Source organism: Mesoplodon densirostris, chromosome 3 (assembly GCF_025265405.1).
Source record: "Mesoplodon densirostris isolate mMesDen1 chromosome 3, mMesDen1 primary haplotype, whole genome shotgun sequence".
Lineage (NCBI taxonomy): Eukaryota > Metazoa > Chordata > Mammalia > Artiodactyla > Ziphiidae > Mesoplodon > Mesoplodon densirostris.
In genome coordinates this window covers 4375863-4520041 of record NC_082663.1, presented here as the reverse complement: position 1 = coordinate 4520041, position 144179 = coordinate 4375863, and the positions used below count along the sequence as shown (strand labels likewise).

Genomic DNA, 144179 nt, shown 5'->3' with positions numbered 1-144179 from the left:
ACCTCCTGTTTTTGTAAATAAAGTTTTATTGGAACACAGCTACTCGCCTGTGTTTATATATTGTCTATGCTGCTTTCCCACTACAGCAGTGGTATCGAGTGGTTGTAACAGTCATATCTGAGCTTCAAGGAGGAAGGGGGTGTGCAATGGGGGCCAAGACTCTGCAGAGTTTCTAGGGCAGCTGGGGATATAAGAGGAGCAGCCCGGTGGTCCCACACAGTGTTTAAGGGATGACCGTCTCCATGCTAACTTCACAGACCATTAACAGAAAACACAATTAAGTTGGCAGGACATCCAAGTGCCATGAACATTTTAGAGCAAAGGGATTGCAGCACTGAGTAAAAGCTGTCATTTTGAACATGACCACAGCGGTGGAGAAGGAGATTGGTGAGAAAGGACCTCAGCTTGGTGGGTAGATTTAATTACTTTCTCACACGTTATGTGCAAAATTCCGGTGAAACAGATTTCTCTAATATATGGTGAAGATATCGCTATACAGATGAGTTCCAGCTCCACTGACACCAGATGAATCCTTCCCAAAGAAAACAACCAGAAGATCTGAGAAAATATTGTTGAAATGTATTTAAAGATGTCAGAAAACTAATACAGCAATAAAAAATTTACAGAACCAAGGTTTGAGAGAAAAATCAAAAAGTGAGCCTGGCATTTGGGACCATATTACCCTAGATGCTTTTCTTCAAGCTGAAATGAGCTGCAGAACGTGTAGAGATGGGCAGAGCCTTTGACAGATGCCTGGGGTGGGAACAGCATCTAGAATTCAGAACATCCCAGCCATGGAGGGCAGCTCTGCTAAATACCTCAGCATTGAGTCGGGATGTCAAAGGGGGTAAACCTAGGAATAAGGGTGAACCAGAAGTAGATGGAACCTTGGAAACACACTGCAGTCAAGCTCTGAACTATGCTCATCCCTGAGAGAGACAAGGTAATCCCAGCTTTCTAACTCCCCTGGTCTAGTTACCTTCCAGAAGTAGACAAACTCCCAGTGTAGGAAGAGAGGTCATCCAGAGCCTCAAATTATCGCTATGACTTTTCAAATACAATGCCTGAACCCAGTGAAAAATTACCATTTATAGGGAGTAAAGAAAACATTATTTAAAACAAAGAGAAACAGTCAACTCATAAAAGATTCAGACGCAGGCTTTAAAATGTCTTAATATGTTTAAGGAAATAAAGGCTAGACAGAGAATTTTTGTAAAGAGCTGGAAAATATTTTGGTACAGAATTTTATAGAGAACCAGAAACTGTTTTTAAAACCCAACTGGGCATTCTAGAGCTGAAAACCTACAATGACACCATGTTAATGTATTTAACACAAAATTATAAAAAGCTGAAGATGAAATTAGTAAACTGAAAGGTAAGTCAGAAAGAATTGTCCAGACAATGTAATAAAAACAATAGAAAGAACATAAGAGATACAGGGATGTGGTGAAATAGTCTAAACTACCTATAATTGAAGTCCCAGAAACACAAGAGAAATATAAAAAGGCAGAAGAAATAATGACAATATGGTAATTTTACCATGGTAATTTTCCAAAACTAATGAAATACACAAAGCAATATATTCAATAAGCTTTACAAACCCCAAACGAGATAAATGCAAAAACACTACACCTAGACCCAACATAGAAAAAATATTAAAAACAAAAGAGAAGGCAGGCAGAGAAAAAAGACAAATTACTTTCAAAGTGTTATCATAAGAGTTAAAGCTGACTGTTTGCTAGAAGTGATGGAATTCTGGAGAAAATAAAATTATATCTTCAAATAACAACAACAAAAACAAGAATTTAAATTCATGTTAATCCTAGAAAAATGTATCTCAAAAATGAAAGTGAAATGAAAACATCTTGAGACCAAAAAGGAGAGAATTTTCAACATGAGAACCACACTGATGGAAATGCTAAGAGCAGTTCTTCAAGTAGAAGAAAAAAGACTCCAGATGAAAACTGAAAGAAGAAACAAGAGTGCAAACTTAAACATGTGAATAAATCTAAGCAGAATCATCTGTACAAAATAATAATAATGTAGAATTCAAATCAAGGGCAACAGTAACACATGTGGTAGGAGGATGCTAAGTAGAGTGAAGGCATCCTCAATGTCCTGCATTGGGTGGAAATAAGTAAAAGGATTGATTTCTATTAGACCTTGTAAATCAAGGCTGCCTGTGGCATTCCCAAGGGTAATCATTGGTTTAAAAAGATTACTCTCCTATGAAGCTAATATGGGTGGGGAATGTAATTGATTAATAAAAACTTAACCAATCCAATAAAAAAGACAGTCTTGGGACTTTCCTCGTGGTCCAGTGGTTAAGAATCCAGCTTCCAATGCAGGAAATGCAGGTTGGATCCCTGGTCGGGGAACTAAAATCCCACATGCCACGGGGCAACTAACGCGTGCTGAAATGAAAAATCCCGCATGCCACAGCTAAGACCAGATGCAGCCAAATAAATAAATAAATATTTTTAAAAAGGAAAATAAAAAAGGCAATCTTAAGAAGAACAACAAGAAAGAAAATCTTCTCCTCCAGACGTCAAGACTTATTATAAAGTTATAATTAAGACACACTGGTAGTGACAGAAGGTTAAACAAAATGTTTAAAAAATGAAATAACATCTTTGGAAAACCGTTTTGCATTGGCAGATAATAGAGTCACTTGCTGGATAACAAAGTGGCACTGAGAGCAAGAGAGACACGCTGGGCTTTTCAATAAATGAGCCCATTGGACAGCCATATGGAAAAGGTGAATTTGAACCCCTACTTCTCACAATACAATAACATTAATTCCAGGTGGTTATAGATACACCTGCGAAATACAAGACAATAAAGATTCTGGACAATAACATCGAAGAATATCTTCCTGACTGAGGAATAGGAAAAGTTAAAATGAAAAGAGTGATAAAATGACATATGTTAAACTTAAGAAAGTGTATTCATCAAAGAGATATGACTAAAGAAGTAATATTATTGTATGAACTTATTAGTGTATTATATTAGGTATGTTATTTACATCCTATCTAACTGCTGAAGACCTTGCATCCAGCACCCCTAGAGAATAACAAGAAAAAGACAGACAATCCTATGAGAAAAAACCAGGCAAGAGATTTAAACAGGCAATTTCACAAAAGAATGTATCTAAATGGTTCATAAACACATGAAAATGTGTCTAAGCTTATTAGTCATCTACAGAAATACATATTAAGACTACAATGGAACAGCATGACACACCGTCCAAAATAGGTGTGTCATGGATTGACAGTAACAAGCATGTTGCTTGGAAATGTTTGGCACCTTTTGAACAAATGCCTGCCCTATGTCTCAACCATGGTACTCTTTGGTTTGTACCCAAAGACATGCATGAGAATACTTGTGGCAGCCTTGTTCACAATAGTCCCAAACTGGAAGCAACTCTAATATTCATCAATAGCGAATGTATAAATAAATGGTAGAATACTAATACTGATGAAACATCACAAAGCAACAAAACTGAACAAACTACAGCCACATATGACAACACGGCTGAATCTCACAAATATAAGTTGAATGAAAAACAAACAATAACAAAATAATTATACTACTGTATATGATCCCATGCAGATAAACTCAAAACCAGGCAAGACTGATCTAAGATGTTAAAGTCACATGGTGGTTATTTGTGATTGGGAGGCAGCATGAATGGCATTTTTGGGTGCCTGGTGATGTTCTATTTCTTGACCTAGACATTAGTACACAGGAGTATTCAACTGGTAACAATTTGTTGGCTGCACATTTATGATTTGTACCTTTTATGGACATGTGCTATATTTTATTTAAAAAGAGGAAATGTGTGCTTTCAAATGTCAAACTTGAAAGCACAAGAACTTTAAAATGTGATAGCTGAAGTTGGAAATAAGTTGCTTGGGAGCCTCTAACTTACCCTTTTGACCAGATTTTGATACGTAATTCAAAATAAGTTCTGTTTACAGTACCAGTATTTGGTACTCTAAAAGACACAAAAGTTTATGGAATAAATAAATAAATGGAACTTTGAACATTTAACAACAACAACAAAAGAATATAGCTATTCTTTGGGAGTAGAGAGCAGATCCACTCTGAAAAAAACAAGTCCTTTATTAAGTCATCCCCTAAGGACTGATACCGAGCAGGACCTTTCAGGGCTCTTGGTCACAAAAGCCTTTCTGTGTCCCGCCATTTCTTGATTATAGGAAATGGGCTTCATTTAGCCTCCTTGACCTTCCCTGAGTTCCAAAGAGCAGGTTCAAACAGTTGCTAATCAGAGAAGGGAGGGGATGCAGAGACAAGGGAGGAACAGTCAAAAGAAACGATAGTGTAGCCTTGGGGCAGGGTCCTGGTTCCCCCTCAAGGGATACACACAACAATATCTTTGAGCACTTCTGCAGGTACTGAAACCCTACCAGGTGGGAGAACTTAACTGTCTGCTGCCCACAAGCACGGAAACCCCAGACCAGTTGGAACCAGAAGGTTGATGATGCTGACTCCCAATTACCTCACCACCAGCCAATCAGAAGAATGTCCATGAGCTGATCACGCTCTGTTTGAACCATGACTATAAAACTCCTCACTACCCCCTCCAGGTCAGGACACACAGTCTTGGGGACATTAGTCCACTGTGGCCCCCTTTGCCTGGTAAAGCAACAAAGCTATTCTTTTCTGCTTAACCCAAAACTCTGTCTCTGAGATTTAATTCAGTGTCGAGGTACAGAGGTCAGATTTGGCTTCAGAACCTTGTAGATTGCAGAGCAGGTGTGTCTTTTGGCCCAGAGATCAGGGCCTGGTAAGAGGATCCCAGGTCCTTCATAAAGTTGGACTCTTTCTCTTGACGTCTGCCAGAGGAAGGTCATCTTGAACTATAATATGGATATATGTGAGAGAAAAGTACATGGAATTTGAAATCAAAACACCTACAGTTTAGACTCAATGCAGCCATTAAACTAGGTCATTTTTGTGGCATTTTAGCAAAGAAGATCTGGAAGATAAAATATAGATTATTTTATTATTCTGTAAAGTAAGCATGAAACATTACAGTTCCATGGCCTTTTTCATATAGATTTTAAATAAGATGTAGATGATTGTATAGTCATAACTCCCATTGGGGTTGGGAGTGAATGAACCACAGAAAACAAAGATCTGGTAAAGAATCAGGTGGGTCACACTCTCCCTGGGAAGTTGCCCCAGACTAGACATTTCTGAGATCTTGAGTGATTGAGGGGTCTTCAGAGAGAAAGCATAAGGAATCCCAGTACATCTTACAGCTCCAGCCTTCTCAGGACAAGTATGTAAAGCTGGTTCTGCTGGTATCTTCTGGAGAGTCAGTACCCTGAGCTTGGACATGTCTCTGTGGTCTGTCAGGAGAAGCTCTGTCCAGTTCAGGTAACATTAAAATCATCATCAGCAATGACTCTTACAGCAGTCCACATCCTCACTGTTAACTCTGAGAGAGCCCATCTAATCTTGGATGGCATAAAACACTGTGACATTCCTGGCAAAGGCTGGTATATTAAGCCCTTTTCATCTGCTCTCACCCTCCTCTAAACATTTTTGTCTTCAATCTCAACCTCTACACCTCATAGGGTCATGTGATGGATGACACCCTGACTTCAATATCACACGTGTGAGGATAGGTCCATGTGAAGGCCCTTCCGAGAATCCATAGCATAGCTTTTCCAAAAGAATTACCCCAAACAAGAAAAGTAAGACTCCATTATGAAGAGTTCCCAAGTTGACCAAATCAGGCTAATAATAGGAACTACCTCCTAGGGCTTTAGGCTTAAATTAGATTAAATTAGAGGTAGGCGATTGAAATAGAGTGTTCTCTATAAATGATAGGTGTCACCACCATTATCACTGTCCTCATCACCGTCAACACCATCATCACCACCACCATCATGATTGTCATCATCCTCATCACCATCATCATCCCCATCATTGTCCTCACCACCACCACCACCATCATCATCCTTGTTATTAGCATCATCACCAACCCCACCATCCTCATCACTGTCATTGTCACTGCTCTCATCACCAGCAACACCGTCATCAACACCATCACCATCATCAACATCATTCTGGAGCTAGTAGACTGCTTCTGTCTTCTTTTTTTCCCAACTCCCACACTCCTGAATGCTCCACTCCAGACCTGTGGACCTAAATGCACCTAACTGTGCCCATCACAAAGGCACTGGTAAAATGGTGTGTTCTCTCCCCCTGACCATATGAAAATGGCAGGGATACATGTCAACATCCAACTGAGCACTGCGTGAGTCAGATATACCACAGACAAGCCAGGATGCATGTCTTTGAGCTCAATGGACACAGAGCAGGAGGACTTCAGTCCCAGGAGATGGTATGACCAGATGGCTGAAAATAAAGATATTAAGAAACTGGCTGCCTGTGATCTTGAAAGTGCAATGACTCGTGGCCTCAGGGAGCATTTTTTTTTTTTTTGGTGGTACGCGGGCCTCTCACTGTTGTGGCCTCTCCCATTGTGGAGCACAGGCTCTGGACATGCAGGCTCAGCGGCCATGGCTCACGGGCCCAGCCGCTCCACGGTATGTGGGATCTTCCCAGACCGGGGCACGAACCCGTGTCCCCTGCATCGGCAGGCGGACTCTCAACCACTGCACCACCAAGGAAGCCCCTCAGGGAGGATTTTTGAGACGCTTTTGCCTTGCTGTTTTGAGTGAAGCTCATTTGATGCTTGCCTGTTCCACTGATTTATAGTGAGATGAAACCCAGGTGACTTATTTGGCAGCAGGGAATGCTGCTGTTTTTAATCACAGCAAAAAAAAAAGACAATCTCTTTATTGAAAAGATGTATCCTCAAGGCCTTTTACAGATGGCAGATGTGTGCACCTTAATCTTACATTCCTTTGAAAAAAGAACTCTCTTGAAAAGCAATCTATATGTTCTTCATTTCAAAATAAAACACTTGAATAGGTCGGTCTTTCTGAATCATGAAAAAAAAAATAAAAAGCATAAGTCCACTGTGACTCAGAAACCATCACACAACACAAGCCCCTGGAAGATGGCGATGCTGGAGTAGTACTGAGTTCAAGACCACCGAACCTTAGGCTGCTAAGAGGCAAATTTGATTTTATAACATAAACATGAAAAGTCAAGACAGTGAATAAAATGTAAAGACACAAAATGTTGCATAGAATAGCAGAGCCCAATGTGTCTGAGGAGGCTGTAAGTGTAGATTTACTTAATGTCTGAAAAGACTTCACACCCAAGATTAAAGGAGATGTTGCATGCCACCTGGTACTACCTTCCACACAGCAACAATGGAGAGTGGAAACAAGTGGATAATGATGCTTAAAAAACAATCAGAAACACATCAACTTCTATGGTTTCCCAGGGAGAAACCTGAGAAGGCAAATGTCCAGGAAATAACTCCTTCCCAGGCTGGAGCAGACAGGAGCAGCATGATTTTTCATACCAAGCAGTGGAGAGAGATGACTTGCTTCATGATGTTGCTAAGGAAAAAACATTTGAGTTCTTAAAATATTTGGGTCTCATGACTTCATAGAAGACAATGTATAGAAAACATACGTTACCTCTGGATTTCTAATATGATTTTTTCAGCCAACTAGATGAGGGAGAAGAAAATCATCTTTCCAAGTTACTCTTTATTTTTTTTTAAACTGGTTTGTATGAGGGCAGACATAACTTTGCCCTCTCTTCAGTTGTTCTACTATTCTCAAATGATTCGTACCATAAAACCCATTAATAGCTCAAGGAAGTCTTCATTATAAAAATAATATGTCAGTCAAGTGAGATGAACACAGCTGAGGGGCATCAGAGCTTGGGACCTGAGCTTGAGAAGATAAGTATTTACAAGGTCTGGACTGGCTAGGAAAGTGTCTCCCCAAGAGTCGAGTCTACCTTGAATCTCTTAATGTGACTTTATATGCAAAAAAAAAGGCCTCTGCAGATGTAATTAGTTAAGATGAAGTCATTGTGGATTAGGCTGGGTTCTAACCCAATGACTGTTGTCCTAATAAAAAGAAAATAGAGCCACACCCGGACGAAGGCCAAGTGACGACAGGGGCAGAGACTGGAGTGATGTGTCTGCAGGCCAAGAACTGCCATGGACCCATGGCAACCACCACAGGAGGAAGAGGTAAAGAAGTGTCCTTCCCTGGAGTCTTCAGAGGGAGGGAGGACCTGCTGACACCTTGATCTCAGACTTCCGGCTCCCACAGCTGTGAGGGAATAAACCTCTGTTGTTCTAAACCATCCAGTTTGTGGTGCTTTGTTGCAGCAGTCCTGGGAATCCAAGACCAGGTCCCTTAGTCTGGAGAATGGAGCCCACAGACCCAGAACCTTGCCAGGAATCCATAAATGCCAAGCATTTTAAACCAAGCAGGACCCTGTGGGGCTCCTGGGTACAAAAGTCTTTCTGTGTTCCCCCCCATTTCTTGATTACAGGCAATAAGCTTCATCCAGCCTCCGTGACCTTCCCTGAGTTCCAAAGGGCAGGTCCTAAAAATTACTAATTAGGGAAGGAAGGAGATTCTGCGACAAGGGAGGAACAATCAAAAGAAACAATAGTACAGCCTTGGGGTCTCAAGGCTGTGTGTTGGAGTTCAGGGGTCGGAACTGGCATCACACTCAAGTGTCCTCTGAAACCTGTGCAGGGCAGAAACTCCTAGAGTAGATTAAACAGTGCTGGCCTCAGGTTACCCACTAACTGACAGACACCGTTTCCTTCCGTGAGTTCTGTTCATCCTTTGAGTGGGATGTATTCCTTTTATTCTTGATCAGGCTTAGAGAAAACTCGCTTTTATCATCTGACTTGCATTTTCAAAGGCCTGGGATGTCTTTCAGTGGATAGTCAAAGGTTTTTAGTTGAGATTGTGGAATTTCTGCCAGGCGTTTCCGGCTGCCCGACCGTCCCTCCCCTGCACTGCATCCCCTCCCTCCCCTGGCCCTTCCTGCTCTGCCTGAGCTGCACCAAGGCTCCTCCCACTGTACGTAAGTCTTCCCGGTCCCGCGCCCCGCCCCTTCTATCTTGTATGCGTCTCCTTTGCCTCTTCAGAGCGCGGTGTGTCCGTTCTCTAGACTGCGTCACAAACTCAGTGGCTTAAATCAACAGAATTGTCTTCTCTCACAGCTCTGGAGGCCAGAAGTCTGAAACCAAGGAGTCAGCAGCTCCCCAGAGGCTCCAGAGAAGAATGTGATTCCTCCTCCTAGTTTCTGGGGTTGCGTCCGACCCGTGCCTGGCATTCCTTGGCTTGCAGCTGCATCCTGGTGACCTCTACCTGTCACCACATGGAGTCCTCCCAGTATGCCTCTCTGTCCCTGCCTGTCTCTCCTCATCAGGCAATGCATTAGGGTGGATCCTGTACCTATTTCTGGACCTCACTCTCTCACAGGTTCTGGGTTCCTGGCCTCCTCTCTTTCTGGTCCATCATTTATCTCTGCGTCTCCAACAGAGGGATCTCTCCAGACAGAGATCCACTCACTGCCTTCACCTGCTGGGTCTCCACCGACTCAACAGACACGGCAGAAAGCCCGAGCCTCTGAGCCTGGTTTGTACAGTTCTCCCAAGCCTGGGCCCTTCCTGCTGGCCCTCTCCCCTGTCTTGCTCAACACCCAAAATTTACGTCAGCAAAGCAGAACAGCTTGGAGACCGTGGCCCAGAGTGTCATGTTTCATTTGGGACATTTACTTTTCTTTTTTCTTCCCTTTGTGCTGAGGGTAGGACACTAGCATTCTTTTCTGCTTTTTTTCCTGGTTAATTGTCACCAGTCAAGACCATGTTCAAGGCCAGTCTGCAGGAAGGCCTCTCTCCCCTCCACCCCACTCTGACCCAGGCTGGCAGGGCAGCTGCCTCTGGGCCTCCAGAACCCAGCACACCCTGCATGGTCAGCTCTAAATGTGTGTCCTTCTGTCTGTCTCCTCCCTTCATCTGTGGGCTCCTTGTCTTTCCTGGGAGGACGGATGTAGCTCCTCACAGGGACTGAGCACCGGGCCTAAGGTGAGCTGAAGCACAGCCCATTTCTCCCCGGCCCCTCTGCCCGCATGCTGGCCCCAGGGCCTGTGCACGGCCTTCTCCTTTCGATGCTGTGAGTCTCACCAAAGAGTGTTCAGCTATTCGTGGTGGCATCTGTTTTTTTCTTTCCAAATGAGGATTTTGATTATTAGTTACTTCAGAACAGTCAAGAGAACACAGGCCATCCTCGCCGCACTCGGCTCTCAGCCCCTCTTCCCCTTAGAAGACACAGGTGTCTATCTCCACCCGAGGACCCACCAGAGTTCACCAGAGCCTTCGGCTTAAGGAGAAAGCAGTGGGCACAAGTGGGGCTTTAACGGGATCAGGCCACAGGCTAAACAGACCAAAATTCAGGGGAGCAACCATCTATATCCTGAAATGAAATAGTCATCTAGAATGCTGACAGCCGCCACGGCCCATCTGGGTGATGGCTGTCCCAGACCCCATGTGTCCCAGCCTGAGCCGGTGTGGCCAGGGCTGCTCAGGCCCAAACAGGGCCCAGCCAGTGTTGGGCTGGGTCAGCAGCCTGAGTGGGAGTCAAGCTGTTGAGACTCTTCCACACGCTCCACGAGGAGGGCGCCTCTGCCGTTGGTCATCCCTGGGTCTGTGTCTTCCAGAGTGCTTCCCATGTGCAGGGAATTCCCTGAAGAACAGAAAAGAGAAACAAGCCCTGGCACGTACTAATAAAAGATAAAAGTAGTCCCCGTTATTAAAGGCTCATGATGGCAGGGCAATGTCATAATGGCCTGAGTGCACGCCTGGGCTACGTTGTTAAAACCTCACAACAGAGGACTTCCCTGGTGGTCCAGTGGTTAAGAATCTGCCTTCCAATGCAGGGGATGCAGGTATGACCCCTGGTCAGGGAGCTAAGATCCCACATGCTGCAGGGCAACTAAGCCCTCGTGCCGCAAACTACAGAGCCCATGCACTCTGAAGCCTGCATATGCCACAACTAGAGAAAAGCCCACGTGCCACAATGAAGAGCCCACGTGCTGCAGTGAAGACCTAACACAGCCAAAAATAATTAAAAAAAAAAAAAAAAACTCACAACAGCCTCGCTGGGCTTGTCGGTGCCCATGAGGAAGCTGGGCCTGAGGAGGTGACGTGACCCAGGTGAGGATGCAGCAGAGCTGGGGTCGGAAGCCCGTCTGCTGACAGTCACGCGGCTGCACCTGTGCCCCAGGTTGGGGCCAGCTCCGGGGACGTCTACGTCTGCCTCATTTCCAACTTCTCTAAAAGAGCTTCCATTTCAGGGGCCAACCCCTTCCCTCTCCCGCTGCTTGGAGCACTCGCTGCAACAGCTGGAGCCATGAGAGTGGATGGAGTGGATCCAGGTGATGGCCTGAGTTCCGGAACTGCAGACCGAGGCTCCAGAACAAAGCTGAGAGCTTCTGGCTGAATGCTGACCCAGGTGCCAGGGGCCGCATTTCTCAAACTCTAAGACTCCAAACACCCGCTAGTTCAAGTGCATCTGGCCAGGAGGAACATGTCAAGAACATGGCCGGGCAACCAGCCAACTGGACAGCTCAGGTGGTTTTGCTTCTCACAGTGGAAGCAAACCTTCACGCTTCCCCATTGCCCCCCAGGGGTTGGGGCTCCAGGCGCCTCTCTGGACCTCAGCCTCCTTGTATGTGAAATGGAGGGACTGGATTGTGCAGCGTTGACAGAGCTTGTGGCTGTATTTGTCTCTTGACTATGAAATTTCCATCAAGACTAAAGCTGGCTTTGCCTCAAACAGCAGCAAACAAATAAAAATCGTGTGCACTGGGCCAAGCTTAGCGCCAGGCACAGCCTGAAGGACCCCATGCCTTGATCCTAACATGGGGATCACCCTCTCCAGTGGGGGCTCAGGCTGATACCCACGGCCCGTCAGGCCGGCTCCACTGGCTGACCACCGGATATCACAGACCTGGCCAGGCCTGGGGCAGCAAGCACCCACCACGCCGGGAAACAGGTGCCCAAGCTCAACAGCCCAGGGAATATGTCTCCTTTCTAAATTGTCAGCTTGACCATTAGAGGGCCAACTCGGCCCCTGACCTGGGGGAAAGACACTTCTGATAGCAAATCCGGCTGGATGCTGGTGCTCTGGGCACTTCCCACGAGGGTCGGGTGCAGAAGGACCTGAGAATCAGGGCCAGCCAATCCCCTTGGCCCATCACTCACCTCCTGCAGAGATGCTTTGAAGAGGAAGTGAAGGGACATGAAATTCATAGATGCCTTCTTCTCCTCAGGACCTTTATAATCATCCTTCGTTCACTCAACCAGCCTTCCTGGGCACCTACTCATGCCACACACAGAAGACCACTGGAGAGCCCGCCCTGAGCCAGCCAGTAAAGCACCCCCCATTGTGGACTTTCTCTTCTAGGGAGAGAGGGAAGACAGTAAGAACAGAGAGAAGTATATCGTGTGTTGGGGGGATGAAGATGGTCAGGGGAAAAGCAAAGCCAAGGAAGTTACCCTGAGGTCCAGAGAAGCATCCATAGGAGGGGAGGGCCTGGCAGAGCAGAGGGGCAGAGGCAGCCTGTGCTGCTGTCTGGGGGGAGCTCTGGTAGAGCAGCACAAGCAGGGGCCCAGGTGCGGGTGGAGACGGCAGGTCTGGAGGCCAGTGCGGGCAGAGTGCAGTGCAGGAGGCCCGTGTGCAGGAGGCTGACGTGCAGGACCTGAGTCACGCAGGGGATGGTGGTGGTGGTGACGTTGGGGAGGACACAGGCCCAGATGCTACAGAGCATTGCTGCTCAAGGTAAGAACTTTTGCTTTCTCCGCAAGTAATACAGGAACCCCTGAGCAGGATTAGGGCCAGCAGGAACACGACAAGGCTCGGCTTTAATAGACTCGCTCTGGGATGGAAACAGAGTGGGAGCAAGGGGAGTGGCAGGCAAGCAGGCAGGAGGCTTCTGCAAGAATCCAGACAAGGGTGACCTGGATCTGTGAGGGGAGGTAGAAGAGTGGCCGGAGTCGGGAGCCCCATGACGGGCCCAGCTCTCAAGATCTGCTGGGGGACTAGGAGGTGGAAGGGAGCAAAAGCAGCGGGAAAGGATGGAGCTGCCGTACATGCAATTAGGAGAGCAGAGGGCAGGGAGCAAGGACACCCACAGGAGCTCTACCTGGATGTGTCACGTCCCATGTGCCCGTTAGACTCACAAGACGCTGCGTAGCTAGTTAGATATGAAAGTCTGCAGTTCAGGATATTGGTCATGGCTGGAGATATAAATTGGGAACCAAGAGTGAATGTATATTTACCACCAGTAGACCCAAGTGTAGCTAGAGAGGGAAGAAGTCGAGGATAGAACCTGAGGCATACCAAGTCTTAGAGATCGGAAGAAAAAGTAAGTTCTGCAAAGTCCGCTTCCTGGATTCAGGAGGAGAGCCAGCTGTGTGTTCCGGAAGCTGAGTGAAGGCAGCCTTGCGGAAGGAGGCTGTGGTCCGCTGGGAGCATCTGCAGCATGAGGGCCAGGTGAGAGGGATGCCCAGAATTAACCGCTGCATGTAGCCCTGGGGTTGTCACCTGTGACCTTGACCAGAGACCACTGGAGAGGTGGGGGCAAAAGCCTGATTGAGTCATTTCAAGAGCAAACACTGGGGCAGCTCCTGGAGGGAACAGTGGACTGAAAGGAAGGTCGTTTCTTCACTGTTGGAAAGAAGAACACGTTCACTTGCTGGTGGAAGGACCCAGCAGGGGAGACGTTGATCATGAAGGAGAAAGGGGCAGAGACGCGATGGGATTTAGGGCACACGTTCATGCCAAACACAGGAGGGAGACAGAGGCATGGGCACAGCTAGCGGAAGGCAGTGGAAGAGACAGCTGGGGCTCGGAGCAGTTCTTTTCTGATCATCCCTGTTTTCTCCATGAAACTAAAGAAGCAAAGACATCAGTTAATGTCCAGGATGGAGGAAGAGGTGGTGTGTATTCAAGAGACAGGAGAAGGTATAAATGGTGATCAGGGAGCGTGGTATGAAGGCCAGGCAGCTTTCAGAGCCACTAGAGGTCAGTGTTCATGGGTTTAAGGATAGAAGCGTTTGGGCAATTGTGTTTTTGTCCAGACTCAATCTTCCGCCCAGGTGAAGGGGGACTATGGTGTCACCAAGCACATAAGATGCAGAAATAAAGGAGCAAGGCAGCCACTGTGTTAGTGACACCACCCTGTGAAGTGTAACTCCTTCTTTAAGAAAAGGAATTGAGTAACTTGCCCAAGATCACTGAGCTAGTGAGGTGATGATTTGGGATTGAAATCCAGGTCTAGCTGGCTTGAAAAACACTGATCTTTCCACCACTCTATTCACTCAGTACTTAATACAGAATTTAGCTTTATATATACCTACGTCTGCTCTGAGTTTTCTGTGCCATTGTACCATTAATGCCACGTTGATTTGCACTGTTTTTATTATTCAGCATTAGTTCTTTCTTTTTCCAAGTGTTTTAAATTTAATTAAGGTATGCCCTAAACACAGGAAAATCAGAATTCAGACATGTATGGTTTGATGAATATCACAAAGTGATAATTACCAATGAGTTTCTTATATCTGTGAATTGACATCTTCCATTGGATTTGGAAAATTCTCAGCCATTATCTCTTTCAGGATTGCCCCTGGTTCATTCTTGTTTTCTCAACAATTCTAGAAATGTCACTCAGTCTCTTCTTTCTTTGACATGTTTTTCATCATTTATTCTTTCTATGATTCAGTCTGGATGTTTTCTTTCAACTGTTCCTTAGTTCTTTGGTGAAATTCCTAACTTGGCTTTTAATTCTTGAACATATTAAGCACAGTTATTTTAAAGTCTGGGTCTGATCATTCCAATATCTGCATCTTCTGTGGTTTGGTTCTTAGTTTTTTCTATTTGTCTTTGGTCTGTTCTTATTTGTTTTCACCCCTGTTGTTTTAATCTGCATTTAGAACTTTAGGCATGAGAAATTAGAGCTCCTGTGAGGTGCTGGTTTGTGCTATCATTCTTCAGGGAAGGCTTATTATCCCTTCAGACAGGCAGTCGGGGGTCGAGGGGGCTCTAGGATTCATTCTTTGTGAGACCTCATCTATTTCTGTTTCACCCTTATTCTTAAGTGTGACCCTGCAAGATTCCCAGCTGAAGGCTTTCTCCCTTGTGTTGGGCTCTGAGATCCGATTTTTGCTGAAAGCTCTGCAGATACTCAGACTTTTAGCCGATACAAGGGCCTTGAGAGGAAAGTGGCACCTCCCTCAGGGTTTCTTCCATGCCTCTCCTTCCATCCAGCATCCTGGACCTCAAATCCTTGCTGTCTCGGGAGCTCTGCAGTGGCTATAAACAGATGGGCCTTTTCTCTTTACACTGTGTTCCATTTTTCCTGTTATTCTTTTTTTTTTTTTTCCTTTTTGCGGTATGCGGGCCTCTCACTGTTGTGGCCTCTCCCGTTGCGGAGCACAGGCTCCGGATGCGCAGGCCCAGCGGCCATGGCTCACGGGCCCAGCCGCTCCGCGGCATATGGGATCCTCCCAGATCGGGGCACGAACCCGTATCCCCTGCATCGGCAGGCGGACTCTCAACCACTGCGCCACCAGGGAGGCCCTTTCCTGTTATTCTTGGTGGAAAATTTGGTCTGCATTATCTCATCTTCCAATACTAGAAATGCAAGTCTCTTCTTAACTGTTTAAAACATTTCACACGGATTCTTTTATATCCTCCATAGCCCATCAGCAGGGCAGATTCCTAGAAAGACACATTTCACTGGGCAGTACCCACAGATATGAAGTCAAATGGTGTAGTGCATTCATTACATTCTTTAAAGTCATCTCCTTAACAAAGTTTTCTCTCTTTTTTTTTTCTTTTCCTGCCTCCTTTGGTTTCAGGAAGGGCCTAAAGAGTTAATTTTTTATGAAACTGGGAAATCTCTCTCAGGATTCATCATATTGTGTTCTTAGAAATTGTCCACCTCTCATTAAAGCATCCCAGGTTATTTAATTATAAGTTTCAAGTAGTGCTTGGGGCAGAATAAGGTATTTGGAACATGTACAACCCAACCTTAAACTTAATAATGTGTTCTCAGGAAAAAAAAAAAAAAACTTTAATTAAGAAAGCCAGATGACAGAACAGAGAAATGTAATCAAGCAACTCAGTCTTCAGTGGAAAGAAATGGGAGATTTATTATGCATTTCCTCTTGAGATCCAGCCTGGAGAGTGAGGGTCAGGGATGCATTTGAATGGAGGAGGTGCTCAGGGTTGACCAGTGCACAGCTCCAGGCCTGGTCACTCTTAGGACCCCATCAAGCAACCTGCTAGGGAGGGCAAAGAGGTGAAGAAGTGGGGTGGGTAGCCACCTCTGTAGGAATGAGCAGAGTTGTGCTCACAGACATGGAAAAGCTGCAAGCCCTGTGCCCAGTGAGTATTTCTGCTCACTCAAAAACCACACTCCCTAACACAAATTTATCTCAGGTGCCAAATTTAATCTGTCAGCACTGTGTTGAGAAAGATCCTGACGCTGAATCAAGATCAATGACAGAGGGCCCTATTACAGTGAATGGTACCAACCTGAGGCTTGGGGTGGGGAGAGCCGCAGTGCCGGTGTTGTGTATTTGCCACTTCTCTCATTGAAGTATTTGTACAATGACAATTATCCTGTACGTTCATTATTTTTTCACTTGTTCTTAAACAACCTCATGATGTAGGTAAGACAGGTATCTTAAATCCCGTTTTTCAGGTAAGAAAACAGCATTTTAGAATGTAACAGGGTTTGACCACATAATCCACAGCTTCCTACTGAGCTTCTATTCCTATTCAATTTTCCCATAGCTGCTAGGAAGACAGTCAGCACTTGGTGACCAAGGCATCAGGTAAAAACGTGGATGATGCAGTAATATTCATAGCATTGCTCTCAGAGAACACAATAAATACTCCCCAAAGAACAGAAAACTATTCTGTGCATTCATGTTAAAAAAATTTTAAAAACATAATTAAAAGGTAGAAGTTATGAATGATCATGAATTTAGACTTTTTATATTGCAAATGGAATAACATAAGTATAGAACAACATGTACTTGAATTTATGCACGGATTTTTTTTCAGTAAATACATTCTACAGTACTAAACAATCCATGGTTGGTTGAACCTGCAGGTGCAGAACTGCATATACAAAGGGCCAACTGCAAAGTTACACATGAATTTCCTATTGCACTGGGGGTCAACGCCCCTAACCCCCTCGTTGTTCAAAGGTCAACTGTAGTTGATGCCCCAAACGTATAAGGAAATACAAAAGGCGTTGATAACTTTCACTGCTAATTTTTGTGTATACCCAAAGATAAGGCAGGAAAAGAGCCATTTAACTAAATTAAAAATATATATTTGGACCACATGCTAAATGCATAAAATATACTAGAATATAATCTAGTATGGGTTAGATTATTGTATAAGTAACTATAATCCAAGACAGGATATGATAGTACTTGCCATTGGAGAGATACAAGAAAACAGAATGGGAGATCATTGAGTCAGGAGATTTGGATATAATCATTCAGCATGATTATTGAGTGAATTACATTTTTATAGCTATATAAAATTTACTGTCAAATTTAAGAAAGCAAAAAAGAGAGAGGGAGAGAAAGAGAGGAGTATTTCTTTCAACCTTATAGATTGACTCTGATCCTGTGTGTTCTTTTTCCTGGACCCCTCAGGTGGGTATGAACAAACCCAGTCTATAATGTATTCACATCTATTTTCTGGAAACTTTCTAGAATTGTATATAATGAGCATCTGATAATAAACCAATTTATCTCAGGACTTGTGGCATGGATTTTAATTTCTGCTTACAAATTTTCAAAGGTTAATAAAAGAGAAAATAGAGTTTCTACAAGTGAACATAGAAATCAAGAATTTGTTGTAATTCCTGCCACCTTTAAATAGAAATGTTTTTATACTATCCAACATGGACTACTATCCCTCTTATTACTTAGCTCTCCTGGAAACAAGATCCGAAAACCCCTCCGCATCAAGTGTTCCAGCTTCTCTGGAGGCTGAACAAGTCTGCTGTAGGCAGAGGGAGGGTCTTTAGTTGCATTATCAATTTCTAAAATCTCTGTCCATGGACACTCTTAGCAGTGACATCTCCTCCATCCACTTATACCTTGGTGCTTAGGTCCTTGTAGGCAAAAAAAAAAAAAAAAAAAAAAGGTCACAACTTCTTTGACACTCCTCTAGTTAACGGGCTGAGTCTGTGTCCCCTCCCCTTAAGTGAGAGCAGGCTTGTGATTGCTTCAGTCAAGCAGAATGGTGGAAGTGACCCTGTGTCTTCTGAAGCAAGGTCATAAAAGCTGTGCTGCCTCCACGTGGTCTCTTGAACCCAGCCCCATGCAGTGAGAAGCCCAAGCTGGGGGGGAGAGACCACGTGTGGTTGCCCCGCTTAACAGTCCCAGGTGAGCCTGGCCTTCAAGCCATCCCAACCCAGGCAACAGATGTCTAAGTGAGGAAGCATCCAGATGGATCCAGTCCCCAGCCTCTGGTCTGCCCAGTCATTCAAATATTTCCAGATGAGACCTCGAACCTCCCTCCTGTGCTCTATACAATTTCCTGACTGATAGGATTTGTGAACATAATAAAATGATTGCTGTCTTACTCCATGAAGCTTGGGATCATTTGTTATGCAGTACTCAACCAGAACGCCCACCATTACATATGCCCATTGTCACTCAAACTTGTCCTGAGTCCCACCTCTCAATCTATTTCTATCCTGATCTCAAATTCTCTGCCAGTCCTTATGCAAATTTTCCATCTTAACACTCACCCAGCTTTACACTAATATTCTTCTCATTGTACAATAATATTTTGTTGTATTTACTTCCATTTTTAAAACCATTTTACTAACACGGGATGTTTCCATTCTTTTCCACATGGGGTAATTAAGGATGATGCCATCATAAATATCTTTGTATGTGATTTTATGCTTGAGTTTCAGATTAGTTTTAAAGGGTACATTTTCAGAAGTTCAATTACCAGGTTAAAGAGGACTAATGACTTTAGTCTCTGGAGGCATATTGGCAAACTTATTTTCAGAGTTATAACAATTTAGAGTGACACCAATAATCTATGAGCGTACCTGTGCCTCTGTGCCCTCTCCAGCTAAATTAAGTTTTATAATTAAGAAAAATACTAATTTGAAGCATAAAATTCACAGTTTTGTTTATCTCACAAATTCATGTAGAGGTGAAATGACAAGGGCAGCTAGAATCATAAGCACATTAAAGCACGAGATACAAAAACAGACGGAATATGATTTAGAGGAAGAGAGAGAAAGCAAAAGGAATGATTGTCAAGTCTAAGTGGGAGAGAGAGAGAAAGACAGAGCAAAAAAGAGATGGAAGAAGGTAGCAGAAGGGACCCTCAGATCATGGCAAGGCCAGATACATAAAGAGAGAGAGAACCAAAAAGAGAGATTAATTCCAAGCAGCTGCATGGGTCACTGTATTGAGTAGGGCTCTGAGGCTCCACCAAAGCTCATGGAGGGGGTGGGGGGGCGGGGGGGAGGCTTCCCTGGTGGTGCAGTGGTTACGAACCCACCTGCCAATGCAGGGAACATGGGGTCGAGCCCTGGTCTGGGAAGATCGCACGTGCCGCGGAGCAGTGAAGCCTGTGCACCACAGCTACTGAGCCTGTGCTCTAGAGCCCGCGAACCACAACTACTGAGCCCGCGTGCTGCAACTACTGAAGCCTGCACACCTAGAGCCTGTGCTCTGCAACCAAAGAAGCCACCACAATGAGTACCCCCTGCTTGCTGCAACTAGAGAAAGCTGCACACAGCAACAAAGAACTAAAGCAGCCAAAAATAAATAAATAAAATAAATAATTTTATTAAAAAAAAAAAAAAAGCTCATGAGGGGTTGCTCTCCATGGGGTTTTCTGGACAGCTGTGTCCGAGAATCAGACTAAGGTATTGGAGAGACCCAAACCCAGAGTCGTTAAGAGAATGAGAAAAAAAAATAATCTTGATCAGGGGTGTCACTATGATAGAATGAACACCTTGTTTATCATCCCACAGTTTCCTCAGAGAGTAGCAGGAAGACAGAGCACAGGCTTTAGATAAACAGCATTAGGGGAAAAAAAAATATTTGGAAGGGGAGTGAATTTGGCCAAACAGATTCAAATACCCTTACTGTTATTTTCCACAACTAACAATTCATCTTCTCTCAGGTAAATGTAGCTCCTTGAACTAAGAAATGTATAAGAATATTCAAAACATCCTTTTCAAGAGTGTGCTCCTTGGGCTTCCCTGGTGGCGCAGTGGTTGAGAGTCCACCTGCCGATGCAGGGCACCACGGGTTCGTGCCCCGTTCCGGGAAGATCCCACATGCCGCAGAGAGGCTGGGCCCGTGAGCCATGGCCGCTGAGCCTGCGCGTCTGGAGCCAAAAAAAGAGTGTGCTCCTTGAAATCCCACTGTTTAATGGTCAGCTCGCTGTGCTGTTTTATTTTTTTTCACAGATACCAAGGGCTTACGATAAAAACATCTGGTCTGGGTGAGCTTGTTTTTAGAAGCAGCACATTATGTAAATAAATATCTGCTTAAAAATGCATCTCACAATTGCAACTGATATCGTCAGCTCCCCAGTTTTCCAAGAGCAATATGAGATAAACCACAATTAAGTCTTCTAAACAAGAAGAGAATGACAGATAAAATAATCATTTTCGCTTAAGCTCTGTTCTGGGCTGGCATCAAGGACCTTTGTAATTCAGGACACTGCAGGCTACTGGACTTGCAGAAAGAAACACCTCTTCCCTCAGACCACACTCAAGTGCTTGGCATATACATTTCACATATACAAGCAAATTAATATTTTATTTTCTGCTTAGCTGTAAAATAGGCAAACTAAACACTAGTTTATAGTATCAGTGATATTTACATGTCAGGTGTGACCACTTATATTGGTACACTGGCCTACGATATGCAAAGGTGATTTCCTTGTATTATCCCATGTCATTAGCACAACAATTCTGACAAAAAGCTATTAGTATCTCCATTTTTTTTCAAAAACTGGTCTTAAATAAATCCAACGGCTTGCCCACATGTGGGGAGCTCAATGCTGAGGGGAGAAATTATACAACTGCCATTTGATGCAATTTCAAACCTATGTTCTCCTACTGTACGTGGGCCCTCAGACCCCACCACACCTGGGCCCTCAGAACACACCACACCTGGGCCCTCAGAACCCACCGCACCTGGACCTTCAGACCTCCAACCCATGCCTACCTCACCTCCCACCTCAGCGAGGGGTTCTGTGCTGTGTCCAAGGGCTCACCAGGTGCCCACTGCCCTCACGTACTGCTCCACTACAATTATCAGGGCCACCCCATGAATTCCACCACCTGCATTTCTTAAAGTGAACCTAACACAGGCCAGTGAAGAAGAAAAGGCTCTGTAGTGTCTCAGGGAGCCCAAGGACAACCTTCAACTCCCCTCTTGTTTACACTGACATTACAAACTGAACAGAAAGGACTCTTTCTCATGTCCAGATGCTCTTTGAAGAGATTACTGGTGTCTTGTAACCTGCTTTCTTTCCATGTGGACTTCCACGCCATTTGGGAAACAGGGATTTATTTTCTGGGCCTTTGAAGAGAAAAGAAAGCAACACAGTGGCTCTTCACAAAGTTCGGCCAGAGCCTGCAGAGGTGCTTGTGGAGCAGGGACCCCAGGCCAGCCCCACAAGGGACAAGCAGTGGGTCCCATTCTCTGCAGCTCCGCAGATTTTCGCAGGTGAGGACCGGAAATGCGATTGGGCAGGGAAGGGCCGGCGGGACACAGGACAGCACGGCAGAGCAGGTCCAATCTCAGGGTCCTCCTCTGGGAGTTGGTGGCCTTTGGTGATGTTCATGGTCAGGTTCCTGAGAAGCAGACCTGAGACAAGGAACAGAGTGTGTGTGATGAGGAGGAGGTACAAGTGGGAAATGGTGTGAAGTCGAGGTTGGACCAGGAGGAAAAGCCAAGCCGGATACAGCCCCAGCCTGACCCTGGAGGGGCCGTGGGGTGTGAGTTATGCCTCAGCGCAGTTCCAGCCCGGAACAAGGATGCCGCGGTCACACTCCCACACCCAGGACCAGGTCACCAGCCACTCGGGTGGGGTGGCAGGACCTAAACTCTGGGCATTTCCTGTCTGTGCACGTGGAGGACGGGTCAAGGTCAGTGCCTCAAGGAAGAGCTACAGCTCCAGTGGGGAGGTGGGCGCAAAGGCAGGGAGGGATCTGAGGGGATCTGGGTAAAATACTGGCATCGTCCTCCACAGGTAATAACCGTTTTATTGTTTAATACTTACCACTGTGGTCCAGCCAGTGTTGTTGCACTGTATGTATGTGGAGTCACTTAGAAGGATCTAACAATCCTCATTGTCCTGGTTTTGCAGATGGGCAATTTGTGCACAGAGGTTGATTCAGCGGCCCGAGGCCCGATGCCCTGATGGTCATATTCCTACAGGTGGCAGAGCCCTGCCCCGGGGGCCATATTATAGACCAGTGTCTGCGCTGCCCTTGTGTAAGAGCCCGTTTCCTCCTCTGTGAAATGAAATAATGACTAGCTGGTAGGGTTATGAGAAGATCCTTCTTGATTATGACACGATGGTGAATTACCCTGACCAGGAGCAGGGAGAACCAGAAAGGGAGCCAGCTGGCCCAGACAGCCAGAGCCCTGGTCAGATCCAAGTAAAGTGAGCCTCTGGTACCCATGATCACTTTGATACTGGAGGGAACGACCACACACGTTTAACTCCACTCTCATAGGACCTCCGTACAAGGGGACCTACACCATCCTCTTTCATAGCTCATAACCAACTAGCTCGTATGTCGCATTTCGTCATTTTTAAAAACTGGCAGTTGTGTTTTCTCACCTAATGAGAATTCCAGAGGCAGGTGGTTGCTGGCCTTGGTTCAGTGGCTCAGTGATGTCAGGAGCACAGTGTCTGCTATTTTCTTGGCCTTCCTTGTGGTTACAAGATGGCTGTTGCAGTTCCAGCCATCACATCCAAATTCTAGGCAGCGAGAAGGATGAGCAGAAAGGGAAAGGGGAAGTGGTAAGTGCCAGCTGAGTCTTCTGTTTTTTAAAGCTTTCCCAGGAAGCCCACCCAAGGGCGTCTCATTTGTCAGGATAAAATCACATGGCTGAAACCAAGTTCCCCTAAAACTGAGTTCCTCTGCCGAGTTTATGATTAACCTCTCTATCAAAAATTGTATTCCCTTTCTTGTCCCAAACTTGTTTCCCTCAAGACTGAGGAGTATCAAAGTAAAGGGGGAATTAAAACCACATAGAAGCCCCTGTGTCCCTGTCCTTTGTAGTAAAAGGCTTTAGTCTCTCAGGTCTCCCCTGAGTCTCAAAAGGCTGGCTCAAGAGTTAATGATCAGGAAACGTGAAGGTGTCAAAACAAAGAGTAGCTTTTGGGCCAGGAGACAGGTAACAATTTAGACTATAGACCAGCCACATCCCAGAGTCACTGAACTCCCAGTTCCCTGAAAGATAGAGATAAGGGCCTGACACATCTTCCTAAGTTGTTTTTACAGGGAGCACCCACCAGGTGGAAACTGCTGCCGCAAGCACAGAGACCCCAGACCAGCTGAAACCAGAAGATCGGTGATGCTCAAAACTCAACCTTGATACCAACCCATCAGAGAACTGTGCACAAGCTGACCACACACCTGGCAGCTCCCTCCCTCACACTGCCTTTAAAAACCCCTTTCTGAAAGCCATCAGGGAGTTTGGGTCTTTTGAACATGAGCTGCCCATTCTCCTTGCCTGATGCCCTGCAATAAAAGCTGCACTTTCCTTCACCACAAGCCGGTGTCAGTAGACTGACTTTACTATGTGGGCAAGCGGACCCAAGTCCAGGTTCAGTAACATGGCCACCCCATGTTCAAAGGAGGCTAGAAAATATACTTCCTTAATTGGGCTCATTGCTGCTCCAAAATGAGAATCCTATGTGTGTATCAGTTTCCTATTGCTACTGTGAAAAAAGTTAACACAAACTTGTTGGCTCAAAACAATACCCATTCATTCTCTTTCTGTTCTAGAGGTCAGAAATCTGCAGTGTCTTAATGGGCTACAGACAAGGTGCAGGCAGGGCTGCAATCCTCCTCGAAGGCTAGGGGAGAAGGTTTCCTTGCCTTTCCCAGCTCCCACAGGCTGCTTGCATTCCTGGGTCTGTGGTTTCCTTCTATCTTGAAAGCCAGCAAAACCCAGTCAAGTCTCTTCTGAGTTTTTATCTGTCTGGTTCTCCCTCTTCTGCCTCCCTTTTCCACCGTTAAGGACCCTGAAATTACTTTGGTTCCATCTTGATCATTTAGTATCATCTCCCATCTCAAGATCAGTAAGGAATCAGAAACATTAATTTCCCTCCGCCATTTAAGGTAATGTACCCACATGTTCCAGGAATTAAGATATGGACATCGTTTTTGGAGGGAAGTAATTTTTCCACCTACCACAGTTGGAAGGGAAGAAAAAAATATATATATCAGGTAGGGGGCCACCAGAAGCATCTACCATGTGGGTGACTATACGCAATGCTGAAGTAAAAAGTTCAATTAAATAATGCCTTTTCACTCAGTATGACAATCTCTAGGTCTATCCATGTTGCTGCAACTGGCAATATTTCGTCCTTTTTTTGGCTGAGTAATACTCCATTGTATATGTGTACCACCTCTTCCTTATCTATTCATCTGTTGAGGGACATTTAGGTTGCTTCCATGTCTTGGCTATTGTGAATAGTGCTTCAAAGATAAGTCAGACAAATATCATACGATATCACTTATATGTGGAATCTAAAAAAAAAAAGGGTACAAATGAACTTATCTACAAAACAGAAATAGAGTCACAGATGTAGAAAATAAACTTATGGTTACCAGGGGGAAAGGAGGGAGGGGAGGGATAAACTGGGAGATTCGGACTGACATATACACACTACTATATATAAAATAGATAACTAATAAGGACCTACCGTGAAGCACAGGGAACTCTACTCAATGCTCTGTAATGACCTATATAGGAAAAGAATCTAAGAAAGAGTGGACATATGTATATGTATAACTGAACCACTTTGCTGTACACCTGAAACTAACACAACATTGTATATCAGCTATACCTCAATAAAATTTTTTTAAAAAACAAACACACACGCTTTTTCCCACTTTCAACAAGATTATAATATCAAGGAATTTAAGAAACAACACTTAAGTATCTGATTTTTAGAGTGGAATTAGGAAACTGAGGGTCAGGAAGGTTGAGCAGCCTGCCGTAGGCTGCTGCGCAGCAGAGCTGGGATTTGAAATCGGGGGTAAGGGGTCAGGGGCAAGTTGGAACCAGAGCCTGGGTCTAGGGTCTCCTTTACCAGGAAGCCACATCATGTGTGTATACAAGGTGGAGAGATTTTCTGTAAGGGACCAGATATTTAGGCTTTACGGCTGTTTGGTCTCTATCACACGACTCAAGTCTGCTGACAGCCACAGAGAGTAGTAAACAAACAGCCTGGTGGCTGAGTTCCAGCAAAACAAAAGCAGCAGGTGGACCCGGTTTGGCCCAAGGGCCTAGTTCACTGAGCCCTGGTCTAGGCAACGATATCATTGATGGTTTGTTTTATGAAACCCCCTTGAACCCTGAGTTAGTGCTGAGTCATGGCTCCTGTGGAAACATGGAGCCAGGCTCCTGCACGTCTCTGGCCACACATTTTTGTGAACCGCTCAATACAGAACCTGGTTTTATGTGTGTTTCTGTTTGAAGACACTTGTTTAATGTATAGTTGAGTTATTAACATTAAACTCATGCCAGCATCTCTGTAGCTCATGATTGAGTAAAGCTCATCTAGCACATGTATTTTCCCCAAAAGGCACATCACAGCCTTCTTGTCCTTAGGACCCTGGGCAGCATTTCAGCATGACGTTTGAGGGCAATTTTATTTTATTTTATTTTATTTTTTTATATCTGCCATTTTTTTTTTATTTTACAAATTTAATCAGTTATACATATACATATGTTCCCATATCCCCTCCCTTTTGCGTCTCCCTCCCACCCTCCCTATCCCACCCCTCCAGGCGGTCACAAAGAACCGAGCTGATCTCCCTGTGCTATGCGGCTGCTTCCTACTATCTATCTACCTTACGTTTGGTAGTGTATATATGGCCATGCCGCTCTTTCACTTTGTCACAGCTTACCCTTCCCTGAGGGCAATTTTAAACAGTAAAGTCATCAACGAGAAGCACAAGAATGAGAAAAATGTGTCACTAAATAGACTGTGAAAAGGACGCTTGTTTACAGGGTGAGGGCCGAGACCAGGAGGCCGAGTCCCTTGGTTCTCCCTCAGCTGGGACCGTGTGTGTCAGGAAGTCACATTTCCCACTGCTCTGGGCACATCGGCCAATGACCAGAAAAGCACCAAGAGTATTGATTTGGGGTTACAGATCAATGTTAGCAAGTGGGCGAATGCACAAATGTGGAATCCGCACATACTGAGGACCAGCTGTGCATGATGTGGGTAACCAGGTTACCTTCACAACGACAGGTGTCGTATTTGACATGCTTGGTGACCGTATGACGCTGACATCACCAATGAGAACGGACCCTGGTCTTGCAGAACTGATGCCCGCCTGACCCTGAACAGCTGTAGGGAACACCAGTACTTCTACCAGCTGAATGCCAGTTTCCCCACTAGAAAAGCATCAGTGGATGGCTGGTGCTGGCCAGGCCCCACCCACAGCGCCTGTCAGCATCACTGGTGGGAATCTACAGTTCTGCAGATCAGAGTATTATGACACGGTGCTCAGAGGAATAGCATGTAAGTAGCCATATTATCCACAGAACTGGGATACTAAAAGCCCTGCCCAGGCTGGAGCAGTGGCCCATGTCCCACACGATGCCTGTGAAGCCTGGTGCTAGCACAGGGCCCGAGGTGGGGATCGGGGGAACTTCATACATATCAACCAGACAAGTGACCAAGCTTGGGCCCCCAAGGCCTGGTGTCCTGGATAAGTGACCCACGGTTCTAGTGTGATGTGGCCTTGGGCAGGCTACTTAGCCTTCCTGTGCCTCGGTTTCCTGACCTAAGAGTAGCAACCTCACGGGAGCTTTGGGAGAACCAGAGTTGTCTTCTCTTCTCATCCTGTAAAATCCCGATAAGATGAGCTATGTCTGTGCCTCTGGATCTCTCTATCTTGTTCCATTTCACACTCAGAAGGCAAACCTGGAGCACTGCGTCCAGTTATGGATCCCACATAGTAGAAGACAAACTAAAGAGATGCCGTTCGTGACGATACAGATGGACCCGGAAGATATTAAGTGAAATAAGCCAGACACAGGAAAACAAATACTATATGACATCACCGATATTGAGAACTTCATAAAGTCAAAGTCATAGAAGCAGAGAGTAGGAAGGTGGTTGCCGAGGCCTGGAGGGGAGGGGCGAATGGGGAGACACTGATCAAAGGGTACAAAGTTCCAGTTATAAGATGAATAAGTCCTAGAGATCCACTGTACAGCATAACGGCTACAGTTAGTGGTACTGTATTGCATACTTAAAAATTTGCCAGGAGGGTAGATCTTACGTTAAGTGTTCTTATCACACACAAAAAAAATCATATTAGGAAGTAGGAGGAGGAAGAGGAAGAGGAGGAGAAAGAGAAGGGGAAGAAAAGAGGGAACTTTGGGAGGTGATGGATACCACCTATTACACTTAGGTGGTGATGATGGTTCCATGGGTGTTTATCTCCAAATTTATCAAGTCATGTCTGCTAAATATGTACAGCTGTTTCTATGTCAATCATACAGCAATAAAGTGCTTAAAGGTACCAACTGTCCAAAGCATAGATGAGAGTGGAAGCTCTATTCTATCTCGCTTGGTTTCAAGCTTCAGAATTCTAGCTGGTTCTGGTGGACAAGGAGATGTAATGGTTGTGTGAGGTATAAACTACAGCAAAGTCAGAAAACAGATTAGAAGAGCTGCTTCTTACAGTGGAATTTGACCCCAGAACAAAATGGCATACAACCATGCCGCATGGTTTGTGGTGAAATTCTCTCCCAAACAGGCAAGGTCCACGAGCCAGGCTCCAAGACAGTTGCTGAGAAGCTTGACGTTTGTCAAAACGAGACGTGCAGAGTTTTCTTGAGGACCTTTCAGAAAGTCCTCACCAAGTGCAAGGGGTCAACAGCTCAGTGACGGGCAGCAGGATGAGCCAGTCAGTTCTAAACCCCGCCGGCTGGGCCTTTGTGGCTTTCTGTGCATCAGGTGCTAATGCTGTGACCTTTCCCAAATGTGTGGAAATAGAACTTTGATTAACATATTTGTACTCCTCGTAGAGACCTTTATATATACAGGGCAATCTGTTTGTTGGGTGAATACTTTGTACTTATTTATTTATTTATTTATAATAAATTTATTTATTTGGGTTTTTTTTTTATTTTTGGCTGCATTGGGTCTTCGTTGCTGCACGGGCTTTCTCTAGTTGCGGCGAACGGGGGCTACTCTTCGTTGCGGTGTGCAGGTTTCTCATTGTCGTGGCTCTTCTTGTTGCAGAACAAGGGTGCACTGGCTTCAGTAGTTGCAGCACGCTGGCTCAGTGCTTGTGGCGCATGGGCTTAGTGCTCCACACGGCATGTGGGATCTTCCCGGGCCAAGGCTCGAGCCCATGTTCCCTGTGTTAGCAGGTGGATTCTTAACCACTGCACCACCAGGGTAGCACACTTTGTTCTTATTTGAAGACTATTCTGGATCCATTTCTCCCATATGTTGCAAAATAGTGAAAAGTATCTCCCTGGGAACAGCGGCAGGTCAGGCCCGGGTCAAGAGCAGCTGGAGTCAGTCCTTCCGGACCTGGACAGACCGGAGAAGGGGAGGATACCAGTGGCTCTTATCAGAAGGGCGCCTGCGGGGCCCCGTGGTGGAGGGGCTGGGCTCCCCTTGCTCAGATCCTGTGGCGTCTACACTGGGCAAGGCTCATGCAGAGTGCACGCTCCTCAGATTGCCGTGAGGCTGAGCATGAAGGTCTGGTGGGTTCCACAGAGGGTAGAGCCCAGCCTCCTGAAGTTGGTTCAGGTGAGGCGTTTGCTGTGGACCAAGCTCCCGTGCACACATCGCATCCATAGGATGCCTTCCTCAGAGCCTCTCTCTGCCACTGTCTCCAGGCCCCTCAGCCCTGGCTTTGCTTGAGCCACAAGGCATCTCCTGAGCCTCCTGGGGCCCTCAGCTGCCGGCCCAGAGGAAGCCCTGCTCCAGCACCATCAGCACTGGCCTGAGGCTGAGCGGCTCCCTGCCCTTGTCTCTGGCACTGGTACCACTTCTTGAACCTGTTAAAATGTCAAAGGCTTGGGACCTGGCTCCCGAGCCGCTGTCCCAGAAAAGTGCAGTCCCATTAACTTGGGGGAAAATTTGGTCAACAGGACACAGGAGCACACACTCCCCCCTTTTCCTTCTGCCTGGGGGCTGCTTTGCCTGGAGCCATCCTGCACAGCAGAGCAGCGTCACCTGCTGAGCACCTACCTGGCTGTGGCTCTCCCTGGCACTGCTTCCCTGCTGCTGTGGACTGAATGTGACCCCTGCCCCCCAAATTCATATGTGAGATGGTATTTGGAGATGGAGTCTTTTGGAGGTAATTAGGTTTTCATGAGGTCTTGTGGGTGGGGTCCTGTGATGGGATTAGTGTCCTTAAAAGAGGAGACACCAGACCTTACTTCCTCTCTCTCTCTCTCTCTCTGTCACATGAGGACCCAGCGAGAAGACCACCATCTGCAAACCAGGAAGGGCATGGCCCTTGCCAGATCTGCAGACACCTTGATCTCCAGAACTGTGAGAAATAAAGGTCTGTTGTTTAAGCCCGCCAGTCTGCATTCGTTAAGGAGCAAATGAAAATGGCAGCCCAGGTGTCTCATGCCCCAGTACAGCACCAGCACACAATCCTTTCCCCAGGCTCTGCTTTCTGGGGAGCGCAGGGTTGGTTTCAGTTATTCCGTTTTTAAGACAGAGATTAAGAGATCTCTCTCACAGGCTTGTTATGAACATGAAATCAAACATATGGAAGGTAACATGTATTGTGCATTAACTGTTGTTGGATATTGTGCTAAGACTTTCACATTCACAATCTCTCAAACAACCTATGGGGGTCGTCCTATTGTCACCTGTTTCCCAGATGTGGAAAGTGAAGGATTCGAAGAGATATGGCCAAGGTCAAATTGTGGTGAGGTCAGGGGCTGCACAGAACTTTGTACCCAGAGGTCTAGCACAGGGATGGCATCTCCTTACCCACCACCTGCATGATCTGTAATCTGTCCAGGAGGGCGGGCCAACACGTGGAAGGGGTTCACAGACAAGAGCTTCCCTTTCCCTCCATCTGTCTTTACAGTTATTATGGAACATGGGCTGTCTTTATTTCAAGATAGTTTTGTGACATGTGGTAATCCCCAAATGTGTGTTTCTAGCTGTGGGGAGAATCATTCCTGCAACATCCCTATAATCACTTGGACCGCATTGGGAATTGAGGTCCAGAAACAACAAAATGAGTGGACTGTAGAACATACACCATTAAATCATTCTGCAAGATCCTTAAAATGCATAAGCACCCATCCTGATATTTATTCTTGGAAGCTGGTGGTTGTTTCTGAAACTACTTGCAGCATTTTAATTTGTATTATAATACCAAAACGTTATTCAATTTTATTATATTGGGTTCTTTTTGACTTAACAATTTTACAAGCAACTTTCTGATCCCAGAAAAACAGATAAATTAAAAGTTGGCTGTGGGGACTGAGTCGCACTTGAGTTTGGAGCATGGTGTCCTGTCCACCAACTGCTTCCCTTTCGACCTTAGAGGGCATTATTATTGCTCATAGGAAGCCAGCCGTGGTGGGCTACTTGCAGATAATTTGGAACCATTATTGGAGAAATTCATAGTCTACATGGTTCCTGGGCAGTTCTTAGGCACACGCCTGGTGCACACAATCCAACTGATGCTACAGGAGAGAAGCAGGTGATGGGCCTTCAGGCCAGAGCTGAGGGGCCAAGTCCAGGGTCTGGGGGTGGGGGACAGTGGAGGGGCGTGGGCAGGAGGCAGCCTCTTCAGGGCAGGGCAAGAGGAAAGCTGCAAAGAGGGTGAGCTTTGGCTGTGTTGGGAAGATTGGTCCTTGTCCAAGAGACTGACGGGAAGGGAACCCCTGGATATGGAATATGGGGAACAAAGCCAGGGGGATGGAGCACACCCAGCAGCGTGTTCAGTGCAGATGAGTCGGGGTGGGAGTGGGAGGGGACGAGACTGGAGAAGCAACAGGCAAGTGATGGTAGTCTTCCCCTGGTCCCCCCAGACAGTCAACCACAGCGACAGGTAAAACTGAGCAGGTGATTGTAGAGGCAGTGAAGTAAACACACTAATGATGAGCGAGAAAGGACCCAAGGCTCCCTGTGCCTCAACTCTAAGGCGGGGGTGTCAGGCCCCACCTGGGTCCCGTCTGTCTGTGCCTTTGATGAGGAAGGAAGAAAGGAGAAGAGGTGGAGGGGGTAGAGAGGCAGGAGCACGGGCACCTCTGTCGGCGGTCGGTGTGGGGAAGCATCAGGGTCTACGGTGGAATAACGGAAGGTCCTGGTGAGGGCAGTTCCTCCTGGCTTCCTCCGCAAGCTGCCGCCTTACACTCCTGCTCTGGAGCCTGTGGCCTATCCCAGTTTGGATGCAACTGTCTTTTTAACTGTGTGTGCATGACAACCCCACAGCCTCTCATACCCTGAGGATCTCAGGTTGCAGCTGGGATTCATCGTGGGATCTTAGGGTCTGTACTGTGCACCACACACTAGATGGAGGATGCCATGGCTTTCAGAGGCAACCATGTGACCACAGAAAGGACCTTCTGATCTGGGGACACAGAAGCAAAGGGCTTAATATATCCTGAGGGGCAGGGTGGGGCGGGGCTGCCCCCTGCCTGCACTGTGTGGTTGTGTGGGTGTGGTCCAGGTGGGATGGACAAAGCTCCCTGTCCCCTTATCCCCTTCATTCTGGGTTTCCCGTCACACTCAAGCAGCTACTCCCACGACAACTATGAGATGCTGACCTTCACCCACCTGCTGAGTTCATGCTACAGCACTCAACAATGGAATGGCCCTCAGCAGAAAGAGGTACATTGTGATTAAAAAGCCCACAAACACCAGGAGAAAAGATTGTGGTTTAACAATTTTGCATCTGACCACTATTTTTCATGGGGAAATAATGAACAGGTACATCAGGATGAATTATGTGGTGAGCAGTGCAACACCCCATTCCAGGGATTCTGGATTCAGAAATATGAATGCCCCTGTCCCCAAACATGCCAGCTGGAAGACACCCTCATCAATCACTTCAAGAATGCTTCCTTCCAAATAAATGACCTTCCACATTGGGCCACCTGCTTCCTCTGACTCAGGATGCTGGGCTGGGGCGGAGGGAAATACAGCTGGTGTGTTAGTCTGGGTTCTCCGGAGACACACAGAATAGGACATATACGTCAGGGAATGTGGCTCGGTGTCTCTGGAGGACGGTGATATGATGAATGTATGGACAGGTAGACAGATAAGTATGATTATAATCTCTCTATACATATCTCTGGATATATAGATATATGTAGAGATAGCTATATAAAATATCTATATATTTACATATGTCTATACATAATCTATACCTCTAGCTATACATATATAGAGATAGAGAGAGGGATTTATTTTAAGGAATTGTCTCACGATTCTGCGGGCCAGAAAGTCTGAAGACCAGGGATCAGGCTGGGAATTCAGGTAAGATTTGCCACAGCAGTCTTGAGTCTGAACTCCCCAGGGCTGCAGGCTGGAATGTAAGGCAGGGTTTCTGTGTTGCCAGCTTGAGGCAGAATAGCTTCTTCTTTGGGAAACTTCAGTCTATGCTCTTGGGGCTTCAACTGATTGGATGAGGCCCACTCACACTATTGAGGGTAATCTCCTTTATTTAAAGTCAATTAACTGCAGATGTTAATCACATCTAGAAAGTACCTTCACAGCAAGAGGTATACCGGTGTTTGACCAAAGAAACAGCACAGCCTAGCTAAGCTGACACCTACAGTAAACAACGCCAGCTGGCGTCTAGTCTCTTCTTTCTGGAACTCCATCAGGATGAACAGTCATCTTTTCCCAGAGAGCAACCATGCTGCTGGGTCAGCTACCTCGCTGTCCATGGACCGGAGAGAGCCGCGGTGGTAGGAGATCACAGAGGGAGGAGCATGGTTTCTTTCTTTCCCTCTAGAAATGTCCTTGTGAAGGCAACTTCAGGTTTCAGGTCTGCTCTCTCAGCCAGGGGGTGGCAAAATGATCCAAATTCACACAAGGAGAACATTTTTTGAATATAACTTACACACATGGACATGCTCAGATATCAAGTAGACTATTCCATGAGGTTCTATGAACATTACGAAGGCACAGAGCGCTTTCACCAGCACACATCTGCTGCCTCGCCTTCCCAGTCCCTCCCTCCCACCCAGAAACCAAGGGTCTCTTGCTTCTTCTAGACATTTATACCTATTGAATTATACAGTATGTGCTTTTCTGTTTGGCTTATTCCAGTCATCCTATTATTCTGAGAGTTACGCCTGTTACATGCTTATCAGTCATCTATTACTTTTTATAAAATTTTCACTGAGTACTAATCAACTGTATGAACAAGCAGAGCTTATCCATTCTGTGGATCAACAGTCCAGGTTTGATGGTTATAAAAGTCTTATAAGAGGTTTTGCATGGACATACATACACATTTATTTTGCACACACACCAGGAGTGGAATTACTAGGTCATAGAAGTAGATTTAACACTTCGAGAAACTGACACTTTGACAAAATGGCTGTATGTTTCACAGTCCCACCAACATGTGCAGGGTCTGGCTGCCCCAGAGCTGTTTGCTGTGGTCAACCTTGTACATTTTACACATTCTAATGGAGCAGGTGGTAACACCTTATTGGGTTTTTAATGTACATTTTCTTGGTGATTAATGAAGTTGAACAGTTTTTCATGTGCTTATCGACCACTTATATACCTTCTTTTGTGAAGTGCCTGTGTGCCTTTGCCTCTTAAAATTGGGCTGTCGCCTTGTTATTGAATTTCAGGAGTTCTTTATATATTCTGGATACAAATACTTTGTTTTATGAACATATTCTCACAGTCTGTGACTTGCTTTCTTATTTTATTGATAATGTTTTATGATGAAGAATTTTTGTGTATTTGATGAAGTCTAATTTATCATTTTTGATTTTATGATCACACCTTTTTGTGAGAAGAAATGTTTTCTTACCTCAAGGTCACAAATATATTCTTCTATGTTTTTGTTTTGTTTTGTTTTAGGCTTTACATTTAGGTCTATAATTTGTCTCAAATAGGTTTTTGTTTGGAGTGAATTAGCGACTGATGTTGTTTTTTGGTTTTGTGTTTGTTTGTTTGTTCTATTGGACCTCACACAAGCACATTTCAGACTCTGATTTACAAGGTGTTAATATTAGCAACTATAAAATCTTTCCCCAATTTGGCTATTAACACAAGTTTTGACAAGTGGCTTTAATACACCTGGGAGCATTAGGTGACCTCACAAGAGCCAACTCCTCTTCTTGCATTTTTAAGCTTCTCTGAATGGGACCCCTCTGACTTACCAACCGTATTTATTTATCACTGTCAGACTCCTGCTGTCAAAAGAGCACTTTTCACTCCTCCTGTGTGTAGCATAGCATGTGTGACAGTCTCCAGATGGTATTACCTCCCTTGATTTTTTTCTCTACTTTTTTAAATTATGAAATTTACTATTCACAGATACATATGTACAATTCCAAGAATACACATTCACATTGATAAGGTCTTTTAAATTTATACAAATTTGTATATTTTTGGTGCTCTTCATTGCTTCCTACAGATTTGGGGTTGAATCTGATATAATTTTTCTTTAGCCTGAAGAAATTATTTTGGTATTTCTTGTAGAGAAATTCTGATGGGGAGAAATTCTTTTAACTTTCATCTCTAAAAATGGATTTATTTTGCCTCCATTTTTTTAAATTAATCTTTTCTTTTTGGGAAAATAGTAGATTCACATGCTATGGTAAGAAATACAGAGATATTTCATACACCCTTTACTCAGTTTCCTCCAATGATAGTATCTTACAAAACTGCAGTATAATATTATAACCAAGATATCAGCACTAATGTAATCAAGATACAGACTATTCCGTCACTATAAGGATCTCTCGTGTTGCTCTTTTTAGTAACTTCTCCTCTCTGCCTCCATCAGTGACCCTTGGTAACCCTTGGTTTATAATTTTGCCATTTCAAGAATGAAATTATTGGATGGAAAGTTTGAGATTGCTTAATCTTTATTTTTAAAGCTATTTTTGTAAGATATGGAATTCCAGGTTGACGTTTGTGTATGAGTGGAATGTGTGTGTGTGTGTGTGTGTGTGTGTGTGTGTGTGTGTGCTTTGTATTTTTCCAGATCGGTGTTTCCTGAGCTTTTTGGATTTGTGAGTTGATGTCTTCCATCAATTTTAGACCATTCTCAGCAAATATCTAATTAAATATTTCTTCTTGTTCTCTTTTTTCCTTCTTGGGCTCCAATTACAGATATGTTGGACAATTTGATATCGTCCCATAAATTAAGACACTCTTATCTATTCTGTTTTCTGGGTTTTTTTTGTTTACTTATTTTTGGTTTGCTTTTTTTCCCCCTTAATTCACCTGTCCTGAAGTTCACTCATTATTTCCTCTGCTGAGTCATTCTGTTATTAAAACCAATAAAATATTTATTTCTGATACTCTATTTCTCATTTCTAGAATTTCTACCTGATTCATTTTTGCAGTTTCTTTGTGTCTGCTGAAATTCACCCTCTCCTTATCCATACTGCACACTTTTTTTAATAGATCATTTAGCATATTTCTAGTTATTTTAAAGCTCCTGTCAAATAATTCCAACATCTGGGCCACTTACAGTTCTACTTCTATTAACTGTTTTCTTTCTTCATCATGAGATGTTAGAACAATAAAGTCTAAAGTAAATAATATTTCCCTTTAGAAAAGAGTTTTTTCTTGTGTCAGGTCACTGGTTTGGAGTGATGGAGTAAATTTGTTCTATAGTTAAACTGGGTCTGAGCTTTTGGGCAAGTTTAGTTTGTTTCAGTTCACTACTAGCTACAGATATTTTGAGAGTCGGCTCAGAATTTTCCCTTCTGCAATGCTCTAGGTGTGAACGCTACCAAGATTCCCCAAATTTATTCATGTTTTCCACCAGTTTTCCACGCCATGATGGATCTCTCTCTGATTTACAACTCAACTGACAGCTTTGTACATTGTTGGAGAGTTCCCTTTGCTTTCTGGTCCAGCCACAGGCTTTTAGACACTTGTGAAGACTCTGTTCTGCCTGGAATGCCTTGGAGGGATTCCTTTCAGCTTTCCTGTCCCACCTGTAGCTATTGTCAGTGGAAAACCTGAAGTGTTTTGGGGAGTGGAGGATCCTCTCAGGTGTCTTGCTTATGCCCAGACCTTGGCAGCTGAAAATCCAGGATGCCTTTGGCTGACTTATCTCAGTTCTCCCCTCCTTTTGTAGCTGCATCCTCAGCTCTCTGGCTGGTTTAGAAAGACTGTGACTTTGTGGCTTATACATCTTGTTTGGGTTATTGAGAACAACAGTCTCTTGTCATTTTCTACCTTCTAACCAAAGAGACATCTTCCACATCTCTTACCTTCTGTTTTCTCTCAGTTCGTCTCTCTGAGTTGTTTTCTGGGTAATTTTATTCAGAGCAATCTTATACCAATACCTCATCATTTGTAACTAATCTGCTTTTGTCCTGTCCTTTGGCTTTGTACTTGGAATACACGTGTGTGTACATATTTGTATCTCTTTGGTTTTAGAAGTTCTATTTTATTCAACAAATCTGCTGCCTCATACATTTTCATAATTTCTTTGTCTTTTGTCATACTTTCACATTCCCCTTATTTCTTTAAACATATTAAAAACAATAATTTTATGTATTCTAAACCTGATAAATAAAATATATACAAACTCCATAAATCTGACTTCAAACAGTTTGTGGTTTCTGGAAATTCTCACTCATGGAGTGGGTTTTTTTCTCATCTGTTTAATAATTTTGTTGGCATGAGTATGAACTCATGCTCCTTGGAACTTTGTCTGTGGGGAGTCTTCAAAAACGGGGTTTAAAAAGAACTCTTCTCTAATACAGATACGCCTTTGCCTTTTCCAGGTGCTGTAGTACTACTGAATTGGAAGCTCTGTCAACTAATTTGGAGGGATTGAGGCCACATTCCTGCCCAAGTTCCCATGAGTACAGGCCTTTGGATAGAAATTCTCATGCAAGAAAGTGTGTGTGTGTGTGTGTGTGTTTCTTCCTGTTCCTCCCATAGCTAGGATGGTGGAGGGGAGGGAGGGCAGGTTTCAATTCCTACCTTCTCCTTCTGTGGACTTTTCCTTGGCTTGACCCGAAGCTTCCTGGGTTGATGGGGTGGGGTTGTCAGTGATGTGACCATGTTATTCTGGCCCCAGGCCTTGTCTCCCTTTGACCTTCCTCATGGCCCATAAACCTCAATCTCATTTACCATCCGAGACTGGTTTCCTCCCACCAGGTGCCATCCAGGCTGATGCCCCAGTGATCCCTCCTCCCATGGATTTCTTCCCTGTCCTTTATGACCTTCAGGAGATTCCCTTATTTTCTGCTGGCTCAAATGGACATTATATCTTAAATATTTGATTCAACATTTTTAGTTGTGCTACTTGTCTGCAATTCTGCAGGATTCCCTCTTTATCTTCTATTTCAGCCCTGCTCTCCTGACAATGAATGGGTCTGCTTGCAGTTTCCAGGGGCCCTCAGGAGCCATATTTTGAAAGCACACTTCAGGATTTGGATAAGTGTGGGGAGATGTGTGTCCTTATCGGATAAGGTAGCTACACACTCATCTGGATATCCACCATGCAGACCTTCCAAAAGGGAAAGCCTGCTCCTCCCTCAAGCCACTGGCCCATTCTGACTTTAAAAATATCATGTGAAAGTGATTCTCATATTAGGCTTTATTTTGGTAACTGTAAATGTTGACATGAATGTAGATATTGCTAAGTTGAAAAGTAAATGTATCATTACTACAAACTTACTTTTACTGTTTTAAATCTCATACAAGCCCTTATGAGTTAAAGAACAGTGCTTAACACTTATTTCTAATTTTAAGTTAATTGTTTGGCAGAAATATATACTTTTAAATAATGACTAGACATTGTCTGGTGTTAACTGCTCTTGCAGACTTTTGTGAGTAAAAGGTTGAATAAGTCTGTGCAAGCTTAATAATTTAGAAGGGACGTGCATAATCAAAGCTGTAATTACACAGAAATGTTGTGAGATAGTCTGGGGTAAAATCTATCTGATAAAGTAGAAGTAACTGTGAAGTCTTAAAATGTGCTGTTTTCCCTTTCTGCAGAGAAGAAACCTCACATGTGGATACACACAATGGGGCAGTGAACCAGCGGCATGGACGTTGAAAACCAGGTGGGTTCTAGGCTAAAGCCAGAGACCTGGTTTGCATCCTACCTCTGCTGCTGCCAGCTCTGTCCCACCAGGGCCCTGGCACCATGGATCGGGTGAGATGGGTCGTGGTGAAGTCACTGCAGAGACCTCTGTGGGGACGATGCCTGTGTCCTGGGCTGGGGAGCAGGGGAGTGATAGTGCTTTTGCTGCTGGTCAGCTAACTGTCCTGCTCTACCGGCCAGGGTACACCAGCATCTTTCTTCTTCCAGGAGATGCCAAGATGAGGCAGGAGATACATGGGCCCCAGGCTGAGCCACTAGAGTTTGTCCCCTGGGGACAGATACTCCAAGATGAACATAACGTCAGGAGGATAATAGGAAGAGCTGAGCCCTGCCCAGATAAAAGATGAAGACCACATATTCCTCATTCTCGAAGTCAAGGGGACCTTCCCGACTAAACACGTGCAGAAAGACTCCTTGAAGGTCAAAAGGGAAGGGGCACCACCCCATAGTAGGTGACGTCAGCCTTCCCATAGGCCTCTGTGCTGGAATCCATCTTGGCTAAGAGAGCACAGGCACACAGGGGAGGACCCTGAGATAAACCACGTACGGACTCAGAACCAGGCAAAGCAAGATGATTGGCCAGAGTAAACCCGGAAGAAATGTCCCATAAACGTGATTCGAACTACCACGAGGGCACGACTCTCTGAGCCCACCCGTGTGAGTCTATTCACAGGTACTCTTTTCCTCCTAATAAACACTTCACTTGTTTCACTACTTTCCATCTCTTTGTGGAGATTCATTTCTACACAGCTGATGGGCCAGGGCCTTGTCACTGGCCACTGTCCCTGGTGGCCTAGTGGCTAGGATTCAGCACTCTCACTGCTGAGGCCTGACTTCAATCTCTGGCCGGGGAACTGAAATCCTGCTTCAAGCCGCTGCAGGCTGAGGCCACCCAAGATCAAAGAGACAACGAAGTGGCCTTAAACCAAGTCTGACCTTTCTGACATCTTTGTCATGTCTGCTCAGTCTAACATGGTGAAACACATGATCTGGGATGCAGGAAACATGCTTCATCCCTGGACATTGGAGACCTCACGGGATGCTAGAAGCAGCCTCAGGTTCCTACAATTCTACTTAGTGCTCTTTGCAAGCCCACATCCACAGATGCTGAGGTCACCATGCCTGCCTGAGCCTATGGAGATGGCAGTGCCTGACTTTCAAGCAGGCTCCCAGGAAGTCAGAGATACAGTATTCCTCTGTTTTAAAAAAATAGTAGTTTGTCTTGACAAACTACCAAGTAAAACTTTTAAAAAGTTAATCAAATAAAATTAGTGGCACATAATTGCTTCAATAGTTAACAAAGAATATTGTGATATCCATGTATGAACTTGAACAAAAAAAAAAAATGTCATGAAGAACCTAGGGGTAAAACGGGAATAAAGACACAGACCTACTTGAGAATGGACTTGAGGATATGGGGAGGGGGAAGGGTAAGCTGTGACAAAGCGAAAGAGAGGCATGGACATATATACACTACCAAACGTAGGGTAGATAGATAGTGGGAAGCAGCCGCAGAGCACAGGGAGATCAGCTCGGTGCTTTGTGACTGCCTGGAGGGGAGGGATGGGGAGGGTGGGAGGGAGGGAGATGCATGAGGGAGGGGATGTGGGAACAGATGTATATGTATGACTGATTCACTTTGTTATAAAGCAGAAACTAATAAAAACAATGGGAAAAAAAAAACTATCGAAAAAAAAAAAAAAAAAAAAAAAAAAAAAAAAAAAAAAGCAAATTCTCACTCCCCACCCCCCAGAAGAAACCACCCAGATACAACAACAAGAAAACAATAAAGGCAAATGCAAGTGATCAAAATAATGTCATTCCAATGGTGAGCAATTACTAATGGTGTCACCTAACAAACCATCAGGATCCTACTGGAATTACTGACTGAAACAAAGAGACGTCTCCAAGGCTGAATGTCTCCTAAGCTCAGATTCTCATTATCTGCATGGGCAATTTTAGGGACGTTGTCTGTATTTTCTATAGAAAAAAGTTTTGAGCCCCGCAAAATTTCTTGGGTGACTCATAAGAATATCATTTATGGTATACCTGGCTTGTTTCTGCGACACTGAGACAAAAGACAAGTCCCGGGGGTGCAAAGAGGCAAGTGAAGTCACAAAAGAATACAGACATTCCAGACTCAGCCTCCATCTGAGAATCCACGTCAGTAATCCCGGGTGAGTTGCACTGTGGTCAGGTTAAAAGGGAAGGGTGCAATTTCTCATTGTTTTCTCAAAACTTCTGTGCTGGAGGCCCCTTCCCAGGCCTCTCAGAAGCATTGCCACCACCAGCGGATGCAGCCTTTGCCTCCGTGGAAGTTTCCTCCTTACAAGACACCAGGAGCACATTTGGGTTCCTGTGAAATCTACCTTGATGTCCTTCTGTTTCTTTTCTCTCCTAAACCCGTGTTTCTCTGTCTGGTAGGAGGAGGTCCTTGGGATGGGTGGAGGGTCCTGTGCTCATGACCAAGAGCCCCCTTCCAGGAAGGTCAGGCAGCTGTCAGCCCCCAGCTTGGAGGGGAGCAAGGGAACCGATACGATCAATGTGTTTTCCATTGAAAACACTTTCATGGGATTAAAGAGAAAAAAATAAAAATAAAAATCAACTTGAGGAGCCAGCACAAGGGTTTTCTTCTTTTAAGATTTCTTTCTCCCTCTCCTTTCTCTCCACTTGGTCAGATTGTGGAATTTGAGTGGGAAGGACAAAATGCAAAGCTCAACCTGTGAATTAAAACAAATCGTTCATGGTAACATTTCCTTTTCCTTAAGTGCATTAAAAATGGATGCACCGCTAAAGAAAGGCAGAAAAAAAGAACGTGAACTTACAGTTTCTGAAATTGTATTTACCTTACTTTAGTTTTTCCACTGCCAGTAGTTCTATTTAGAAATTAAAGTTATGCATTGTAAAACTGCATCGAAATCCAGAAAACTCACTTCCCCATCACTAAACAAATAGGTTTATAAACAGAAAGACACATTAAAAATATTATTCCGGATGATTGCCAAGGTGATAGGAGCTAAATTTTAGTCCCTTTAAAAATACACATAGGAAAGGTCAAGAGTGAATGCTTTTAAAATTCTATTTTCAGCTCCACTGTTGATTTAACACACAGATTTTCAATATGCAAGTAAAGGCTGGTCCTCAGTTACAGACATTCCGAGAGGTTAGACCCTGAGTTGCCCTTTTCCTCCTCCCCTGAAGGTGGCTCTCCAGTTCAACTCAGGTTCCTGGAGTCTCAGGCAGGAAGAGCAGCTATAAGCTGACGGGCAGGAGGCGCTACTCACATTTCATAAAGCACGTCTTCAGCACTTTAAGGCGGGATAGGGGTTGTGTTTGGTTTTCTTGGGCTCTCCCTCGGCCGATGACACGGCTTCAGAGAAGATATCATGAGTCCGGAGAACGGCTGTCGCCACAACAGAACCCAAGTCTGCTTTTCTAGATGCTTCCACACTAACAAGGCTCCGGAGGAAGAAAGCACCCTACACTGGCAGGTTCTCCTCAATATCCCCAGGGTGATGGGAAAGCAGAAACTTGAGACAAGTCCTGCCAGCCTTTGGATCATGGGTGGGAGCGTCCCAAAATGACGGCGGCTCGGGATCAGAGGCCCCTTGACCTTCCTCTGCCTGGTCAGGGATGGGGGCTGGCAGGGGGATCCACGTAGGCAAAAAAATAACCCTGCAGGATAAATGCTTCTTTGTGAAAACTCTATCCTCTTTCTCTGGGAACTTATTCGTTTCCCCAAAGGTGAGGCAATGGTTGGAAAACATACAGGGATACAGGCCAGGAGACCTTTCTCCTGCAGAAAGACACCGACACTAACCCCCAGTCTTCCTATGAAGGATGTTTCTGGAGTCACGCATGAGTTGCCCAAACAAACGTGACTGTTGTCTTCTATGAAAAAGTCCTGATTACCCGCTGGTGGCTGATGGGCAGCCTAGGTGGGGCTTTGCCCAGCGCACGTGGGGCACATTCCCGGCTGCTGAGAGACTCGTTGGGCAAGGTGCCCTGGGCAGGGCAGAGGACCTGGCACTCGAGCTTTGGGCCTTGTCCGTTGCCTCCCACCCCCAGGCCCCTCCTGAGTCCACGTGACCAAGGTGCCTTCCGTACGGCGAGAGCAGAGCAGTAAAGGACAGACAGCACCTCAGGGTCCCTGGTGACACAAGGGCACCTTACCATGGACGCACTGATCGCCCTAAACCCCAGTCCCTGAAACATCACAAGGTGTTTCTTTCCTCAAGAACTGTCACAGAACTTTAAATGTGACCGTTACTTAAAACTCTGTATGGTTACCTCCTTTCAGGCTTTGCTGCGTTTTTATTAAGGATGGTTTTAAGAATCTAACTGATGCTGCTGGCTTGGACTTTGTTCAGGAAACAAACACCCACGGAGTTAGGAGCTGAGGTGTTCAGGCCGCCTGGGGTGACAGCTGGGTGGAGACCCGACAGCACTGCCTGCAGACCCTTCCCCCGGAGCTGCAGGCTCAGGAAAGGCAGCGGAGAGTAGAACCAAGCGGAGGGCATGTGGGGATCTTCTGGTGGGGGACAAGAGGACAGCAGCCCCGAAGCTCTCCCTTCCCCACGCCTTCCATACTTGGGGACAACTCCCCGAGTGGTAATGCACTCAGGAGACAGGGCAAGCACCTGAGTTTGTTGTTAACCTCGGGGGCCATCAGAAGGAGCAGAACAGGGGCTTCCCTGGTGGTGCAGTGGTTGAGAATCCGCCTGCCAGTGCAGGGGACACGGGTTTGAGCCCTGGCCCGGGGAGATGCCACATGCCGCGGAGCAACTAAGTCCATGCGCCACAGCTACTAAGCCTGAGCTCTAGAGCCCGTGAGCCACAGCTACTGAGCCTGCGTGCCACAACTACTGAAGCCCATGCACCTAGAGCCCGTGCTCCACAACAAGAGAAGCCACCGCAGTGAGAAGCTCGTGCACCACAACGAAGAGTAGCCCCCGCTCGCCGCAACTAGAGAAAGCCCGCGTGCGGCAACAAAGACCCAACACAGCCAAAAATATATTAATTAATTTAAAAAAAGAAAAAAAAAAAGAGGTGGGGGAAGAGCAGGTGTGGCCTGTGACGTTCCTGCTCCTCCAGCCAGAGCTGGGCCCGGGGTGTCTGGAAGGAAGCCCAGAGCCTGGTCAGAGCTGCCTGGGGAAGCAGGGCCAGCGGGATGGCACAGAGGGGGACGGACATTCCAGTGTGTGGACTGTTTTAATGTTTACTACATGCCTACAAAACTAGCATGAAAACATTAAATAAAATAAACATACTGGATTACAATTTAAGCTATTAAAGTGGATACTTAATAGTACAAATTCACATAAAAACATGGCAATCAAGAGGGGGCCTTCTGTGAATGCAAAGGGCAGGTGGGGTTGAGGTTCACTTCTCCTGCCCCCATTCTCCTCCTCTTTTGAGTTTCATCAGTTGAACACTCACAGTTTAGGGTGAGATTATCTCAGAGCAGCAATCAATGGCTATTTGTTAGGAAAAAACAATATTCTTAAAGATGACATAAAAAATGAAAAAGAAAAAATGGCGGGCACTAGATTCAGTTCCAGATGGCGGAAGGCAGTTAACATGCTCACCTCCTCTTCCTCCTAAATCTCCACTGAAATGGACCAGGAGGGGGACAACGGGGGAGGCTGCCTGGAGAGCGGACATCTGACCTGAAGGCAGTGCGGCTGGGAGAGCAGAGGTGGCAGGCGCCCAGGACAGGGCAGCCTCCCTGGCTGCAGGGAGCACGCCTCTCCCTAGAGGCTGGTACACACCCGACAACCCAGTTTGGCACCCAGTGGGTCCGGGGTGAGGCCGTGCCCTTTGAGAACCTCTGGTCTGGGGATCAGCCCGCCAGGCATCCCCTCTCCCGTCCCCCCAGGGCACAGTCCCGGACAGGTGCAAGGCAGCATCACCTTTCTCAGCAGGACAGCAGAGGTCCCTAAGGCAGGAAGCCCCGATCCTAAAGCCCTCCACAAATGCCCAAAGTCCCTCGTAAAAGCAAGCAGCTGCTTCCATTTTTATAAAACTGAATCAACCATCTCTCGCCACCACTCTTCACTCACAATTCTTTGTCTACATCGTTAGAACTGTTCAGCTGTGCTGAGCAAACTGATTGCAATACAGTGACGGCACTTTAATTCATAAAAATAATCCGAGCATACGAAGACAGAAATGTGACGCTATAAAAGTAGGTCTTCCTTAAAATTCTCTTTAGAGGCAAGAAAAGGAACCTCATGTTTGTTTCACAATCACAACAAGCACACTGAATTTCTCTGAGAAAGTGTCAGGCAAATTACGGAAAAAAGAGAGGGACGTGTTTAGGTTAATGGCTCTGCCTTAGTTTCCAAAGTCCCCTAAATTCCTAGAACACTCTTCAGGGAGACCTCTGTGGCATCCTTGGCCCTGGTCAGGCAGGTTGATTAGACTCCCATTCACGATCCTCTGTACTATGGTTCTAGGAATGCTATTTGTAAAGAACTGAGCACGTTCCAGGTGGGCACAGGCGACTTAATCAGGCCCGTGTCACAGAACCTCCCACCATCACTATCACCCACCTGCCACTTGTTTATTCATTTATTTATTTTTGGTCAAAGCATTTTGTTTTAGCATCGTTAGAAAATATCCAGGAAAGAATCTGACCAAACTGGAAAAGTATTTGCTTCTATTTTGGGGTGGGGGTGGGGTACTATTGTGCTCTTGAATTCCATCAGCTTTACAAGGCAGCCTTTCCACACATCTCGCACTTACTTCTGGAGATAAGGGGTCTGGGCAGTAAAACGAACTCCGTTCGAAGCCCTCCGCATGAATGGAGAGCTGTCCTCCCGAGTGCCGACTGCAGACAGGACGGCCTTTGCGTCCTGGACCTTGTTGCTCACGGTGGGACCACAGCGCCCTCTCACGGCGCCACGCTGCTCATTCCACTCCAGGCACGAACCCCTTCAGGTCTCCACCAACACCTTCAATTTGTGAGTTACGCTGTCACATCCTCTCTTACAAAACAAAGTAAGCAATGTGACCAAGTATTCTCGGGGGTGGGGGGGTTACAGCCTGAAGTGTCACCTCCAGGCTGACTTGTGCTCGGAAGGAGAAGCTGGGGCCTCCCAGGGAGGTGCAGGGGACAAGATGTCCGTTAAGGTCACTAGCCACGCTGCTCTACAATCTCCTCACGGCCACCGCCCGCTCCTCGGCCCCCCGAGTCATGTGAGCGGCTGCTGGAACAGAGGGCCAGGCCCGGGCCAGGCTGCCTGCCGCGTGCGGGACCCAGCCAGGATGCCAGGACCCCTGTGTCTCCTGGGTGCACAGGCTGACGCCAGACTAAAGCCCCACACAACTACAGGTTCAAATGTTTACCTACCTTTGTGCGTGCGTGTGTGTGTGTGTGTGTGTTTGATGTTCTGCCCGGGGACCAAAAACTAAATTTAACCACAGCTTAAAATTGTTTCACCCTCTGAGAGTGACGCAGCACGACAGGCAAGCTCAGGCCTGTGTGTTAAATTCAGGACCGGATGCTGCCATTAAGCTCCATGCATCCTCGTGGGCAAGGAACGGCAGCCGGCAGCCAATGTCAGGTGCCACCTACCCTCCACCAATTAAGAACACCTCAAACTGTTGAGGTTAAAAAAATGCTTTGAATCCTGTGACAAATCTATTCACTAGGCAAATGACCCCCAAACTGCGTCTGCTGACCTGCTCTCTCCCTTACCCCCTTTCACTCCGCAACCCTCCCCAAGCCCGTCGTTTGTGGGAAACGCTCACCAGTCTCACCACCACCCACAGGAAGCAGAATCCAACCACCGGCCTCGCCCTTCCTCACCGACCTCGCAGCCTCAAGCAGCTCAGGGGCCAGCTGCCTGCCTTCTTGCCTCCCTGACTCGGGCAAGATAGCAGGAGCCAAGGTGCTCGGCCACCACCTCCTGCCCTACCTGGCGTTTCTCCCTCCCCCTCCCCCAAGCAGCTTCAAATTACACGACCTGCCAAGTGAGGGAGGCCATCTTCCTCCCCAGGTGACCATGTGCTTTAACTAACCTCCAAACTCAATCAGCTTCCTAGCTTGTGTCCCCACCTTGCCTGAACTCGACTTCCGCCTGTAAAGGATCCCTGCCACCTCCACTTGGACGTCTCACGTCCCAGACACACGCCTAGGACGTGTGACTCCTACCACCAATCCCGGAGCTCCTGTCCCCAAGCCCAGGTGCCGTGGCAACCCTGATTCCTATCTGCCCATCACCCCCAGTTCACGAACACAGCACTGATCCCACCTCCACGACCCGTGTGGCATCCATCCACCCCGATGTCTGCACGGCCACCAGCGTCCACCCCCAGCCTCCTGACATGTCTGCTTCCCGCCCCGCCCTTCTCCTGCCCTCCGTCATAGAACAGCCCCCGTGAACCGTGACACCTGCTCCAATCTCCCTAGGAGCGTGACCGAGCCCAGGGCTGCGCAGGCCCCAGCGACTGGCAGTTACCTGTGTCACTGAACGAAGGACGCTGGCCCACTTACACAGCATGTTCTGGCCATAGCGGCCTCCTGCCCACACGCGGCAGGCTCCTCCCCACCCGGAGCTGGAGCACCTGTCTGGGAGGGACGCGTTCCAGGGTCCCCTCCTTTCAAGGTGAGCTCCCTTCTCTCGGGTCCAGGCTCACGTGTTGCTTCCTTGGAGGGACCCTCCTTGACTAACAGAGAGAGAGGCGTCTCCCTGCTACTCTTCCGCAGGCAGATCGCTACATCTCCCTCACCGCACTTAAATCCCAAATTTGGACTGTTGATTTATTGGGGTGACTGTGTAGGGTTCTCTCAACAGATCACAGGCCTTTGAGAACCTGGCCGTGACTTTCTTCACCAGCTCCTCCCAGCAAGGCCCTGGCACAGAGCACAGGCCCAAGAGACAGAGGTAGAAAGAGGGAACACACCACCAAAAAGCATCCAAAGGGCAAGGCAGAGTTGTTTACAAATCTGTTTGTTATAATTACTTAAAAAACAGGAGGAAGAAGTAACAAAATACTTGTCAAATGTGATTTTTAAAGGGTAGCAACTGTAGCTAAACAAAGACATCCAATATGGAGGGCCAACCAGCACCTATCTGGTATCTGCTCTCACTAAGAGCACCTGGGAGGACACCCGGGCAATCCAGCATGCCTCCGTCCGTCCAGGAGGGAGGTCCCTCTGGCAGGCCGCTCACCGCTGTCTTTGGTTGGCACCGACTATTTGCTTCATCTTCGGCTGGAACAGAAGTAAGACCAAGTGTCACTCTTTACTGACCAGGACAATCGTGTGCATGGCTTACTTTTATTTTTTATTATAAAAAACACATACAAGAGTTTTAAGAAATGATGAATATAAGACAAATCAGGACCACGGTGAGTTATTAAACCCAGTTTCTATGTACAAATACTAAAATTCCGAAAGTGGAATATCATCAAATGTGAGACACATTATAGGCTGTCCATATATACACGGCACATGCAGAGACCTGCCCGCACTCGGCTGCGTCTGTATGTACACGGTGAGGTACAAACACCCGTGGTGACCTCTATCCTCAGCTCTCCTTTTCCTGATACAGTTAAATATTTGCAAGGAACTTTAGAGACCTGAAGAAATGCACTAAAGTTCTCAAGGCTCTCCCTGTTTATCTACTCTGGTCAGCTGCGCTCCATACCTTGAGAGGAGCTCTGGAGCCTGTCTCCAGCTAAGACAGTGGCAGAGGCTTCCAGGAGCACTGTTTTAGCCTCCTCATCTTTTCCTAGTCAGTCATTTGGGCACAAAGTCCAAAATTGGCTCAGGAACCAAATCAATGCTTTTACATTATATTCATTACAAAATGCCACTCAATTTTTAAAAGCGACTAAAAGGACACTTTCTGCAGCAAAAAAGGGCTAAGTTCAAGTTTTTGTTGTTTGACCAAGACACAACAAATTACAATCCATGTCATGTGATCACAGCAGCCATAAGTGAAATGTGTGCGGTTTAGGGAAAGCAGCCACTGCTTCCTTCTCCGCCCCCAGCACTTGTATCTCCCTGACATCTCTCTCGGGAACCTCGGATGGCACCCTGGAAGCTGACTGATCTATCTGCACTCGGGCGACGGGAAGGCACTTCTCCGGGCACAGCATGGGGCAGTCAGCCACGCTCCTCCGTACACAGAGCGCTGACCTCCTCCAGGGAGCTAAGCACTGCGGAGGGGACACGCTGAGAGGTCTCTGTGCGCCAGGCTTCCAGGATCTTGGAGATCTCCGCTGGGTTACTGGGACTCAAGTCACACAGAGCGTACACGGCTGCCAGCTGGATACCCCACGGTATGTCTGAAAAGAATTTCCACATCAGTCATCACACAAGAAAATCTTCGTTATGCAAAATGTTAATGTTGTTGATCTAATAAAAGACTATTCAACAAATACTGTCTTCCAGCAATGAAAAGTAAATATTAAAAAAAAAAACAACACACAATGAAAAAGTTCATTTAAATCCCTTCTGCAAATGGAAAACAAAAACAAAAACAAAGCAAAACGCTGCACAGCTCTCTACAGGTTCCTGGCGCTGCCTGTACCCAGAGGATGGCAAGCCGGAGTAGGGGCACGGGACCTGAAGCGCCCGCCCTCTCACGATCAGTGCGAAGCTTTCCAAAGTGGTCCTGGAAGGATCACACCCTCATGTTTAAGTTTTAGTAAAATGTGGATCCCAAAGCATTTGTCAAATAAATGACTCCATTATACCCCCTGGAAGTGTTTATAAGTGGACTTTGGAAATGAAAAACATGATGACATGAGAGCAAGTGAAAAACTAATTTTTTGTATGTAGTAGAGCATATACTAGACTCTTACACACTAGATTATAGTATATGACTATGGATCACGGCATTTAATTGTAGACTATAGCTAGGTTAGAGACTACGGTGTACTAGAGTTCTCATTAAGTATACGTTTATTTAGGAGTTATTTAATTCAAATTTAATTTAGTTCAATTTTAGTTAAATTCACTTCAATCATTTAGTTAAAAAATTTAGGAGTTATCTCATTAAAACTTATTATTAACTATATACTGTTAGTGATGCAATGCCCAATAGGGCAAATTACTACTATTTAAAAATAAATATCACAAAACCCACACATTCAAACGTTAATGCTGTAGATGTAGATAGTACTACAGCAGCTTTAAAATTACATTCCCCGGGCTTCCCTGGTGGCGCAGTGGTTAACAATCCGCCTGCTCATGCAGGGGACACGGGTTCGATCCCTGGTCTGGGAAGATCCCACATCCTGCAGAGCCACTAAGCCCGTGAGCCACAACTACTGAGCCTGTGCTCTAGAGCCCGCGAGTCACAACTACTGAGCCCCCGAGACACAGCTACTGAAGCCTGCGCACCTAGAGCCCATGCTCCGCAACAAGAGAAGCCACCGCAATGAGAAGCGCACGCACCGCAACAAAGAGTAGCCCCCGCTCGCCGCAACCAGAGAAAGCCCGCGTGCAGCAATGAAGACCCAACACAGCCAAAAATAAAAAATTAAAGTTAAAAAAAATTTTTTTAAAATATGTTCCCTTTATCTACATGGTAATTAGAGAAACATAGAGAAGGGCACATAGTAAAGACTTAAAAAAAAGTCAAAGAGTAAGAGTTTTACACAGGGATTTAAAAATAATTATAAGAGCATGTGCACTGTGTAGGCTCTGGACTCGGGCAGCCTGGCTGTGACCTGGCGGAGCTAACCAGCGCCAGGCCTCCAGCAAAGTATGCTTCTTGCAGGGCGTTAGCTTCCTGTGCACAGAACGAAGTCAATGTTCAAGCCCTGGAGGGCCATCCCCAGAAGGCCACCTTGGGGACCCCGTGCTGCTCTGTGGGACAAGGCCTAACCCAGAGCAAGCTCAGCGCAAGGCCCTCTCGCTCCTCCCAGCAGGAGGGCCACGCTGTTGCTAAGAAATGCCCACCCGGCATCTGTGGCGAGAAAGCCCGTCGGCCATTCCCTGGCTACTCTCTGATGACAACACACAGTCTAGACGGTAAGAGTACATTTTCAGGGCCGTTACCTCAGCAGCTACTCTAAAATCAAAGACGACAAAGAAGTTCTCATTAGCTCAACCTGCCACGCCTCACCCTGAAAGCGGAGGACAACCTACATGTTAAGATCATCTCGGATGTAAATTTCAGATGTCATCGTGTGTTTCCGATGGAAACTGTATAACTGCATTACTCCTTTTCTTTAAATTTTTTTTTTATTGGAGTAAAATCGCTTTACAATGTTGTGTTAGTTTCTGCTGTACAATGAAGTGAGTCAGCTATATGTATACATGTATCCCCTCCCACCCCCTCATTATACCCATCTAGGTCATCACAGAGCACCGAGCTGAGCTTCCTATGCTTCACAGAATGTTCTCACTAGCTAATTTATACATGGTAGTGTATATATGTCATTCCTAATCTCCCAATTTGTCCCACCCTCTCCTTCCCATGTCCACATGTCCGTTCTCTACTTCTGCATCTCTATTCCTGCCCTGCAAATAGGTTCATCTGTACCATTTTTCTGGATTCCACATATATGCATTAATATATGACATTTGTTTTTCTCCTTCTGACTTACTTCACTCTGTATGACAGACTCTAGGTCCATCTACATCTCTACAAACAACCCATTTTCATTCGTTTTTATGGCTAATATTCCATTGTATACAAATACATGTACCACATCTTCTTTATCCATTCATCTGTCATTGGACATTTACGTTGTTCCATGTCCTGGCTATTGTAAATAGTGCTGCAGTGAACACTGTGGTGCATGTGTCTTTTTGAATTATGATTTTCTCTGGGTATATGCCCAATAGTGGGATTGCTGGGTCGTATGGTAGTTCTATTTTTAGTTTTTTAAGGAACCTCCATATTGTTTCTCCATAGTGGCTGTATCAATTTACATTCCCACCAACAGTGCAAGAGGGTTCCCTTTTCTCCACACCCTCTCCAGCATTTACTGTTTGTAGATTTTTTCTAAAATAAATTTATTTATTTATTTATTTTTGGCTGTGTTGGGTCTTCGTTTCTGTGCGAGGGCTTCTTCTAGTTGTGGCAAGTGGGGGCCACTCTTCATCGCGGTGCGTGGGCCTCTCACTGTCGCGGCCTCTCTTGTTGAGGAGCACAAGCTCCAGACGCGCAGGCTCAGTAGTTGTGGCTCACGGGCCTAGTTGCTCCACGGCATGTGGGATCTTCCCAGACCAGGGCTCAAACCCGTGTCCCCTGCATTGGCAGGCAGATTCTCAACCACTGCGCCACCAGGGAAGCCGTTTGTAGATTTTTTGATGATGGCCACTCTGATCAGTGTGAGGTGATACCTCATTGTAGTTTTGATTTGCATTTCTCTAATAATTAGTGATGTTGAGCATCCTTTCATGTGCTCCTTGGTCATCTGTATGTCCTCCTTGGAGAGATGTCTATTTAGGTCTTCTGCCTGTTTTTTGATTGGGTTGTTTTTTGATATTGAGCTGCATGAGCTGTTTGTAGATTAATCTTTTGTCTGCTGCTTCATTTGCAAATATTTTCTCCCATTCTGAGGGTTGTCTTTTTGTCTTATTTATGGTTTCCTTTGCTGTGCAAAAGTTTTTAAGTTTCATTACGTCCCATTCGTTTAGTTTTGTTTTTATTTTCATTTCTCTAGGAGGTGGGTCAAAAATGATCTTGCTGTGGTTTATGTTTATGTCAAAGAGTGTTTTTCCTACATTTTCCTCTAACAGTTTTATAGTGTCTGGTCTTACATTTAGAACAAAAAATTTTACAGTTTGTATAGAAACACAAAAGACCGTGAACAGCCAAAGCAATCTTGAGAAAAAAATGGAGCTGGAGGAATCAAGCTCCCCGACTTCAGACTATGCAACAAAGCTACAGTAATCAAGACAGTATGGTACTGGCACAAAAACAGAAATATAGATCAATGGAATAGGATAGAAAGCCCAGAGATAAATCCACATACATATGGTCACCTAATTTCTGAAAAAGGATGCATTACTCCTTGATTGCATAACATTCAAATAAAAATAAGACTCATCGCTTCAAAGGGTTACTTTTGAGTTTTAATCTCTTCCCACAAAGGAATAAGAATATGAAATTACATGCTCTGAGGTATACAAATGAAAAGGAAACCACTACTATGAAGACCGGATCACAAAAAGCCTCCAGTTTCCAAGTTCTCTGGGGATGCTAAGTACTCAGTGATACCCAGGCCACACTGGGGTCGCGGCTTCACACGTGTGACCGCACCTGGTCATCACGACACAACTTCAGCCGGGCCTCTGCAGGCAGCTGAGGTTGAGTCACTGGTCGGAGGTCACAGGGCAGCATGAAGATAGTACCGACAGTTTCTGAGACAGAACGTCAGCACCAGGACGATAAGAGAGTTTCCTCTTCCTTAGGGATGCGCTGCCCAACAGGGCGAGCGGCTACCACTGAAACAACAGGAAACCCACAAACGTTCAAATGCCAGTGCTGAGAACACAGGCAGAGTGTGGCTCCATGATCAAACTCCTCACCCCCAAGCACTGAGAGATGCACAGAGCATGGCACGTAGTAAGAACTCAAAACAGAATTAATAAGAGGAATGCAAATGATTTAAAAATAATTATAATAAAAGTTTTACCTTCATCCTGGGCATGCTGTATAAACATACCAATGACTGCACTAATATTTTTCACAGCTGATGGAAACCCTTCCTTCAAACCCAACTGGCCTAAACGACCTAGGGGAGAAAAACAAAAACAAAAACAAAATGTAAACAATCTGTGGTTAAATGTTAACTTTTCATAAGAATTTAAAACTTACGTTTTCTTTCGTTTAACATGTACATTAAGCTTCAGGATCCTGAACTGAAGTTAGATGGGTACCTATTCTTAAATGAAAACAAATTAAACAGTAAAGCATCAGGACTCAATACAGCACCATCTGTCCCGGGGTGGGGGGCTGTTTTGACTGAATGATTCGTCATCTCTTCTGTTACTCACACATACAGATGATACACAGATATACAATGTGTTGCTTTCCCAGTTTTCATATAATAAATGGAGTTTAGCAGAATGAATGGTTTTTAGCAGGCTCAGTGTGAAATGACTAACTTCTGTGGGTTAACGGACTAAATATAAGACAGAGTTTGCTGTTACAACGTAGTTGTCTAACACAACCTCCGTTCTCACGTAGAGCAGCAGCTCCCAAGTGTGCTCTACTAAACCCCCAGGGTCCTCAAGGTCAAAACTTTGCGTTCCCAATGACACTAAGAAGTGATGTGTTTTCCTTCCAGTGCTGAGATGTGGCCTGACAGTGCAAAGGCAGTGGCGATCAAACTAATGGACCCTCAGCACCAGTCAGGGCAGTGACATGGGGGTCACTCTCCATGGCCAGGAGCTCACAGTCAGAAAAGCTAACTCACTCAGAATGTCCTTCATGAAACGGTAACAATGATTCTTATGAAATCTAGACCCCTAAGCACACGGCTCTGCGATCTTCCGTGGATGGGACAGGAAGGGCACGTGAAGCACACCCCTGGCACCTCGGCAACCCGACTCTCTCCAGGAAAAGCACCTGTGCAGCTGCTTCAGCTGGGAGGGGAACTGGGTGCTTTCTCCACCCACTTTTCACTGAAAGAACCACTGACAAACTATGGCTATTTAGACTGAGACAGACATTTTCTCAAAAATCAGTAAAGTGAACCTGTCACTGCAAGGAAATTTATCATTGTTGTCAATGATAAAATTTGAGCTCTTAAGCAAAATTAGAATTTTGGAAAAACTTCCATCACCTACCCTAAGCTTGACAGCTTCAAGTACTTCAGATTTCTCTGATGAGATCAGTGATGATATTAATGTCTGTTTTCTTAATATTGTTGACATTTGGAAGATCTGTACAAATCAGTATTTTCCAAGTGAGCAGTACATGTTACAAAATCATGAATGGGCAAAAAAGATCCCTTCATCAAGTAAGGTGGACCAAGGGACTCTGGTGCAACAGAGAAGCAAAGTTCACTGATGAGGTTTCAGATTTCACACTGCAACTAGCCTTTAAGAAATCATCACTTGTTGAGTTCCACTGCAGTGTCAAAGAAGAATATCCACAATTACTTGAACGGGCTATTAAAATACTCCTTTAATCAACTACACATCTGTATGAGACTGGACTTTCTCCAAATACTTCAACCAAAACAACAAACAGCCAGAGACTGAATGCAGAGCAGCTATGGGAAACCCGCTCTTCTATGAATCTAGACAGTGAAGAGGTTTGCAGCAAGATAATGTTCCATTCTGCACACTCTTATTTTTGTTTGTTTTGGAAATAGTTATTTTTCATTAAAAATATTATTTATATTAACATTAGTTTATTACTATTAATCTTAAGTGAATAGTAAACATTTTTTTAAACTCCTAGTTTTAATTTCTAGTACAATAATTGACACATAAAACCTGGAGTGACAAAACTTCTTTGGGGGTCTCACTAGGGGACTAAACAGGACAACACTCCTCGCCTAGTCCCCACCCATCCGGACCCTCCTTTATTCCAATGGTCCTGTGGAAACCAGCTTGCTTCAAAGCGGAAGCCTCTGTGCCTCCCTCACGGCCAGGCCTCGTGTCCTTTTGCCCCTGCTGTTACACAGGAGGAGGATTCTGGGACATACCTTGGATGCCATCTTACCCTAGTCCTCTTCCTGTGCTCTTATGACAACATTATCCTGCATGCTCACTGTTCTGTGTCCATGTTCTCTCTCAATAGTACAAACAGCCCACAGGCTTAGATGTGACCCAGTCCATCAGCCTCATCTCTGTTGAATATGGAGAAACTGAGGCAAGGGACACTAAAGGGACTTTATTACTTTGTATCCCCTATAGGAACTAGCTTAGCGCTAGTTACACGCACCCTAAATGCTGTGACAACAGCAGACATTCAGTTAATTCCTACTGATCAATGACTCCCCGGTTAATTCCTAATCCAGGATGAAACTGTAAACATATGGATAATCCCTTAGGAAGTCTTTCACAGGTTGAAAAGTAATGTACTTCAGAGCTCAGAAATTTCAAAGTACTAAGCACTCTTAGACATCTTGTAATTAGATCAAAGTGCTAATAACTGCATGTCACCAGACCTGTCCTCTGAGACAATCTATTGGGAGCATTCAATGCATGACTATTAGCAGAGAAAGGGACAGTGTGCGTGCCTAGCACAGCTATGGGATCATCTGGCCATGGGATATGCATGTGTTTCCAGATAATACATGACTGCATTATAATGGGTCCCTTTCTTTTAATTAAAAATGCTTAGTGAAGTGCATTTTATAAAGCTTTATATAAGTTAACAGAACAAATCAGAGATAAAATAAGAGGAAATCATGAGTCTGAGGTATATGGTTTTGGGGAAAAGGCTTACATATATGATGACTTGACAAAGATGATGGACAAATTTGCTAAATAGACAGGAAGAAAAGTCCCTCTACAGAAGGAAGGTGAGTCCAGGGCAGTTCAGCCAACATATTAAAATTCAAGTAAGAAATGTGGAGTCGATCTCAGTGTCAAAGACAACACGCTCCCCACTCACGGGAGCCTGAGAAGGAGAGCTTGCTGGCCTTAGGGAACGTGAGACCCAGTCTACAGGGCAGGGATCAGAGCAAGATAGTTACCCAGGGCTTTCAGTCAAGATTTCAGATGCAGGTACGTTAAGGAAAGGATGAGTTAAGACAATTGCAAAGAAAAGCTGAAAGACAAGGTGAGACATTGGACAGAAATCAACCAAGTACTGGCTATTGCAGCCTGACGTGCAAAAACCTGACGTGAGAAACAGTGTTATCCTAACTTCTAGGCTCTGCTAAAACCAGGTGGGCCATTTCAGAATTTAAAGCTCTTTGGGGGGCAAAATGGGGTATTCTATGCCTTCATACTCCGCTGCGTCTCGTGGCAGGCAGACTTCCGTCCCCACTCTGCTCCCTTCCCACCCAGGGACCTCAGACAGGGGCTCACCACCCCCCTACCTCCTGCACCCCCAAAGAGGCCCCGACTCCGCCAGGACACGAGCCGCCTGGAGCAGGCTCTCCCCCAAGTCCTCCACGTCCTCAGGGGTCCAGAGAGATCCAAATGTTCCACAAAACACTCTTTAATCCATTATTGTTAAGGTAGGTTAGAGAAACCCCATTTAATAATCACATGTAAGCATTTCATGTGCTAACAGGGGTGTTCATACCCCAATCCAACATTAGATAACACTGAACCATTTTGCCAGATAGCCTGTTTTTATTTTCCGTGGGGTAAAAATCCAATTAGGATTTACAAATCTGGAGTTAAGAATACGGACAATTCCTTTATTTTATGAATGCCTACTGTGTGACTTCATTTATTATTAAGAAGTCACAGCCAACCAAGTTAATTATTTGCTAAATTCTTTAGTAAATGTCAGCTTCAGAAACTGCAAGAAGCTTCTCCAGCAGAGTTTCTTCTTAGAAACGGTTCAAACTCCAACTCAGACGGGTGTGCGGGAAGGAAAGCTCAACCCACCCCTAAAGCCGCCTCTCAGGATTCCGCCCTGCTTCCATCTTCCCCCTCGGCCCACCCCTGCTCGCCGGGATCCCAGCCCCTGCTTTGCTGGGGGGTGGGGGTGGGGGGAGCCTTCAGCGCCAACAGACTCCCAGCAAAACTCAGCCCCGGTTCTCCGGGAACAGCCCAGTGGCCCCTCTCGCCCTCCCCACACCAGGCTTTTCACTCACAGGAGCTCGATCTGCCCTGGTCCACCCGCGGACCTCAGCAGGGTTTGCCAGTCCTGAGTCTGCTCTCATTTTTGACATTACACTTCCTTTCTAATTAGCCATCCTCTCAACTAAATTTATTTACTTACACATTATAATTTTGTTATGCAGTATTGTCAATTATATATTAATTATACATTATTCCTATGACACACATCATTGTATTATACCACTCCCAATTATGTAAATATACATATATTACTCTAAATAATATATATTATCAAATGTTATAAATTATTTTCTCAAAAGCTATATTTTAAAGATTTAAAGAATAAATTAGTCTGAGTTCGACTAAAACTACCAGTCAGGTTTTCTCCCTACAATTATACATCCTTGTTTTTAGATAAACTATGACCATATTCTTCTTAATTCACAAATGAGTTACTTTTTAAGGTATGTATTCAAAAGTATTTCTATAATCTTGTGCAGGTTTGTCTGGAGCCTGAGAATTTGTAATTTTAAAAAGGCTTTTCAGGCAGTCTGGACAATCAATCAAAGCTGATAAAAGCTAACTGAGGAGGAGAATGACATGTGAGGCCCACCCTCCATCACAGATGCTTCTCAGAGCAGGATGGGGTCAACCACCAGAAACACATCCTCCCACTCTCTCTTCCCATCCTGTTACAATCAGTAAGTACACAAAGAAACAACCACTGCAATGATAACAGCAAAAATCACACCATATTTTATAAGTGTGACTTCAAAAGTATATTCTTCAGCAAATTCCACAGATTCTTCATCTAGGTCAACATGTAAGCATTTACAGACCTTTCCTCATTTCTTAAATTCTCAAAAAGCTTTCTCAATTTGGAATGAATTAGTTCAAAGTATGAACACATTCTTTCTTGAATCCATAAGAGAAGCTGCTACCAAAACCAGAATTTCCAGACACACACATGCCACCAGCTGACGGCTGAAAATGAGGTCACTGGCCCTTCTGTGTCCTTGCTGCTCCCACTTGGGACAGACAGTGGTCCTCAGGGCACTGGACCTGAGGCATTCAGGGAAGTCCCCCACTGGGCAGTTTAGTCATCTCCACTTCCACACTTTCATGCTTTCACGTTCTGTATTTTAACTCCAAGTGTATGCTAGGTTATTTCCAGTGAAAACTGTTAGATGTCCACCTTGAAAACCAGGTTTTTGTCAAGACCCAGTTTATATATTTATTTACTACAATGTTCCTATGCTTGCATGTAAAATGTGCACAGTGCAGGAATGCAGATACAGTAACAAAATTAGTCAGGGATATTGTATTTCTTACTGTGGTCTATTTATAAGACTGACTTACGTGATTTAAAAATTCTCAAACCTATTTCAAATGGTTTTATCTTGGAGTTTTAATTAATTAAACACCAAAGATATTTAAAAGTCATGATAACTATCTCCAAGGATCTAAAGGTCCCTGACACGGAAACAGGCTGAACCTTGTTTTGTCAGCCCCCAAGCAATCAACACATGGCAGACAGAGGAGCCACTTCAAAGTAAAGAGAGCCTCTTCTAAAAATGAACAGACCTCATCACTGATCATGACGCCTGGACTGGAGAGCAGTGTGTCAGAGATGGGGCAAGAAAAGAAAAAATCAGTAAAAATAAAAAATAAAGATGTGTGGGTGAAAGAGAGGGGCAGAACTAAATGGCAACTGAGGTCCTCTTTAGATGTGAGATTAAAAAGAATCTGTATTTCACTTAAAAGATTTTTAAACAATGATTTTAATTTGTTTATTCAGCTTACAATTTACAGAAACAAAATTAGTTTCTAATTATAGAAGTACATAGTTATCCTTATTGAGCGAGTATGAAAAAAAAACTGGGGTGCAAGCAGGGATTAAGTATTTACTTATTTTATAAAACAAATTAACTGTAATTTATAGCAATGTATCCAGCAATGTATCCTGGAGTGTATATGCAAGTGTGTGCATATTAAAATTAATATCTGAGAATCAAGAGTTCAATTATAAATAAAATGTACTAACATGAAAAATCTTAAATCTGAAAAAGGCGAATAAAATGTTAATTAACAAAGGAAGAGTATGAGTAATGAAAATTAATTTAGTGCAAAAGTACCTACTCTGGTGGCTGTAAAGTCAGTTATTATAGTGAAGTTTCAGTCAAAATATATTATTACACACTTATTCTCTCACCAAGATATCATCAATAACAAGAACACATTTAATACAACAGACAACTCACCAATGAGCCTCAGTATTGACGCTATGATAATATCAGGAATGTATGCAATGTTTGCATGTCCTTTTCTGTATTTTATCCACTTATCCATTACAGGCCACAGCTCCTTACTACAAAATAACAACAACAAATATATACATGTATGTATGTATATGAAAGTATGCTCACCCACCATCGTTCAAATATTAAGAAGAAATTATCTTAAAAATGGTCCACAGGAGACAATTAGTGAAGAGGAGGAACTTTTAAAGATGTAGCATTTTTGGCTAACATGAGAACAGACATTGAAAGCTCACATACTTTCCAACTATTCAGGATCTCTGTGCTTACAGTGGCTTTAAAAAGGCTGCCAACACCCATGCTTGCGTCTTTATTCTATTTAACCCTTTTCACAAGGCTTTAGTGTAGAGATGCTGAACAATGTCCCCAAGTCACAGAACTGGAAGCAGTAGAGTCTGGATTCTCACGTGGACCATCCAGATGTAAGGTGGCACCTGCGTTCTAGAAGCCTAGTTTCCCGGGGTGGAGCAAAGACAAACAGGCTATATTTTGTAAAAAGAACTAAACCAGAGGAAATGAACCACACTTTACATGGATTAAAGAAAGTAGATCTACTGATTGAAAACAGTGGCAATTTCTCTTTGCTCTCTCTTTTCAAAAATGTATTAACTTCTTACATAGTATTTATAATATTAGCAAAGTTAAATGCAAACACATGAAAGGAAAATGTACATTAAAAACACATTCTCAGATAACTATCACTCTTTTAATTTGGGGCTTTTCCTCCCAGACTTCTATGCTTTGCATGTATGTAAAAAACACAGTCAAAGTGACGGCAGTGCTTAGGAATCAGGGTCTGGAATCGCCCAGGCAGAGATCCCGATATCCAACACTCTGTCCGTACCGCCAGCGGGGGGACTGTGGACAAAGCACCTGTGACTGGCACCATCCCCGGTGGTCTCATCTGTCATTGGGGATACAAGGGCCCCTGCCCCCTGGGCTTCCAGGAAGATGAGGCCTAGGGTAGCCACTCACACATCATTACCCAGACAGCACTGAACAGACTGTCCTGGCACTTTCTTAGTAACAGACCGAAAAACACTTTCGTGTCAGTATATAAAAATCCATGTATAGCTATTTATTCTAATATGGCTGTATCTCATTATATAGACATTCCATAATTCTATTACCTATTATTTGACATTCAGATGTATCATCTTTCCCGAGTGTTAAGAAGGGAAAACAAGAGAACGGATTTCCACAGAATATATTCCTCAGGTGTCTCAAAGATACAGACTATTAATCCTTTGCTGAATCCTTTTCAATGTGATAAACCCCTTTAAACCAGCCTTTCTCAGTCAGGGTTGTAAGAAAATTAAGGGTTGTAATTAACTGCAGAACAGTTATTTGACTACTTTCCCCATTCTCCAAACACGCTGCATAGGTAGATGAACAGAGAAAAGTTAATTCATTACATAAAATGGACGCATGAGCGTTAACAGGCTCAGTTCTCTCCTGAAACCCCAGTGAGAAGAGCTGCTGTCCCAGAAGTTTGAATATTTCTGCTCCTGTGGGTTTTTCCATAGTATCTGTACATTAAGATAATGATCATTACATTTCAATCTACATGTATCCGCTGAGCACCTTGTGTGGGCGCTGCTCTGTCTAAATACATACCGGGGGAGGCCAGGGAAACCAAAGTCCCCCCTGCATGAGATTCATTTTCCTTTAGTAATAAGAGAATACAATGAAAAGTAGTGAAAGGTACCATAAAAAAATAAAGCGAGGGGATGTGGCAGTGACACTGGCATTTAAGAGTAGTTCTATTAACTGTTACCCAAATCAAAATGTGCTTTGTAAATGTTTCAGCTGCCTTAAACAGCAAAAATGATTCAAACCACAATTCAGCATTGAACAGACTACCTGACAATTCAAATAACCCAACTTCAGTGAGAATAGCCCTGTACCTTATAATGTTGTCATGTGTCCAAACCCACTTCTGATGGCAGCAGAGCAGATCGATGGCACATATGTACTCCCAAGTGGTATCACTTAGGTCTTCACCAAATCTTTCACTGGACTGAAATTCTGTTTTTGGACATAACTGTATGGTCAAAAGCAGCTTAGAAACCATGAAGCCAACGTCTGCAGGAGCATTCTAGCAAATAAGGTAAAAAAAAAAGAAAATGCACAGTTTCAAATATAACATATCTCATGTGGGTGAGCTCAAAGAGTACTAACAAGCATCAGATGAATAATCATTTAATTTTAAAGGACACCTTTTGAAAGTTATTTTGAATAAAGAACTATATTTATCTTAGTCATAACAACTGTCCTAAAATGATTATACAATGGTGGTTGACAGGCCAGATAAAAAAGCTCCAGGCAGAATGCAGAATCCAGTCAGGTAGGAAAGACACTGCAATTCAGATAGGAATGAAAATTTTCATTAACTGAAATCAGATAATTAAAATTTTATTAAAAAATAATTTTTAATCTTTAAAAAATTCTTCAATAAATTCATTCTGTCATCTTTCTGACCCTAGATATCAGTCTGCTTCTTCCAGAAATTCATAAAATTGAATCAGATTGTACTAGACTCTTCTGTCTGGTTTCTTTTACACCTATGCATGCTTTTTTTGATATTTTTCCACATTCTTGCACGTATAGGTAGCTTAAACACCCCTTTTTACTGCCAAGTAGGAATCCATTGTATGGATATACCACAGTTTGTCCATTCACCTATTGATAGAAATCTGGGTTACTTCCGGCTTTAGGCTGTAATTAATAATGCTGCTTTGGACATTCATGTGCAAGCCTTTTTGTGGACATAAATTAGACTTTCCTTGGGTACATACTCAGCAGTGTATTTATAATTTTTTTTCTTTTTTTATTGGGTTTTGTTATTAAAAATGAACAAGGGGCTTTCCATCTTCTCTTACACCTGAAAAAGACTGGAATTAGTTGGTTCTTTAAAGATTAGATAAAATTCAGATGAAATCTACACACGCTTCTTGTATACTAAATTTTTAATCACCTTTTCAACCTTTTAAAATGGAAAACAACTAGTTTATTCCAGTGTTTTACCCCTAAAGCCAATTCTTACCATTTTTATGTTGCTAAGGAACCATCCTCGGTTTCCGAACCTGTTACGAAGCTGTAGGCGGCAGTCTTCTCATTCTTCATCCTCCATCTCTACTCACACTGCCTCTCTCATTCTGAAATCTTGAACATTTTTGCTTTTCTCTTTTTACATTAATCTGAACTGAGTTATCTGTTTTATTAGTATTTTTTAAAGGCAACTTTTTTTTGTTCTCTACTTCATTACTATTACACCTTTTAAACTATATATTTTTTCTGGATTCCTTCTCAAATTTTTTTAATTTTTTTTTTTTAGTATTTATTTTTTTTATTTTTATTTATTTTTTTTATTAGTTTCTGCTTTACAACAAAGTGAATCAGTCATACATATACATCTGTTCCCACATCCCTTCCCTCTTGCGTCTCCCTCCCTCCCACCCTCCCTATCCCATCCCTCCAGGCGGTCACAAAGCACCGAGCTGATCTCCCTGTGCTATGCGGCTGCTTCCCACTATCTATCTACCTTACGTTTGGTAGTGTATATATGTCCATGCCTCTCTTTCGCTTTGTCACAGCTTACCCTTCCCCCTCCCCATATCCTCAAGTCCATTCTCAAGTAGGTCTGTGTCTTTATTCCCGTTTTACCCCTAGGTTCTTCATGACATTTTTTTTTAATTCCGTATATATGTGTTAGCATACGGTATTTGTCTTTCTCTTTCTGACTTACTTCACTCTGTATGACAGACTCTAGGTCTATCCACCTCATTACAAATAGCTCAGTTTCGTTTCTTTTTATGGCTGAGTAATATTCCATTGTATATATGTGCCACATCTTCTTTATCCATTCATCCGATGATGGACACTTAGGTTGTTTCCAGCTCCGGGCTATTGTGAATAGAGCTGCAATGAACATTTTGGTACATGTCTCTTTTTGAATTATGGTTTTCTCAGGGTATATGCCTAGTAGTGGGATTGCTGGGTCATATGGTAGTTCTATTTGTAGTTTTTTAAGGAACCTACATACTGTTCTCCATAGTGGCTGTACCAATTCACATTCCCACCAGCAGTGCAAGAGGGTTCCCTTTTCTCCACACCCTCTCCAGCATTTATTGTTTCTAGATTTCTTGATGATGGCCATTCTGACTGGTGTGAGATGATATCTCATTGTAGTTTTGATTTGCATTTCTCTAATGATTAATGATGTTGAGCATTCTTTCATGTGTTTGTTGGCAGTCTGTACATCTTCTTTGGGGAAATGCCTATTTAAGTCTTCTGCCCATTTTTGGATTGGGTTGTTTGTTTTTTTGCTGTTTATAAATTTTGGAGATTAATCCTTTGTCAGTTGCTTCATTTGCAAATATTTTCTCCCATTCTGAGGGTTGTCTTTTGGTCTTGTTTATGGTTTCCTTTGCTGTGCAAAAGCTTTGAAGTTTCATTAGGTCCCATTTGTTTATCTTTGTTTTTATTTCCATTTCTCTAGGAGGTGGGTCCAAAAGGATCTTGCTGTGATTTATATCATAGAGTGTTCTACCTATGTTTTCCTCTAAGAGTTTGATAGTTTCTGGCCTTACATTTAAGTCTTTAATCCATTTTGAGCTTATTTTTGTGTATGGTGTTAGGGAATGATCTAATCTCAAACTTTTACATGTCCCTGTCCAGTTTTCCCAGCACCACTTATTGAAGAGGCTGTCCTTTCTCCACTGTACATTCCTGCCTCCTTTATCAAAGATAAGTTGGCCATATGTGCGTGGGTTTATCTCTGGGCTTTCTATCCTGATCCACTGATCTATCTTTCTGTTTTTATGCCAGTACCACACTGTCTTAATTACTGTAGCTTTGTAGTATAGTCTGAAGCCAGGGAGCCTGATTCCTCCAGCTCCGTTTTTCGTTCTCAAGATTGCTTTGGCTATTCGGGGTCTTTTGTTTTTCCAAACAAATTTTGAAATTTTTTGTTCTAGTTCTGTGAAAAATGCCAGTGGTAGTTTGATAGGGATTGCATTGAATCTGTAGATTGCTTTGGGTAGTAGAGTCATTTTCACAATATTGATTCTTCCAATCCAGGAGCATGGTATATCTCTCCATCTATTTGTATCATCTTTAATTTCTTTCATCAGTGTCTTATAATTTTCTGCATACAGGTCTTTTGTCTCCTTAGGTAGGTTTATTCCTAGATATTTTATTCTTTTTGTTGCAATGGTAAATGGGAGTGTTTTCTTGATTTCATTTTCAGATTTTTCATCATTGGTGTACAGGAATGCCAGAGATTTCTATACATTAATTTTGTATCCTGCTACTTTACCAAATTCATTGATTAGCTCTAGTAGTTTTTCAGTAGCATCTTTAGGATTCTCTATGTATAGTATCATGTCATCTGCAAACAGTGACAGCTTTACTTCTTCTTTTCCAATTTGGATTCCTTTTATTTCCTTTTCTTCTCTGATTGCTGTGGCTAAAACTTCCAAAACTATGTTGAATAAGAGTGGTGAGAGTGGGCAGCCTTGTCTTGTTCCTGATCTTAGTGGAAATGGTTTCAGTTTTTCACCATTGAGGACAATGTTGGCTGTGTGTTTGTCATAAGTTTTTTTAATTTTTAAGATGATTATCAGGGAACTTTATTTATTACTTGTTTAATAATGAAAGCATTTAAACTATTTCAATGAGTGTAAGTTTTCCAAAAACGAGAGGTCTTCGGTATGAAGGATTTTCCTTTCATACCAAATACTGTAATTTTACTTCTGAGTTTCTATTTGTTCACAGATTGTCCAGGACTGTGTATCTTGATCTCCAGGGAACTTTTATAGAATCTTTTAATTCTCTGTCTAATTTTACTGAGTCATTGCCAGAGAATTGAGTGTAGACTCTTTACTTTTTAAAAATTAAGGTCAAATGCATGACTGGTTTTTGCAAATGTCACAGACATATGAAAGAAAAAATACAGTCTTCATTCAAGTTTACTTTTTATATTGTTGAATTCCACTAACTCTTTACTTATTTTTGTGCTTCACACCTATTGAATTCTGTAGGACAGAATTTGGAAGTCTTGGACTATAATGGTATTTCCCCCCGCTAAGTGTTCCTCTTTTTTTTTAAATAGCTTTGACTTTATATTTTTATTTGATATGATACAGGCTAAACACACTTAGTAAGATTCTACCTTCTTCATTAATCATGTTTTATCATCCAAACATATCTGGCTTCATCCTGAACAGGCCAAAGGAGAAGGCTCCAGTGCACAAGCAGGAGGACCAAGCAGGGACAGGAGTGGCCCTGCAGGTAACCACAGAGGGTGGAAATGCGTGTATGGATGCTCTTCTTACTGCTAAGGGACTGGAATCTGATGGTACCCCACACCAATACACTCTGGTTTGTCTAGGTGGATTGATGAAGAGATGATTACAGACTTGCTTTTTAAAATTCCCTAACTTTTTAACCACCAACAGCCCTTTCCTTTTCTTTTTATAAGAAAATAAAAGTCTAATGAAGAGTAACATCAAAAAGTACTAAAAAGGAAAGCAAAATGACATATAAAAGTCGACTACATGCATAAGCCAGAATTTTTTTAAAAGAGGACAGTAATACAGTCATTAAAAAGGGCAGAACAAAGTGAAAGTCAACCCCTCACTGACTTCAATACCTCTTCTTAAAGATTACCACTATCAATTCAGTGTCCAGCGATTCTCATTAGAGAAAATCTATGAAGAAAAGAACACCAACCTAGATACTATATTAACATATCAGTCACTAAAGAAAATAAGATAATGAAAGAAAACATGGAACACAATACTTAGAACAAACACAAATTCCATCAACTGGAAAGAAAAACAGAGAATATTAGATTCAGAAAAAATCGTAACAGGAAGGAACTGAGATACCAAATTTTTCACCTAAGTACCTTCTGTAGAAGCAAATGATGTGCATCTCTTCCGAGCCCTCACATATATATGCGCATGTACAGATTTCATCAGCCATAAATTAGTACACAAAAGAAACTTTGTTCAATTAACACAGCACACAGGTCTACAACTTCTTCCAAAGTGTCTCATGCACACTTAATGAACAAAATGCATAAGCTTAGACTAAAACGATATTTTAAAGGATCTAATATGAAGAATAATATCTCTGAAATGCTCACGAACTAATACAACCAAATAATAACATTTATATAAGACCTACAAGTACAGTATTACATAAAAAGTAACCTCACCTTCTCCCAATTGAGGAAAGCTCGCAAACAGTTCAAAACTTCTCCTTTAGCGCGTTGCCTGGCTACCAACTGCATTGCCTTATTAATCACCGACTGAGAGATAAATATATCATGCCACATGTTTGCAATGAACAAAGTCAGTTTTTCAGACTCTGGAAAATCTATGAGAAAAAAAACAAGGTAATAAACCTTTATGTCTGATTAAGTGAATAAATGACAAACTAAGAATATATTTGAATAATTTCCCCTTGTGCACAGCAGGGCCACCTAAAGCTAAAGGGAGGAAGCCTGACGAGGCCCCAGCCTCAGTTATTTCAACTCTGCTTCTCCATCTCTCCCGCCCATCCCTCCCCTCCCCCCGCCCCCCCCCCAGCCAACCTTTCTTTCCCTTTGGCAAACTTTCTTTAATCGAATTTGAAACACAGTGCATGAGTATATACCACTGTAGAAAAGAGCAATAAACTCCAAAACAAGAAGAGAAGGCAAACCTCCTCTCGTAGGTTCCAGACCCTGTGCCCAGAACCCTCCCATTTGGTGCGTATCCTTTCAGGCCATGTTTTATGCATTTACAAGACAGAACTCACTTGAAGAACACCTAAGGCTTTTGATATGAAGGGATTTTTTTTTATAAATTATGACTGATAATCCTTTTCTTATGAATAAATACCTTCTGCAATGCCACGGCTTGTCTTTTCTGTTTGTCTAATCAAGTTAATCGAGGCACAGCTTACATACAATAAAATACACTCTTTAAGCAGACAGTTTGAAGGATTTTGACAAATGAACACACCCATGTAACCCCCACTACAACCCACAGATAGAACATTTCCATCATCCCAAATTCCCATGGTCTGACCCTTTCAGTGAATCACTTCGTCCCAAATACAGACAAGCCTGATCTGCTTACTGTCACTTTGCACATGTGCTTTTTCTCAAATATTTATGAAGAGATTTGTAAAGCATGCATCCTTTTCTGTCTGGCATCCCCCTCTCAGCAAAATCCATGTTGCTGCACGCATCACTAGCCCTTTCCTCGTTTGTCTGAGTAGTATTCCAATTGCTTGATATACCACACTGGTTTTTCATTCAACTCCTGATGGACCTTTGTTTCCAACCATGGGCTATTATGAATTAAGATGCTCTGAATACCTGTGAAGTGTATATGGATATGTGGATATGTCTCCATTTCTGTTGAGTAAGTACCCGAGAGTGACATATCTGTGTCATATGATAAACTGTTTAATTTTATAAGAAACTGTCGAAATGTTCCGCAACTGGTTGTATCAGTCAACACAATGATTCGGATCTTGTTTGGCATGACGCCGCATCTTTTTCGTTTTCTCTGTTCTATTTTATCTAACACTGCAGGGTGTATAGAGAGAGGGTAACTCAAAGCATAAACTCACTGCGCTATTTTGATCTGTTACTTTGGAAACCTTGTGCTTATCTGATTATACTTCCTCCTGTCCCAGGACTCCACATGCTGTTCCCTCTGCCTGGAATTCTCTCCCTCACTTTTATCTTCACATCTAAGTTCAAAAGGCACCCCGACGAGGAAAGCTTCCTCGACCCCTGAGACTCTCTCAAACCCACCTTCCACAGCACAAGTCATTCATTCAACAGATACTTAACGAGAGCATACAACACATTCTCCTGGGGTGAGGATGTAGTAGGAACAAGACAAACAAAATCCCTGTCCTTAGAGTACGCGACCTAGCAGAGGAAAGAGACAGCAAACAAAAAGGTAGCAGCGTAGCCATAGCAAAGCAGAGGGAAAAGCTTCCCCGCAGAGAACCTGTTACGAAGACCCAGAGGTGAGAGCCGGCTGGGTGTGTCTGAGGAAGAACCAGAAATCCCACGTGGGCTCCGCAGAGTCCCCGGTGCCCTGCTTCCTGCGGCCCTTCACTGACCAAACCTGACGTGTGCGCCCCACTGGAAGCCTGCATCTATACCTGGGTTTGGTCACTGTCAAAGCCTTAACACTTAGGTGCACCCCGTAACTATTTGTTAAATAAGTCAGTGACTGAAAAAATAAATGAGGTGGGCAACAGACACAGCAGCCTCACTCACAACTCTACAAGTGACAGATTCAATTATCCTGATTTATCAGCCCCATAAACATTATGGTAATAAAAGATTATCAATCTTTGCAATCTAGATAAGACTCTCTGATGTAGCATTAAATTCCACTTGTGTATCACTCTGCTGTATTAAAATGTTTCCACTGATGATCTGATATGAAGGAGTCCTATGTGCTCCATTAATAGACTTAAGAAATAGTAGTAAAAGGAAAAGAGAACCAAAGCACAGCCCTCCTTTCCATTTCTCCCTGAAACTCGTCTTTCCATGAGCTTATGAATCCATCTTAGCGTTTCTGCCCTTTCCAGCTAGTAACAGAGCAGAGCGGTTTGTCACTTTAAAATGATTCCATTATCTTGTGTCAACTATATCTGACTCTAAAGTAGATGCACAAGGAATAAAACCGATATGCACTAATGAGAGATACACTTTTATACACAAGTGGAAATGTATATGCTGACCTAAGTAAGTTTAAGTCACACAAATTCTCCCACTGAAAACCAGGTATGGCTGGGTCTATAGCTAAGGCTCTTCATGCCTTCTGGCAAATGCACAAGATAACATGATTTAAAAGATACACAGCAATACCTTAGCTGAAAATACAGATGCACATATAAGCAGATAAAAAAGCAACAACCCGTTTTCAATACAAGAATGTCGCCATGTAAACATACCTTCCTTAAGTAGGCTGTAGCAAAACAAGCGAGCTCTTTCCAAGTCTCCCAGCTGCCGACAAACACCCACATACACTCTGCAGAGGGCGTGGGTGTAATTGTGCTCCACAGACATCTTCTGACTTTTCAGTTCTGAGAGAATAGAGTGAAGCAAGCATTCTGCTAAAGGCTGAATGGGAAAAAAAAAAAAAAAAAAAAGGCAATGTACACTGATACTTATCTTCAGCCTACGAAAGACCAGCTAAAAGTTACAAAATTAAGTACCTTTTGGAAAGTTGAAAAGATAAAACGTGCCCTGTCTCAGAAAGTAGAGGACGACAACCACCGTGGTAACTTGCTTTAGCAGGGAAAGCCGTGAGGCTCGGGGAGGAGAGAGTCCATGCATGTCGGTGTCCGGAGGTCAGTGGGGCTGCAGGGGCCACGGGGCGAGTCCCAGGACACCTGGATGCCTACTGCCACTACCACCACTCCTACAAATGACCACTTTTTGGTTTTTACTAAAATAATCTGTGTGTGTGTATTAAATCCACTCGACTTCTGCTCCCATTCTTGTTTTCTGAACTCCAATGTACTCTACACATTTATCCTGTTTAGATCTTAAAATACTGGGTAATGTTTTCCTCACCCAGGAAAAGGAGCATTAAATAATTTGATACATTCAGTCGTTTGAAAATAAACATCTTTCCAAAGTTACCTGTACTGCTCTTTGTGCTTTCTGAAATGCAATCTAAGAAAAATAAATATTTATACCATTGTGATGCCAAGGATGTACAGATAACCGATAAAGCATAATCCATGGGACACTGGAAATCATCCACCCAGTATCAACGTAAATATGTAGAAAATAAAAACCGAGGAAAGTCCTAATAAACCGTGTAGGTAAATCTGCACAATCCTCCCCCAGCGCCCTTCCTGAAACTAAGCATCTGTTCCTGTTTGATTTCTGACCTACATCAAGGCGGGGCGGAGAACCCACACACTACCTTTCTGACTCTCAAAATTCTCAAGTGTGTATATAATACCATTCACAGAAAAGAAAGGCTCTATTACATAGCAATTTGATGCTTTGAAGCAAATCATTTCGAGCTTTTAAGCATGCCAGAATCAATGGGAAATATGCAATTTAAGTCCTGACAGGCTTTTTTTTACATGGGTGACTGCCCATCTCTGAGAATAAACTTCTGTTCAGGACCACCTCCCCTTTCGCTGACCGGAGACGGCCTCGGTCTGAGGACGTGCGATTCCTAACGCTCCCAGAGCAAAGGAGCCACATACCTTTTTTGTTGTGCTAAATTCATAAACAACTTCTTTCTCTTGATCTCTCATCACAGGCTTTTTGGAGATGTTTCCCACATACACATGACTGCGAATGACAGGTAACAGGTCAAAGGACGACTCTGCGATCTTCCTCAGGGCCTCCGCTACGGCTCTGTCGTGGGGCTCCACAGCTTCCTTGGGGCTCAGGGGTGACTGTGACGCCGTACCGACGGCCCGAAGACGACGCCCCTCCTCCTCTGTCCTCACCGCTGCAGCCTGGGGGGGGTTCCTCTGGGGGCTCCGGCTGACGCCCTCTGAGGGGGACTCCGGCTCCGGGGACCTGCTGTCCAGGCGCAACCTCTTAGCGCTCCTTGGTGTGCCCGCTGGCAGTGCCCTTTTCCCACCTGAACCCTGCGGAGGTCCCGGATCTCTCGACTTGTCCTGCGTACAGTCAGCAACGGAGCTGCCTCCTGCTTTCACAAAGGCGGTTGAGCTTGACGTGATGGCTTTGAAGCCCCTGAGGGCGCTGGCGGGCCCCGGTAGGTTCTTGGAGTCGGCCGGTGGGCCGCGCGTGAGCTGGATGTTCCCTTTGAGAATGCTGAGGGTGCGGGCCCTGGCGGACAGCTCTGGGTACATGGTGTCCAGGATCTTCACGGAATTCTCCTGGGGCGCTGCCACCGCCGGATGGGCAGAGGCGAACGGGGGCAGGCGGCCGGGCACAGGGACGGCGTGCTTTGGGGTCGCAGCACAAAACTGCAAAGGAGATGACAAGACCCTGTCACTGGCCGGGGCGGTGGACGGGGATGGGGATGCGTGTGGAGGAGAGGAGTGCCCCGGCTCCTCCAGCAAGGGGGACACCATGGGCGACGCCGGGATCTCACACGGCGGAGAGATCGGGCCGCAGGGAGAGACGGGTGAGCAGGGGCTGGAACTTGACGTCAGCGGAGAGGCTGGCTGTGAAGTCCTCGGAGGCGTGGCTATCAGAGGAGCCAGCAGCGGGGGCAGGGGGGGTCCCACCTCCTGCCGGATCTTACTCAGCGTGTCTGCACAGCAGTCCGCAGGAGTGGACGTGTCGGCGCTGGCTAGGATGGCCTGCGTTTGACTTCTCTGAGTTTTTCCGTTCCCTCTTTCTCCAGAAAATGACGGAGAAACTTCACCCTGAGTAGTCTCTACTCTGCTCGACGCTAACATCTTCACTGGTTTGTTTGTTTGATCTCTGCTTGAAATCTTTGATCGATTCTTATTTTTGCTCAGCGGCTCTAGTTTCGAATTATAGTACGTGTGATCAGAAGGAACGGTCTGAGTCTCAAAGTTCTGATCATAAATCTCAGAGCTAATCCTCACGCTGGGTTTAACAGGTCTATTCCGCAAACGACTTTTATCAAAGTTAGTACTCTGACCGCTGCTTGACATATCGCCCTGGGTTCCGGCCACACTACTGCCATACTGGGGCTCCTGAGAAGGGGGGCCAGGGCGAGCGGTCTCTGGGGACTTCTCCACAGAAGGAACTGGAATGAAACCAGCTGCCAGCCCTTCTGGATCCGGGGAAACAGGGGCGTCCTCAGGGCTGTCACACAGGATAACCTGGTCCGTGTCTGGCATGAGAGCTACCCCGTTGATGATGGTCCAGTTGTCCCCTTTCTCAATGACTAGATTCTGATCCTTATTTATCAGCACGTTTATAACCTCGGAGGTCACTGTAGAGATCTGACACTGAAACGCCACATCCCCCGGCCCCACTCCCGGGGCAGCGCACAGGGGCGAGGGCTCCGGGGGTTCTGACGAGGCCTCTTCCTTACCATCCACTGGCCTGAGCGCATCCAAGTTACCCTCAGATCTGCTCTGCGTGTTTTCACGGCCAGGTCCACCACTAGTGGGAGAACCGCCCCGAGTGTCCGAGCCGGCCGTTGGCAGGGGGGAAGAGGAGACGGCTGCTTCCACAGGCAGAACTTGCTCTTTCTCATGCTCCGCTGTCACGCTGTCAGGTGCATTTAAGAGCTGTAACTCACCAGCATCCTTCCCACCAGCGTCCTCCCGGTCGGGCTGCAGCTCCTGGCGGATCCCGGTGAGCACCTCGGGCAGCGTCTCCAAGGAGCACTGTGCAAGCTGCCTCATGCTCCTTGAAGGACAGTCGTCTTCCTCCGAGGAGCCGACGCACTCCTCAGAGGTTTCTAGTGTTTCCTCTTCACACAGTTGCTTTCTGTACTTTTCTCCTGAGGGCTCACTTTGCTTTAATTCCTTGTTCATCCCTTTATTTAGGGTTCCTTTGCTAGAACATTCTGAAACGGAGTCCCCTGAACTATAATCTCTTAACTGACAACTTTCAAGAAACATCACGACCTCGGACGTGGAAAGTCCGTCTGTCTCGGAGAGCGCACTGAGGCTACAGTCCCGCAGAGCCGAGGTCAGGCGCCCCACCTCGACGGAAGGTCTGGTCTCGGCCGCACCGGCGCTGGCAGCCCCCACGCCTCTTCCGGAGGCCCCGCCAGCACTCTGCTGGACGCCCTCCAGCCCGGCTTCGGGATCGTTCTCTCCCTCACTGCAGCTCGGCGCGTCACCCTCTTCCACCTCGGTGTCACCTCCGCCTGCCTCGCGGATGCCCGTGTAACAGTACAGGGCACCAGCGAGGCTGCTCTGCGAGACAACACGTTTCTCCTCATCTTTGCTGCCAAACGCTGGTGAAAAAGCAGTCTCTGTTGCGTCTAGAGCTTCAGGAGAAGCACCCCTGGGAGTGTGAGACGGCAGCTGCGGATGCTCCTTCGGGCCGTGCTGTACAACAGACGGGTCCTTTGTAACGGCCAGGGCCTCCCCAGAGGCTCTGACTGTGTCTCCAACAGGAAAACCTCTTGACAGCGTCACCTCCATGGCTGGAAGTTTATCCACATCCAGCTTGGACGTGTCCACATTTGTGGCAGGAAGACACGGGCTCTGCTTCTGCACCTCTTCCTGCACTGAGGCTTCCGTCACAACGTCTTGGTTTGGGACCAGGATGTTGTCAGAAGAGAAAGATAATGTACTATCTGTGGGATGATGGGAACTTTCTACTGGTAAAGAACCCCCTGGAGAATCAAAGTCTGCTTTTCTCCAGGGGGAGGAAACTCCCGGGGCAGCGCTCTCTGTAGCAGCCGCCTCCGTGCGTCTCGGTGCTGTGGGCGCTCTCTCCCCACATCTTGCTCCAGATGGCATCCGACCAGCCCCATTATCGTCTGTCACTAAGGGGGGCTCCCTCCTAGACAGTCTCGAGGGTTCCCATCGTGCGCCCTGCACGGTTTCAGGCCGTGCCTGCTTGGTGATAACTGACACCTGGTTAGGCAACAAGGAAGCAGGCGCCCTGAATCCCGCAGGACTGTTATCCTCTCCAGCATGTGCAGGCTTGGACGCTGATCCTCTGCTTTCTGAGGACGCCGCCACCGCCTCTTGTTCACGTTCAGGTTGAGGTCCCAGCCTTTCTTCACCACTTCGCCGTAACAGATCACTGTGGTGCCACGAAGTGCTTTTACCAAAGCCAAAGCCACTCCTGATCAAGCCAGACTGAGGCCCTGCCGACGATGTGAAACCTGACTGACTCGGCGTGAGCTCGACCCTCGGATCCTGCCTTTCACCCGGCCCGCCTCTGGCGGCTCCCGAGAATCCTGACTGCAGGAGTGAGCAGATGTCATTCATGCCCTTCACAGGGGTCGTACACCCCACCTCGCTGCCCCTCTGACCGTTAGAATCAGACCTCCCCGACACTGGGCTCAGAGCACATAAGCTGTTCTCCAGATGGCCTTCTCCTATGGGACACTCCGGGGGCTCAGAATGCACGTCTAGCATGGTGAACATGGCAGCTTGTGATGTCTGCTCCAAACGATGCAGTTCAGGAGGGCCTACTTCAGTAGGAACAGATGTTTCAGCGTCATCCTCCAACCCAGAGGGAGTCCGTGGGTGACCGCAGAGAGATGAGGCTCCCGAGGCCATGGGGGAAGACAACTCCTCTCCCAGACCGAGCACCGCGGCAACCAGCGCGGCGGCCCCTGCTGCTCCTGGGGCAGAGGGGTCTCCCGAAATGAACCCTCGCATCGCTTCTCTTTCCTTCTCCAATTCTCCAGACAGTCCCTGAAAATGACCAGAAGCAGACAGACGACCTGATGCCGAAGTGACTCCATCAGTCAGTGCCCACTTGGTCACCTCTAATTTGGGTGATCCTATCACTCTGGACACTAGGGTTTTTCCTTCAGGTGCGCTGGGCTCATTCGGTGGCCATGGGCCCAGGGGAGGATGACACGAGTCTGACGTCCCGAGGGCCATGCCCTCCTCTAGAGCCAGGCCGCTTGACAGCTGCTCAACGTGCCCACTGCCCATGGGTTCAGGATGTGTCTTCTCTGTCTGCACTGACCCATCCATCTCCTGAGCCCGTCTCTGTCTTCCTGCCTCATCCAAAACGCCTTTTTCTCCCTTGCTCACGAACTCAGATGGCACCGTCCAGTGTTTCTCATGAGCAGAGGGGAACGTGGCTGCAGGTTCTCTCAGGTTTGCTGTAAATGTCCCAAACCCAACCGCTGTCACCTCACTGACTTCCAATGTATTTAGAGCTTGGGTGGCTTCATGTGGTTGGAGCTTTTCCTCCCATGTTCCAGTTCCTTTACTTTTTCCAGATGAGCTAAAACAATCCAGCGATTCTGGTGTATCATCTTCTGAAACAGGCTCAGAATTCCTATGTTGGGCCGAGTCATGATCACTGGAATCTGTACACTCTCCAAAGTAGATTTCCTTAAATATAAATGAATTACATTAATTAGTTAGTAAAATACTACTTCAGTCAACTAAACACAACTACCAACTAAATGCATCAAAAAAAAGTGTGTGCTTCCTTAAGAATCTGAGGAAAGGGTAGTCCACTCTCTGGACTCCATCAACGGATGCATAGGTCTCAATGAGCACAGCACTGCTTCACCTTCTTTCCTTAAAGAAGCCACCTCTCCCCAGCGTTTCCTGCACTCACACTGCTTCTCCCCAGACGGAGAAGCTTCGCAGTTCTACTCCGCATGCAGCCTAGGGTTAGGTCTGTTCTCCTAACTTCGAAGTAGGCCTCCTCTCAACTCTGACGTCCCCATTTTCTGGCCCAAAAGGCTTCCGCCTCTAGTTGCCCAGCCCCGCCTGCCTTCCCCAGTGAGCCGCGGGCTCTGGCCCAGGGCAGCTCGCCCCAGTGCCAGCCTGGCCATCGTTCTGGGTGTCACCCTGCAGACTCCTCTTGCCACACCTCATGCTTGTGCTGCACCCTGACACCTCTGCCTCCTCCACGGCCCCTGACTCCGGGTCTGCTCCGGAAGCCCCCCCACCCCCATCTTGAGTGGTAGAGACCACACGGCCCCCCGGAGAGCCGGTACAGCCACCTGTGCCCCCTGGTCTGCGAGGCCCAGGGACTGACAAAGAGTCACCACCGTTGACATGAACTTGCTCCCACTGGAGAAATCCTTTCCTCCCTTGGATGGATGCTAGGGCACCATCACCCCCTGGTTCTCCTCTGCTGCCCTGACCTCTTCTCCTCCTCTTCTGTTTGGCTGCGTCGGCACCGACAGTTCCCCAGAACTGTCGGGACCCAACCCTCTCCTACACGCACATTCCGGCTGGATGACAGCACGCAGCCCCAGGCCTCTGCTGGCCCCCAGGCTGAGGCACCCCGGCACCTGCGTCCACCCAGCCTGGCTCTGAGCGCCAAGCCCATGGAAGGGGGTACACCCTGCACACGCCGCACCTGGGGATCCCGCGCACACCTAGCGCCTAACATTCCTATGTTACCTCCCCGCCCAAAGAGGTTCTTCTTCTCTGTTGTTTCCAGCACCCTCGACCCCCCACTCACCTAACAACCGCACCGCAGATCTCACAAGACGTGCTGCTCGCTCAACCTCGGGACCTTTTCCAAACCAGTTGACTCAAGTGCTACTACTGTTCAGGTGTCCAGAACTGAGGAAACTGCTGATTAAATGACTTCCCGACCACAGTCCTGCCTCCTTCCTGACTCGCCCCTCTCCCTCCCCATTCATACTGTGCCTAAACGAAAACCTTCAAGTGGAACTCGACCATTAGCTCCACTTCTTTGGATCCATCGAGGATTTCCCTTTGCCTTCAGGATACAATGGAAAGTCCTTAGGACACACATGGACCTGGGGACGTGGTCTGGGTGAACGCCCCCAGCATCAGGTTCGCCCTGAGTCCGACACGTCTGTGTAAACAGCTCCTCCACCTGACACAACGCACCCCTCCATGCGTTCGGCCGGGACACCCGCTCGCTGGCGATGCTCCCGCCCGGCCTCCTTCCAGCATGAGCTCCGTGTCTAGCTCCCGCCAGCAGCATGCTTCCCAGCAGCACAGACTCCACCACGGCCCAGTTATGGGGGCAACCGCCACACAAGACCCCACCAGGGGTGACCACAGCCCATGTCACCTCAGCGTTCCCAGTGTCTAGCACCAGGTCCAGAACGAAACAGACATGCATTATGGTTTCCCGAATGAAGGATGTGACTCAAGCAGTCATTTATCTGTTCCTTAAGCCAAAATGCATACAAATCTGCTTTGTCAAGACTATCTTCCTAAGAAATTACAATAAACCATTCTGCAAACACACGAAAAGATGATGAATTCACTGCATGAAGGTGGGGAATTCAGCAACCTAATTGACCTGCATGCTCTATACATGGACTCCCCATCTCTGAAAAACTCCATGTCTATAAACACTTGTTTAATTCACTCATTCCATATCTGTTATGTGTCAGGCACTAAAGATAAGAGTAAGCAATTAAGACACAGGAGACTTACAGTACATTGTAGATGGAAACAATAAAAATGCACCCCTAGTACAAAATGAAAAAAGCCGTTATGTGCACATGGACCCGAGGGCACCGGCCCGCCTTGTTAAATCCTCACGTTCCTCCCTGACACGAGCTGGTCTGAGTTCCCGTAGCAGGATGGACAACGTGGCCACCAGGTAATGCAAATACAAAGTGTCAACTTACAGGTGAGAGTGAGGACGGAAATGCACCCAGGTGTGGGGACGACAGCAGAGGGGGTGAGGGCACCGGGGACAGAAGAGGAGGGGGCAGCTTGAAGAAGTCGACGGCAGCCTGAAGATCTTCATCAAAAGAATGATCATGATCAGAAAAGTCAGCACGATCATCCTCATTCCTCTGCGTTACAGCCTCAGGATTCCCGTCCTCTTTAAAGACACCATTGTCACGGCAAGCTGCTCCACCCGGCCTCTCTCTCCCCGCGTCTTCACACGCAGAGAAGTCGCCCTCTATCTCCATGGACAGCTCTGCCAGGCAAGTCTGCGCGGCCGAGGTCCTGAGAGGGCTGCCCCTTGCTGGAGGGGGCACACCATCCTCCCTGGACTCTAAGGATCTGGGGGTTTCTTTGGCAGGTTTTTCTGTGGGGAAAAAATATATATAAAGAAAACTTAAAAAAAAAAAAAAAAGCCTTATTTTAACAGCTCAAAATGCTTGCATTAAATCCAAGTAAAAACATTTGTAAAAGGCAACCAATCCCTTCCTAAAGAATAACCTATAAGACTTGAACATATTCCACAGAAGTATGCTTCCCTCACAACAAGCAAACGAGAAGACAGGCAGGTGGATGGTGAGATGCCCGTGTCCCATTAGCAACAGGGTGTCCGTGCCAAGGCGCCCATCCACCGCCATGGTAACGGGGCTTGATGATGCCCTCATTCTCTTGGGAAATCAGCAGGACTGGGGAGAAACAGCTTCTGCATACAAGGTGATAGGAAACACTAATTTCCCTGTCTAAAATCAACCTATATTAGACTACTTCATGACCATATTTGTACAATTCTCTAACTAAGGAACCTGACTAGGTCACATAAATACTTTGCATTATAACGCAACAAGAAAACTACTATAAAATGCTAGTTCTCTTTGGATTTGGGTATACTGCAGTAATGCTAATTGTTAGTAAAAACATTGTGTCCTAGGAAATAACTAGAAATAACCATCTGTCATACTTGAAAGCTGTAAAAATACATTTTGCAGAAGGCCTCAGGGCTCCTTGGAGCAGTGTTTGATAACAGGGCTGGGGAGGGGAAAATACAAGCTGAGCCTTAAACAGCTTGCAGTACCAGAAGTAAAGAAGTACCCAAAACAGGACGGGACATGCCTAAAAGACCCAGGAGCTAAACTAAAGATGGTCCCAATAACCAAATCTGGAGCAATTTGAGTAAAATAATGAAAGTACTGTATTATAACATACAGAATAAAAAAATATATATCTGTGAGACTACACTGACAGAAATAGTGAATAAACAAGTAAGTGGTGAAAAGCGACAGCTCTTCCTTACTGAAGAATTCCAACTAATACACGTAGGAGGAATGAGGGAAATACCAAAAACACTATCAGAGTAGTAATCGTAGCAGATAAGATCCACCAATAGATGCTAAAATCAGTGGGCTACAGTTGGAGAGAAATAGAATATTTGCAGTGTCAAAGCATCTCCCTCAAGATAATCAATGAATGAGGAAGCAACAGAAACTTTACATGGAGAAACCTGGCCAACACCACCTTAAACAAGCAATCAAGGTTAACATCCCCAGGGACAATGCAGATCCACACACACTCTCCCCTGGCACACTACTGGGGAACTCTTGCCAAAAACACACAGCCTCGCTCTCATACAAGAAAACATCCCACAAACCAAAATATTCGTATTCTACCAATGATTCGTATTCTCCAAAAGGGTCAGAGATGTGAGACAAAGAAAGACCGGTAACTGTCAGACTGGGGGCAATTAAAGGAAGAATGACTGCTAAACGTAACATGGGGTCCTGGGATGGGAGGTGACAAAAGTGGGAAAATGGTGAAACTCGGTCTTCCGCGTACACCTGCCACATACACCTCCCACCATGTGTCTTCCAGTTTCCATGAATACTCTCTGACGAAAGGTGCTATTACAAAATAAAAAGCCAGATGCATTCACTGAGACTAGAAGTCACCCTGGAGGGAATGGAGTTCTGTATGACTTTAAGTACCCATCCTAGTTTATTTCACTCTTTCAATGTGAGATTTAGGAGATATTAAAAAGTGAAGGCATATAATGCCCACAGTAAACATTTCTACTGCATATATGAAATGTACTTCTGGAAGCTTCTCTCTCACCTGGGACACATCTGCTGCCTTCACCGGGGAGTCTGTGTGTTGTGTTTATACAGAGCCAGAGTTCCTTCAGAAGTAGTTTTACTTTCCCTGTGAAAGAGAGTGAAGTATTAACGTCATGTCATTTGGCTCATTCTACACAAGGCAAAAACACAGTCCTGTAAAACCAGGATTTACTAGGGAATTAGAAAACCAGGCAACTTAAAATATCTTCCCCAAATGCAATCATTGCACACAATTCAGTTAGCTACTGATACAAAGGTCTACTGATAGGCTGAATACAAGTTTTTTTTGGAAGCTGGGGTGCAAACAGGGGTAGGACTCAAAACACCAAATCTACTTGTTGTTAAAGGCCTTTATCACCGTTATGAATGCACAGTATAAATAAATCTTTGGTCTATGTATTTTCTACAGAGAGTGATATGAGACTGGGGTCGGGGGCGGGGGGAAGCATAGATACAGTGACCTATGTGAGAGATTACGGCTCCAGGTAGTCTACAAAGAACAGTATCCCCTCAGTTCCATGAGGTTATCAGAAAAGCCATCCGAGTTGACCATGCTGTAATTAACTTAGGGGCTTCATGGATCTTGGAAAACATTTTAATGGCCTTAAGGGGAAATGGGAGGAGACAAAAATGGGTGCGTATAAACATGAATAGGGAGAGAGAACCACACATGAGCAGACACACAGAAGGAAGCATATGCTTCCATAGGGAAAGTGAACACTTTGGAATTTTCATAAATATTTTTCAAAGGGGTTTGATTTCCTAAAATGGTTAAGAATCACTGGTTCAAGCTGAAAAGCAAAGGGCAACTATAACAAAGACAGGCCTAATGAAAGTCATATAACATTAAGAATATTATACTATGGTTTTAAAGTCAATTTAACATTAAGGACACAAATTCCCAAAAATGTTCCAAAGCAAAAAATATTCATAAAAATATAAACATGAATAGTTTGTGTCAATATGCATAAAAAGACAACCCACACTAGTTAAAATTTAACTGAAAATAGCATTAAGTATTAGGTAATTTCAGTCCACCCCTAAGTTCTGTTATAGTTCATTGGAAGTTCTTAAACTGAATCATTTATTGAAAATACTGAAATCTCTAATCCAGTTCTAGAGAGGCTAAAAAGACCAACCTTTTAAACCAAAATTTCTACAAGGAATCACAAATTTCGGAAGAGGTCAGCCCTATTTAAGTTGGCAAACTACATCGCTCTAAAAAATGAAGTCCATAGTAAGAGGACCAGGACAAATGGGGCATAACAACAGAGAAGTTTGAAAAGTTGGACATTTCCAACCTCTCCTGAGCCGAATCAGCCACTGTCACTGTGTGTGAGGTACATCCATTTTTGAGTTTCAAAATTCTATGATCAAGTAGTTCATCTACATTGTGATTTAACCTACCCAAAAGCCTGCTTCCAAATACTGTAATCCCCTTTGCTTAAATGACCTGACCAGGATCCCTGCTTATTACGTATACCCAAAGCAGCAAACAAGGAACCTTCAAAAAAAAGAAAAAGAGTTACTTTGCTATGCTTATGGAGGCTACTAACCAGAGCTAGGCCTATTTCAACTGAGCACTCATTCATTACTTCCAGTCTGACATAAAAGAGCTATCCATTCCCAGCAAAGCAGAAAATAATCTTCATTGTGGCATCATTAGTTGTGAAAACCTCCTTCAGCTGAACTGCACACCTTCCCCTTATCCTTTAAAATGCCTCCTTTATTAAAATCCAGGCATCTCTGAGTACAGTATTTCTGGACTTTCCTACTCCACTGATTTGTCAATTTCCACGTGAAGAGCACGCTTCTTTAAACACGATAGTTTTATAAGTATGTTTTAATACCTGTACAGGCATGAATGTGGCTCAGAATTTTCCTTTCAAAAATTAATTATTATTCCGAATGGCTATTCTTTCCGATCAGCCTTCACCATCTGGCTTTCGAGTGCGTATTTATAAATACATGTAGGGAAAGTGCACACCTCTATGCCTTGAGTCTTTCAATCCAGGAACACAGCATTTACACACGTGTTCAGATGGTTTAGTTTTCCTTCACGGAGGCAGGCATGCTGCTTTCAGGTCTTTCCCCGGACATCTCAGGTCGGCTGCCACCTGAGATCGGGTTGTTCTTATTCCACCCGTTTTGATAGGCTAATGATGGTCCATTGTGCGTGTTCACTGTATATACCAGCACTTGCCCAGCTCTTACACTTCTGTTTTCCTTCTTCCACATAGAGAGTCACGTCATTTAAAATGCGGACAATCTGACTCTTCCTTATTAGCACTCACAGCTCCTACCCTTTGTGTCTGCCTGCTGCATGGTTTAGGGTCTCCAGCACACACAGAAGGGATGGAATGAAAAGCAGGCTTGCCTTGTTTCTGACAGTAATGACTACGCTCTTAGGGTTTCACCTTTCTCAAGTTCAAAATGTTTTTTTCTATTATTACCCCACCAATTTTTTTAAATGAGGAATGGGTATTGAATTGAGATGATCCTATCATTTTCCTCTTAACCAGTTGTCGTGGTATTCCTGAGATAAATCCTTAAGTCATAACTTGTCCATATTCTAAATTACTAATAGATTTGAGTTATTAAGATTTTATTTAGTACTTTTGTAGCTTTATTCCTAAGTAACAGAGTTCTGAGTCTTGAAGATATGTATGCATGTTATTCTTAATTGATCTTGGTACAGGGTTATGCTAGTCTAAGCGAATGAAACAGGAAGCATTCTACATTTTTTAAGTTCTAAAACCAAACAATAATAAAGACATCAGTTTTTCACTTCAGGCTTGCTCACCTGCAAGCCACCTAGATCTTCCATGGTGTTGGATATTTAACTATTTTTAAAAATTTCTTCTGGGTTATTTTTCTGTTCAGGATTGCAACAACTAGTCTGTGTCAATTTGAGTATGCTTTCCTACAAAATGGTCCATTTTATGAACGTGATAAAATCTGAATATAAATTTGTAAATTAAAAATAATTCTCCAAATGTATTTTTATAGCTTTCTCAGTCCTGGTGTGAGTCGGTTTTTGTTTCTTCCTTTCTTGATCAGATTTGCCAAAGAGCTGTCAGTTTCATGAGCATTGCAAAGATCCAGTTATTAGTTTTAATGGTCCCAAATCAAATGCCTTGCTTCCTATTTCATTAATTTATGTTTCCATCTTCATCAATTCCTGCCTTCTATATTCCTTAGGTTTCTGCTGTATTTTCCTACCTTCTCAGTCATTCATTTTCTGTAATCCTTGCTTCATTTTCTGTAATTCTTGCTTTCTAACAATTGCTTAAGACCACAAACCACTCACTGAATACTATCTTGTCTATATCTCAAAGATTTTAATAAATACTGCCCTGCTTTTGTTTATTTCCAAAACAGTTTAGTATTTCAGTTTTTATTTTTTCTGTTATCCAAGAGGGGTTTGTTTGTATTTATTATGTGTGTTCAGTTATCAGTTTTTCAGGGCGGAGGTAGGAGAGATTTTTATTAATATCCTATGAAATATCAGTATCTTAATATCTCATATTAGATCGTAGCTTTTTGTTGTCTAGTAAATAGTCACCTTTTATATATGTTTGAAAAGTATTTTAAAGAACTCAAAGTTTGTGGTTTAAGAGTTATATGTAAATCATCCATCCTGCAATTATGATTCCAATTCTATCTCCTATTTAAATTCTTGCTTCTACTCTGTATTTCTGAGAAACACACTGAAGTCTCCCATGAAAACAGATTTGGTTATTCCCCCTAGAATACCCAAGCATTTTACTTGACATAGTTTTATGCTCAAAGGTCATAAGAGCAGTATCTTCTTGATGAATTGTACCTTTAATCGATCTAAATATTTCCTTTTAATCCATGTAAATTCATTTCTAGGTGTGAATTATTTATTTGCCTTGTATTACTGCGTTCAAGTTAGCATTTGCTTAGAATTTCTTTATCCATCCTCCTATATTCAATCTTTCTGCTTCATTTGATTTTAAATTTATTTCCTTTGAACAAGTAAGAGATGGAGCTCATACTGAAAAATCATGCTCTACAGCTGGGAGGCTTTTCTAATATAAATATTGTATCAGTGTCCTGCTCTGGGAAGTTTCTTTCTACAGAATTTCTTGATCACATTCTCTCCTTACAGCTCTGTTCTCCCCTCTGAGAAGTCCTAGATGACTATTACAACACCTGGCTCTATGCTCCAGAGTCTTAGGTTTTCCCCAATACCTTTTATTTCCTTATCTTTGTTACACCACATTCTCACAGATGTCCACAATTAAATCTCTTGATTCATTATAGCAATCTTCTATTTGTCCACTCAACAATCCAGCCTTTCGAGTGGGTTTATTTCTACAACGTACTTTTAATATTTGAGAACCCCAACTCAGATTTCACATCAGCAGCCTACGGATAGGTTCTCAGATATTCTCTAAGGACTCTATTTCAATTGTTATCATTTTCTTCTTGTTCATGATTTAACACTGTTTCCTCAGGGACCAGTTTCTCTTGAGCTCGGTGCCTTTCTTCCCTGTCACTGCTTTTTCTCAGTGACGTCTCTCACAGCCAGAGTACATTTCTACAGCCTCCATTTTTAGTCCTATTCCTCTGGCAATCAATGCAGGCCCTCATCTCATGAACCTACAGGACCCTGTCTTCAGAAGGAGGAAGCAGAGTGAATACGGTTGTGAGGACTTACATGGCGTATACAAATATCTCATTTTCTGGGAACAGGAGGGGCTATCCTTCAAAGCAGCCGTAAGTAACCCAATTTTCTGACATCCACACCCACTCTGGGTCTTCCCATGTCCTAACAAACACTTCAGAGAACTAAACTTTGGGCCACAGCCTGTGGACCATTGCCAGGAACAGTCTCGAAGCCAGAAGGCCGCAGGCTTCTCGACCCTTCGCTGGCCACCTGGCGACTGCCAATGCACTGCGCCTTCTCCCGTGCCCGCTCCTCTGATGTGGGGAAGCACACACTTCTGCAGTGAAAACCTGCTTTTTGAGGGCTGCTGCTTTTCTCTGTAATTTGGGGTTTCATCACCAACTGACACCATCTGCTTTACACCTTCCTCATTAATTTATAGCACGTTTTAACTATCTTTTTCTTTTTTTCTTAATCTTCTGCCATTTTTATTGGAATTTGAAAGGAAGGCAGACCAACAAAGCCCCCAGGCAGTCTTCTCAAAAGTGAAGCCGACCCAGTGCTCTTTCTGCCTAACTTGTAAGGTTTTTTCAGAAGTCAGGTATGAACAAAGAAAAGTGTTAAAGATATACTTAAGAATTAGGAATTAAACCCATTAAGGTCCACAGCTAAATAATCAGCGGATTCCTAAAGACTTCATTTATTTACCTGTTTGGAAAAAATAAACAGTATCCCTTCCCTCACAGTGAGGATAGATTAAAAAAAAAATTTTTTTTTTACTTGAGAAGGTAACTAGTTCTTTTAAGGAAAAAGAGAATGTAAGGCTAGAGAGCAACTATGGAAGGGGGTGAGGGCTGTGTTTTAAAGAGTGAGGCCTGAGAACAGCAGAATCCTAAAAGAAAGAAGGTTAAAGTCCACACCTGACTGTTAGCTGGGAAAGCTCAGTGCTGCCGAGTCCGGCTTCTCTCAGCAGCACCTATTACTCAAAGTCTCACTTTCCACACCTCAGAGTAGGAAGAAAGGTCAAAAGCACATGGAATTATGCATCAGTGATAGTGATAAACAGACTCAGGGCCTGGGCAACTGAAAAGTATCAACTGATAGTCTTAAGCCTTGATCTATGGATTAAAAAAAAAAAAAATTAAAGGAAGGAAAAAAAGGTAAAGGAGACTTCTGAAGAGACACTATACACTTGCACAAAACAATTTAAGTGGTTTTAATAATTTCCATTTGGAGAAAACATGAGTGACATGAAAATACCATTATTTACTTATTTGCCTTTTTAAATGTATCTCTACCAAAACAGTACAAGATAGGCAGAGAAGAAATTCATAATCTCTTTTTTACAACTAGAAATGAAAACACAAAGAAGGGAAGTCAATGGCCAAGGGTCAAACAGTAAGTAGAAAAACTGACATGACACTCCAGCATCCCCACTTCTCATGTTACACCTCCTCGTCCACAAGGTAGCAGGCTCAGCGCTGCAACGTGCCGGGGACGCTGGGGACGTCCCTGTCCTGTGAGCACCACTGCACTCCTCTGTAACTTCCGGCCTTCTGTAAACCCTTCTGTCTTCCAACAATACACCACAGGGCTTAGACTCCACAGTTTCCCTGCCTGACTTTAACCATTTTTATATATTTAGCACCTATGAAATCTAATACATTAACTTGATAAATTGTAATCTAATGAGGAAACTATACTCATTTATTGAGAAGTGTGGAAAGTATAGCTTTCCCAGTTTTCTTTCCCAAGGAATACTGCTTTTTGACTCTTTCATTCACTATATTATTTTATCAGACAGCAAGGTGATAACATACACAGATCTAATGAAGACAGGAAATAGGATATGGCTGCTTCTAACAGAAAACATGTACAAGCCCAGGAATTCCCACAATTATAGGTAAGAGTAACAAGCAACCTCCCAAACCACTAAAAGAAATGCAAAGAGATTGAAACTAAATTTGCAGTATACTTACTTTTATCAATACTTCCATAAGAATCACTTGAAATTTGTGTTCCAATATGTCTCAACTCTAAAATGTGGGGAAAAAACAGTTAGAAAAGAATACTGTGTGTCAAAACAGAATTCTTAAGGAAGCATTAACTGAATACTCACCCTTTTCATTTTTCTGTTTAGAAAATTCATCAAGCTTTTCCTGTGAAAACAAAACACGAGCAGTGTTTGCAGTGGATAAAGGAGTGCTAGTTCTAGACGGGATGTAAGAGGGGGCGACCCAGGGGCACTGCTGACTGCCCTCAGCTGGGGGCCTCATGTGTGACTCATGACGAGGACCCACGGGGATTACAGAGGACCCAAGGAGTCCCAGAGGGAAGATCTGAACATGCGTGGGCACTGCTGTTATCTATTACCTGTGTCTTCCTAAATTCCTTTTCAAGTATTTTCTTTTCATTCCTTAGTTGCTTGAAGTCCTGAATTTGCTTGACAGCAGCCTCTTTATTTAAAGAGTGCAGTGAAGTAAGAGAGAAAAGTAATTTACCACATTTATAATTACCATTAATGAAATTCTCAAAATAAACTATTGAGAGCTTTCCTCGTTTCTTAAAATTTGAAACAAATTCTGTAAAAAGTTACTGTTCTTTCAGTATTCTACCAGAATCAGGGATAAATGCAGTTTTGTTTAAACTGTTATCTACGAAACTGAAGAATTGGCATATAGGCCCTAAGACTCCTTTCCAATCCTGAAACCAGCCAACCCCCACCCTTTAGTCAGGCAACAAGCCAATGTACAAGATCTTTAGAGGGAGAGGCTGTGGTCCCCTTGTTCTTCAACAATCAGGAACATTCAAGTTTTAGAGACTTAGAACTGTGATTTTATCAAGCAGTAGTTAAGACCATTTTCTTCACTTGGAGGAAGGGACAATCTTCTCGATGTTTACAATATTTTTAGCCCTTCCTGCCTGGAGTTCCCTTGCATCAAGCCAACTCATCCCAAGTCCCAATATCTTTACATAAATCTACTTTTAAGGTATTTTTATAGCTCTCCTGTGGATCCAGAGCAAATTCTTAACTCGAGTTTTTGGTTCTGAAGCACTGAATGGTTCAAATATACTATTAAGAACCTGAGCAGTATTGACTTTATCTGAACATGTTCATATACAATTGCTATGAAAAGTAAAATTCTATAAACGCCACAGTAACAATCCTCTCCTGATTCCTCTAACAAACTTGAGTACTTCTTTACCTGATTATTATGCCCTGTCACTTACTAGAAAAATATTTTTGTCACATGGGAAATACACTTTCACTTAAAGGAAGTTTGCTGTAAAAGCTTCATATAGTCTCACAGGCATTTTAGATCCCTTTAAAAATTTTCCTTAAATAGACATATCTCCACACAGTAGCGAGAGAAGGTAATACTGAGAAAGAACACAGTGATGTTGTACTTACTGCCACACTCAATGTTTGTGCAACAACCAAGTCAGAGGAAAACTTGTTAGCAAAACATTTAGAACCTAAGTCTGAAAAATTGGGCTCAATTAAGGCAAGTTAATGACTGGAAATATATTCAGCAACTTCTATTCAAATTCTCACTTCACACTCGAAATGAAAATAAACTGTTCTCCGACAGACTTGCGGTTGCCAATGGGGGCTGGGGGAGGGATGGACTGGGAGTTTGGGGTTAGCACATGCAAACTATCATATACAGAATGGATACCAACAAGGTCCTACTGTCTAGCACAGGGAAACTCTATTCAATATCCTGTAGTAAACCATAACGGAAAAGAATATTAAAAAAAAAAGAACGTTTATATATGTACAACTGAATCACTCTGTATAGCAGAAATTAACTCAACATTGTAAATCAACTATACTTCAACTAAAAGAAAAAAAAAATGTTCTCTGAAGCAGAGGACTATGGGAGTGATGACAGGGCAAAGAGCAGGTCCGTGAGCCCCACAGCTACGAGGGCAGCCCCAGCCCACGCTGGAGAGAAAGGAGGAGGGGACCGGGGATGGGCTGGCAGGTCACACTTGTCTCTACTTGATGTTATTTCCACGTCACAACCACCCAACGAAGGAGGAAACAACAGAAGAAAAGATCTCGGATTCAACTCCTGAAAGGGCTCTGAGCTGCCACAGGAGGGCTGAGCAGACCCTCGTGTGGCCCTCTGCCTGCTCAGTGTAGACAGAAGGCCCTGACCAATCTTGGGGTGGCGGGGGCGTGGTGGCAGGGACACAGCGGAAACTCCCAGTGTAGGGAACCTCACAGAAATCTCTCCACCCTGAGTGTGTCACAACCACCCAAATACATCAAGTCTCTCAGTACTAGAAGTAGTATCCTTTTCTACTAACCGTTTATTTCGTTAGTAAAAAATGAGAGGGCCCCATGAGATTCAACTTTCAAAATTTAAGTCCTTTCTTTTCTTGATCGCTGCTTTTTACAGTAAAAGTATGGGCTGTTATTATTTTGAGTGAACACTTCAAGGATATGCCACATTCCATTTCCATGTCTATCCAGTAACTGACAGAAGTACAGTATTCAACCTTCTTCCTAACGGTACCCTTAATACACTCATCCAGGGACGCACCATCAAAAACCAGGACTCAACTACTTGACCAAGTACTACAGCCTTGGACCAATCATTCATACAAAGACAATGATTTCCATTAGCTGGACGACAAGAGTGCCAATTACCTTCCAGCTTCTTCACCTTGGCTTCTAGTTTCTTCTTCCTGATAATATAATTGTATAAATTAAAATGGTTAAAAAAAAGTAACCTCACAATTTGTGATATACATGGTTTTTTAAATTATTGAGATTTACATAATAAAGAAAATGTTAGTCACAACAAGTATAACACATCAATCATTAAAAGTACCAGCAATTGTTTTGAAGGTAAACTTCAGAAAGAATAGTATGATGTTTAGTGTGTAATATCTGTAAAATGGATTTTTAAAACTCTGCATTCTGTGGCATATCATGCCTGTGTGGCTCATGTCTGAGCTAAGCTGATGCGTCCAGGTGGCACCCTGGCCTCAGTCCAGCACCTGACTAGGTGCGGTTACTTTCGGAGCACGTTACGGAGCACAGGAGCACAGGCAGGCAAGAGCCATACCACCACTTTACAGGAGGCAGCAGCTAGAAAACTACACTTGTTCTAGGATAGATTTCTGAGTCAGAGAAGGTAGGACACCCTCTGAGAAAGTCTGAATTACTGTGACATCGCATCTACATTAAACTACTGTATGTGTAGCTCACGAGTTTTGTAAACAATGTGAATATAGTATTAAACTTCAAAACAATCAACTGACTTCTTTGGAAGAGCCCCTTTCATTAATGGAACACAGGCACCCATTCCAGATGATATCTATTAAAGGAATGGTACAAAGAAGTGAGACAATAATCATGCTTTCTCTATGAAAACAAAATACAGACACACAAGCATGCACGCATATAGACATAAAAACTTTTATGGAGTTCCTTGTTCAGGCCTTTAACATAAGATGGTCTATTTACTCCTATTAATCCTTCAACATAGCTATAATTTCCATTTTACAGATATGGAAACCAAGGTTGTGAGACTAGTTCAAGATCACCCAGTTAATTATGGTCAACATACCCAAAGACAGAGAAAAGAGAAACACTACTGATTTAAGCATTAAACATTTTCAAAGTTGAAAACACTATTTCCACAGTAATTTCTGAAATACTTACTGAGCATCAGTTTTCAAGCATTCTTCTTTCACACGAGCATATTCCTGATGAGTATCCTGATACAACTTCAGAGAACTCTAAAAAAGAAATAAATGTGTGTGTGTGTCTGTGTATCTGTGCTTGTATATATATATATATATCTCAACAATCTGAAAGTCACTGACCACCAGTGATAAGGATTTTGACCCTGATAAGCTAAATTATTATCACTTAATAGTATGAAATTAACCAAATGAATACATATAATTAGGCAAGAAACCAAAGTAGAATTCACTGAACATTTTAACGGATATAACCAGATCCTAAACAGAGGTAATATGATAAACAGTCTAATCAAACAAAGCTATAAAACTTAAAATATACTAATTTTAAAATAACCCCAAATCTTCATAATATCGAATAGCTAATATTTTTGTTGCAGCCAATTAAAATTCAACAAAACCTAAAGCAATTTTAGAGGTAATAAATATAAGCTATTATTACTACTATGCAAAAATATAAAGTAAAACGTTATACTTAATGATAATTGGGGAAAATATGTTAACACCAATCAATATGTATACCCTATGGACACTATGGAATGGGAAAGAAACTTACTGAGCCTGATAACACAGTACAATATAATGTGTATAGCTTTTCGGTCGCCAAAGCTCTGAGAGACGGGCTTTATGACCCCTTTTAACAGATGAGGGGTCTGAGGATTCAGACACTGAGTAATTCTTTGAACGTCACAGTGAAAGAGTGACTATTTAGGTTTATTATTCAGCTGTGATTCCAATGTTCATGTTTCCTCTCAGGTATGGCTGATGACATTACTTTGTAGTCAGAGGTAGACAAAATTCAACATCTTGATTGTTTCTGTTTAACTTTCACTGCATAATTAAATATATAATAAAGACTTTCTATAGAAATAGGAAAACCGACTACTGTTTGAGTATGTAAACCTCAGAGAGGTGCATGGCATCCTAAAATGAAACAACTTGAAGACTGGGAGGCACAAATACTATCAGACCGAGGAGCCAGGAATCATTCTGGCTTGGCTACGACTTGCCTAATGCTAACCACCTAACTTCACTAGCTTCAGAGTTTTTTTTTTTTAATTTGTAAAAGCCATGAATTCTCTTCTAAGGCTCCAGTAAAACAAAATTTATATTAAAAATAAGTTTATAGCATTTACAATAGTTTTACTTAGTGCAACTGGGTTTTGAAATGGAAAACATAATTTCTGTAATTTGAGTTTGAACTTTTGAAGGTTACTTTACACTTACAGCAAGAAAAATGGAAAAGGCAAGCAATGCAGGGCACATAAAGTCATAAAAAATCATAGCTAAAAAGGTTCCTCTACTGAACCTCTCAAAAAGCATAAGCAACTAATACAGCATTACATTAATTACTAATAATTACTGTAAGGACCAAGCCATCAATCAACTAGGTCAATGTTCTCTAAGTACAGCAATACACTTAGAGTCTTGACTACCATTTATTTCCTTTGTTAAGACATAAAATGTCCCCTTATCCCAATTACAGTAAATAAGTAGATCTTAATTTACTGACGACAACCTTCTGTAGGAAAATTACTTTAGGTACCTTTTTCTCTTCTAACTCTGCTTTTAAAGATCCCAGTTCTTCCTGACACTTCTGCAGAGGAGAAATTTTTTGAAGCATCTGTTCCACTTGGTGATGCAGAGTAATATTCTCTCTAAATATGGACAATGCATTAACGTTATTATGCAAAAGTATCTACAGTGAATTATTAAATATATCTACTGGTTTCAATTTTATTTCTACCTAAAAACAAAGAATCTCTCTTGTTAAATGCGTTCTCTCTATTTGTACCAAAATGATTTATATACCACTTTTTATTTCTGACATGAGTCTATTTCTAATAAAAGTACATCCGAAACCATATGAGAAGCAAGCGCAATAGGCTCTCAATCTGCTGTAGAATACAAGAACACTTGGACGATCTGCCAGGTGATCTGGCTCCTTAATCCTGAGTTCACCACCACTGATTTCAGTTCAATGATAGGCAACTGTGTGAGTCATTTTATAACCATATTTTGCCTTCTAATTGGTAAATGTAATCAGAGTATAAAACATTACTAAATTCTAAGTAAGACTACTTTAAATTGATCAAAATATACATGATAAACAACCACTTTAAACTATCCAATTCACAGAGACAACAATAACTGATAGCAATAAACTTCATCTCAGTGGCCACAAGATCAGTAAAATTTACTGAAAAATCAAACACTAGGCTGTAATTTAAGACCTCGGTAAGAAATTCATTTGGACAATTTAATAGTAAGGAAAATGTGAATCTTCATTTATTATAAGCATCAAAGAAACAGTCTACATAATGGGTCAATTCTATGTGGCACTTTGTTGAATCTGCGTAAAAATCTAGTCCGATAAGTTCTACCCCAAATAGACTAGGAAAACAGGTAGCTAGCTTACCTTCTTGCAAACTGCAGCTGTAAAACTTGTTAAAGAAAACTGTGACAATTTTATCTACTGACGATAAAACAATTTCATCTTGTCTGAAGATAAAACTCACCTTAAAACTTCAATAAACTGTGTTCAGTATACATAGAGGCAAAATCATAATCCTTAGAAAACAACATTCAAAGTTCCATCTATAACATATGATAAAGCTTTTTACTGAGTTACTCCTATTAATCATAACATGCGCCATAAGTCAAAATATGTACTTCTCTAAATTAAAAAAGATTCTTGATTAACTATACGATTAATATTAAATTCCAAGAATAAAGACAATGCAATAAGCAACTAATGAAAACTACCTTGAATCCTGTATATATCAGAATACCCAAACATCCTGTCCTTCTTTTCTCAGAGTCCAGAGCTCAACTCCAGCAAATCAGGGTTACGTACTTACTAAAACCACGTATATATGTGCGTATATATATATATTTAATGAATTTAAATATTGAATGAAATAAATATATATATGTATTTAACGAGCAATGAGAAAAGAAATACAGGGAGAACATAAAATCTGGAAAACCTTTAACTTTTACAGTCTGGTAAATTTGGTAACTTCATTTCCCATCATGTTGCCAGTAAAATGTTCTAAGACAGCAAAAAGTCATTCCTTTAAGTTTCACCACCTGTCATATCCTACTCTCATATCACAATATAGAAATGTCTGCTGGTCACAACACATCTGTACCCTCCTCTATTAGAATGTAAACTTCTGAAGATTAAGGAGTTTCACCCTAAATTACTGCAGTCTTTGCAAGAAAGAAAAATTCAAAAAATATCTGATGAAATAAAATATACTCTCTGCCCTGTACAAAGAGGAACTAATAAACAACAAAACAGTCAGAATTACACAAAAGAGTAAAGAATCAAGTCACACAAGAAGCCATATTAAACCTGCAACACTGGCACCTCAGGGTGTAGAGCAAACAACTGCAGACTTGAGGTACAATGAATACATATTGTGAGCAAATGTCAGATGTGTTTTAAAAAAAAAAATCTATAGTTGAGGCTGAAGCAGATTAGCACACTGCAGAAGGGAAATTCAAGAATAATCAAAAGTTTTATCAATTTTTAATAAATTACTCTCACAATTTTGATTTTTAAAATTTTATAAATTTTAGAAAAGTAAATCAATAATTTCCCTGCTAGCTTACATTTGTAATTACCTCAAAAAGTTCATGCCATTTCCTCCAAAAAGGATACAATGAACACATATTTTCCTAATACTGGAATTAACTGCCTATTTCCCTATTTAGCTAATTAGAAGTGTTTATAATAACTGTTTCTGTACAGCTTTCAAAATCAAAGATATGACTCTTGCAATAACATACATTTATAGTTAAACAGACTGATAGTTTCAATAAAGCACAAGAGGAGATTTTCAAAGACCTATTTTTTTGAATGTAAAACTTGAGATACTAAAAATAAATCGAAATGCTGTGCCTTGATTTTATTACTCTAATCACACAAATTAGATACAATGGGACCAACACAAACAAGTAACTGGTGATTACATATAAGTTTAGGAATGCCAGAAATAATACTGAAACACGCCTCAGGTTACTGCCAGAGTTGAACAGCAGTATTTGCTCCAATACTGAAGCTAAGGCTGCGGGTCACACATATGTGTGTTTACTGTCACAGGAGACACTTAATTCAGGTAAGTATCACCAAAAGATGTGGGAGGAATGATTGTGCACACTACTTCCGCCCTGCCAAGAAAATACAGAGGCCTGCAGGTGCTCTAAACGGCTACTGGACGAAATGGTGACACAGAGACCAAGGACTGTCCTGGGGATACAAACTTACACTATGATTTGGGATATATTCATTAATTCTCTACAAGTTACAAAACTAATTAACAAAAGTTAATTTTCCCACATTCTGAATATTCCTACAGTGCACTCCTTATAGAAATCCCAAAATATTCTCATAGCACCATATTCAGCTTCACATTATTCCTAAACCTAAAGTGCACAGGTCATGTCCTCAGTACAAATGAAAAACACCTACTCTTTAGAAAGCTTACGGAACCTTAAGAAAATCAAAATCAATGACAAAAGCAAAACACATTCTATAACAAGGAGGCCGGCAGCCTTGACCATTAAACGTGTGTTATGAGTAGAAGACAGCTGCTCAACTGCGCTTGCCAGGGGCACTTCCTACTTGGAGCCTGTAAGCACCGCTTTCTAAAGAGTAACTATGAAATTTCTCACATTCCTTTACACTCTTAAAAACCTCCAAGGAAATAGCCAGTAAAAGGATATCATCACATTTCTTCTGATATTCTGTCAACAAATTACTGTAACAAAGAAAAGAGTTATGTTACATTTTCAATCTAGAAAACACATTACGTTAAAATCATGTTCCCAAATGTACAAGGCACCTTTCTTCCTAGGTTTCCTGCAACAAATTTATGTTTATTTAATTAAACATATGCACACACATATACATATCACCTTAAATTCCTTAAAAGCACTGCACTGATATATGAGTTTTTAAGTTAAAATTCCTATGATCTAAATAATACCTTTGCCTATAAATTCTTGTAACTTTCACAGGATTAAAAAAACAATCTCACACCAGGAAATTTACTACAAAGAAATCTGATGTCCAGTCCTAAAGCTAAGAAGGCTTTAAAGATAGAAAACAGCTTTAAAAATTTTTTCCAGTTTAGCAAAAATCAGGTTCTAACCGCTGAGCCTCGTTGTAAAGGTCTGAGCACTGGTAACTCCCCAGCGGTCCAGTGGTTAGGACTCTGCGCTCTAGCTGCCAAGGGCCTGGGGCAGGCCCTGAGGAGTTCCATTATAACCCACACCACACAGGCACCAGGTGAGCAACCCCAGTTCCACTCTCAGCCCCACTCAGAGCGGGTCTAACACCACCACCATCTGCTCCAGCTTGTATGTCAGGTTGACGAACTTCGGCCAAACAGAGGAAAACATACTCACTCTGTATTAATAATTTTTTGCTTCAGGGTAATTAATGCTTCAACGTATTCATTTAAATTCTGAAAGAAAAAAAAGCTACAGTTAGCTATTTGCTTTTATAATATAAACTACTTTATTATTTTTCTGTAACATTTATTATAAAATATAAACATACTGTTCACTATATTATATAAACATGGAAATACGTAAATCTATTATTTATGTTGAGTATAAACCCACAGAGGTATTCTGTGTGACCTTGAGCCCATGCTGCATTTCTCTGAATCTCTTTCTTCACCTGAATGACGTCACTCTAACATCAAGGCAGTTGTACTGATGCTCTGTGTGTGCTTTTTCACTGCGAGAGCTCAATAAATATGCATTACTTTAGTTCACTGATTACTACTAACCATCAGTCTACACTTCACTCCACATTATTTCCGAAAGGACTTAATCCAAAAATACACGTAAATTATTAAAAACAGCAAAAAAATAAAAATAACATGGGAAAAGCAAACAGGAATATTAAAACGGGGCCAAGATTAAGTGAAACTTCTTTTTATAAGGATCTATGTTACACTTTAGGGACAAACTGCAAATGCGGCTCTAAATTACTGCTATCAACTTGACAGAAAAAAACATTAGTTACACTGTTCAAAATGTTCCTAAGATTTAAAAATGAACAGATTTTCTTTTCTGTAAGCGACTTTTTCTTTTAATGTCTCCTTTTTTCACTGATAAACACTTCAGAAATAAGAACTTATTTTTCATTAATTATCCCCAAAACATCTTTTTTTTTTTTTTGCAGTACGCGGGCCTCTCACCGTGGTGGCCTCTCCCGTTGCAGAGCACAGGCTCCAGACGCGCAGGCTCAGCAGCCATGGCTCACGGGCCCAGCCGCTCCGCGGCACACAGGATCTTCCCGGACCGGGGCACGAACCTGTGTCCCCTGCATCGGCAGGCGGATTCTCAACCACTGCGCCACCAGGGAAGCCCCCAAAACATCTTTTTCTATCTAGGTAATCTAACTAATTTTGAGAATTACAGAACTATTTTCCTTCATGCTAATATATGCATTTTCTTTGCAGTCATACATGTAACATATTTACTAAAATAAAGAATCTACACATTAAAATATATAAAGTAAAAAGTATATGTTACCTCATAATCACAACACCTGTCAAAAATCACTGTTACTTTTTGTATATATCCTTTCAGAACTGTCACTATATATTTAAAATACGTTTGGATGTACTCAATTCACCAATTCTCCACTGAAGGCCAGTTAGATCCTTTTCAGTCTTTACCAACAACAGGCAATGTATTCCCTTGCCCAGTTCTCTGGGGGACACTTCTAGTTTCCCCTAGGATAAAGTCCAAATAGGTTCCCTGCATTAGTGATAGCTGGGAGCTTTGATAATCTCAGAGACATATTTTTCATTTACATTTCTTTGTGCGTGATACTGAGAAATCTTCCTTATCTCCTCTGGTCGGTCATCATTTTTCTTGTAGTAAGAAAAATGGCCCCTTATATCACTTGCTCATTGGTGTGGTTTCACTTTTCTTAAGAGCTGCAATATATGAGGAACAGTAACATCTGGTCCAAAAGTTACAAATATATACATATGTATGTTTCTCAATTGATCATTAAAATGTAACTATATATGAATACAGTAGTTTCAAATATTCACATAGTTGAATATGTCATTTTTCTTAAATTTTGGTTTCCTAATATATTTAGAAGGCTCTACCCCACCTAAGATGCTAAATCATAAAGAGTCTTCCACATGTTATTCTAGTACTTTTATGCCCTTTTTTCCTATTTCTATCTTTATTCTAGAATTGATTCTTGGGTACAGTAGAGACTCTGAACATTATAAATCAAAGGGCAATGAATGGACTATTCAATAACTTTAGTGTGTTTGGCTTTCCACATTTAAAAAAATCTTTCATTATGTAAAAAATAAATTCTACATGGCAGATTTCTAGGCAGAGAGGGTAAATAAAGCATCTGCTTTTACTCCCTCCCTAAAACCAGCTAAAACTGAAGTCAAGGGATTTATTTTCCCAAAAGGCCAAACCCACAAGGATGAGAAGCAGATAAAAGACAAAGGAACACAGGAAAGCTGACTTGAGAATACTGATTTAGCAGACCCAGGAGAGGCGGGCGGGGCGAGGGGGTGCTGGCAAACCACTCAATTCTCAGTTTACACTGCAAAACTTCAACCAGCACGGAGGGGCCAGGGTCCTCAGGAAGGCTGGGCGGGGGTCACTAAGACGAGAACTAGTTGCAACCTTCCTGGTAAGCATGAACCCTCAAATCCCCACTCTGCTCTGCTACCAGGAAACTGCCCCACCCCCAGCCAGCAGGAGGAGGTCTGCTTTTTGAAGAAGCCTCTGCCTGGAACACTGTGAACACTTGGGGCAGATGGAATGCACCAAAAACAGAGGGACCAGGTACATCTAAGCACACTGCTCCAATAATGACCGCCTGCTTCTCCCCATTAAGCTCCCAGACAGTGGCAGCCACTCCTTTTGCCCTCCAGGCAGGAGGCAGGAGACTAGAAGCAGTTTCTCTGAGGAAATCTAACCAGCCTGGAGACAAGATCTAAAGTAGCGAGGAGATATTCTACAGTCAAGAAGTGGCCCACCCAGACCTACTGCAATGAAGCTCAGGGTCCAAAAGCCCACAACACTCAGAATCTCCAGCCACCACTGTATTAGCTACCGCTCTTAATATGAACAAACAATCGAAGATTTCCAAACATCAGACAGAAACCTGTAACATGAAAGAGAGACCAAAACAAAATGAACCAAAGCAACTTGGAGTAGACAAAAACTGAGAAACCTTTAAAGGTACTAATTAACATGACCTGAGATAAATGATGTTATTTTCATAAAACAAGAACAAGCAGCTATTTTTAAAAGGAATACTCAGAGTTCTGAGAAGTTTTTCAGAAAGTTTTTAAAAATTAAAAACAAACACCCACTAGGATGGCTGAAATCAAAATGACAGACAATAACAAGTGCTGGTGAGGATGCAGGGTAACTGGAGCCCTCACAGCACTGCTGGTGGAACAGGAAACGTGCAGCTGCTGTGGAAATAATCTGACACTCCTCAAAATGCTGAACAGTTAATTAGATGATTTAGCAATTCCATTCCTAGGTATATGCCCAGGAGAACTGAAAACACGCCCATGCCACATTTGTACACTCTTATTTAAAGGAGCATTTATTCACACTAGCCAAAAAGTGGAAGTAAACTAAATGGCAACTGAAAAATGGATGAACCATCATCTGATGAATGAATAAAAAAAATGTGGTACAGCCATGCAATGTGAATATCTGACAGTGAACAGGAATGAATGGCACATGCTACAATGCGGATGAACCTTGAAAACCTGCTCAGTGAAAGAAGCCAGTCACAAAAGGCTATACGCCGTATGATTCCATTCGTATGAACTGTCCATAATAAGCAAATCCAGAGAGACAGAAAGTAGCCTAGTGATAGCCAGGGACTTGCGGGCTGGGGAAGGGGGACGACTGCTGATGCTTAAGAGGTTTGTTGGCAGGGGCACGGGGCAGGGTAAACGTGTTTTACAAGAGGCGACCAGGTTGTGTAACTGTGAATATGCTAAAAACCACCTACCTGTACATATTAAAAGGATGAACTTTATGGTATGTGAATTACACTTCAATAATACTGTTATAACTAAATTAAAAACAGGGAAGCAAAATAAAAGACTCAGAAGATTTGATGAAAAAGCGTCCTCCAAAATTTAAACACAAACAAACAAAACACAGATGTAGGAAAGAATGAAGAAAAATCAGACTGTCAGTGCAAGAAGTCTCACATGCCCAACAAGAGTTCCAGTGAGAGAAGAATGGAAACGATGGAGAGATCATTAAAGAAATACTGATATTCAAGAAGACAAAAACCAAGAACTGAAACCAGAAGTTTCTAAATTGAAAGGGCCCCAGCACATGGATACAAACTGGATCCAAACCATGAAACATAAGCACAAAATTTTAGAGCATCAGAGACAAAACAAAGATCCTATGAGAATCATGACAGAAAAAAATCAAAATGAAACAAGTCATGTACAAAGAACCTGGAATCAGAATGGCTTTAGACTTCAACTATCATCTAGAGACCTAGAAAGCAAGCCTTCAAAATTTTGACGGAAAATGAATTCCAAGGTAAAATTCTGCACAAGCTATCAGCCAGTCACGATGGCAAAACAGACATTCTCAAACCTGGAGTCTCCACAAACTCACTTCCCAGACACCCCTGCTCAGGGAGGTGCCAAAGGATGTGGACACGCTCCACCCAAATCCTGGAGTAAACTGAGAGAGGACGAGGTGGGCGCAGAACAGAGGTAAAGAGAATCCAGGAAGGCAGCTGCACACCAGACTGGAGCAGTTCTAAAGGCCCAGAAGGGGATTTTTTTCCCCTTAAGAACAAAACGACAAAATTATCTGGTGGAATGAAGGCATTAAGATATTTCTACCTAACTGGCAGAGAACTGCAAGCGCCATGTAGCGTCATCATGCATTTAAATGGATTAATTTTTAAATAACCTCCTTCTTTTCCCATTCTCTTTCCAGTTCTCTGCTAGTCAATCTCATCTTCCCAGCCTTGCTTCCAGATGCCATTCTGTAATGTCAAGAACTGTGCCACAGACGTTCCAGAAACCTCAGGCTCTACAGTTAAGACACAGCTGGATTCAAAATCCTGTTCCACCACTTCCTGCAAGGGTGCCTTGGGCAAACTGACTTAACTTACCCCTGCCTCAGTACTATTTCCAATGTTATAGATAAGGAGACTGAAACATTGGTTTGGGTGTGTGTTTGGGGGGTAGGGGGTTACCTAACTGGCTTGCTATCAGGGTTAAACAGAATGAGCCATATAAAGCGTTTAATGTGGTCTCTGACACACAGTGAACACTCATTAACATTTTCAAGATGAAAACACTGAATTAAGGAAATAGTCATTAATCAGGGAAACAAGAAAACACACAGGTAAGGAAAAATCATCATAAGTTACTCCATAGTTTGGCTCTGAATAACAAATAGTCATCATGATGTCAACTCCGAATAGTGACCTAAGGGAAATCACAGCTGCACTGAGAGGACTTTTTTTTTGGGGGGGGGGCAGGGGCAGGAGGGAATGCTCAGGGGTGCTGGGGTACAGGGCAGAAAGACAGCTCAATCCTCACCTTCCGAAGTCAGAAATCAAACAATATGCCTAAAACTGAAAAACAAGCAGCAGCAATATACATCTATTATTTAACCAGATGAAACACACAGAGTGCAAACAAAAGTGGTCTCTCTCGAGAACACGGACAGGCTGGCTGGGGGCTAACAAATTCTGTACATCTAGCTGTCTCTCTAAACTATGCTCATGTATAACTCCTATTTTAAAGACTTAAAATCACAAAACATAGCATTACACAGGAAAATAAAACACAAACTGAGCGAGGATAACTTCTTAGTTTCCTACAGCACTCCAGTCCCTAACTTTTTTCCTATGGCCTGGCTGAGTGGCAGCTTGAATCTGGTCTGTTACTGCAGTGTCCTAATAAAACATTCTTTGGTTTTTCTCCAATCTGATTCACAGGTCACTTAGGTTGGTTGCAATCAAGGTCTCTAACTAATGGAGCTCAGAACTGTGAATGCTGAGCGGGCTGTGTCCAGGTGGAAGGCAGTAGGGAGGGCCCTTCTGACTCATGTTCACGTACGGGTACACACACCGTGTGCCCTCCCTACTGCTGTCCAGCCTCTAGGGAAGGACGCAGGGTCCAGGGTGTGGTTCTTCCTCTCCAGGCAAGGGGAAGGTGGCCTGGCGTCTTTGATTACGGCTTCTCTCCCTGCAGTCCTGTCCTCTCCTTCTGGAACTTCTATTATAACATACACTGGAAAGCTCAGATTTATCCCCAATTCCCTCCTCTCTGCTGTCGTAACTCCCACCTTCTGTTTTTCTCTGCCTTCGGGCCAAGCTCCTCCAGCTCTATCATGCTCACCTGCTCACGTGTTCGCTAACACTGCCCCCAGAGCAGCCCTCGCCCCCGCCCCCCATGCCACTCAGACGCGCTCCCCATACCCACCCCCGCAGCACACTGTGCATTTCAGCCATACAACAGCCTCCTGAACGTCACCGTGAGCACGGAGCACTGAGGAAAAGAAAAGAGAGGCAGTGCACTCTGTGCTTCCCGTCTCCCCTCCCCTTCTCGGGGAAGTGGGGTCAACATGGTGGCTAAGAGCACAGGGTGAGGAGAGGGGGCCTTGGCACGGAGCACGCAGTGGGCCTGGGGGCTGAGAAGTGGACAGAGGAGACTGCAGTATAGTCAGGAAAGCCGTTTTACTAAACCACTAAGTACAATACATAGACACAGAGTGAACAAGGAAACATACAGATGATAACGGAATAACTAAATTGCCCGAGTCGACCTCAAATTATACTAACATTGGGAGATGGGAGATCCTTAGCTGTGCGGCTGCCCTTTGCACGGACAGGCCTGCCAGCTTCCCCAGCTTCTACTCACGATGTGGCCAGAGCACGGCCTCATCCCCGAGGGGTGGTGCAGACAAGGGTTCACAGGGCAGGCCTGCTCGAGACGTGGGCCCTTCGCTGGCGTCTGGGAACTTGGATTTCTGGAGGGTTCCCACCATTCCCCAAACTGACAAGAGGGGCGCCCTGTACCTCAACTGTGCAATGTGGCCGATGCTGAAACCTGCTTTCCTTCTGGGAGTCTGGAGTTTCGGTACGTGCTAGACAGGGGGTGCCCACGTGACCAGGCCCTAGCAGGCTTCGGGCTCTGAGTCTCTAATGAGAGGCCCTGGGAGACGATACGTCACACATGTCACAACACACCGCTAGAGGGATTCATGAGTCAGGTCGCTCACCTGGTTTCCTCTGCACGTCACCCCACTCGCCTTTCCTTTGTATCCTTTCACTACAATATACCACACCCTGGAGCAGTCCCCCTAGGGAATCACTGAACCTGGTGTGGTCTTGGGATCGCTAAGACAGTGTAACCACCAAAAATGTCTCCAGACCTGGCCAAATGTTCCACAGAGAATACAAGGCTGTACTCAAACTTCCCTGAACGTGAAAGGCAGAGAAAGACTAAAGGAAAAAGGCTGAAGAGACGTGACAATGACATACATCTTCCTTACAGGACCTTGAACCAGAAAGGGAAAAGCTACACCTGGGCCTAACCGTAAGCACAATCGGATGGGTCTATGGGCTGGAGGGAAGTGCTGCACCGAGGCTTGCATCCTGATTGGAGAGCTATGGCTTATTCTGCTGACAAGTGCTCAGGTCTCGAGGACACACTCTGTGGAGTGCGCAGGGGAGGGAAAGTGTGCGTGTGTGCACACCATGAGGGAGTGAATGCAACCATCTTGACAACCTGTGAGTGGGGTGAAGAGAATACCAGAGTTCTTTGCACTATTCTGGCAACTTTCCTATGAGTTCTCAATTATTTCAAAATAAATTCTTTTTTAAAACCACACTAATCTCCTTGACTGCTCTGCTGTGGTCAATCTGCTAAATGGTCAGCTTGAATCCTCTCTGATAAGCCACACTTCCTCCTCCTGTTTGCTAACTTCTTATTAACTGCGCTTACTTAAAACTGAGAGTCTAGGTCGAGCTCCGTCAGAGCTGAGTGTGTCTCTGAACAGTCAGACAGGAGCCCGGGTGATGCCCTCTGGCACAGTGGTAACAGCCCACCCTTTTCCACCTGTGCGCACCCACCAGGACGAGCTGAGAGGTTCTGGCGCCCGGGAAGGCAGGCTCCAGCCTCGCTGGCCTCGTCTTCCTCTCCTCGCCTTTTGCTTTGTGCTTTACTCTATCACAGACTCTATTCTCCTCTCCTAGTCTTTGCACATGATGCGCCCTCTGGCCACACTCTCCCTCCATCTCTTCCCTCTTATTTAGTCAGGAACCATCCTTCAGGCCTAGACTCACTTCTGCTACGAAGCCTTCACCCGTCCCTCCTGGATGCTCCCAGGGTACCTACCCTGAACATCCCCCAAAATAGTACAGCTGACCCCTGACCAACATGTATCTGACCTGTGCAAGTCCACTTTTCCTCAAATTTTTTTCAAGAACTACGTGTAGTTATTACACTACAGTTATTCAGTGGTTGCTTTTTCACTCTTCCATAACTTTAACCACAACACAAGAAGCTCCACGCCTCTTCTGTTCATGGTTGTATTCCAACCCATGCCACGGCATCACAGACATGGTGACGCTCAAAAAATGTTCACTAAATGAATGAGTTACAATTTTGTGAGCATTCTTTATAACCACTTACAAATCATTATGTCTAGGGACAAGTATGTTTCAAGTTCCAAATGATGAAGTTCAAACCACTGGTGATTATCAAATGGGAGTCCAACAAAAGTTTATATAAATCATGCGCTCAAACCTGCTCCAAGGACAACCAAACACCATTTATTCTGACTCTATTCTAGTTACACGAGCTAAACAGTATAACTATGTGCTTCAAACTCCCACCTGGATTCCCAAGAGAGTTAAACTGTTTCACTCTGCAATGACTGAAACTAGTAAAATAAGAGGGCCTCTCCTTCACCAGAATTAAAGGGACTTATGCCAGCTTGACTTAAAACCACTCAAGACTTGTTTAATTGTACATAATACCACCAGAGTGAGGATCCACCTTGGTTTAGGATTCCCAAAGCTCGGCAACCCATATGCACACTGGGCTACAGATCAGTGATAAACCATTATAACCAATAAGGATGAGCAAACAGATAAGGTGATGTGAGAGACTAGAAAAAGAGAGACTAGTAGGTATCTCCGCACCCACTAAAGAAAAAGAGGGCAGGGAACTCCCTGGCAGTCCGGTGGTTAAGACTCTGCACTGTCACTGCTGAGGGCTCGGGTTCAACCCCTGGTCAGGGAACTAAGATCCCGCAAACTGTGGGCACGGCCACAAAAAAAAAGAGAGAAAGAGGGCAGGGAGGCGTGAGACAGGAAGGAAGACTTGCCACGCACCCAAGCACTGTTCCACTGGGGACAGACAGACAGCCCCCCACGGAGGTTCAGAATGAAGCCACAGCACTGATGCCAGGGCTCCTGCAGGCAAGACGCTTGTAATGTGCTTGTATATGTTCTGCAAGCTCCAGAAGTCTCAGTGTGTTAAAGCTATACAGCAGGATGCCTTCTCTGTGTACAGAACCTCTTTCGTTTCTCCCTGGTACAATTTTAGTTGAAATACAGGACTTGCTGTGACACTAGGTAACCCTGCAGAAACTTCCTTTCTACCGGTGACCCATCATAGACCTTCTACCTGGCAAATGCCATCGCCTGTTCTCAGCCCTCCATCTGTCTCATCCTGATTTCCATATGCTTCCTGTTTAACTCTGTTTCTCCTTGCTTCACCGCCCCATGCTCCCCTTAGTCACGAGCCCGCTGGCTTTCTCTGAAGAGACGGAACACACTTCTCCATTCTCCTATGCCCACCCTCTCCAGATAAAATCCTTACAATGAACTCAGTGCCCATCTGACCTGGCTGCTTCACTATTGCCCTGGAAGTGTATCACAGTACCTTGGAGGCACCTCGCACTACAAACAAATGTGAAAACAGCTGAAAATCCCCTATGCTGACGTCATCCCAAAGCTTCGCTCCTACATTTCCAACGTCTCTCCCATCTTGGCGTCTGCTTTTTCCTACCTCTACCACAGCTCTCAGAGTCACTCAGGATTTAAATCTCTGGACCTTCCATCTTCCTGACTGAGATCTGTGCACTCTTGGCAGTTTCTCACACTCAGAACCTTGTTCTTCTCCATTCCCAATCCCAAGACCCTTCAGCTGGGCCACCCTCTATTACCACCAGCCTGCATCAGTGCAATCACTGACCTCCTCGATCCAGCACGCACACGGCCACCGGTTAGTTTTATGACAAACACTGCTCTTGGGCAGTAACCATGCAAAACCCTTCACTCTTCATGATGCGAACGGAATTAAGCACAGAACTTTAAGGTGGCTACCATTCAAGGTCCTCCCTAATCTGCCAGGAACCTACTTTTCCAGCCTGACTTTGCAATATTAAAGACTTGTTCCATGGACTCCACTCACAACTAACCATTCTCTTCCCCTAAAAAAGCACTCTAGGCAACAGAAAACCCAAATGCAATGGAGTACTGCAACCTAGGAGAGAGGTCTGCAAACTAAGGCCCTTGGCCTGTTTTTGCAAATCAGGGTTCCATGGAACATAACCACACCCGTCCCTTCAGTGTTCTCTGTGGCCATCTTTACACGATGCAGGCAGAGCTGAGTACCTGTGAACGAGACCACAACACCTAAATATTTAAGATGCTGCCCCTTACAGGAAAGGCCTGCAGGACCCGGGACTTCGGGACTTTACAGGGCAACTCGTACTGCTGTTTTGAGAACCAGTAGCAGGAATGTGGCACAGGAGGAAGGAAGGCGGCAGAGGAGGCTACAGCAAAAACCCCCGGGGCCAGAGATTACAGCAGTTCACACAGGGGTGGAAGCAGTGGGGATGGTGAGAAATGGGTGACTAACAAAGAAGCCAACAGAATCGGTTGATGGGCTGGATGCAGGCTGTTAGAGAATAGAGAGAAACCAAGGATGACATCTAGTTTCTGGTCTAAGCTACCAGAAGGATACAGTTGCTACTTTGAACCAAGATGGGGACTACTACGGGTAGACCAGGCTTTTGAAGGAAAATCAGATCCACAACTGGACAACATAATTTACACCCGTCGTTCTCCTGCACAAAAGCCTCTCAGGACTCGCTATCCTTTCAGAGTAAGAGCCCAAATCCTTACAATGGTCTCTAAGGGCTCCCACAGTCAGGCTCTCTTCTCTCTGACTTCATCAAACTCCCTGATTGCTCCAGGTCGCTTGTGTTCCCCACAAAATTCATAGGTTGAAATATAATCCCCAATAGGCTAGCCATTTGGAGGCTGGTCCTCTGCTAGGTGAACAGGTCGTAAGGGCAGAGCCTCCATGGATGGAATCAGTGTACTTATAAATGAGACCCCAGAGAGCTCTGAGCTCTCTCCCCACTTCTGCCATTGAGGACACGGCCAGAAGGCACGAAGCAGGCATCCTGCTCTCACCAGATACCAAATCTGCCAGTCCCTTGATCTCGGACTTCCTAGCCACCATAACCGTGAGAAATAAATTCCTGTCGCTGACAAGCCACGCACGTTATGGGACTTCATTAGAGCAGCCCCAAGCAGACGCAGACACCAACATGCACTCCGCCCTGCCACAGCACCTCCCTGCTCTCCCCGGGCACACCAGTCAAGCTCCTGCGTCAGGCCACCACACCTGACGACGTTTCTATTGTCTGGGATGCTTTTCTTCAAAGACATCAACAGAACTTATTCTCACCACCTCTGCTCAAATACAACCTCTGTGAGGACTCCCTATTTAAATTCCACTAGCCCCTGGGCCCTTCCTCACCCTTTTGTTCTCCCCGCTTCTCTGCTCCCTTTATCTCCAGCACATTTATTACCTTCTCACATAACTTGTTTAATCTGTCTCCTCCCTCCACCTCCTAGAATGGAAGCTCCAAGAGATGGAGAGTATTCGCTCCCCCCCCCCACTGTGTAGCTGCACTGCCTAAAACACAACAGGTGATCAATAAATATTTGTTGAGTAAATAAACCGGCCCAAAGAATAAATATAACTCGTGAAAGAGTCAAGAGAACTTCACTCACGTTCCTGGGTTTTGAGGGAAAAAAACAAAAGCACGTTCTAAATGCCTACGTAAGGCAGCTCAGCTCGGCCAATTATCTGACCAGAAGCTCCCCCTCTATTTCAGAACGCCAGCACATGACTTTCTTTTCTCCGTCCCCTGCTCTCAGCCCTTCAATGTTTGGGACCCGTTCATAGATGATGCAGTTTAAGACAAAAACAAAACGAAACAAAACCCTAAGCTTATCTAGCCTACATTCCTTTCGGGTTTCATCAGTGCTCTCCCCTCTGCGCTACACTCACACCAACCAGACTTCGTTCTGCTCCTCAAAGACGCCTTGCTCCTTTTCACGTCAATAACCGCTCGCCCGTTAAGCCCTCTACCTAGGAAGCTGCTCTCACACCTCTGTCAGTCTTCTTCTTCTCATCCTTCAGATGTCCGAATGCCACCACTTCAAAAACACCCTGTCGGCTGCCACCCCAGCCAAGCGACAAAACCACCACGTCCAACTCCTCCTTTATTTTCCTAACACTTAAAACCTTCTAAAGTCCTATTTGCACACACGTATCTTATTTATGACAGCAGATCTTACCTACTTTGTTCACCACTATGTCCGCGGTGCCTAAAACACTAAGTAAAATAGGTGATAATTTAGTTACATGTCCATACCGTGGTAGACAGTTCCGCTTTACCATTAAGGACACTGATCGCCAGAAGAGAGACTCCTGATATCAGACAGCTGGGAGAGTCTGCTGGAAACGACTACTTGGGACTATTTCCGCGACTCCGTGAGACCTGGGGCCAGACACTAGCAGCTCTTCTGCCACGGTAGCGCACAGACCACGCTACAGCTAGGAACCTCCAGGATCTTCAAGCCTTTAATCGATGAACGACCCTCTCGGCCAATCCGCAGGCCGCATAAGAACTTGCCCCCAGGCAAGAAATATTTTAAGGACGGACCAGCACAATTAAAAAAAAACCTTATCCTGGGAAAGGTGGCTTCCCTTGTCATTTTGACCATCCCTCATCTACCTACAAGTCAGCCCTGGGGAACCCTGAGGCTGCATAAAGGCAGCAGGGGGCCCTCCAGAGCTCGCTCCCCAACCACTGCATCCCAGTAAATGAATCCTGTATCCTACACCTAAATAACGCAAAAGAAGCCGTTCCCAAAACAACTGAAGGGAAGCGGGGGCAGCGGGGAGGGGGGCTTCAGGCCCGGGAGTGGGAGCAGCGCGCGGAAAATTAACGCGCGCGGCCCGACCCCCAGCCGGAGCCCTGGACGGCCGGCCCAGCCCCTCCGCACCCTCAGCCCGGGGGAGACGCCGTACCTGCTGCAGGGAAGCGCAGCCCTGACAGCGCGAGAGGTCCGCCGCCGTCCCGGGCGCCGCCGAGTGGGTCTCGCCCGGCATCATGGTGCCGCCGCCGGGCCCGGTGAGCCCGCGCGCCTCAGGGACCCGCGACCTCGGCCCTGTCCTGCCTCTGCTGACGCCGCCGGGGCCGCCGCCTGCCAGGCCGCTTCCCGCCGGGTCCGGGCGGGTCCATCCGTGCACAGAGGTCCCCGTGGAGCTGACGAACCACTCTCCGAGCCAGAGCTGCCTCAGGCACTAGAAAGAAACGCTACCCGGCGCGGCCCCCGAGCGCGACGCAGTCCGGCCAGGACCCCGCCCCACCCTGGCTCGCTCCGCCCCTCGCCGCGGCGCGGGGCTGCCTGAGGCGCTGCCGGAGCAAAATAGGGAGCGGAGCCGCGCCGATGCGGCTGGGAAGACGGGCGCGAAGGAAACGTCGAGGAGAGAAGAGACATCGGAGGGGCCCTTCTTCCACAGTGTAGGATTTACTCGTTCATTGCCGGCTTGCTGTGTGGCACACTTCACATAGACACCTAAAACCTTCAACGAGGGGGAGGTGACCTGAGCATGACGTCACTCCAGGCGCCTCATGGTCTTGAAGGACCCCGCACCCGGACGGGCCAGTGCACGATTCTTAAGTGAAGGCATGGGCGCTGTCCGAGTCCGGCCGGGTCCAGGAGGAGAGGGCAGGACTACAGCTCCCAACGCCCCGCGCGGCGGGCGGACACCGAGTGGTTCCTCCGGCCGCGCCCGGTGCGCTTTGGCGCCTCGCCCTGTTTGTCGTCGCCGCTGACCAGTCCTTTCTCCGGGAACGTCTTTCTTCCCGGCAGCGCCTGCTGTGTCCACTTGCCGTCCGACCCGGCGCTCCTCGGCCTCATTCCAGACCCATCCCCGCCGTGTCCCTGAAGCCTCGGCTCTGGGCGCCGCCACCCACTAGGTGCCAAGCACAGCGCCTGGCCGAATCCTCGGCGACCCTGCCACCAATTGCTAGCTACTACCAAGTCTTATTTTTTAAATCTCTTGGAAAGGGAAAAAAGAAAAGAAATCCTCACCTGACCGCAGTTCCTGGATACATTCAGGTCCCGATCTTCTTGTCTGAACCGAAGTTTTTCCCATCTGCATTCCAATACCCACCACCACCAGAATCGCTTTTTGATAATCACAGCTTGCTGCCGTCGGTACCTTGCTCGGAAGCCTCCCGTGGCTACCCGACGTCTGGTTAGAAAGTCCAAATTCTTAGCATTCAGTACAAGCTTTGTATGTGTTAAGGAGACGTCCAGACCTTACCTGCTCCTTCCTAAATCTACAGGATGGAAATTGGAACTGAAAACACCCCTTCCAAGAAAGCATTCTGGGTTCCTCTGCAAATATCGCACCCCTGCCCTTGCTTACACGCTCTGTGGCTGACACTTGCTGTGAAGTGGAGGGACAAGGTATCCAGGAGATCCCTAGATTACCTGTCGTGGGCACTCAAGACGCACCTGTACTTGTCTGAAGAGGTGCTGTGGGATGCGAAGAAAGCAAGAGTAGGGTTAAAAGTGAAAGGAGAAGTAAGCAGATGGACAGCGGGGAAGCAGGTGTACCTTGGAAGAGAAAGGGGAAAGGAGGCCCTTGCGGTCCTGGTGACTTTCCATTTCTGGTTTCCGATACCAGATAACTGGTCTTAAGAGTAACTTCCTTTTTACTTAAGGTTTCCCAAATGAGTGTTTTTTCCAGAGTCCCTTCGTGGAGGAGGCACCAGCTTACCCTCCGGGGTTATCTCCCTCTGCACTGCACCCACGCACACAGCGCACCTCCCCTTGCTGGAACTGGGAACCCTCACGACTGCCTTCCTGCCTTTGGGCTCCTGTGCTTGTCTTCCTCCAGCTTGACAGGCTGTCGTCCTGTTCCGGGCCCCACGTTTTACCTCCACAACTGCAAGTAATACCTAGGTCCGTTTTTGTCCCTTAGCACTGAGCAATTTTTTTTTTTTTATAACACCACATTTTGACTTGTACTGTGGTGATTTTTATGTCTTAGAGGTGCTTCTTCCTTTTAAACGCTGCAAAGCGCTGTACACTGTAGGTGCTCCATGGATGTCAGAGTGAGTCAAATTTGCTGCAGCTAATTGAAGGTGAAAGAGAATAAGCACTTCCATTCAAAAGTGGAAGTGCATTTGTTTCAACTTCTGCCTTTCTCATAAGATATTTAAAGAAAAAAAAAAAGTGTGGTTTGTGTAATGTAGGGTGGGCAAAGTTCCCATAAAGGGCCACATAGTAAAATATTTTAGGCTTTTGGGGCCATAAATATGCAGGTCTCTACTGCATATCTGTCATTTTTTTTGTTTTTGAAAAACCTTCTAAAGATGTAAAAATCATTCTTACCTGGCAGGCTGTACAAAAACAAGTGTAATTGTAGTTCATGGTGGCAATTGATGTTGGCCACTAGTTAAGGAATGCTGAAAATAACATTTTCCTCTTTCCCACATGATGGGCCACACCTGTTTTGTTATTGTGGTGGAAACAAGCAAGCAAACATCTACACTGCAGAAAGTGGTGAGCAATGGCTTTAGAACCAAACGCCTAGCCTTAAAGTCTCTAGCAAGTGACGTATTTGAGCTGGTATTTCCTTACAGAGGATTAGCTATAATTTAAGTGTAAAATGACAAGGACAGGGCCAAGTCCATAGGATCTTCCATACAGAGGGTAGGTATTAGCAATTCATTGATGGTGTTAGCCACTTTGGAAAATAGAGGGATAATATCTGCAGCCTACTCATTTAAAAAAAAAAAAAAAAAGTTTTGTTTTGTTTGGTGTTTTAGCTTTTTTTTTTCGGTCAAAATTCCAAGGAAAGCTGTGTTTTTCTGTCAGACTGTCCTAAGCTCTGGAGGGATGTCTAGATTCTGACTCTGATTTGGTGGACCCCTTGCCTGTAGAGTCCAGTTAGTTATTTAGAGGAGAAATAACTATAAAAGTCTCAGTTCTTGCCCAACACCCTCATCACCATCTCCCAGATACTTGGTAACTTCTCACAAAGCTTTAGAGTATAACATAATTAAAAGGTTAATTAAATTGATTATTTAATTTATTAACATATGATTCCACTGAAATGGCTAATAGATTTTGTTTAGAAGTCAAGGCTTTTATCACAGGAACTCAAAATGGAAAGTTGTTTGTTGTTTGAATGTTCTTGTATTTTGCTTTATGAAGTGCTATTCTTTCATCTGTTGCATTTACCCATAAGAAAAATAAACTATGTTTCTTCTTTCTTTTAAAACCCCGAGAGATGTCTTATGGAGTAGCTGCAACTCTAGCACTCTACAACTCAGTGATATTATCTGATGGAGTTATATTAGTTTCCACATCTGTGATGTAATGCTAACATAAGCCCACAAGATGTCTGTCTTTCCCTGTCTGTGGTTTAGGCCCAAATGGAATTTCCAGCCATATTTATTTATGATATAGCCCCTTCTTACGGGAGTAGTAATGCCATCTTCTGGGGTATCCTGTGTGGAAGGAGCCACCTTGCCGTCTGCCCAGTCGTGTCCACTGTGTTTGGTTCGAGCGTGCCTTTGCCTCGGTGTTTCTTACTACCCTAAGCGATGGTAGGGTTTTGATCCTCCCCCAGGGATCGGGGGCAGGCCCTGTGATTTTGCTTACAGCCCAACTCTTAAGTTCAGGGGGTAAGCATGTTACTTCTTCCTGGAAGATCGAGTTCACTCAGAAACCAGAAGAACCCATTTTTGTTTTAAAACAAGCGTAATTCGGAATAGAATGCAAAACTGATACGATTGTTAAAGTTGAAGCACAATTTTAAAAGACTTTCCTGGTTGCTAAAGCCCTCTCCAAGGAAGTGTGGGGTATTTTGTGAACATCTGGCAGCTGTAGCTCCTTGTCACGTGAGACATTTCCTGTGGTCTCAGGGATTTGCTTCCTAAAAGTTCCTACGCTACAGTCCCAGTAACTGGCGCCTTCCGGCCCCAGGATCATCTATACAGTTTGTGAGGCCAAGTGTAAGACGAAAATGCCAGACCCCTTGTTCAAAACTTCTGAAGAATCTTAAGATGCAACAGCAAAACACCAAACAAGCACAGAGCCCTTGGGAGTGTGGATCACTCTTTGACAAAACAAGTAGCACACAGAAGAAGTGGCCCTGCCAGCCACCGTCTTTCTTTTTTTTTTTTTTTTTTTTTTTTTCTTTTTGCGGTATGCGGGCCTCTCACTGTTGTGGCCTCTCCCGTTGCGGAGCACAGGCTCCGGATGCGCAGGCCCAGCGGCCATGGCTCACGGGCCCAGCCGCTCCGCGGCATATGGGATCCTCCCAGACCGGGGCACGAACCCGTATCCCCTGCATCGGCAGGCGGACTCTTAACCACTGCGCCACCAGGGAGGCCCCAGCCACCGTCTTTCTAACCAGACCTGCTCCCAGCCCTGCTCACCCTGCGTGGTCCCACCCCCTCCCAAACCAAAGGTACAGGGCTGTGTCATCACTACTTTCAGACTCAGCCTGCCAAATGGTCGCATCTAACGCCCCCCTCCCTGTCCTCAGAAACACCAGCATCTGGCCATTCCAAAGGTATCACTGATTGACTTCTCACTTCACCAAACTCTCTTATCCTGGGTCTCGCATCTCTCCTTTCTGTCTGTCTGTCTGTCTGTCTAGGCCCTTGATGAATCTGGTTACACATGCCCTCACCCTCCCGTGCTGTGTATCAGGGGTCCCCAACCCCCGGGCCGAGGTCAGTTACTGGTCCCCTTAGGAGCTGGGCCGCACAGCAGGAGGCAAGCAGCAGGCGAGCCAGCAAAGCTTCATCTACCGCTCCACTTCGCTCCCCATCGCTCCCCCTCGCTCCCCATCGCTCCGCATCGCTCCGCATCGCTCCCCTTCGCTCCCCATCGCTCCCCTTCACTCCCCATCGCTCCCCATCTCTCCCCACCACTCCCCACCGCTCCCCGTCTCTCCCCGTCGCTCCCCGACTCTCCACGTCGCTCCCCATCGCTCCCCACCTCTCCCCACCGCTCCCCACCGCTCCCCATCTCCCCATCTCTCCCCATCGCTCCCCATCTATCCCCATCGCTCCCCATCTCTCCCCATCGCTCCCCATCGCGCCCCATCGCGCCCCATCGCGCCCCATCTCCCCCATCGCTCCCCATCGCTCCCCACCACTCCCCGTCGCTCCCCATCCCTCCCCGTCGCTCCCCATCTCTCCCCCTCGCTCCCCCTCGCTCCCCATTGCTCCCCATCGCTCGTGTCACCGCCTGAACCACCCCCCGCCCCACCCCACCCCCATCTGTGGAAAAACTCTCTTCCAGGAAACCGGTCCCTGGTGCCAAGAAGGTTGGGGACCGCTACTGTATATCATTCCTCTCTCCTATGGCTCTTGTCAAAAGACTCCAGGGAGCCCTAGGATAACTGAAGAGTGACCCCAGGAAAATTCTGAGGGACTCCTAAAGACAAAATATTTCCTAACTGTTGAATAAAAAAAATTATTCACAACACTTGACAAAGAACAGTGAGGAAGCCTTGCATAGCACCATCATGATAGCTGTAGGGGCCACTGGGATGGGGTTTTGAGGAAGGTGTTTGGGCTCACCTCCAAATACCACCAGGAAGAGTGGGAATTTATAGCCATGGAGCAGGGTGGGGGGCAGTGGAAGGAGGGTTTCTAAAAGGAGACATCAGGCATGAGAGGGTGGAGGGCGGGAGTTCTGGCTAAACCATGCTAACAGGGTTCTTGCTGAGGGCAGGCCGGGTGATCAGGCCTCCTGTGGGGTCGGTGGAGGATGAGGAACAGGGTTCGAAATTTTGGGAGATCCGATATCCAGAGGGGAAGATTCTGGTTCAAGTGACTTAGCAAGACCCTTGCTAAAATTGCACGAAGCATAGATGAACCCAGAAGCCCGGAAGTCAGGCCCACGTTGAGAAGACAGTTCAGAGGAGTCCTGTCGAGGGACTGGCAGCTCAGGCGGCAGCTGCTGGCCCGCAGCACTGCTCCCCCAGCCCCGCTGGGCCTCGTCCAGTTATCACATAAAACAAAGATTTCTCTCCCAGAAGAGGCTTGGGGACCTCTTTCGTTCTCAGGGCCACGGCTCAGCTGGAGTCTGGGTGAAGGCCTGCCGAGGGGGCTGTGCTCTCAGAAAGCCCACCAGGGCATTTCCAAACCAGAATAACGTTCACTGCCACCGCCTCAAGGCCGAGAGTGGGTCCCAGCCCAGGGTGACAGCAAGGCTGGATTCCGCAGGTGAGAGGGAGTGGAGAGGGGCCACCAGAGGCCACCCGTGGATGCCTTCTGATCCCAGATCCTCTCAGGCAGATCGGAAGGAGGGGTCTCTAACAGGCGTTGTCCAAGGTTGGCGGTGCTCCTTTTGAGACAGGCTTACGTTCTCCACTTCGTGGGAATCAAAGCTGCTGGCGAGACGGAGCATCAAGAGGGCCGGGGGAAGCCGTCCTGCCTGTTGGACACCCTGCCTGGGTCCTCCCGCCCAAACCCCTCGCCAGCTCCTGCACACCTGCACTGCCGGCTCAGTCCTCACCCGGGGAGTCCTGCCGCCGCCTTGGTAGATCCAGCAGCTACTTAAAACCCTCTGCCCACCTCTAGCCATGATATTCTCTGGGCGGCAAGTCTTGTTTGTTCTACTATTTTTTGGAGACAGTGACTGTTCCGCTTCCTTTTAGTCCCTTCCCTTGGGCATTGCCTTCCCTCCCGTCCCACCCACCCCCTTCAGAGTCTGTGCCCTGAGCTGAGGTTTGGTTCCCGTAGCCTCTGCTGGCTTGTCCTGTATCCTTGAGCTCTCCGAAGACCAACTCTGGAAATGATCTGTTTCTATGATGCCTCTGATACCCGAAATTCTCATGCTCTTAGCATCCCTTCTTGTCATCATTTAAAGGGAACCATCTTTGCTAATTTAACCGGAACATCTCCTAAACTGACTTTTTTTTTTTTCTTTTTTGGCTGTGTTGGGTCTTCGTTGCTGCGCGCAGGCTCTCTAGTTGCGGCGGGGGGAGGTTACTTTTCGTTGCGGTGTGCAGGCTTCTCATTGCGGTGGCTTCTCTTATCATGGAGCATGGGCTCTAGGCGTGCACGCTTCAGTAGTTGTGGCTCATGGGCTTCAGTAGTTGTGACTCGTGGGCTCTAGAGCACAGGCTCAGTAGTTGTGGTGCACGGGCTTAGTTGCTCCGCAGCCTGTGGGATTTTCCCAAACCAGGGCTCAAACCCGTGCCCCCTGCAGTGGCAGGCAGATTCTTAACCACTGTGCCACCAGGGAAGTCCCCTAAACTGACATTTGTGTTGAACGGCACTTCGCCATCATCTTTTCATGGTTATTAAATATGAGGTCTGGTGAACCCCATTCAAGGTTTGACACAAAACTGCCCAATGGTATCCTCAGCCCCCTGCCAGGAAGTGTTTTCATGCACCTGTGAGCTTGGCTGTAGGTAAGAGTCCCATCTGGAGTCTGCTAGAAGGACTTGAAGGTAGTGGCTGCTCAGAAGGCGGGTCTCTGAGGGGTGCCGGTCATCAGCATCCACACTGTGAATTCTCACTCCTCATCGGTGTTTTCCCATCCTCATGCTGCTGCTCTCTGGGACTGGATAATTTCGGATAACTGTGGAGCCTTCCTGCACATATTAGGATATTAAACAGCACCCCTCCAGGCTGCACACCAGATGCCAGTAGCCCCTCACCCCCCCAGCCCCAGTGTGAAAATCAAAACTCTCTTCAGACCTTGCTCAGTGTCCCCGGGGATGGGGGGACGGTGTTTGAGAACCACTGCTCTACATCATGGTAGTTGCATCTTTAAATTTCTTGGCGGCTGGAAGGGAAAATAGGGAGGCGAGGGAGCAATTTTTTGAAGATAGGGGATGCACAGCTCAGCATGGAGTCCTCATCTTGCACAACTTCCAGCATCATTTGTCGCAGCTGTCCATCACCCTTTCCTCCTTCATCTGGGTCTTCAGCGGGGTCCCGGCACCCTCTCTCTGAGTGTGCTCCTGCTAAGTCTCTCTTACTGGGCCCACTGGCTCACCTCGCAGGGTGTCAGTGCAGGTGGCCCCGCTACTGTCCTCCTCCTCTCCTCCCTCCAGGTTCACCACCTGTACAGCGGCCTTCAGCCACCTGGCTTTAAGTACCGTCTGACTCCGTCCAGCCTGGGCCTCTGGCCTGAGCTCTAGAAGAGCATGTCACCCGCCTGTGTGCTCTCTCCCCATATCCTGACCGTCTCCACCTGGGTTAACTGCCATGTGTTCTCCCGCTTGCAGACCCAAAGCCGAGGAGGACCCTTCCCTCCTCTCCTCTGTCAGCCCACGTCCAGCTCACGGGCAGCTGGGCAGCTTGCAATCAAAGCATGTGAAGCTCCCAGGCTCCCACCACACGTACCACCCTCCCCCACGTCTGTCCCCATAACACTCATCCTAATGATGCTTTCACACAGAAGTCGTATCAGATTCTTCTTGGACCAGGAAAGAGCGAAGTCACAGCTGTCCTTGGAAGATCTGCTGCCTCTGTGTTCTCACGCCCTCTCTCTCTCCCCTACTCACCCCGACCCGGCTCCTGGCCTTCAGGCTGCATCATGGCGGCACCTCTGACTCCAAGGTCTTCACAAGGCTCTTCCTTCCCCCCCAACATCGGTTGGCCTCCCTCCCCCACCTCATTCACGTCTCTGCTCCAGGGCCACCCGACCAGAGGGCCTGCCTGACAAGTCTGTCCAGAGCAGCCTTGCTGTCCATCCTCCTTCCTCGTCTTCTGAGCTCTCGTCACCACCCAGCATCATCTGTCTGTTTGCTGATGGCTTCCCTCCACTAGAATGGGTGCTTCATGGAGGAGAAGCACTTTTTATCATTCTGTGTCCCCAGTACCTAGAGCACACCTCACACGTGGCAGTTATTCAACAGATCTCATTGTGGAAAGAATCAATGAGTGAATTAATAAATGAATATCTGGATAAAAAATATAGTTTAGTGAGGTTAGCAATCAAGAGCTCCACAGTCGTGCACCTTGATACTCACCCAAATGAGCTGAAAACATATGTCTCCACAAAAACCTGCACACAGATGTTTATAACAGCTTTGTTCATAATCGTCAAAACCTGAAAGCAATTCAGATGATCTTCAGTGGGTGAATGGATAAAAAAAAACTGGTACATCCTGTCAATGGAACACTATTCAGCACTAAAAAGAAATGAGTTCTCAAGCCATGAAAGACATGGAGGAACCTTAATTGCACATCACTAAGTGGAAGAAGCCAATGTAAAAAGATACATCCTGTATGATTCCAACTCTGTGACTTTCTGGAAAAGGCAAAACTGTGACGACAGTAAAAATATTGTGGTTGCCAGGGATTGGGGGGAGGGAGAGGTGAGTAGGTGAAGCACAGAAGATTTTTAGAGCAGTGAAAAACATTACTCTGGGGACTTCCCTGGTGGCGCAGTGGTTAAGACTCCACGCTGTCAATGCAGGGGGCCTGAGTTCAATCCCTGGTCAGGGAACTAGATCCCACATGCATGGCGCAACTAAGAGTTCACATACCACAACTAAGGAGCCCGCCTGCAGCAACTAAGACCTGGCACAGCCAAATTAATTAATTAATTATTTTTTTTTAAAAAAAAGAGGTCTTCCCTGGTGGCGCAGTGGTTGAGAGTCCACCTGTCGATGCAGGGGACACGGGTTCATGCCCTGATCCTGGAAGATCCCACATGCCACAGAGCGGCTGGGCCCGTGAGCCATGGCCACTGAGCCTGCGCTTCCGGAGCCTGTGCACCGCAACAGGAGAGACCACAATAGTGAGAGGCCTGCGTACCACAAAAAAAAAAAAGAAAATATTACTCTGTGTTACTCTGTGTGATATGCTAATGATGGATAGATGTCTTACGTTTTTCCAAACCCATAGAATGTTCAACACCAAGAGTGACCACTACCACACTACCATAAACTATGGACTTTGGGTGATTATGATGGGTCAGTGTAGCTTCATCAGTTGTAACAAATGTACCACGTGGAAGGGGCTATTGATAATGGGGGTCGGCTGTGTGTGGGGGGGAGCAGGGACTATATATGTACTTACCACTCTATTTTGCTGAGAACCTAAAACTGTTCTAAAAATTAAATTCTAATTTAAAAAAAGAACACAAAGTTGTAGGCAGTGGGAATAACAATAGAAAGTCTCCAAGTCAGGAGGAAATTTGGCATGTTAAAGCATCATAAATCAGCTCAGGGACTCGGGAGTGTAGTGAGCAAGGGGCCAGTGGTGTTAATTAACTGAGGTGAGGAGGGTGACATGGACCAGATCCTACAGGGTCCTGTAAGCCAGGCTAGAAATGCTTTCGAGTTTAAGTGCAACGGGCAGTCATGAAAGGTTTTAAGAAATGGAATGGCCTGATCTGATTTCCATTAAAGACCTCCCATTCTGGCTGTCCTATGGAGATAGACTAGGAGACCGGGTGTCTTACCTGAGTTGGGTAAAAGCATCAGCTTTGGGCAGGAAATCAAGAATGTGTTTCTCCAAAGATGTGTGTAACTTAAAAAGAGTTGTTTATGGATTTCACAAGGAAAGATCACACAATAGAATTATCTGGGCCCCTGAATGACAAAAAGGTTTTGAAAAATAATGTTTTGAGTTTCTTACTGGCCTTAAGAAGCCATGATTCTCAAAACTTCTTTGTTTCTGAAATTGGAGGTCCAGACTGCGAGTTGGGATGGTTTTATTCTAAGATCATGAGACTATGGCACATTCTGTAAATTATCCTGGCAGGAAAGGATTGCCAAGGAGGAAAAAACAAAATGACTTTCATTTAGAATAAATGTCTAGCGAATGTTTGAATTTTAGATAAAATGATACCAAACATCTTTGGCCATACATTTTCTTTTGGCCTCATTCTCCAGCCCTGACATAAAGAAAAATGGTGCTAAAATTTAACAGTACATTCCAGATATGTGGTGTGGAGACAATCATTCAACATATTCTAACGTGAAAAATGTATATCTTAGCTTAATGTTCTTCATTAAAAAAATAGGAATGTATGAACCCCAAATGCCTCTTGGATTTACCCTATTGAATTCGCTGTTATATTTTGAATTCCTATTTTAAAAAATGACTTTTCTATCCAGTAAGGAACCTTACAGCTTCTGAGGAAAATAAATTAAATATCTGCTTAAGCATAGGTTGAAATTTCCTTGAAAATTCAGAAGTAAGGTCTGAGAAGTGCTGTTGTGAAGACAGATCACATCCCATCTTTTAACTCTGGAAGAAGTGGGAGTTGCAGGCTGTCAAGTCCATCTTGGTTCTCGAGAACTAGGACATCCAGTTTATGTGGAAGGAAAGAGGAAAGGGGAAAGGATAATGATGCTTCCTTTTTCTTTGCAAAAATATAAACAGTCATGGGAATTTCAAGTAGACAAAGTGATTCAACGCTCTGCTAAAGCTGGATAGCCATATCACTTAGAAATGATTCAGTTGTAAGAAACAGGAAATTTAACCTCATTTGACTTTTAAAAGAATGTGTTGACTCATGTTAACTAGTCTCATCCAGGGGTCAGCAAATCTGACCTTTTAACTCTGTTTCAGGCATCAGACAGGCCCTCCCTGCCCAGCCACATGGTAGGATGGGTCCTCTGGGTTCTCATCCACTAGGAGAGAAGTACCTGCTCCTACAAACAAAATCCTGGCTAACTTACATCAGTTGCTCATACCCAAACCAGCCTCTGGGCTGGGAGAAGTTTAGGTCTGGATCACGTGTCCTGCTGGACAGCCAGGAGCACAGGCAGCCTTCCACCCCATGGCATATGGGCGGGGCCAGATACCAAAACAGAGTAAGGCGCTTCTACTCAAGGTAGAAGACTGGAGGCTAGGCGTCCCTCTAGCACAAGTGGCGATTCCAGGGGACTCTGTGACTGCACTGCCCGCTGTCGTTTCCAGTGGCTCCCTTTATTCCTAGGGTGACCAATAGTAGCAACGACCTCAGGAAGAGGAAACCAGATTTGGGAGGGTGATTATGACAGCAGAGTTTTTTCATTTGTTCATTCATTGGACATATTTTATGGGCCACCACCCTCCTCCATGGCAGGCCCTGTGCACTATGCTGGGATGAGGAGATGAAGCTCATCATACCTCACCCACAGGAGCTCACTTCTGGATCAAGTAACTGAGAGTTAGGAGGGAAGAGTGCCTGTCATTGAAACCATGCAAGAAAAAGAAGGAAACCCTGAAAAAGCCTAATGGACAAATAACATTATGAAATGTAGTTACACCTGGATATTTATTTAAAGAGCTTTATGGGGTTCCCTGATGGCCTAATGGTTAGCATCCCAGGCTTTCACTGCCCAGGTTTAATCCCTGGTTTGGAAACTTAGATCCTACAAGCCACATAGCAAAAAAAAAAAAAAAAAAAAAAAACCAAACAAACAAATTAAAAAAAACAGAAAAACAACCCAAACCAAAACCCCCAAAAAATAAATAAATAAAGAGCTTTATATCAATATCATATAAAAATCAAAGGCTTGGCCCTATACAAACAATTATTTTAAAAGGATGAGCAAAAATGCTTGCTCAGCACTTCTTTAGTTAACTGCTTAAGAATGATTAGTTGTTGCGATTAAGTAGCTATAAACCAGGACACCAAAACTTAAATCATGGCAATTAAATCAAATTATAGACAAAATATAGATAGTAGAAAAGAAAACAATAAACTTCTCCAGTGGTACTGAATTTGCAAATCTTTATCTTTGAAAGAAAAATGATACATACGGTAAATAAATTCAAAGCAAGGAAATGGATTGTGTAAAATTAAAGTAGATACTACGCTGTTGTTTAAACATGACTTCATGTGGCAGAGAGAGGTGATTGGCAATCACATCCCTTTATCATCTCTCTGGAGTGTCTTTTTCAGATTTAAGGTCTAGAAAGCAAACATGACTGTGCTCATATGTCTTTGCAGTTAGACTGATGGATGTGAACTAGCTTCTGCCAATTAGATGCACTCACAAGTATTTCGGAAGAAATAAACAAGGGGAAGGTCATGTTTCTGCTGCTGTGACTGTGTAAGGTTTGTTTTTGATTTTTTTTTCCAGCAGTATTCCAGGATGCCATCACTAGTTTCTTAGGTGTTGAGAGCCCTTTGCATCAGTGACGGCTGGAACTGCTTTGCACAACTAGGAAAAGAGGTCCCTGGAGACACCAGGTTGACATTGACTCCCTGACAATGGGCCTTCCTCGCTTGGCCCAGGTAGACACTCCTGATCAATGTTGGCCCGCAGAACACTGGGCCAGTCCTGCAGGCACAGCCTGGAGCCACTTTTCCAACTCGGTGTCCAACGATTCTATGGCTACTTAAAGTGGTTGGAGTGTTTTTATTTCTTGCAATTTAATTCTTAACTCATATGGAATTTGGCAACAAAAGTAGTTGTAGGCAACAGACCTCAAGGACTGAGACTGTGAGATAATCTATCTGTCTTGATGGAATTCGAGGGCAGTAAGGATTCAATCACCATGAGAAAATTAGAAACTGGGCATTTATGGCACAGAATAGGGAAAGCTGTAACGGAGCAGGACCCTAAGGGGCCTTCCCAGGACAGGCCTTCCCCCATATCCTCTGCTTTAGCGCCTCTCTGAAGCACCCAGATAATAGTATTTGATGCAGGTTTCCTGAGTTGTTTTGCAGATGTGAAAAACGCCCACCAAACGGAAGATGTTAACTACTTGATGACCATGAGCTCATAGCCCCAGGCCTCCTGGAGCCTAAGGACTGACAATGTGAACCCCTGTGACACCACCCTGTTCCCTCACCATCAGCCCATCAGAGAATTGTGCACGAGCGGATCACCTACCCTAAGACCCCCTCCCCCTCACCTGGCTTTTAAAAAGACTTTGCCGAAACCCTTCCGGGAGGTCGAGGCTTTCTAGGGCATAAGACACCTCATCTCCTTGCAAAGCCTTGCAATAAACCTTTCTTTGCTCCAAACTCCAACTTTTCAGTTTGTTTGGCCTCACTGTGCATCGGACGCATGGACTCATGTTAACAAAGCTGCCTAAATTATCACCTGAAGTTTTCAGGAATAAAGAGCCTGTTAAAGCAAGACACTGGGGGGCGAGTGGCTGCTGCAACCTCATGGCGAGAATGAGAAACATAAGGAGGGTTGGTGGGCTGGCAGCTTGTGGCTAAACTGAAGATTTCCAAGAAAGTGTCAAGCCCAAGGGTTTACACTCTGCTTAAGGCACAGTCACACAAGGAGCTCAATCACGCACATTGCTGAGTTGCAATGTCAGCTGAATTCAAAGCCTGGCCAGGTCTCCTTTGAAATACAGGAGACTGGTTGAGCTGGAACCAGAGAATTGTCGTGGGGAGATTCCCCTGCTAATGGAACTTCCTCCTTCTTTGTCTGATGAGGTCAGTCTTATCTACATCTGACAGAGTTTCCTTGAAAGGAATGCTAGTTCTCTCCTGGCCCGTTCCTACCTCCCCCATCGCCCCTAGAACTGTAATTAGAATCAGATCCCCACGTGCCTTATAAAGAAAGTATAGAATCTGACTCAGGAAGAGAAGACATACTCATCAAAATAATTATAATTTGTTTATACAGTCAGCCCTCTGTATCCATGGGTTTCACATGCACAGATTCAACCAACTGTGAATCAAAAATATTTGAAAAAAACAAAATCCCAGAAAGTTCCAAAAAGCAAAACTTGAATTTGCCACTCACTGGCAGCTATGTACATAGCATTTACATTGTATTTACAAGTATTTACATAGAATTCACATTGTATTTACATCCATTTACATAGTATTTGCATTGTATTAGGTAATAATCTAGAGATGATTTAAGGTATGCTGGAAGATGTCTGTAGGTTATATGGCAAATACTACACCATTTTACATAAGAGACTTGAGCATCCACGGATTTTGGTGTCCTTAGAGGGGGCCTGGAACCAATCCCCCTTGGATACCTAGGAAGGACTGTATTTAATTGCATGAGAAGAAGCCTGGGTAATACGTTTAGGAATGGATTAGAAACACACTAAATAAACTAGAGTAAAAGGAATATAACTTTAGTTTGGGCAAACTGTATCAGATATTCTAGACTTTTAACCTTTGATCTGCATCAGTATTTTCATTCTCTATAACAATTGACTCATAGGGAATTTGATTATCTTACCACTCTACAGGGCACCATATTGGTTCAGTTTATTGATGGCATCGTGCTTATTGAACTTCGTGAGCCAGAAATATCCTATCACGTGTAAGAGCAGGCAAGATAAAACTATGAAAAGTTTCATAGGCCACCACAACCAGTGAATTTTTTGCAGGTCCAGATATATCCCAACATGGGAGAGGACAGTTTATTGGTCTTTGAGACCCTACCACTGAGAAAGAAGCTCAAGGCTTCGTCAGACGTCAGAATTTTTTTTTTTTGAGGCAGAATACACCACATTTGTGTGTGCAGCCCTGACCCATTTATTGAGTAACCTGAAAGACAACCAACTTTAGAGGAAGTCAAAGCAAGAGAAGGCAAGGTGCTCTGACACCTGGCTTCCCAGCAGATGAAGAGGGACAGACCAGATGTGTCATGGAACCTACTGCAGGCCTTCCTAGGGGAACTGGTGAAGCCCTTACACTTTTGGCACAAAAGTAATGTCTTTCATGGAAATAAGTGTATATATATATATATATATATTTTTTTTTTTGCTAAAATGGCTCTCCTCTACTGAGCCCTGGAAGAGATTGCCTAACCAAGGGACATTGTGTGTCCTTATGAGCTAACTGACCGGGTCATGAAGTGTGGCTTCCATAAAAGCACCTGGTCAAAGGGAAGTGACATAGGTGCGCCTGAGCATCAGCAGGTCTTGAAGGTCAATTAAGATTGCTTGAACAAGAGGCTCCCCCTCTTGGCATTCCCACTAACGCTTCACTGCTCCTTTCCTGACAGGCTTCATGGAAAGGTCCTATGCCCAGCTGTCAAAGGAGGGAAACCTTAACCCGAGTTCACAGAGGGTCCTGAATGGTATGCTGGTAACAGGCCAGCATCGATTTCTGCAGAATTACAGCTCTTCTCAGGTTTGTCCCTGCAGCTGAGTAGTGAAAGAAGTTTCTCCCCGGGAAAGAAATCGAGCAGCTCATGTAATGTCTCATTTTTATTGGAAGGAGCTATGGCCGGAGGTGCAGACCTTAACTGATCCATGGGAAGTCAATGGAGTTTGGTTGCTTAGGGACGTGGAAGGAATAAGGTGGGAGGGTTGGTGATGAGGGGTCTGCAGCAGACGCACAGACACAGAACATAAGGGAATTTATTTCCTACAGGTGCTCTCCGAAGGGCACCAACCTCAGAGACATTTACAGCAACCAGGTGGACCAGATGGTCTACCTGTGACAGTCAGTCAGCCTTTCCCGACATCACCTTGGTTTTCCACGAGCAAGATGGCCATGGTGAAGATGAAGGTGGGACAACAGCAGTGCTTTCCCTCACAAAGCTGATCTGCCTGACATGGGCTCAGCCTGCCAAGAGCTAAGAGTACCAAGTGTCAGATATGGTGTCATTCCATGGGGAGTGAGAAAATATTGTCCGCCGTATCAGTAAATAGAGGATGTAACATCCATCAGTGATTGCAGCCACCCCATATGGCTGAGGGAACTCAGGATGGAAACAAGGAATGCCGGCCGGCCATCTAACTATCATCACACTGCAGCCACCCCAGCGGTGCAGCTTGAGGAAACTCAGGATGAGAAAGCACAGGATACTGGCCCCAGATAGCTGAGGTGCATAGCAAAGGAATGATTTCAGTGAGCCCAGACTCTTGCATCTTCTCATACATAGAAAAGTGCTAAATTCCTTAACTTGAGATATCTGGTTTTCTTTAATTAACAGTCATCTTTTGATGTTCCAACTACCTGCCCTTTGTTGCAAAACTTCTGTAGATCCTAGCTCCCCTCTCACCTCCTTGGAGCAGTCTCTCAGAGTTGAGATTCTGTCTCCCAGGCTTGAAGGCCTATGAATGTCCACTGAATAAAACATAACTCTCAACTTTTAGGTTGTTCATTTCTTTTTACAGTCGACAGGGGTCGGACGAACACCCAGAGGAAGGTAATTACATAGGACACTTCCATTTTGACAGGGACCGTGATTTGTCCTCTCTGGAATAGACACTTTGGGTATGAAAAGCTTCTGCCTACACTACCATTGAAGGAGTGCTATTTATTATCATGGTGGCACATCTACCCTTGCTTCTGACCAAAGTACACATTTTATGGAAAGAGTAGTGTGGCAAAGACATACGCCTCTGGATTCTGCAGTCTTTCTTTCTTCCCCGACATCCAGAGGCAGCTGGAGGTTCAAAATATTGGAATGATCTATTGGGTACCCAGACAAGACATCCATCAGGAGACATCACGTGAGGGTGGGTGATGTCCTATAGAATGCAGTATATGCTTTGACATGGTGACCAATATTTGGTGCTATTTTCCCAGTGGCTGAAATACACGGACCCCAGACCCTTGGAAGTAGGGTTGGCTGCTTTTGTTATTACCCCTAGTGACCATCACACAGAATTTACTTCCATGTCCTCACCTTTGGGGTTTACTTGTTTAAAGGCTTTAGTTCCCAGGTAAGAGATGCTGAAACCCAGGTTATCCTCAAGGACAGCTCTTAGAACTTCCCAAGCAGTGGCAAAGGCTAATGGAAGATTCAATCATCCAACAGAGCCAGGACCCTAAAGGGCTCAAGTCTGCTAAGAATAAAGTTTCAATTTACCAGGTAAATAGCCGATGTATTTTCTGAGTGGAGAAAAGGAAGTAATTTGTAAGTAATTACATAAATATAAATAATATCTATGGCTTTGTGACCACTTATGGGAGTGAGGACTACAGTACTTACAAAAATTTCTTTCCTATTCTATAAAGATAGTTTAGCCAAGTTCCTTTTTCCATTCTTTACTTTTCTCTTTTTATTTTACACATGGTGTGTTGGCCATGGTTAGCTTCTTAATTTAGTCTCTAGGTTGCAGAAGGTGCTATTGTGGCTTCAGAGGAAATGGTCATGCTGACGGACAAGACTTGGGATCTCTCCCCTTTTGCGGAGAAGGTGGAGTTACTTTTTATTTGTATGAAGAATAAACCTATTATGTTGGGCAGGAGCTTTGTTGCCTTTCTAGTGATTTGGAAGATTCAGTGTGGGGTGTTCCTGTGGCACATTTGGAGTGGCAGCTCTCAACGTCCATTCCAAACTCCTGATGTGTCTTCCCAGAGGGCCAAGGTTGAGACGGTGTTTCTCTTATTCCTTTCCAGTTTTGGTCTGGATGGGAATTAATTTCTGAGAAGCAGATACCCTCCCAGGACAGTTGCCAGACAGAAGGGGAGCAGTGCTTACCTTGTTGCCACCTTGGCCATTTCAGCTGATTCGTCGAACAGAGATGTCAGGCTCCTGTAGCCATGGTCCACTGTCTAGGCTCTCACTTCCTGCACCTCCAGGGACAGTTTTCTGGTACCTGGAACACAGCGAAGGCTATGTGTTCCTGAAGCCACCGGTTCCACCATGATTCTCCACCTTCCTCTTTATAGAGGAAGTACAGCCAGAAAGGACTTCCGGAATTATTCCCCGAGCCCAGTGGGTGTACAGACCTCTCCTCCTTTTGACCCTGCTGGAAGCACACAATCCCTTGCACTAAATCCCTTTCTGTTTAAAATACCTAGTGATTCCTGCATCTGGCTTGTTAGCATGCATATTGGCTTTGGAGGCAGGAATGCAAACTACACCTGAGCTCTTGATCCCTAAGCTCATTCCTCTGCCTGTCTCCCTTGTTTTCCCCAAAGACCCCTCAGTCTCCCCACCGGCTCGCAGTTCACTTGTTTCCACCCTACTCCCTCTTCTTCTCCCCATCCTTACTCCCTCCCGCTTGGCTCAGGCTGGCTCCATCACTGCCCATTTACACCCAGACTGCTGCTGACCCACGCAGCCTCAGACATCTCATTCCACTTGTCTTTAATAGCATTGACACGTTTGTTCTCTTAAATCAGTTTTTTAAAAAAACAGGTTATTCTCTTTCCCTAAAATCTCTGTCACTAAGGTAACCTACAAAACAAAGCACAGATGCCATAGAATGGGGTTAACATCCTCCTGCCTCACTCCTCCCTCCACGTTTCCCACACCTCTGAAGCTTTATTACCAATTAGTACATTTAATCCACCCTGGGTCTCCCAGTCACTCCTTGGGTCACCTCACCTTGTGCCCGCATTCCAAGCATCTCCCTCGTGGAGAGAACTGCCTGCCCATAACTTCATCCACTCAAATGCTGCCACCTTTGATATCCTGCCCAAGCCCACATTTTCCATAATAAACCCCTAATTTATCTACCTCGGGATAATTGCTTTGTCCTATGAACTCCTACAGGATTTAGAATACAATGGAGCTATGCACTAAATCCCTCACTGCTTTGTGTTGCTGTTGTTTTAGCCTGAGCCTCTGCTTAGAAACTTATGTTATTGCCACCTTCCACAATGAGTATCACAAATCCATTCATAAAGCAAGCTTTACTCCATAATCATGCAACTGAAATGAACACTTGAGAATAACGGATGGGGAAGTATAACTCCTGCCATCAGCCTTGGAGGGTGGTGTTAAATACTTTACGTCTAATAGCAACCCGGGCATGCATTTCTTGTGTGCTTAGAACATTGTTTTCATGTGTGTTTTAAGTTTTCTGTCCCCAAAATGGGGGTATGTATATTGACTCACTTATCAGGAATCCTGTGAAGTGCAGTGTAATTTGTAAAGCACCTTGTTTCTCATTGATAAATAGCAGCAAGAAGAGGACGGTGTCATTTCCTTTATGAAGTATGTTTAAGTCAGAGATCTGAAATTTGAGAAAAATAAAAGGAATCCAATAAATTTTAAACTTGACAAATATAAGCAATTGTCTTTGAACCAAATGGTACTAATCTGGCAAAGAAAAAGGCAAAAAAAAAAATAAAATAAAATAAACAACACCCCAAAACCTTGCTCTTCCCAGAGTATATGTTTTCAATTCCCTTATCCAAAAAGTCCCCCTTATTCTTTTTTAAGGGGAATTCTTTTTTCTCACTAGGCTTGATGAAGCTCCCATTTGTTATAGGAGTAGGATGCATTATTTCCTCATCTAAAGTCTCCCCTGAAAAATGAGGGTCCGTGTTAGAAATCAGCACGTTTGTTCCACTTTTGTTTATTGATCACATGTGGACTGAGTGTCTGCTCCAGGCTGGGCCCTGCTCTGGGTGTGGAGATGGCCGAGGCACACTACCTGGCCAGGTGAGCAACTCCTGTGCTGTGATGCTCTGCCCCGAGCACTATGCTAGAGGAGCAGAGAGGTACAGTGTGTGGGGTGGCAGGAATTTTACTAGATATTCAGGGACCTTCACAGAGGAGATGAGCTTGGCATTCTGAGCTGCACATTAAGAAAGGATTTTGCCAAGAACAGAGCCATTAGGGTCAGAACATTCCCGGGGGGAAGTAGCTTTGGCAAAGTCACTGGGCATAAAAGTACTGGCTTATCGAGGGCAGGTGCGTAATAGCACGTGGCCAGAGGGAAGTCTGTGTAGGGCAAAGTGAGGGAAGACTGAAAAAGTGGGGGCTGTGGGTGGTCTTTAAGCTCCAGAAAAGGCGTTTGGGCCCCAAGGACACTGTATTTTGTGGAAAGTCAGAGAAGAGAAGGGCTTTGTCTAACAAGCTGGACCCCCAAGGAAGACAAGTTTCTCGGATGGATTTCTTCTCTTTTCTGAAGGACAGACATAAAAATACACACAGTACTATGGATGATTGATGTTAAGCCGTATAGGTATAGGTGTGCACATTAGTCGTATGTATTGTGCAAACCCTGCTGAGTCAACAGCAAATGCAGCAGCAGCTTCCTACAAATGCCAGGGGGCAGTGTGGGACCATGCAAAGACATCCAGCCTTAGGACATAGCCGCTCACTGTGAAGCCTTGGCTGGACACTTGATCTCTGAGAGGGTCTTTATTCTCACATCTGTAAGATGGGGCAACGAGACGTTCCTTTGTCGAGTTAGTTGCATATATAATATCTGAGCGACCAGTAGGTGCTTAGTAAGAGGCAGATGTTACAATATGGAGACACCTCGTGTTCATAAATTCAGTGCTTGTTAACTTTCTTCTCCTCCATTGCTACAGGTCACCTCTCATTGGAAACAGGTCTATGTGGTTAACACCACGTTGTTTTATTTGAATTTAAAAAAAAAAAAGGCTCACACTTTGCCTGCATCCAGAATTCACCCCGGTGTGGGGCACTGATCCACCCACTCCTCGGAGCAGAAGCGCATCCCATGTGGTTGGTTAGGGCATCCAGCTGTGCACTGGCCACTTGCAACACATGCGGCTGTCACTTAAGGCATTCTTCTCCCTTCCCATCTCCATGTCCACATTTTCTGTCATTTGAACACACCCTTGGAAGTCATCCGGGGCGTGGGTTTTGCAAATCATGCGGAGAGAATGTTCCTTTCTGACAGCTGCCTCTTTGCAAATTACCCAGGGCATGGTGTCCTGACCTCACCATTGGTCTGACTGTCTCAGTTCCTAGGGGTGCCTTCTGGGTTTTCTATCAAGTGGGGACCTCCCAGAAGTACACTCTGCTTGAATCTGATTCCTTTAGGAATTTTTGGTGGGCTGAGTGTTGAGAACCTAAAAGTCTACCCACATAACTGACTGTCTACATTAACATCGGTTTACCATTCCACTGTCTAAATCAACCTGACTTCACCTTTCCAGATAACTCTTGTCTAGGAGGATAAAACTTGCAAATAACTTTATTGCTAATTTCAGGATCTTCCTCAATATTAATTTAAATGAACGTTAGGCTACTCAATTTACAATGGATAATGGTGGATGATTATATGCCCTCAAGACTTGCTGAGTCTGCCTCTCCTAAACTATTATATCATGAACTTTAAGCAATCCTAATCCCACCCCACTTCACTTTGAAAGACCAGCCTTAAACCAGACACCAGACACCGGCTTTGCCCCAGCCCCTCCAAGACAAATCTAAGATAATCAAGGTAGTGCTTGCCTGTACCTTGGTGAGCAACAAACTCAGCTTTGCTCTGTCATCAGCCTGCACGGGTGGGACTTTCAGGGAGCCGACATTCAGCAACATGGACGCCTCAATGCCTAGGTCCTTCCTGTCACCTCACTGCTCTGTGTCCTGTGTTGAAGATGTGTGTCTCTGAGGACCATCAGGGGCCACATGCATGGTGGTTGCACTGTCATCCTGGCCAAGCACCCAGGCTCTTGGTATCATTTTGGTGTGGTGGGCTGAGTAATGGCTCCTAAGTTTATCCACATCCCATCCCTGTTACTTTGTATGGCAAAAGGGACTTTGCAGATGTGTTTAGGTTAAGGATCTTAGGGTGAGAAGATTTTTCTTGATTATCCAGGAGGGCTCTAAATGTAATCTCAGGTACTCTTATCAGAGGGAAGTTTGTTAGAGAGAGGAATACACACAATGAATGCAGCTAGGCTTGTCGACGTCAGCCTTGAAGGCAGTGTACCTCTTCTTCCCCACGCACCAATGAGGATCATAGGACGTTCCCTAAATAGGGATCTTAGCCTTGGTTGGCCATCAGTATGAAGACAATGGCCATTTGCAAGGTTATACTGGTCAATCCCAACGGTTCAGTTCAAATTTTCTGTGCTTTATATAACTTCAGTGTAACACCAGTTTTCTCGAATGTATCTCAAACATGATAATTGTTATAAATAATAGCTGAGGATGCATGGAATCATCATGGGCTTTTATTGCTATATTTTTTCTGTCAAAATGTTCTCTTTTTTTAGAAAGTTATTTACCAAATCTTTTATAATGAGACATTTCTATATAATCTGATTTTTGATCATATACTTTTTCCTTAGTTTTGGAAAATTCTGATGAATTTTCTGAAGATCTAAATTTTTCCTGGCTAAGGACATGGAAGCAACCTAAGTGTCCATCGACAGATGAATGGATAAAGAAGATGTGGCACATATATACAATAGAATGTTACTCAGCCATAAAAATAAATGAAACTGAGTTATTTGTAGTGAGGTGGATGGACCTAGATACTGTCATACAGACTGAAGTAAGTCTGAAAGAGAAAAAAAAAAGTATGCTAAAACATATATATATATATGGAATCTAAAAAAAAAAAAAATGGCTCTGAAGAACCTAGGGTCAGGACAGGAATAAAGACACAGATGTAGAGAATAGACTTGAGGACACGGGGAGGGGGAAGGGTAAGCTGGGATGAAGTGAGAGAGTGGCATGGACATATATACACTACCAAATGTAAAATAGATAGTGGGAAGGAGCTGCATAACACAGGGAGATCAGCTCGGTGCTTTGTGTCCACCTAGAGGGGTGGGATATGGAGGGTGGGATGGAGATGCAAGAGGGAGGGGATATGGGGATATATGTATATGTATAGCTGATTCACTTTGTTGTACGGCAGAAACTAACACACCATAGTAAAGCAATTATACTTCAATAAAGGTGTTACAAAATTATTCCTGGCTAGAGTACTTTGTCTTAATTACTTAAAATATTTAATTTAAAAAAGACATTCTCCAAAGCAGGTTTCCAGAATTCTGTTTTCACATGGTGCTGTAAAAAGACCCATCTCCTTTCCCCTCAATAAGAGAACAGCTTCCCATCACTGTAGGAACAACCAGCATTTTAAAATCTTTACTGAACACGTGGTTTGGAGTCATCATTGGGAACATCTTCCCTCAACATTAAAGGCAGCCCTGGCCTGGTTGGCTACCCACCTGGGAAGATGCACCTCTGTGAAGGGGTACAGCCCTCATCTATCCAGGTGTGACAGGCTCCTGCCCTGTGTACTATTTTTTCTTCTGACAATGAGTAGTTCTGAGCCTCCTCCAAGCACTGCATGCAACAGAGACACAGAACAATGATCGGGCCAGGCTTGGCACAGCAAACGGCCAGAACTGGAAACCTCATGAGTCACCAGTCACTGGCATATAGGGCAGTGGAGGAAAGGCGTGGGGACAGTTTCAGCAGCTGGATCGGGGTGGTTGACCAACGTTTGGACAGCTGAGAGGTGGCACAGACCTGGCAGCAGGGAGGATGAGTGTCCACTGCAGCCCAGAAGCACAGGCTATGGGGCAGGCTGGTCTCAGGGAATCCTTGGAATGTGTGAACACCCCAAAGCAGTCACAGAGGGCCCTCTTGCATGAAGATTTAGGTACAGTTTGTTGTCACCACTTCAGAGAATTTAGGTTGGAAATGATGGGTGGAACCAAGGTTAAGAACCCACCCACTGTTTCTGTTTAGTATAGCACATTCCTAAACTACCAGAATGTTTGAGCAAGTGATGGTCATGATAAAATCCTCTTCCCTTCCTCCTTTTATGGCCAAACCTTGCCAAAATACACACTACAATTTCCTGTGTTATACTATACAGTAATTGTTATATCCACATAAAATGTACAGTATATATACTATATAAGTATAGTATATTGACTGATTCTTTGTTATATGAAGACTTTGAAGTTCATTAGCTTCGCTTTTTTAGCCCATTAGTTCATTCCTAATATCAGTGATGACAGTAAATTCTGACAGGTAGATGACTTCACTGGCTACAAGTTGCCCTGAATTTTATTTTTATTTTATGAAATCTCTGATGGAGATTATAAACCTCTTATGGAGGTTATTTTGTTCATGTGTTCTCAAAGGAGAGGAAGCTGCCTGTATTAGTCATCTATTGCTGGTTAACAACTCACCTCAAACAGCACATATCAGTGACCCCATGCTCTCTGCAGGTCAGAAGTCCAGGCACAGCCTGGCTGGGTCCTTTAGCTTGGGTCTCCAGGCTGCAATCAAGTGTCAGGTAGAGCATTGGTCTCATCAGAGGCTCATGTGGGGAAAGATCTGCTTCCAAGTTCTTTAGATTATTGGCATAATCTAGTTCCTTGAGGTTGTAGGACTGAGGTCTCCACCTTGTTACCAACTGTCAGTAGGGGACCGCTCTCAGCTCCTATAGGATGCCCTGTGTTTCCCTGCCACATGGCCCTCTTGCAGGTGGCCCCAAGAGATGGCAGCTCACTTCTTCAAAGTCAGCAAGGGAGATTCTCTCTTCCTCTAGCCTGTCAAGGCATAGTCTTACATGATATATAACCATAGACATGACAACCCATCACCTTTGCCATATTCGTCATTCAAATGTAAGTCACAAACCCCACTCACACTCAAGAGGAGGAGATTACATAGAACATAAATCACTGGGTTGGAGTCAACTTAGGTTGTGTCCACTACATCTCATAAGTGTATATTAAACATTTGTATGCATTCTTCTATTTCCTAAGCATTCAAAATTTTCAAAATGAATACATATAGAGATTATTATACTAAGTGAAGTAAGTCAGACAAAGGCAAATATCATATGGTATCTCTCATATGTGGAATCTAATTTTAAAAAATGATACAAATAAACCTATTTACAAAACAGAAACAGACTTACAGATATTGAAAACAAACTTGTGGTTACCAAAGGGGAAACATTAGGGGGGCGCATAAATCAGGAGCTTGGGATGAACATACACACACTACTATATATAAGATAGGTAAGCAACAAGGACCTACTATATAGCACAGGGAACTGTACTCAATATTCTGTGATAACCTGTATGAGAAAGGAATCTAAAAAAAGAATGAATATATGTATATGTATAACTGAATCACTTTGTTGTACACCTGTGATGAACACAACATTGTAAATGAACTATACTTCAACAAAATATATATAAAAATAAAAATAATAAAAACTTTTAAATGAGTAATTTAATGATTATTTAAAAAATGGAAAATCTAGGTTAAATGAATAAATACAGAAAATAAATAGAATAGGTCCTAATTATCATTAGTTCTACCATGAAGAGATGATCACTTATAACACTTAAATGTATATGTTGGACCCAGTGTTTTGTATCATCCCAGCTTCTTGTAGCCATGATTTACTTTAATGGTATTTGACTGCTCAACACGACAGATGACTCTTCAGAAACGTGGTCTGGGACTGACCACATTCCTGTGGGGCACAGGGAGCAGACTTCCTTCCTCACTGGAGAGAGAGAAGCTCCCAGAGCTCTTTCCCCACCTAACAGTGGAGGTCACTGGACCCCCATGTGGCCTGTGATGTGACACCCTTGAATTCTTGATTGTCACACTGGATTTAGGGAGGGCTACTGGCATCAATAGGTGGAACCTAGGAAGCTGTGACACATCCTACAACACACAGGACAGACCCTCACACACTGATTGTCCAGCCTCAAATATCAATAGCGCCCAGGCTGAGGACCCCTGGGCTCATCCTCACACAGGATGGTGAAGCTGAAGATACTGTGGGGATTTTGTTTATTCACAAAGCTGTTCCTTTCTCTCTCAATCACACCACACAACTCAACCCGATAGAAATAAGGAGCAAAAGTCACCTGGTTTCAAAGCATCTACAGAATTCAACACTCCTTAAATCATATGACAATCTTGAGTAGATATTCACATGCATTCACAGATCAGGCAGACATTATATTACTCCCAGAATAAAGCACTGGAGAGTAGGATATTTATTGGGCTTTAAGGGAAAAGGGGAAAATTATGTTATCAAGTGAAGGATTGGAACCAACAAAAAATTAGAAAATGCGGGACACGGCCAGCCTCATTCCCAGGGGAGCAGCAGGGCTGGCTGACCCTCTGGATTTCCACGGTTACACACCCCTGATTGAGAATGTTTTGTAGGAAGAAATTTTGGGGGGAATTTTGGGGCCCAGAACTTGGAAAGAGGTTTACCTAAACTCCTCCCTGGAGTCTGTGATCATTTGAAAGTAACAGAAGAAAGTTGTCAAGCCAGGAGAACGATTTCAACAGGCACATCAGTGGTCATTGTGGAGACCATTCATTGCAAAATTGCAGGGACAGATACGTGATGGGGAATCCAGAAGATCAGAGCACTGCAAAACTCCAGGAGACCGCTGGTTAACACACTCACTTCACAGACGAGGAACCTGGAGTCCTAGGCAGAGCCAGGGCTGGAGGCCAGGTTTGGGATGGACAGTCCTGCGTGTCCCTATCTCTTTGCGTCTGCTGCTCTCAGGCTGACTCAGCGAGTGGAGGAATAGGGCTGGCCTAAGGGAAAGCGGCAGGACCTGTGTGCACCCCGTCTGCATCCCTTTCTTGGGCTGTTCAGAGGTCCGCCATTCTTAGGAGTAGTCCTGTAGGTCAGCACCAAAGCTGTCTGCTCCTCAGCTGAGTGACAGGCAGGCCACCTGATTTAATCAATAGCTTCCTAGGCAGGGTATATGTTCATAAGAGGTCTATGTGCTATCTCTCCAGGCACATGCATTATAACAGCTATTTTTTTAACATCTTTATTGGAGTATAATTGTTTTACAATTGTGTGTTAGTTTCTGCTTTATAACAAAGTGAATCAGTTATACGTATACATATGTCCCCATATCTCTTCCCTCTTGCATCTCCCTCCCTCCCACCCTCCCTATCCCACCCCTCTAGGTGGTCACAAAGCACCGCACTGATCTCCCTGTGCTATGCGGCTGCTTCCCACTAGCTATCTATTTTACATTTGGTAGTGTGTATATGTCCATGCCACTCTCTCACTTTGTCCCAGCTTACCCTTTCTCCTCCCCGTATCCTCAAGCCCACCCTCTAGTAGGTCTGCATCTTTATTCTCATCTTGCCTCGAGGTTCTTCTGACCATTTGTTTTTTCTTTTTTTGTTTTAGATTCCATATATATGTGTTAGCATATGGTATTTGTTTTTCTCTTTCTGACTTACTTCACTCTGTATGACAGTCTCTAGGTCCATCCACCTCACTACAGATAATTCAGTTTCGTTCCTTTTTATGGCTGAGTAGTATTCCATTGTATACATGTGCCACATTATAACAGCTTTAACTGTGTCTTCACTTAGAGACAGGACTCCTTAGTGAAGGAACCTCAGGCATCATCACACCACAAAGGAAGTCAATTGTTATATAAATCAATTGACAAAAGATACAGAAGAATAAATGTGATAATATGTATATATATATAATATATATTTCATTCATATGCTACTTTCTATAGACACACATAATTAGTCTCTCCATGGGAAACATGAGGTATAATATTCTATAAATATGTTTTTTCTAGCCATATGACAATTTCAAGTATAAATTTATAATCATTTTTTTCACTTAGCAATGAGTTCTAAACATAAATATGAATCTAGACCTACAATACCATAGTTTTTTCTTATGCTTGCAAAACATTGCACTTTAACTGATTCAACCTAATCTCTGCAGTTGTACATTTTGGCCAGGGTTTCTCGGCCTTGGCACTGTTGGCATTTTGGGCTGGGTCATCTTCTGTGGTGGGTGTGTCCTGGGCATGGCAGAATGTTGAGCAGCATCTCTGGCCTCTGCCCACTAGATGCCAGTAGCAGCCCCTTTCAACTGTGACAATTAAAACTGTCTTCAGACACGGCCAAGCATCTCTTGGAGGCAGAATCCCTCTGGGTTGAGAACCAGTGATGTATGTTGTGTTTTTTTTTTTTTTCTTTTGGCTCTCATTAAACAAAGTTGCCCAAACTTCCTTATAGCTGTCTTCCCACATCTATCCAATTATATCCAGAGGGTAAATTCCTTGATGCTAAATTACTGTTGCAGAGAAGAAACATCCATCTGAGAACTTTAATATCCTTTTGCCAAATTTCTGTCAAAGTATCATTTTTAAGAAATTTTATTTTATTTTATTTTATTTATTTTATTTTTGGCTGTGTTGGGTCTTCGTTGCTGTGTATGGGCTTTTCTCTGGTTACGGTGAGCGGGATCTACTCTTTGTTGTGGTGCTCAGGCTTCTCACTGCCATGGCTTCTCTTGTTGTAGAGCATGGGCTCTAGGCGTGTGGGCTTCAGTAGTTGTGACATGCAGGCTCAGTAGTTGTGGCTCACGGGCTCTAGAGCACAGGCTCAGTAGTTGTGGTGCATGGGCTTAGTTGCTCCGCGGCATGTGGGATCTTCCCGGACCAGGGATCGAACCCGTGTCTGCTGCATCAGCAGGCAGATTCTTAACCACTATGCCACCAGGGAAGCCCCAAAGTATCATTTTTAAAAAGTTAAAAACAGGGACTTCCCTGGTGGTATCCCCGTGAATACCAGCTTTCTAAGCTCTGCAGCTCAGGAAATGCTATTTCCCTGATACCATGCTTTTTCAAGCAAAATTGTGAAAAAGACAAAATATCTCTCTTAGTGAAAAAGAAAACAGGTGTAATTAACGATGAACACTGATAAGACAACAGGATGCATGCTATCTTGGAGTCAGTTTCTACTCTTCTGACCAACTTCTGTACATTTTCTGGGCAGCCCTCCCCATTCCCGAGTGAGGGCTGGAGGACAGCCCTCTTTGCTGAGAACACTGACGTCCTGCGGCTGTGCGATGGGGGACTCTGCTCAAGAGTCTGCATCTGTTGACTGCACAGCAGATTTTGTTAGTTTTCCTTTGCTGTGTAAAGTCACAGAACTTAACAGTGTAAACAAACAGCCATTTATTAGCTCATAGTTCTGCAGGTCAGAAGGCTAGGCACAGTGAGGCTGGGTTCTCCGCTCAGGGTCTCACACGGTGAAACCAGGGTGTTGGCTGGGCTTCCTTCCTTTCCAGAGGCTCAGGGAGAAATTCTGCTTCCAAAGTCATGCAGGTTGTTGTTGGAATTCATTTCCCCATGGTTGTAGGACTGAGGACTCCAGGTCCCAGAGGCAGCCCACATTCCTTGTCATGTGAGTCATCCCCCACTATTTTCAAAGTCAGCAACAGAGGAACCCCTTCATGTTGACTCACTCTCCGTCTTCCAATTTATTTCTTCAGAAAGAGTCTCATCCCGTGTGTAGGCTCACCTGATTAGGTCAGGCTCATCCAGTGTAATCTCCCAAAATTGAAGTCAATGTATTCAATATTTTGGACCTTAATTCCAACAACAAGATCCCATAACAGCAGTACCTAGATTAGTGTTTGATTGAGAGACTGGGAGCCAGTGTGTACACTATGGGGTCGAGGGGCCATGGTGGGAATCTGGGGGCTGTCTTAGAACTGACTCCACACTCACTGTCTTTTTGTTGGGAGCACCAGGATTGCACTGGCTTTAGATATATCCTGTGCTACTGAGATGTTCCTTGTGTGATTAGGAAAATAAAAATGAGTCAGAAGAGATTTGATCTTGGTTAGGGGAAGTAGAATGCATGGGAAATGCAGAGAGGCTCCCAAGAGGTTGATGCTGACAACCTGGCAAAGTTCTTTTCGTGTCTGGCAAAATCACTTTCCCCACTGCTGCCTGGCTTGCTGTTCTGGGGATTGAAAGAATCTGTGTGGTCGTTCCATGGTTGCCTTTTAATGAATATTTTAATAAGAGTCTATTCTAAGCTTCATTGTTGCTTGTGGTTGATAAAATGCTCAATATATTTGAGATGATTAGATAATTAACAATCGTGGCACTGATATTCTTTATGGGGTGCCAGGACAATTCCTGTTTTGTTTGCTCTCAATGATACATCAAAAGAAACCCCCCATCCCAAACCCCCAAACTGAGACTTGTTAATTTGGAAAGCATCACATGCTCCAACCCGTTCTTTTCCCCAAGCTACACCTAATCTCCCTTTCTGAGTTTTGGATCACAAGTTTGTAAAAGTCACTTTGTAAAGTTTTTAGTGAAATCTAGCAAGTGAAAACATCTAATCAAACCAGGCTCCCTGGGGTCAGCGATTGGATGGTTGCAGCTCCACATTTTCAGCCAGTGTTTGGGGGAGAGGGCTGAACCCTGGGGAGATGCTAAAGGATTATCCCCCCTTCACCTCCATGCCAAGCTCCTCTCTGCAGGAACCCTCAGCTCCCCTCCTTGATTGGAGGAAGCTGTGATTTCCTACTTCAAGGCGAGACAAGCTGGGTTCCTGTGGGACAGAAGAGACAAGCCCTACTGCACGGTTTCCTCTGCTCCAGGGCTCCTGGCCTCAGCCACCCGCTCGGAGCTCTGATGTCATTGGTACAATGAGCTCAGAGTCTGGTGGTCAGGCTCATCTTCTCAAGCAGGCCTCACTAATGTCATTAAGTTGCCTGGTTTTAATTTTCAACCGCTTCCCTACTGTCTACTTAGGAGTGTTTAAAGCCAAACTCATTCATTCTTTCCACCATTTACTTGTGATTGAAGCTGTTTCATGATGGTCTTGTGAGGGGGAGAAAGAAATACAGATCAGGAGGAACTGGAGAGTGATGAGAAAGTGGGATTCTCAGTTGGAAGAGAAACACGAGATAATAAAAGTGTAATCGAAAACATCATCCTGTACAATCACCAGGGTGCAGGGCTTGCTGAACGGGGGGGGGGGGGGATCTAAATTAATCTCGTTGCTGAGAGTTCACTGTGAGAAATAAAGTTTAAGGAAATCTGGGGGGCATTCCAGGATTTCTCAACAACTTTATCTAACAGTTCGGTATGTGGGAAATAGAGCGTGGGGGTGATTTAAGGGGCTTCAGCCATCCCCTTGCCCCTAAATAAATGTTCACGCCCCATGACAGGCTGTTTGGATCTGAGCCGAGTGGCTGACCAGGACCTGTAGGACTTGCCTGGTCCTCTCTGAGAGAGAAAACAGACACGTTGCTGGACCTCCTCTAATGCAGTGTCTTGTCCTGTTGACAGACTTCATATTTCAGAGAACAGTGTGATGGCTCTGGAGTCAGTCATCACAGGCTCTTCCCTGCTTGTTTTATCCTTGAGATGCCCACGTAGAGGTCCCATAGGCATTGCACACATGTCTTCCGGAGCATCCCTGGAACCTCTCCCTTCTCAGCTGGTAGCTCCCCCTCCTGGTGGACCTCACTCTTGGAAGTGTTTGTGGGCCTCTTGTGTCCTCAGATCCAGTGACAGGATGGCCCATTGGCTCCCCCTCTTCTGCCTCTCCTTCTGGCCAGGCCGCTCCTCCCAGCAGACAGCTGAGAGCGCCACCCCCACTATCTGGCTATTGAAATATATATTTACATTAATTAGCATAAAATACAATTAAATATTCAGTTCCTCAGTCACACTATGCACACAGTCTGAGGGCTCCATAGTCACATGTGGCTAGTGGTTACCTAGAGTAGACTAAATTTTCTTGTCTCCCCAAATTCATATGTTGAAGTCCTCACCCACTGTGATGGTATTTGGAGGTGGGGCCTTTAGGAGGTGACTATGTTTAGATGAGGTCACGAAGGTGGGGCCCCCATGATGGGATTAGTGCTCTTGTAAGAATAGGAAGAGAATTCCTCTTCAAGAAATTCAGAGACTAATGGAGAAGGACAGATGGGTAAATGCCATCTAATTAGTTCTGGTAGATGTGTGCATAGGTGCTGAGGACTTAGCACAGAAGCCCTGCCCTTGATGACTCTGAGCTGAGTTTTCAAGCATGAACAGGAGCCATCAGGTAAAGTTGAGTGTGGAAATGAGGGGCTGGTCCTACCGACTATCCTGAAAGTAAATATAAATATCTGAAGACCTTAGGAGGAGATGTAACACCCCAAGAGTGTGTTTGCTTGCCCTGCATCCTCTCCCCACTTCCTTATTCATTTCACTTAACAAGAAAGAACATGACACCTTTGTTTTTGGTGAGACTGACATATACAGATGGTCCCTGATTTACGATGGTTCTACGTGCAATTTTTTTTTTCACTTTCACTTTTTATATTATATTGTAGTATAGGTGATTAACGATGTTGTGATAGTTTCAGGTGTATAGCAAAGTGATTCAGTTATACATATATATGTATCTGTTCTTTTTCAGATTCTTTTCCCATTTAGGTTGTTACATAATATTGAGCAGAGTTCCCTGTGCTATATAATAGGTCCTTGTTGATTATCCATTTTAAATATAGCAGCATGTACATGTCAATCCCAAACTCCCTAACTATCCCTCCCCACACTCTTCCCTCCTGATAACCATAAATTCATCCTCTAAGTCTGTGAGTCTGTTTCTGTTTTGTAAATAAGTTCATTTGGATCATTCGTTTTGAGGGTGTGGAGAGAAGGGAACCCTCCTACACTGTTGGTGGGAATGTAAATTGGTACAGCTATTATAGAGAACAGTATGGAGGTTCCTTAAAAAACTAAAAATAGAGCTACTCTATGATACTGTAATCCCACTCCTGGGCATATATCCAGAGAAAAACATGGTCTGAAAGGATACATGCACCCCAATGTTCATTGCAGCACTGTTTACAATAGCCAAGATATGGAAGCAACCTAAATATCCATCGACAGAAGAATGGATAAAGAAGATATGGTACATATATACAATGGAATATTACACAGCCATTAAAAAGAATGAAATAATGCCATTTGCAGCAACATGGATGGACCTAGAATTTGTCATACTGAGTGAAGTAAGTCAGACAGAGAAAGAAATATTGATTTATGATTTTCTGACTTTATGATGGCACAATATGTCTCTACATTCAGTAGAAACCGTACTTTGGATTTTGAACTTTGATCTCTTCCCGGACTAGTGATATGTATCACAATATTCTCTCATGATGCTGGGCAGCGGCCACGAGCTGTAGCTCCCAGTCAGCCCCAAAATCATGAGGGCTGACAACTGATACTTTGACAACAATCCTGTGCCCATACGACTTTCAGCACAGTATTCAATCAATTACGTGAGACGTTCAATACTTTATTATAAAATAGGTTTTGTGTTAGATGGTTTTTCCCAACAATCTTTAAATTTTATTTGTCTATTTATTTATTTATTTATTTTTAGTTGTGTTGTGTCTTCGTTGCTGCACACAGGCTTTCTCTAGTTTTGGCGAGCGGGGGTTACTCTTCATTGCGTTGTGCAGGCCTTTCACTGTGGTGGCTTCTCTTGTTGCAGAGCACGGGCTCTAGGTGAGTGGGCTCTGTATTTGTGGCATGCAGGCTCAGTAGTTGTGGCTTTCAGGCTCTAGAGCACGAAATCAGTAGTTGTGGTGCACGGGCTTATTTGCTCCGTCGCATGTGGGATCTTCCCGGACCAGGGCTCAAACCCGTGTCCCCTGCATTGGCAGGCGGATTCTTAACCACTGCACCACCAAGGGATCCCCCCCAACTGTCTTTTAATGTAAGTGTTCTGTGCACATTTAAGGCAGGCTGGGCTAAGCCACATTTGGTAGCTTAGGTATATTAAATGCATATTTGACTTACCACATTTTCAATTTACCAGGGTTTACCAGGAGGTGACCCCCATAGTAAGTTGAGGAGGATCTGTGTAGAGGTTTATCACAGTAAAAATGGGCATTTGGAGTAAGTCACTCTGCAGAGAATAAGCTAAACTTGAGGCGCTGTATTGTCACGTGAATAAAAAGTCTCAGTGTAAGGCCATGAGGATGGTCAGGGTCCACACCTGCTACCGAGGGAGCTCCCTTGCGATGAGCTGTGGAACATGTCCATGCACAAGTGCAGGTCCTCTGAGGACACAAGACATTACTTCCCTGCTGGGGAAGCTTGTTCATCCTTCTCCCTGCACACCTGATGTCAGTGACTTTCTTGCCAGGTATGCAGGGGTTTCAACTATCCCAAACCAACCATCTTCCTTCCTCTATGACTTTGCTTCCCGGAGTCCATGTTTCAGTTCCAGGTCAAAGTTTATGCAACTCTTTCACATCCCGGTCTTCCTTTCCTCCACAGCACCTGGCAGGATTCTTCCTGGAAGCAGGCATTTCACCTGGGAATGGTTGCCTTTTAAAATGGTACATGAAGGAAAGCCACCTAGTACTCAGCTGAACTCTGGACTTGTTCTGGTTCCCCTGAACCCCATCCCATGGTGGTGAGTAGGAGAGAAATAGGACAGAGGACTTTAGATTTCCCAAGATGCTCTGCAAGTAACCGTATGGTAATTCTGTGTGGCTTTCCAGGGACCTCTGTGAGATGGGTGGCAAAGGGAGGCAGCCATCTGAATGTACTTCTTGGGCTTCTTGTACTTCTTGATGGAAGAAGGAAGGGGCATGACACAGTTTGGAGACTCTGAAGCTGCTTTACCCAGAGAACAAACTCTGCATCCAAATCCCAGGCCACCTCTGTTGCTCACAAGGAAAACCGGGACAGTTGCAGTGCATTTACACAGATAAGAAGGCTTCTCCTCACCCAGTCTGTGTGGACCACTTTTCATAGCCTTTTGGAGGCTGCAATGCTGCCACTCTATATTGTGCTCAAGATGATACAGCCAGCTGGGCTTCATGTGGAATAAATGTTGGCAGCGCTACCAACTTTAAATTGATATTAATGTCAGGGTTGCTTTTTATAGTTTCCCTGGAGGTTTTAGCAACAATAGATTGAGGCAAGCTTCATGGTACCTGAACCCGAATCAAGCTTGAATTTTTCAGACGCATATTTAATTTGGTTTTGGCACAGTGTTCCTGTTTTCTTGGGTTTTACATCATTTATGAGGTTGCATGGATACACTCTAACAAAACATCATCTATAATCAAAC

At 44.5% G+C, this 144179-nt stretch overlaps 1 protein-coding gene across 3 annotated transcripts; it reads right to left on the bottom strand.

Moving 5' to 3' along the window:
- Window positions 1–47529: 47529 nt before the first annotated feature.
- On the bottom strand, window positions 47530–109000 carry ICE1 (interactor of little elongation complex ELL subunit 1). Of its 3 annotated transcripts, none has more exons than XM_060092703.1 (20): window positions 108699–109000; window positions 95689–95747; window positions 95005–95039; window positions 92690–92708; window positions 91817–91928; window positions 90230–90306; window positions 89210–89247; window positions 86923–87005; window positions 86669–86708; window positions 86529–86585; window positions 79912–79998; window positions 77763–78172; window positions 70789–75519; window positions 69514–69682; window positions 66761–66921; window positions 61443–61633; window positions 59479–59585; window positions 53155–53253; window positions 48695–48843; window positions 47530–47764 (listed from the first exon to the last, which is right to left on the bottom strand). In XM_060092703.1, the coding sequence occupies exons 1-20, from the start codon at window positions 108780–108782 to the stop codon at window positions 47720–47722; spliced, it is 6753 nt and encodes a 2250-aa protein (XP_059948686.1). In that variant the 5' UTR covers window positions 108783–109000; the 3' UTR covers window positions 47530–47719. The 3 variants fall into 3 exon arrangements, with proteins under 3 accessions (XP_059948686.1, XP_059948688.1, XP_059948687.1); XM_060092705.1 differs by lacking the exon at window positions 108699–109000 and adding an exon at window positions 108040–108250; XM_060092704.1 differs by lacking the exon at window positions 47530–47764 and having other exon boundaries at window positions 47815–48843.
- Window positions 109001–144179: the final 35179 nt, after the last annotated feature.

What these genes read in the sequence shown, in the direction of transcription:
- ICE1 (XM_060092703.1), bottom strand. Translation starts at nt 108,782, where the DNA reads ATGATGCCGGGCGAGACCCACTCGGCGGCGCCCGGGACGGCGGCGGAC. An exon ending in CTACAGCCTACTTAAGGAAG is followed by an intron (nt 66,922 to 69,513) that starts GTATGTTTACAT and finishes TTTTTCTCATAG; the next exon opens with ATTTTCCAGAGTCTGAAAAA. An exon ending in GTCAATACTGAGGCTCATTG is followed by an intron (nt 53,254 to 59,478) that starts GTGAGTTGTCTG and finishes TTTCTCCCCTAG; the next exon opens with GTCGTTTAGGCCAGTTGGGT.